The 105,088-nt window shown below is 38.8% G+C and overlaps 1 protein-coding gene across 2 annotated transcripts; it reads right to left on the bottom strand.

Moving 5' to 3' along the window:
* Positions 1–18,423: 18,423 nt before the first annotated feature.
* LOC135082118 (fatty acid synthase-like) lies at positions 18,424–104,177 on the bottom strand. Of its 2 annotated transcripts, XM_063976867.1 has the most exons (41): positions 104,119–104,177; positions 97,723–97,875; positions 96,974–97,166; positions 76,290–76,410; positions 72,986–73,189; positions 72,225–72,341; positions 68,940–69,103; positions 57,726–57,868; positions 56,847–57,050; positions 55,358–55,547; positions 54,937–55,096; positions 54,065–54,234; positions 53,535–53,686; positions 52,623–52,806; positions 51,426–51,574; positions 50,608–50,792; positions 49,951–50,070; positions 42,094–42,203; positions 41,501–41,691; positions 39,098–39,267; positions 38,042–38,305; positions 37,658–37,778; positions 37,205–37,498; positions 36,440–36,883; positions 35,346–35,516; positions 34,727–34,857; positions 34,234–34,384; positions 33,636–33,807; positions 32,669–32,781; positions 32,007–32,168; positions 30,268–30,396; positions 29,654–29,733; positions 28,425–28,580; positions 25,022–25,273; positions 24,367–24,520; positions 23,704–23,908; positions 22,743–22,893; positions 21,509–21,680; positions 20,426–20,602; positions 19,527–19,629; positions 18,424–19,430 (listed from the first exon to the last, which is right to left on the bottom strand). In XM_063976867.1, exons 2-41 carry the CDS (start codon positions 97,873–97,875, stop codon positions 18,841–18,843), a joined length of 7,272 nt encoding a protein of 2,423 aa, XP_063832937.1. In that variant the 5' UTR covers positions 104,119–104,177; the 3' UTR covers positions 18,424–18,840. The 2 variants fall into 2 exon arrangements, with proteins under 2 accessions (XP_063832937.1, XP_063832938.1); XM_063976868.1 differs by lacking the exons at positions 72,986–73,189; positions 76,290–76,410; positions 96,974–97,166; positions 97,723–97,875; positions 104,119–104,177 and adding an exon at positions 72,823–72,934.
* Between the last annotated feature and the right edge of the window lie 911 nt (positions 104,178–105,088).

Raw genomic sequence — 105,088 nt, 5'->3', positions numbered from 1 at the left:
ATAAAACTTTTGTTCACCTTTTCGTAATATTGGATAAAGAGTGAAAAAAGGCCGTCTCGTTCTCTATTCAATAACATTTCTTCAACCCACAATGACCGGTTCTATCTCGTTCGTCGACGACGACGGAGTAAAAGCAACAACAGTGTTTCTTCAATGAAATGAAATCTATTTTCAACTGGCTCCTGTACAAAGATCTACGCCGACACGGTCGTCGCAGCAAGCTGTCGACACGTCAACGGCAGACGTCGACCTGTCGACAGCTTGCTGCGGGCACGTCGACAGCTAGCTGCCGACAAGTGACGGCAACTGCGGTCGCTTTTGCTGTCGTCAATATGCTGCTCGTGTGTAAGAGCTCTAAGAAAAGTAGTAGTAAGTACTTATTTGAGTAGGTAATAGAATAAACTACTGAATACTGCGCGACCCAAAGGAGTGGTTATTCGATCAATTCAGTAATAAAAACACTCAGTATGTAGGTATGCAACCCTATTTCAACAAATAAATGGGTAAATAGATAAATTGCGTTTTATTTATGATTAAACTTAAAAACACGAACAGGAAGCTTCAGAGAAGATTATTAATTAACCTTAATTAAGGGAAATTGTTAATTAATAAGAAATATTTGCGGTCTTAATATTATTAAAGGATTTTTTATCATGTTGATGATTATTCGGTCTTAATATTATTAAAGGATTTTTTTATCATGTTGATGATTATTCTGCTTATTGGTATAGAATACTTCAAATATTTGTCAAGAGGATATACCTACCTAAATTACAAAATAAAATTAATGCTTAATATTATTTGAAAAATAGTTTAATATCAACAGACTGAAAGTTCTTCACAGAAAGGCAGGAGGTATAACAACATAAATTAAATATTTCTAAATAATATAAATGTGCGTGACTCAAGAATTACTGGACAGATTAAAAAAATCTTTTATCATTAGAATCACCATGGTTGTTTTTTTAAAAGCACACCTTCGTTCGTTTCAGCCAAATGACGTTCACTGCTGGATAAAGACAAGGATTTCCATAAAGACTGGTCCTGCGTTGCCCGCATCCAGGTTCTTCCCGTCACCTTCACGAGATCATCGGTCCACCTAATGCGAGGCCTGCCCACGCTACGATTTCTGGCAAAGCACACCTATTACTTTGAGTAGTCAGTGTTTACCTTTATGTCTGTGTTTACCTACTGTCTACCTCGAAATAAAACGAATACCTACTTTTAAGCAAATACAAAAATAGCTCAAAATATGATTTGTTCCACGTGCCCTCCCCGAGGATTAAACCTGCTACCACAACTCGCTCTCGATTAAGCCGCTGAGTTATGCGAGCAATGAAGGTGGAACGGCCCCAAGCTGAAATGTATTTCTGTAAGCAACTGTTTCCACGAAACATCAATCGTTTGTTGGCAAATAATCACTGCTAGTGATGTTATGATGATAAAATACCTGTTACCAGAATACAGTGATATTTATAAAGATTTAATTATTAAGATAACAGTGATATTTACGAATATACAATTTTATTATTATAAATAAGACTCTCTAGCTTTAGTACCTATAACTGGTCATAAAACTTTTTAACAAAATTAAACATGATATCGAAACTTAATAGGTGTCATTACTAAAATAAACAATTACTATCGTAATGATAGCAATAAAAAAATCCCAACATATTTTTTCTCTAATATCAAAACCTAACATTACAGCTAATGATTTGATTTTAATCAGAAAATGTAGTCAAAGGTTAAAAAAAGACAATGCCGGAAATTGGCGTCTTTTTTTTTTTCGCGCGGCCATCGACCAAACCATGTTTTTGGATACAAAATAGTGTAATAAACCAAACTTACTATGACATGTATACCTCTAAACTCAGTCTGAACTGAGTTACGAGAGCGCTAGAAGTTTGATGATTTACATACTAGATTTGCTTTTTGCGCGCAAGTTTTGTAAGAAATTGCAACAAAATATTGACATTGTATGTGTAAACAAACAATACCACAGAATAAGTAATAGTACAGGTACAGAAGGATTACTCCGCAAGACGATTTAAATAAATGCGAGTCTTGCTACGACGCGATACAGTGGAATTCAGCTCGCACAGCACTAAGTACCTACAATTTTATTCACCTACAAGTTTTGTCTCTTTCTATCGCGTGCCTCTGAACTCTTCTTACGCTGTTAGGGTTGCTGTCTAGTAGTGTCTAGTAAAAAAATAATTAATCTACGTATTTGTAATGAGGTACGTATGTAGGTAAGTACGCATTGATTATGGAAAACCTTGGGAGAGGCCTTTGTCCAGCAGTGGACGTCATTTTTGGCTGAAACGAACGAACGCATTCTGAGCAGTAGTCATGGTAGGTTAGGTTCCTATACTATCCTAAGAATTATTGATTACCTACATGGCCAACATACCTTTCAGCATCTTTGGGAAGCGAAAAAAAAGATAAATCCGGTAGATTTCTTTTCGAATTTAAACACCCGAACGCCGCACAATAATATTTCTTTCTCTTTATGTCCATTTTTAAATAATACTTCGATCATAGAATTAGGTACTACAACGCACGCCAGCGTCCTAACGGGCGCGCGCGTGACACTCGACTGATATAATACCCGCCGGCGGGGCGCTTCGCTGTAGGTAATTATCGGATGTACCGCGCGGAGTGAGCCAGGCCTGACAATACCATCCATTAAAGGCTCCAGACATCAGTGTGGAGCAGAATCAGCGCAATAAAAAAATAGCGCAATAGTTAAGTATTTTGTTGTAATTTCTTACAAAACTTGCGCGCAAAAAGCAAATCTAGTATGTAAATCATCAAACTTCTAGCGCTCGTAACTCAGTTCAGTCAGACTGAGTTTAGAGGTATACATGTCATAGTAAGTTTGGTTTATTTCACTATTTTGTAATCAAAAAACAAAGTTTGGTCGACGACCGCGCGAAAAAAAAAAGACGCCACCTTCCATACAAAATCTGGCATTGCCATTTCTCAGAATTAATGACAATTACTTATTTTAAGCCCACAAACCAATTTTTATCAACTTATCCAATAAAAAATATCAACTTTCAACAAACTTATAATAAACCGGCCACGGCGAGCGACGCTGGCCGCAAAAATATCAAGTGACCAATTTATATCTGAGCAAATATCGGGTGACAGACAGCATCGTTCCCCTCCCTATTTCGCCAGACCAGAGCAATATTGATATTGTTTTTGTGTAGTCGCTAATTACGTTATTTTCGGGAACGCTGATTGCTTGATTCCCTTCATTAATTTTACCCCGAAATTGGGGAAATTACTCAGTCTTATGGAATATTATAGCAATCAAGAACAGTGGAGGCGGCAACTAAATTTTCACTGAGCTGTTAAGTATACGAGCTAATAAATCCGTTATTTCGTCGTAATAATTCTATAAAATGTATTATGTATACCTCAGTACTAGCTTTATAAAGTACTATAGTACGTGGCTCCGTTTGCGGGGGTTTCGTCTGTCCGGAATTTAAAGGATAGTGCCAGGGTCTGGACCAAGTGCTGCCCAGAATCAACCCATAGTGCATTTTGTTCCTCAGACCAATACTAATGTGTAAACCGAAGCGCACTGCAATATATCCCTGGAGTTAAGAAAAAAAAAGAGTTTTGTTTTGAAATATTTACATACAAAATATCATCGATATATACGTACTATGCATAAGATTTCGTGATTTTGGCATTAAATAACACTCGCTATGTTGAACTTAACCATACTGCATCCGTACACCTGACTTTAGTGCGACTTAGACATTCTTTTTAAGCGATCTAGCGCTGTTGCGATGGTTTGGTTAGTTGACAGAAATCATTATTTCCAAAATGAAGCAAGAAGTTTTAGTTCTCTATCCTTGCGAAAAATCAATTTATTGGTGTATTACAATCGATTATTGAAGTTATTGTAAGCTAAAACTTCTTGCTCTATTTTGGAAATAATTAATTTCGGTCAACTAACCAAACTACTGCAACAGCGCTTGATCGCTTATAAATAATGTCGAAGTCGTACTAAAGTAAGGTGTACGGATGCAGTATGGTTAAGTTCAACATAGCGAGTGTTATTTAATGCCAAAATCGCGAAATCTTATGCGTAGTAGGTATACATCGATGATATTTTGTATGTAAATAATTCCAAACAAAACTCTTTTTTTCTCTTAACTCCAGGGATAGATTTCAGTGCGCTCCGGTTTACAAATTAGTATTGGCCTGAGGAACAAAATGCACTATAGTTTCATTCTGGGCAGCACTTGGTCCAACTTCCATACATGGATTGGCACTGTCCTTTGAACTACTTTAAAGTTCACTTTTTCATAGGTTTCAGTTTTCTTACGGAACCCTAAATTATTTACTCTTCTTAACATCAGCGGTCTCGTCAAAATCTATACTTATAATAAATCTGTAGAGAGGTCAATTCTGTACATGAAATATATTTTCAAAATAACTGTCAGGGGGTGATTAGTGATCGATACTGATACCAAAAATGCAATCAGTAAAATTTTTGTCTGTCTGTCTGTCTATCTGTCTGTCTGTCTGTCTGTCTGTTTGTTCCTTATAGAAACAAAAACTACTCGACGGATTTTAACGAAACTTGGTACAATTATTCTTCATACTCCTGTGCAGGTTATAGTATACTTAGGAATTCCCACGGAAACAGGAATTAGCGGGAAAATCTTTTTGTATGAAAAATCTAAACCGCTTAAGTTAGACGCTTGAAATTTGGCATGCAGGTACCTTAGTAAACTTAAAGCTTAGTTACAACAGGATATTGCAAAATTCCCACGGGAACGGGAGTTAGCGGGAAAAAACATTTGTATGAAAAAATCTAAACCGCGTAAGATAGATGAAGGGGGTAAAACGGGATCCACGCGTACGAAGTCGCGGGCGGCCGCTAGTTGATAATAAATTGATCAATAATTCACACTTACCTATATTAGGTACTTAGTTAGGTAGACATGCAGACACGTTGAAGTTCTCAAAAACCTTTCCCAAGGAAGGGACTTGAACGAATTTTTTTATTTAAAAGGTATATTACAATAATAAAAAAACCATAGGTCTCCCTGGTTCAAAAAGCCCAGGCAAGCAAACCCGAGTTGAAAAAGGCTACTTAAAATATCGCTTATAGTCTTTAAAAATTCAATTAGCTAAATTCTTTCTTGTTTCTTATGGGCAATATTGTCAAATATATAACCCAGTAAAATAACTTTAGTGTTACGAGTACACTTTTCTTAACGGTCATTTTATCTCTCCATTGGACTCAAGATGTCTTTTAAAACCTACTTTATGTACCTAGGCCCAGCCAGCTGGTAAATAAATAATCTAGCCAATTTTCCAGCCTGCCTTCTGGTTGGGATTGTTGTTTATAGGGATGTTAGATGTCGATGGTTAGATTTGTCGATAAACGTCCTCTTCCATCACTGTTTAATATTTGTCACCAGCTACATATACAATTGTTAAAAAAGAGAGGTGTGCGCAGTGCATACTGTGCAGTGCCTGCCAGAAAAACGGAAATTACGATAAATCACTCACAAGTAACTACACTCACTAGAAACACTATTTAGCGTTAAACGAGTTGATTCTTCAACTCTAAGATTGGAATGAAATGAAGTTCAAACTGATACTTAGGTCAAAGAATAACTTACGCCCGTATTCACAAACAATGCTTGCTTAAGTGAAGCAGCAAATCGAACGCACAGCGTTGAATAGAGCTCTGTGACTGATTCGTGTGTCACCCTGTGCGTCCACGCGTACTGTGAGACCTAATAGTAATGTTTGTCAATACGGGTGTTAGGCTCAAGCCTATTAAACGATCTTAGGACAGTCGAAAATGTGTAGGTATGTATCTTAAGGCGTCGCGATTGAAAAAAATACTTAGATATTACTAAAAGTATCGATAAACTTAGTAACAACACTAGTTGGCAAGCTGAAACCATTAATATTTACTAAGATGGCACTGCATGCCATGCACCGTGTTTGAATTATTACGCTTGCAACATTCATTTTTATTAGGACAATAAAATAATAATGGTGAGTAAGTTTCTTGCGGTTCTTCTCAGCACTGGCCCATGTTGTCCAGCTGTGGTAGGGTTAATTGCAAAAGTTTTCTTAGAGCTTAAATTAAACTAAAGTTTAAGTTTTTTGAAGCCTACTTACAACTTAACTTACCTACTTCACAAAATAGGATTCCTATTTTGTGCCTAGTTATCTTAGATTAATAAAACCTAGATGGATAGTCTTCATACAAACGCTTCGTCAAGAGTGAGGCAAAAATCTTATGTCATTAGTGTCAATTTTGTTGGGGAGTGTAGACAGTGAAGGCGATTTTCCCGAAAGTAGGGAAATTTTTAATACGTTTTTAATAATTTTATAATTAACAAAAACAAAACGCATCATGTACTTACTTATTTATTGAATTCAAAGTACCTACCTAATAACAATAAGATAAATCGACTTAAAAGTCTCGATTTCATAAAAAAGGAAGTGTATTTGTACGGCGAACAATTGGGAAATAAATTTTCTTGTTACTGGTATCATTCCCGTATTTAATTTTTGAAAGCCAAATTCAAGCAAAATACGCGTCGAATCGTAGTACTTACTTATGAAATGTAACACTGGTCACTTTCTTTTGTTTTTCTGATGTATTTTAGACACCCTTTCACAGCATAAACCGTTTTATTAATTAAAATTCGTCGGACGTGTTTACCAATTTTTCACTTTGACAGTTCATGTGACGTTTACGGGTAAGCCGTGCCGGCTCCCTAAAAACTGCCTCACCTTTCGTGCACTGACTATCTATCTAGGTTTTATTAATCTAAGCTAGTTATCTATACTTATAATAAATCTGTAGAGAGGTCAATTCTGTACATGAAATATATTTTCAAAATAACTATCAGGGGGTGATTAGTGATCGATACTGATGCCAAAAATGCAATCAGTAAAATTTTTGTCTGTCTGTCTGTCTGTCTGTCTGTATGTTCCTTATAGAAACAAAAACCACTTGACGGATTTTAACGAAACTTGGTACAATTATTCTTCATACTCCTGGGCAGGTTATAGGATACTTAGGAATTCCCACAGGAACGGGAATTAGCGGGAAAATCCTTTTGTACGAAAAATCTAAACCGCTTAAGTTAGACGCTTGAAATTTGGCATGCAGGTACCTTAGTAAACTTAAAGCTTAGTTACAACAGGATATTGCAAAATTCCCATGGGAACGGGAGTTAGTGGGAAAAAACATTTGTATGAAAAAATCTAAACCGCGTAAGATAGACTCTTGAAATTTGGCATGCAGGTACCTTAGTAAACTTAAAGCTTAGTTGCAACAGGATATTGCAAAATTCCCACGGGAACGGGAGTTAGCGGGAAAAAACATTTGTATGAAAAAATCTAAACCGCGTAAGATAGACTCTTGAAATTTGGCATGCAGGTACCTTAGTAAACTTAAAGCTTAGTTACAACAGGATATTGCAAAATTCTCACGGGAACGGGAGTTAGCGGGAAAAAACATTTGTATGAAAAAATCTGAACCGCGTAAGATAGATGAAGGGGGGGTAAAACGAGATCCACGCGCACGAAGTCGCGGGCGGCCGCTAGTTGAGAATAAATGAACTCTATGCTTCTTTAAAACAAGTTTTATGAATAAATTATGAATAAAAGCTTGTTAAAATGCTGGTCCTGTGGCAGAAATGATGATGATGATGAAAGGCCAAAAAAGACCGAGAATTTAAACTACTTTAAAAACAACCGCCTCTGTGGTCTAGTGGTAAGACCACCTGCTTCAGACCCGTCCATTCCCAGTGGGGGCAGATTTTTCTGTTCGCTTTGGTTTGTGGTAGGGCTTGTTCTAAGTCCGCCTGGCTAGCTACCACCATCTTACCTAAGTCTGTCGCCATAACAAAATCAAAATCAAATCAAAATCAAAATTATCTTTATTTGTTTAGACTAATTAAATTAGTTCTTGCAAATCGTCAAATGCTCTTAAGGAGCCTATACATGTCTCATTCTTTTTTTGCCCTACCAGCGCTTCGAGACAAACATTTGGCAAGTGCTGAGAAGAAGCGCCGCAACAAACTCAGTCACCACTGTCTGCCGGTTTAAAAATATAAAAAAATATAAAAAAGTAGTAACAACAATGTTAACAGCATTGTTGTGTTCCGGCAGTTAGAGGTAAGATAGCCGGTTCCTCCGTGGTTGAGGATTCCGGGTGAAGCTCACTTCCACCTTCGGCCTGATCATCACTTACCATCAGGTGAGATACAGGCCAAGAGCTTCCTCGTTGTGGATAAAAAAAAAGATTTATAAAAATGCCTGAATTTTGTTTATCTGTGAAAGTGTGTAACTACTTACCTTTTCGAAAAGGCATTATAATAATATGTTTTAATAATTAATTACCTACTACTTGTAACTTTGTGTTTTATAAGTAGGTACGACTTTATATCTACGTCTATTTAGGTACTATTGTGATTTTATACTTCATTCTAAAGTAAGGTAAGTATTTACTTAATGAGCCTAAATCCCGAAGTTCTATTTAATTAACATTAATTACAAAGGATCGCTGTTTCAAAAGATAAATTGAACTTTCAATAGGTAGCGAAGTTTACTAAAATGCTTAAACTGAAATTTATAGTCCATTAAATCTTTCTTGAACTTTATCTGGCATTAAATATGGTCTAAAAATGGTAGAGGAGACCGAGGAGAGTTGTAACAAACCTCTACCTAGGTCATAGCACACTTATCAACTCCGAAAGGGATCAACACCGTACCTAGAGGCGTTTACGTTACGGTGCGGAATGCGGAAAGTGTGCATTGCAGTACGGAGTTTCATACAAAGAATACTGACCGCCTTAAGTTGATACGGCTACGATCCGTTTATGAGTTGATAAGTGTGTTTCGTCCTTATAAGACAGGCCCAAACAGACGGTGAAACGCAACTGCAACGAAACTGCAACTTTCTGATGATTCTGATGAATGAAACTGAAACTGAAAGTTTCAAACTGGTCGCGTCATGTGTGGTCTCTCAACGGACGCTATGGCAGAAACTTAGATGCAACTCAAAAGTAACTAGCAGTTGCAGTTTCGTTGCAGTTGCGTTTCACCGTCTGTTCCGGGGCTTAGCGATGTGACGATTTCATGCAAACTATGGAGTGTCGAAGTAGCAACGAATTCGCGGTGTTGCTAGGTTCCGGGAAATAGTCTTTGTAAACTCACCTCTGTTACAACTCTCCTTGTTCTCCCCTACATCTATACTAATATTAGAAGCTGAAGAGTTTGTTTGTTTGCTTGAACGCACTAATCACAGCAACTACTGGTCCGATTAAAAAAAATCTTTTTGTATTAGATAGCCCATTTATCGAGGAAGACTAAGGCTACATAACATCGCCCTACAGTCAATAAGGGAGGCGCAGTAAAGAAAAATGTTGCAAAAACGAGAAATTATTCAAACTATTTTCACACGTACGAAGTCGCGGACACAGCTAGTCTAAAATAAATCGCTGAGTAAACTCAAAAAAGTTTCAAAGAGATTGTATGGAAATTCCAGCTAACTGTGTGAGAAATAGAGCGAAGCCTTAGCACGGGCACGATTAAGACTCATGGAAATGAAACGCAAAATTGTCTAAATAGTTCTTTGTTTAAGGCACTTAATATTTTGAAGTTCTAACAGTATTTGATGGTCTTACTCGTAAATCAAAATTTGTATTTTGCAGGATTCGATCACGCGACCGTTGTTGGCTTTATAGGCCGTTAAGTAACCACCAGGTACATGCTTTTATGAAAAAAACAGTATCACAGCAATATTGTAAGGGAGCAAAATGACAAACAAAACATACATTCTCAAAAGTTACTTGAAAACAATGAAAAAATTATTTTCACAATAAAACACACGTGTTAATTGTCACGGCAAAAACCATATGGCCAATATTCAATTAATTTAGTTGTGAATAGCTGAGTGTTGCAATTACAGGCATTCAATAAATACTTTACGAAATATGAGGGTGGTACAATTTACCCGGCGGTACAATATACCGAACTCTCCCCTAATATTAAATAAAAAAAATATTGTTATATTGCAATAATATTAAAATACCTAATTTACCTACTGAAGATTACTCCTAATTTTATTGATCAAAGGTATACATAGGTATACATCCACCTACAAGGTGGACCGACGACATCGTAAAGGTAGCAGGGAAGCGCTGGACGCAGACCGCTACCAATCGATCAACATGGAAAGCATTGGGGGAGGCCTATGTTCAGCAGTGGACGTCCTATGGCTGAAATGATGATGATGATGATGATGATACATTTAATAGGTAACTCCTTGCGCTGCTTCTTCTCAGCACTGGCCTATTTATTGTCCTGAAGCAATGGTAGCGTTAATACTGGGACGTGTAAAAGTTTTTTTAAAATAAAAGCCTACTTGCATAAATAAATGAGTTTTATGAGATTTTTACTAAAAGGACATTGGGAACTTTAATATGAGAAAATGCCCCACGGCGGACAAAGATGAATCGTATTTTATTTCAAAGCTTTATACTTGTAGGTATATTCACTTAAAGCGCTATGTTGTGATATATGGGAATTCTGAGATATGACGAGTCTAAGTTGAAAATATATTTGTCCAAAATGATTTGATATTTTTATATGTTATGTTGTTCGGCATTGCAGAGTAACAAAATAATATAAATAAATAAAAAATATAAATAAAATAATATAAATAAATAAAATATTATAAATACTTAAATTAATATTAGACAACATCTCATATATTACTCCAACCCAAAATAAGTAGCTAAGGCATTTGTGTTATGGAAATCGGGAACGACGAACCACAACACACCCAAACCAGAGACAATGTGAAAAGATCGTTTTCTATATTGTCCCGGCCGGGAATCGAACCCGGGACCTCAGGATTGGCCCGGCACACCTTGAAAACCGGTGTGTGCGCCTCTCCGCCACCGAGGTCGTCAAAAATGTTACCTAAATGTAAAATAAAATAAAATATTACCTAAAACTTCATTTTCTCAATATTCCCATATAAGAGAGAAAAAAAAATGCACGGAAATTCATTGGATATTAGTATGTATCATCTGTGATAGGTTTCGTTTGTGTCCGCTACTTTTCGAAAAGTGGGGCAAAAAGTTCCCAATGTCATTTTTCCTATTTCACGTAACTATCTCGTTATGGTGGTTAGTACATTACGTGCACTACAATAGAACTAACCAAAGTTACTCCAACGTTATCCAATCAATCCATCTAGCTCTGAATCCGATCGAACGTAATCCTCCGCTGATAGAACCGGCTGAAACGTTCCTGAAACGGCCCTGAAACGCAGGCTAATTCCCAGGCAAGCCAGCGCAAAATATTGCCCCACATCGGAACGTAATCTGATTTGGATCGTTTGATTTGTTACGTTTTAATCGCAGATTTTGGGTGACCATGCTTTTGAATATCTGAGAGAAAGTTTTATATCTGATGTTTTTATAGCACAAGGCTTAAGAACATAAACAGTATTGTTTGTTACATTAAATAGTGTAGTACTAAAGTTGATTCATTGGAAAAGTTAAGAGAAGTTTTTTTACCACCTTTTGTGAACCATGTTGCTGATAAATTATCCTAATGTAGGCCTTTTCATACTACCGATCGGCTTATAATTTCTAAAGTAGGTAGCAAGCTGCATAAGTAGAAAAACCGGAATATTCCCACCTCTCGTTCCCACCACTGCAACTCCTGTGTAGCCAGGATCTACAGCTTGACCGCCAATAAAAACCCAACCAGTGAAGGTCAAGTTTGTCCCGGGAGAAAGTTAAACTGTCATTGGACCTGCAACGTTTATCAGAAGAACATAGAAGGAGTTCGAAGTTAAGGTTCGACTTCCCTGCGTTGCAAAGCGGATGACAGGCGACCTATCTTTTGAGCTAAGTATTAGCTAACTGCCTATAATAATTTACTCTAATAATAACTCTCAATAACACAACTTTTCACCTTGACATATTTTATTTAAGTTTGTGGAATACCGAACTTCACATAAGCGACGCCACGGACTAAAATTAGTATCAATCTGGTCAGGTGGGGATTCTTGGGTGGCTTAAACATGGAGTGCAGGTGCGGTTTTGTTCCCCAGTCGATGAAGCACCTGCCCTGAGTGCCCAAGCAACTGCACTCAGGAGGATTTGATGAGTGCTACTGACAACGCCACTCTTGTGGCGGTGTTTTGGGCTGACACTGTGTAGGTTTGTTGTCGACACGAAAAGAAGAAGAAGAGTCCAACAATGAAGAGTTTGTACCAGCGCTTTTATTAAGGTTTCTCCGAAAGCGCTTTGAATTAATTTTCAAATAGTACAAAGTAATTATACAATTTAATTTGAACGGGAACGAGATCCGAACTAAGTAATTAATTATAGCTTAATTAATAGGTACGATCATTCGTTAGTGCGTTAAAGCTATTAGTAATTAACCTTTATTATCTAACTAGTAACTGTTAACGAGTAGATTAGTAAAGACGTGATCTATTAAAGGTTTTATAATATTTTCTTATTAGTCTTGGTGTTTTTAAATCTTTACCAATCTTGCTCTTGCATTGAGTTTAAGGCTGAGTCGCATCACCTTAACTTTAACCGTAACTATAACTTTAACCGGTTTTTTGTATGGAGTTTGACAGATTTTTATAGTAAGATGGTGCAGGATAAAGCTTTTGCTCATTGCTTCGCCCGATTTCGGTCTGTCTCAGGACAAAGGAAGATATAGGTTACCTACGTCATTCAGGAATAATGTACCTAGTGTTTCAAAGATGAAATAATTTTCTAAATCCATTTAGTAGTTTCTATAAACCAGTGGTTCTTAACCGGTGGTCCGTGGACCACTGGTGGTCCCTGGAGGCATTCCAAGTGGTCCGCGAAGACATCGTAATAAACAAGGTGACGTGACGTGATGAGTCGAGTCAACACAACGCTAACGGCGCACAGTGGGCGAGAAGTCGACCTCCCCTTTCATTGGATTTTGAAAAAAAAAAATGTGGTCCCTGACAAGACAGAAATTTGGTAAAATGATCCCTCGTGGCTTAAAGGTTAAGAACCACTGCTATAAACAAACTCGCAAACTTTAAGTACAACTTAACATTTTTAACTGAAATACGAAAAATATGAATTAATATCCATCATTAATTTGCCTTTATTTTAACTACACAAAATATTGAAATAAAAAAAATACACAGGGTCTCTTCATATTTAGATTGTGTGGTTACCCTACTGAAGCCATGCTGCTATGACCCAGTCATTTATCATTTCAATCAATCGTACGCGTGCGGCGCCCCGCCATTCTTTCGGGGGCTTTGCCATCAAAATAATGCAATAGCCCTGAAATAATTATCAATTCCGACCAATCTGTATTTATTCAAAATCTGCTACTTTTAATTGATTAGAACAGAAAATACATCTTTTGTTTATTGAATTACAGTAGGAATTAGAATTTGAGAAAACGAATTGTGCCAAATACTTAGGTCCCAAACTCAGAAAAAATGGTCGTGGCAGTGTATGCCTCGAAGCTGATTTTCAGCAGGTGATCGTTGGGCATTGTGGCTGCAATACAATGCTTAATTAGTACTTATAGCATTATAATGATAATGATAAAATAACATACATCAAGTAAGTAATCGTTTTTTCGTCATTATTATAATTTCAGTCACAGGACGTCCTCTGCTAAACATAGGCCTCCCCCAATGATTTCCACATGGCCAGGTTGGAATAGGCCTGTATCCAGCGCCTTCCGGCTACCTTTATGAGGTCGTCGGATTGGTCGTTTGTTCACCTTGTAGGTGGACATCCTACGCTTTTTTCGTTATTTACATATGTAATAAAAAGGTCTCGGTTCCGTACAGCATTGAAACAAAAAGTGTTCCCATTTAACCCATTCACAGCAAGTGAAAAGAGAATAGCTGGAACTAATGTAGGTGTTCGATTTAATCGAACTCCTGGTGCTTGGTGGCTTTCACCGAAATGGAGCGGTTTTTGTGTACGCGGGACACACTGGGACACAGCCTGGTGAGCACTTGTGAGTTCTCATAAGTGCTCACCAGCCTAAGTATGTTTTACCAGCTTAAGTAAAAGTGCTTTTTAGAGTACCTACTATTTGCAAAAATAAACTGGTTTTATGAGTTTTTTCACAATATAATTTGAGGACTATTTATAGAATTAATAAAAATATTAAGTATCATCATCATCATTTCAGGATAGGACGTTCACTGCTGAACATAGGTCTCCCCTAATGATTTCCAGATTGGCCGGTTGGTAGCGGCCTGAATCTAACGCCTTTTGTGACCTTTAGTAGGTACCTACAAGTCGATTTTCAAGCATACGAGTATAGGGACATTTTAACCCGGTTTTTGGAACTCCCGATGAAGTTTTATAATATTTTTGACGTTCGGTTTTGTAATATTTGATCTTTTTTGGGTCACGCAGACAAAACTACTACCTAAGGAATATACTTACTTTAAACAAAATTCAATTAAAATATAATAATAACTATCTGTTTCTAAAAGCTTTACTGAGCAAACTATGGTCCAATTCATTTTCATATCTAAGCGGTTGTCTGAACTTTCCCACATACCACACAACTTTCCATTCAATATAAATCTCTGAGTTAGTCGGTTTCCTAACAATATGCGGTCACAATACATTTGCGAAGGACGTGAATTGCTGAATTTCTTTTTTTAGATTTTTAATTTGAAATCTTACCTACCTACATCTAATTGAGTTCGTCGTTAACAAATAGATACTATAGTACTTCAAACCAAACCTTTTTTATTTACAAAAAAGGTCAAGTGGCAGAAAATGTCCGAAGGCATTAAGTTCGTCTTTTAGATTATAAATCCTGGCTTACCTGGAAGTCTTTAAATAGACTTCGGACGCAGATCGGCTGTAGAAAGAACGCAATCTGTTCAAGGGGGGGCTCTTGGATGGCTCAAACTTGGAGTGCAAGTGTGATTTTGTTCCCCAGTCCCCAATCACATGATGTCGTGCCCTGCGTGCCACTGTTGTAGCGGAGTTTTGGGCTGGCACTGGCACTGGGTGTGGGTTTGTTGTCGACACGACAAGAAGAAGGGTATAAAAATATGAATGTTTACAAAATGTAAGTACCTAACTAAAGCTAGCGGCCGCCCGCGACTTCGTACGCGTGGATCCCGTTTTACCCCCTTCATCTATCTTACGCGGTTTAGATTTTTACATACAAATGTTTTTTCCCGCTTACTCCCGTTCCCGTGGGAATTTTGCAATATCCTGTTGTAACTAAGCTTTAAGTTTACTAAGGTACCTGCATGCCAAATTTCAAGTGTCTAATTTAAGCGGTTTAGATTTTTCATACAAAAGGATTTTCCCGCTAATTCCCGTTCCCGTGGGAATTTCGGGAATTCCTTTCTTAGTGCACCTCTACGGTATCTAAGCTACGTCCCTACCAAATTTCAAGTGCCTACGTTTAGCCGTTTAGGCTGTGCGTTGATATGTCACTAAGTCAGTCAGTTTCTCCTTTTATATTTAGAGAAAAAGAAGATTTGCCCCTAGAGGAATTCGAACTTGATACCCTGACTGACTAACTAACTATAAACATCCTCTATAATACTAATTTTAGTAACAAAAGGTCTAGGTAGGTATTCTCCAAAGTCTCATCTATTTCCTTCATTCATCAAAATTAAGTATAAACGAGAGACAAACTGATTAGTAAATACCTGAGTACCTACCTACTTATGGGCTTACCTACATATTAAATACATTAACTATGTGCTAAGTAGTTAAGTTAAAGTTAAATTAAACCTCACACAGTTTGGTGTAACAATAACTGAGTTTAAACCAGTCAGTCGGAAGTGCAGAGCTGGCTGAGTGGCGAAGCGCTCGGATTAAGCACAAAACGTAGTACGAAAGCTCATAAAGCTTTACGCTGGAGTGTTTTATCTCGTTGTGACAAGGGTGATTTTGCAGCAAAAAGATTTAGTTTGATGTGCTGTAGGCATATTTGGTGCTCGCAAATTTTACATTGGGAAATGTTTGGCGAAAGTTCAGAGTAGGTAGGTACTCGTTTAGTTTCCGAGTGGAAACAGCCAATTCCTGTAGAATATAGCAATAACCATGAATAAAATGGACTTTAAGAGTAGGCGCACACCGTTGATTTTTCGTCGGCCGATAGTTTAGTCGGGCAGTTGATCAGTATGGGCAATATGGGCATGTATGGGAGTGCGCACACTACGCCGATTCGATTTGGCCGATTCTTCATACAATTTAAAATCGGGCACAACTATCGGCCAACTAAAAATCAAAGGTGTGCGCCTACTCTTAAAGAATGTACCTTCTACAGTCAGCGTCAAATATTAGTGACACACAAAGTGGCTAAAAGGCTGACAACACAACCTTATTCCTACGTGTTACGAACTTTTTGGCTACTTTGAGTGTAGATAGTGAACTAGGTATTTGACGCTGACTGTACCTGCCTAATTTTTGTGATATCGCAGATGGTTTCAGGCAATAATTAAATGTACGGGAGCATTGAATTTCATTGTAGGTTTCTAGTTCTGAATAACATAATTCATAAGTTAGTTTAATTCTGTATTTAATATTTGTCTACAATTTGGTGGCTTGTTAAAATAAAATTATGTTAATTAAAACTGAACATAGGCCTCCCCCAATGACTTCCACATCGCACGGTTGGTAGTGGCCTGCATCCAGCGCCTTGGGGAGGCCTATATGTTCAGCAGTGGACGTCCTGTGGCTGAATTGATGATGATGATAAATTTAAGTCCTCATAGTTTGTATAGTAGAGATGGCTCTTCAGCGATAAGACCGCCTACGATTCTTTGTTGTATAAGTATTTCTTTCTTTTCTATACTTGTCTTGTGTGTACAAAGCGAGTTCAATTATCTATTCAACTTTTTTATGATATCTCAGTGCCATTTTAAGAGGTTTGGAGGTTTGGGTATTCGCAAAATTTCCAGTGTTGCTCTACCGGCTTTTTTGTCTTCGGCTCATAGCACCAGTGGATTGGTTTCAAAAATACTGAGTAAGTGTTCTGACTCAACTACCATCCACCTAGCCGAAGGCATTAGCGCTTGGAGGCAGTTAAGCTCTGAAAATTTGCCGTTGTCTCTCATCTCACAAAGGCAGTGGGACGAGCCGCTCTGCAGACTTGTACGGAATAACTTATTAAACACGTCTTCCAGTTCTGCAGATCGAGCTCGTCTTCTGGCTGTAGCCGAGTGGGAATCAGGTCTTTGGCTTCACTCCCTACCTTCTCCTCATATTGGCACACTTTTGGATAATACCACTTTTAATTTAGCAGTCTCGCTCCGTTTGGGGGCACCATGCATTGTCCCCCATCGCTGTCCCTGCGGTGACATGGTTGACTCCCTTGGTCATCACGGACTGTCATGCAGCAGAAGTGCCGGGAGATTTTCCCGTCACGCCAGCCTCAATGACATCATACGCAGGTCTCTTTCTAGCGCTTCCGTACCGGCCATTCTTGAACCAAATGGCCTGGTTCGAAGTGATGGTAAGAGACCTGATGGTATGACTTTGGTTCCATGGAAGGTGGGACTGCCACTAGTGTGGGATGCAACCTGCGTAGACACACTGGCACCGTCTCATCTTCCGCAAACCTCGTCTGGGGCTGGTACTGCCGCTGCCTCAGCGGAATCCCTCAAGCGACGCAAATATGTAGGTCTTAGTAGTACCTACATGTTTGAGCCATTTGGGGTCGAGACGCTAGGTCCGTGGGGACCAAGTGCTCATCGCCTGTACAGGGAATTAGCCAAGCGGCTGATTGACTGTACAGGTGATAGAAGAGCTGGCGCATTTCTTGGCCAACGAATCAGTTTGGCCATTCAGCGCGGAAATGCAGCCAGCATTCTGGGCACCATGTCGCGTTGTTTGGACAGCGATTTGGGACATATTTTTTATTTGTAAATATTTAATTTTAGTCTATGTAGGTTAATTATTTGTATTATTCTTAATCTCTTAATTCTATACTTTTAATAAACTTATTTAAAATTCCACTAAAAAAAAAAAAAAAAAAAGAAATGACAATAAAATTGAGCTAGGTCATTCGACAAAGAGCCTTCGTGGAATCGAGTTGCTATAATATTGGAGGCAGTAGATATGTCAGGTGAAAATGAATGTCTTTTACCTATCATACATAATAATATTGCGAAAGGAATCAACTGTCAAAACGTCATAAGAAATTAAAGCCCACGCAGTTTGGGGTTCTTTCAATGGAATATAAAATTGAATTTCGTTTGATTAATGAACAGGCGGATGGCTAAATAAAGAACTAAACAAACATAATTGATGATCTCTCCAGAACGCTATTGTTGCCCAAATAAGCCTTTACAAGGGGGATAATTGAGCCAGATAAAAGAAAAAACAACCCTTCAAATTGCACACAAAAATATATTTCAGTCCCACAAATTTGGCACGAAAAATCAAATCCATTTTATTATAAATATTTAACCAACGGTTTCCACAATCAAAAACATAAAATCCAAACAAATTATTATAAAAAATAAACTATTACAAATCTAAAGGAATCCCCTAGAAACCTCAATTATTTTATTGAATTGAATATTTTGTTTGGTACTGGCGTCTTGAGACGGCGCTTACATCTAACGAACTAAACTAAGTTTAAAATTAAAGTCACTTAGCAAAACGGCCACTAATTTTATTTAAAAAACTAACAAAAAAACTTCCCTTAAATAAATAAATAAATTAACACATTCCAAATTCGAAATCAAGTTTGTCGTTGAAACGGGTTCAAAAAGCATAAAATTCTGTTCCAAAAAGGTTCAAATCAGACTTCGACCTGCCTCTGGTTTTCGACCATACTCGTGACCACATTCTGGGCGGTTTTCCCTTTCTCACCTTCAGTTTCGACCAGAAACCGATTGATGATGTTGGCACAATCCTTATTCTCGATAATACTAATGTGGTTTCCTTCAAGGAAGTGAACTGTGACCGGAAGGTCTGAGAACTTGTCTAAGCCGTAGTTTTCTTCGACCACCACAAATGGGGGGTTTTCTTTAGGTCTCAAGAGAATGATGGGGGACTTGAGTTTCCTGAATTTCTTGTGATCAAAGTTGAGAACGGCTTTAAGACGGTCAAAGCAGTTCACAGCGGTGGCTCCAACGAATTTGGGGGTGTATTTAGCCTGAACAGGGGACACATCAAGGGCATATTGAACTCTTTCGTCATAAGACTCGATTTCGCTGAGTTTCTCCATCAGGTTTTTGGTGACTTCGTTGCCGGGAGCGACGACGTCGAGGGTGTGACAGAGAAGGTTGTTTTGCAGCTGGAAGTCGTTTTTGAAGCTGATCGTCATGGTCAACATGGCGTAGAGGAAGTCTGGGGCACCGTCGACGCAGAATACTGTACCTTTGTTGCCTGGGGAGGTAATTATTCGATTAGTTAAAAACCAAAACAGATATACTGGTTAAGTTTTGTTGTAGTAGGAATTTATAAGAGGCATATGTGGTTTACCTTCACTCTCCAGTTTGGCAGCCAGCTCCAATGCAAGCAAAGAACCGAAACTGTATCCAAGGACCCAGAAGTTGGCTCCAGGCGCCAATCTTGAACGAACCGTCTGAAACAAATAAGGAATATAGAGTTTACTGCAACATTTGACTTGCAAATTAAGAAGTTTTGATGATGGTGATAGCGAGTAGATAATATAGAGTGAATGACTGATGGCCGCTAACAGAATTGAAGTCATCTGGAAAAGGGCAAAGTTTTAGCATTTTACCCCACTGGTGTTGACCTGAAATAAGTGACAGAACCTTACTAGAGACAATCAAATCACTAACTAATCGCGCTGCTAATCTGAAAGAGAGGCATATGGTAACAATGGACGTCATGGGTGGTCTTAGCTGATGCAAACGAGAGACCATAATTTTCACACTCCTTGTTATAGCTGGGCGTTCAGGTCATATAAAAGGAATTAGTGTAAGTCTTTAGTTCTTACTAGCTTTCCGCCCGCGGCTTCGCCCGCGTGGAATTTCGTTTGTTAAATTTTCCTGAATTTTCTTTGCTATAAACCTCACGGAGCCCGAGACTTTTCCAACGAATGCAAAACCGTGGAAATCGGTTCGTGCGTTCTGGAGTTATAGCGTCAGGGAGGAAAACCCGACTTATTTTTATATAGTAGATGATGTCGTCGGTCCACCTTGTGGATGGACGTCTCACGCTGCGTTTTCCGGTACGCGGCCTCCACTCCAGAATCTTGCTGCCCCATCGGCCGTCAGTTTTGCGTACTATGTGGACCGACGACATCATAAAGGTAGCAGGAAGGCGCTGGACGCAGGCCGCTACCAACCGGGCAACATAGTTCAGCAGTGGACGTCCTATGGCTGTAATGATGATGATGATGATTTAGCTCTTACCTCGTGCAGACGAGAGACCATCATATCCAGGGTCTCATGCTTGTGTTCAACCCCTAATTGCAGCGCGCAGACCTTGATCTTCAGCCGCCGGCACAACGGCTCCAGCGCCGCTGCACAACCCTCCAGTCCTGGTATAACGAACATCACGTTCTCCATCACGTGTATTGCTTCTTCACCCTAAAAAGAAGAAGAATATAGTAGACCACTAACGCCCGTATTCACAAACGATGCTTGCTTAGGTGAAAGCAAATCGAACGCACAGCATTGAATGCGCGTTCATGTTCGCGATCGCGAGATATAAAACCCATTTGGATATTGTGACAGTGAAAAATCATATGGCATTCTTTTGTTTTACTCTCTGTCGGTTGGATTCGATCAGTGCACACGTCTGTTGAAATTATTTCGCATTTTTACTTTAAAATATACCTGATCCCTTAATGTCAACTTGAGAAAGACGGAATACGTTGCTGAAACTGCATTTTATTGATACGACAGAATTAGAATAGTTAGTTCGATTAACATCCTCTGTGATTGCCTCGTGTGTCACCCTGTGCGTCCACGCGCACTGTGAGCCCTCACAGTAATGTTTGTGAATACGGGCGTAAGTACGGTTTTCAAGTGACATGAACTAGCTGCCTCCAGATATCTATCCCCACAGTCTAACCCGAACACAATTCAAATTCTTTAATGGAATGTAGCCCCTTTCAGGGAAGTTACATGTTTTAAATGACGGCCCACCATCATTTAGGGACAATATCGGATGGTGTTTAGAAGAAGTGGTGGAAGAAACTCAGTCACTTACGACTGGGGCTTCTTTAAGGTAAGAGTGAATAGGCATTTCCTGGGCAGGTGGTGTACCACCCTAGATTGCATCTACACTTGATTGTAGTCAAGACACTGGCCCATTTTTGTCCCGAAGCAGTGGTAGGGTTAATACTGGGACGTGTAAAAGTGCTCTAAAAGCCCATTTGCAAAAATAAACGAGTTTTATGAGTTTTAAATATGTGTCTGCATAATTGAACATTTCATTAGTATTAGTGTACCTACATCCTGTGGTTGAAATGATGGTAATGATTAGCTTACCTCAACTCCATCGCTGACCATCGTAGGCATGTAAATGAGCGGTTCGGAGACCAGGTTCTCCTCGCCGAAGTTCCTCATGAGGACTCGGAGACCAGCGGCGCCTTCGGCCGCGGCTGGGCGGGCGGCGGAGGTGGACGCGGCGGCTTCCCGCTGGGCGGTCAGCTCTACGAGTCTTTAGGGCAATATGGGCGTTAGTAGTAGGGAAATAAGGGTGAGATTTGAGTTCATTGATGATAGTATGACCACAGAATAATAATAAGTACTACCACAGAATAATAATAAGTACTTCGTACAGAAGATTTTCTTCGCGAAGGTATTTAAAAAATGTATGCTCAATGTCGTTAACAATATGGTGTAATTTAGCTTGTCTCAAGAGTCGAGCACCATTTTGTTGACAAACGTCAGTGATCGGTACTGCGCCGAAGACATAGGGCTGACTTCGGTAAAATGATGTGTGACGTGAGGTACCAAACTGCGGAAAATGGCGGAGGAAATACATGATTTAGCATGAATTATCATGAATAATATTAACTACTTATTTACCTCTCAGTGTCTTGAGGCAACTTAAAAAAGTACATTCTGTGTTTTTATTATTATTTAGGCAATTAAATACTGCACAGTATTTAGTACACCATTTTCTTTATTTTCTTCCATCATACACAAGAATACGCGTGCGTGAGTCAATGTTCGCTCGTATGTGAGGCCTTGTCGAATAGTATCCTGTAGGTGGGCCATCGTGCGTGTTTTGTTTTCGATGTAAACTCGCGGAGATGAACAGGCCTGGTATGACGTGCTACATTGAAGAAATGATAGTGTGCATATAGCAGTCTCTGAAAACGCGCCCATATCAAAATCAAGAATCTAGGTTATTTATTTATTCATTTATTTTAGCACATACATACATACAATGCACTGTGGCGGACTTAATGCTGGATGGCATTCTCTGCCAGTCAACCACGGGTCATGCAGAGAGAGTAAGGCGGTGCAAAAATTTTATGGTGCATAAATCATCGATGTAGATAAGGTGATTTTGTTTTAATACAAAAAGCATCAATCTTAATCGCAATAACAAGGAAGAAAGTGTTTTAAGGTCCTGGTGATGAAAATGATCAAGTATTTCTTACGATTCAGTATTTTGATGTACTAAATTGTAAAGGATTCCTAGCATTTTATCAAAATCCCGAAAAGGGTAGAGGGATAAGGAACGAAAAGGAATGTCTTATCTTCAACCAACCTGGCAAAGGTGAGGGTTCTGATGTCCTGAGCCGTGAGGAAGATCTCGAACTCTCTCTCCAGGGTCTGCTTGATCTCCACCGCCATCATACTGTCCATACCAAGCTCGGCCAGGGACACTTGCTGCGAGACCGTCTTCAGGTCCTTGATACCTGTACATAGTAGGTTCATGTAAATACCCGCCAAAGCGGCGCTCCAGGAACTTGACCATAGCCGTAAGGTAGCATCCCTATCGGTTTTCTACAGGCTACACTTCGGAGAATGTGCGAAAGAATTACACGAATTAATTCCACCAGCCCCCTTCCATCATCGGGGAACCAGACGCAGGTTAGCGTACCATCCCTATATTGTTGACTTTCCACCAGCTCGCACTAAGCGTTTCGATGACTCTGTTATAATGCGAACAGCTAGGGACTGGAATTCGTTGCCTGCTGCTGTCTTTCCCGAAAACTATAATCCGGGCCTCTTCAAGGCGAGAGTGAATAAGCACTTACAGGGCAGATATGTACCATCCTAGACTGCATCCCACTTAACATCAGGTGCGATTGTGGTCAAATACCTGCCTTGTTATGCATAAAAAAAAAATTAAAAAAATACCAAACCAAATGTGGCCCTGGTATATTGCTTGGGTATGGAGTCAAGTTTTTAAGTTTCGAGATATCTAATATCAGATATGCTGGTGACAAATCCAGTGTAGCTTCAATCCTAGATAAAAGTTAATATCTAATTAGATCTGTTATTTCTAATTTGCTGTATCATAAGTTTAAATAGGAACCAAATTCTAGTACCTACTTAGTACTATTAGTACTATTGGTTAGTTCAAAATAAGAGCCGAATAGAACAGCAGTGTCACAGATTTTTTCATCTCAGCTAGGTATTAGAAGTGGAAAGTACCCGTACAAAAACGAGTTTAATGCAATGCTATCATAAACATTTATGGTTACAGTTTTGTCTCTTCTTACCCATTATCTGAGCAACAGCATCCACGATGTTGCCACAACCAGAGCCTCCAGCCTTCTTCTCGGCTACCACGATGGAGGATACTACTGGGCTGTCCTGCTTCAAGAACTTGTCCAAAGCTAGCAAGCAGGAGGAGATTCTTTGCTGGAGGGTACCACCGATCTCGAGCTGGACGTCGTCATCTTGCATGTCGGCTACTAGACCGACCTAAGGAAGGTATAACATTTTATGTTATTTGTATCTTCTTCTTGACTTTTTGAATTTTACTCGTCAATGCTACAGTGCTGAGCAAGATACCTATTGGATCAATGCGTCCAATTGGTGACTTATCTTTGGATATAAGATACCTGAATCACAATAACTACCGACTATACATCACTCAGTGAGCTGCGAAAGAAAAGAGCTATGCTTGGGATCTTAGAAAACCCAGGATGAGGGCTTTCGGCATAAGAACAAAATGATACACAAACAAAACGGTGCTAGTAGAAAGGTCAGGGATCTTCTAAGGGCACAGTCATATTCCTAAAAAATTCTGGCATGAAAGAATAAACAATTATGGCTATTCCTTTGACCTTCAAATAGGAAAATTCAAGCTTTAAAGGGTCAGTGGTTCGGCTCTCATTGGGGTATATTGTTCAAATGAAATTGTTCATAACAGTACTCACATCTCCAACAGCTCCCCATTGCACGGCCAAAGCTGGTAGACCAAGCTTCTTCCTCCATTCACAGATCTTCTCCATCACACCGTTGGAGAGACCGTAGTTGGTCTGACCAGCGTTACCACGTCCACATGACACCGATGAGAAGACCACGAAGTTTCTGTAAATTGGAGTTGCTTGAGCTAGCTATAATGTATTTTGGACTGGTATATTTTGTCTTCCGGGTCATACTCTTGGAGTAGAGACTAAATGAGCTGATGATGATGATATTTATCAATCAATGTGGTTCCAGCTGAGTACAATAGAACCATCGTTACTATTCCCGTGGATGTCTTAAGGGAAAAATATGCGAACATCAGGCCTCCCAAACAGGCCGGACGGGCCAGGGGAGAGTAGACCAAAATCTCCATTTGCCTCTGGTAAATTAGAGAAGGTCCTGCTGTGGGGACTAAATGACTTGATGATTATGATTCGAATCAAAAGACCAATATGCTTATATTCAAAATACTGGGAACTATATGCAGAGGGAATATAGTTCCCAGTATTTTGAACTTTATTCCCTTGTCCTTATAACAAACCTTCCCAATTCCAAAAACAATAAATTGGACTTGTTATATTCGTGAAAGGCTTAAAATAATTATGAATTAACTGTTGCTCTTACCTCAATCCAGGGCAGTGTTTCTTCGACAGCTTGTCCAGATGCATAGTAGCAAGAGCCTTCGGACCGAACGAGGTCTTGAAGGTCTCAGGAGTTTGGTTCTGGAAGATGGAGTCTTTGAGCACCACCGCCAAGTTGAATATGGCGTCCACGTGTCCCATCGACTTGGCCATGAGGAGCATTTCCTCGCAGCCGCTTTCAGTGGTGACGTCATGGGTTGATATCTGGACGTCGGCGCCATAGCTGGCCCATGCTCTGAAGAACAGAAGGTAATTTGGTTTTGATGAAATTAATGATGAATGTTGTAGTTTTTCACATAGAGGTTTAATAGCGTGGATAGTTCTCTGTTTCGATGTAATGTTAGTATCGATATACATTATTATATGTCTAACGCTCACCTCAGTAAGTGCCTGAGGTATGGGAGCCCCCCTAGACAAAACGCACTTTTTGATCGAATCGAAAATCGAATCCGTCAAAACTTCATACAAAAAAGGGGCTTTTCGACCACTTTTCGACTGGTTTGCGATTATAATTTGCACTTTGTCTAGACCAGGGTTTCCCAATTTTTTTTGCCAAGGAACCCTAATTGATTATACTTTTCCTAGCGGAACCCCCGTACTACTCCGCCCGCACGCCCTGCCCCTCCCTTGTGCGTAAACAAGTCGGTGCGAGCGAACAACGTCGGTCACGAAACGTGGGATAATATTTTTTACGGAACCCTTGCGGCCTTTCCACGGAACCCCAGGGTTCCGCGGACCACCTTTCGGGAACCGCTGGTCTAGACCCACTGGAATGTTTTTGTAACGTCAAATGTCAGCGAGACTTCAGATCTCCTTCAGATTTATATGTGACGTCATAATAATGTCAATGTCACCCCTCCCGTGCCGCTCCCACACCTCAAACACTGACTGAGTTAAAGCGCTAGAGCCATAGTTATTTAAGTTGCCGATGTATTTCTGAAGACTACTGGTTGTTAATTTTAAAAGCCTTTGAATTTTTATATACCTAAAGCAAAATAAGTGAGGAGAGATTATTTATTTCAGCGTAAAATTGTCCCTAAATACTTTGGACTTAGCCCTAAGTTTTGGGAATGTAGGTAGGTTAGGTATTAAGGCTGTCTTTATTAATATAAACTTTAAATTAATTCCTTCAGTATCAAATTAATATGTTTATGCACCAACGTCGCAGACTGAACAATCCCTACTAATATTATAAATGCGAAAGTAACTCTGTCTGTCACACTTTGTTGTACGTTTCAACCAATGAACTGATTTTGATGAAAGGCATAGAGATTGAGGACATAGAATAGAAAGGAGGTTTTTGAAACAGGGACGTGCGCGATAAAGTTTTTCTGTGACAGACAAAATTTCACACGAGCGAAGCCGCGTGCAGAAGCTAGTTTTCTATAATTCTCAAAGTAAGTTAAAGTAACGATTTGAGTTGGACAAACCCTTGATAACATTAGTAATTCACCCGGAGCTTGGAATTTCTAGTACTTTACCCTTTTCGGCAACTATTCGTCTCATTTGAAACTTTCGGCTATTCTGTAGACGGAAATTCTATCTTTTGAATTAGGTTAGAATATTTGTATTTTGTTTGTCTGGAATTTGATGTAGAGAATATTATCTACTAGCTTTTGCCCGCGGCTTCACCCGCGTGAAATTTAGTTTGTCACAGATCGTCATAAATTATAGCCTATATGTTATTCTGGGTTATAAACAATAATACTGTAAAGTTTCATCAAAATCCATTCAGTAGTTTTTGCGTGAAAGAGCAATAAACATCCAGACATCCAGACATCCAAACTTTCGCATTTATAATATTATATTATTATCTATTAAGGCATAATCAGTGCCTAATTTATGGGAGCGGCATGGGAGGGTGGGTGATTTTGTAACGTCAAATGTCAGCGAGACTTCAGATCTCCTTCAGTGGGTCTAGACAAAGTGCAAATTATAATCGCAAACCAGTCGAAAAGTGGTCGCAAAGCCCCTTTTTTGTATGGAGTTTTGACGGATTCGATTTTCGATTCGATCAAAAAGTGCGTTTTGTCTAGGGGGGGCTGATGTGTATAGATGACCTACGCTGAACTGTCCCACCAAACTCAATGACAGGGGGGCGCTACCATCGTTCAACTATATGATTTCCAACATGGCAAAAATCGGAACCAGCGATCCGGTATTGACGGTGGCGCCCCACTGTCAATGTCATCGATAGGACGGTCCAGTATTTTGGAACTATACATCATGCTCTGTCACGTCATAATATGTCAATCTCACCCCTCCCATGCCGCTCCCTTGAAGACTGACTGCGTTTAGCGCTAGATCAATAGTCTTAATTCTATCTTTAAGTTAAGTATTTTATTGTACTGTTTGAGTTGGAGACAGTTTTTACCCTGCGATCTATGAGAACATGCTTTAGAACTTTTCTGCCCCAACGGACATTAGATTCACGAACTATGTGTCCCTCCCATTGCCAGTTAAGTTTGGCAATAATGCGGGTTATACCGGTCACTTTGATATTCTGTGAACTGACGATCTGGTGAAGGTCGCGGGTAGCACCTTGATTTTGGGCAGTGCAGGAACGGTTGTTGTGGAAATCCTTGGCATTTATCCAGAATTGGACGTCATTTGATTAAAAATAATGAATGAACTGCGACCCGATCAAGTTAACTGCGTACCTGGAATGCGACTCTCCCTCCCACCTATACCACCTCGCGTATGTCCCTATATAGGGACATACGCGAGGAGCTGCTGCAGGGAGTCGTGCTGGAGACGCACGGCCCCGCTTGGTACCCCGATCTAGTTGCGTCAGAGGCGAACTTCAAACGACTCAAGGCGTTCGCGTACAAGTGGCATGTGAGGAGGACAGCACCGGACAGTTCGGCGCCATAGGGTGCCACCTGTTTTTGTGATAGTCGCAGCCCCAGAACGGGGAGAGTAGCGCATAGGGACAAGGAAGTAGATCAAAGAATTTGTAGGGAGTCAAGCGTTGCGCGCGGCAGAGTGCAACCTGCTACGGCAGACGCAGTTCCGCGCGCATCTCCCGCGATTCGGCCAGTTATAACCGCAAGGTTGGCATGGCCATGGGTGGTGGTGGGTTGTCTCCCTCCCACCTACCTGTACACCGACGTCACGGCCGCCAGGTGCGCAGTTAACTCGAACGGGTTGTACTTTGCTTGTGATAAAAGCGGTTATAGTTCATTTCATCCACGAAGATGCGCCTCACCAATTTTTGGTCGAGGGGAGCGCGGGGTGCGGGGAGTTTGATCTGAGCAATCCCAGCGTCATTGTCGTAGTGTGCGTGTGCACTCATGGATGATTTAGCGTGTACCGATAAAACTCAAACATTAGCGGAAGAATGGTGGGGCGCGTCTTCGTGAATGAAACCATCTAAGCATCCTTACCTGAGCCTCGACGACTGGTAGCCATTGCTGACGCCCTTGCGAGAGGTGAGGAGCAGCTTCCTCCCGCCCCTCATGATGAGCCAGTCGGCCAGTTCAAGTCCGAATCCTCCCAGACCTCCGACTATGACGTATACGTTGTCCTCGTGGCACATGTATCTGTGGGAAGATTGACAGTTTAAGTTGCAGTAACAGTTTTTTTCACTGGTGCCTTTGGAATACGGTTGATGACACTGCGCACTTTTATGAGCCTCCCTTAGTAATGGGGTACGATGCTTCTTCTCAGCATTGGCCCATTTATTGTCCCATTTATTTATTGTCGCATTGCAGTGGTAGGGTTATTACTGGGACGTGTAAAAGTGCTTTTCAAAAGCCTACTTGCAAAACTAAAAGTTCTAATAAGTTATGCCACTTTTCGTTGCATATTCGTTCGTTTTTGATTTCGAAGTACTAAAGTCCAATGGTGGTTCCCGAAATCAATGTAATGAAAGTCACTTTAGCTTATCTGCTATGGAACTTACGCAACATTTTATCTGGGATCTGTGACAGAGTGAAAACCACGCGCGTGAAATTATAGGGAGAAGTAGGTATTTTATCCCAAGTTAATCTTTTTATTCTGTATCTTTTACCGACCTTATGTACCTACTAAAAAGTTAACAAACGTTCAATCTAATCTTTAACACGAAGTACGATTAAACTCCAAAATTCACATTAGCGGTGCAGCCATCCCAAAATAGTTCCCTTCAAGATCCCGCCTTCGCCGCAGGAATTCTTCACGGTGATTACAGGACCGGGCGAGATTATGCAAATGATAAATGGAGACGGAACTGTGAAGAAGTAAATAAATAAAACGTCCTTTATCTTCGTTGTGGAGCTGTATTTAAACTGGAAGTCTGAGATTTTATTGTGTACCGACTTAAAAATTAATAAAAGGGACATTCAGTACCCATTTCTCTTTTTCTTGAGATACTAGGAAGTTCAGATTCTGTAAATTGTTAAGATGTTGTCATATTTTCTTTGCATTGGTTTGGAATGTTTTTGAAATGAAATTGGAATTCAGATGAGATGACTTGACGGATGCCTGGTTTAGTGTACCAGCCTATTAGGGGTCGCGGATTTGATCCCCATCTCCATCTATAACTCAACTAACTACTTGATTGATCTGGGTGGTTTTGTGCTACTGGACGTATTTTTTCTGTCAACTGAACTATCTTAAATCGAAGAGAAGTTACCTTGGTACAGCGTCTATAGGCATGTGTGTGGGTTTGACAGGCCTGTGGCTGCGCTCTTCGTCGCGGATCTTGACAATTACCTGTTTAGGGAAAAAAGAAGTAGTATGTAATGTATTTATTAATTGGTTGATCAGTGTCTGTTAGTTGTTAGAGGGCAGTATCTCATGGTCCGTAATACTCGTAGTAGTTAAGTGTTTTCAAAAGAATTACTTGTCCCTTGTCTGGTACCCATAGTGCAAGAATTGTTGCATTTAGGAGTGGATGGTGCAGTGTACTTATAATTTACTAGTGGCCGCCCGCGACTTCGTACGCGTGGATCCCGTTTTTCACCCTTAGGTGTGGAGTTTCGTAAAATCCTTTCTTAGCGGATGCCTGCTTACGTCATAACATCTACCTGCATGCCAAATTTCAGCCCGATCCGTCCAGTGGTTTGGGCTGTGCGTTGGTAGATCACTATGTCAGTCAGTCACCTTTGACATAAATTAAATTTAAATTCAAAAGTATTTACTTGTTCCTGGTCTGTTGTAGTAGTACCCATAGAGCAAGCTTCGCTGTGTAAGACTGGATGGTGGTCGTCCTAAGGATTATTATTATTATGATTATGTCTCGCTCACCTTCCCGATATGCTTGCCGGCAGCCATGTACCGGAAGGCGGTCTCCACCTCATGCTTCTCAAAGGTGCAGTACGTGAGTGGACGCACAGCGCCACTTTCGATTCCTGACAGCAGCAGGTCTTGGAGACGCTATAGGAAGATGTGGTGGTTAGAAGACTGGTAGATAACTTAATTCATGCTTGACTTTAACCCTTAAGTAACACCGTGGGGTATTTTTTTACCCCAGGCGCATAAAAATTCACATATCTTTTTTTCTACCGAAGCTAGTGCAATGTCGTTTTGTGTATTCTCAATGCAAAGTGTGCGCTTTAAGCTCGTAGACGCGGTATGTGAAAAAAATCATCTGTTTGGCTTGTACAGGTAGGTGGGGTGGAAAATTACCCCAGGGTGTTAGTTACGCATGCTTTCATTTATCATCACCTAACATTTTATTAATAGGTTTCTACAATATGGAAACAAAATGAGTAAAAATTTATATGTCAATTAAGTAGCACGTTGTCTCGAGAATGCAGAGAAATAAATAGAGCTTGATTTACATGATACTTTTCAAACTTTGAAGACATCCCCTCAGAACACAGCGTTCATAAATTCGACACAGAAATAGAGCCCAAAAGTGATAATTACTTAATAATTCAGCGTGTCTGATGTGTTTTGAAAAAAAAAATAATTAGGAATAAAATAAATAAAAAATATATTTTCATAATTTTATTAAAAAAAAGTTTTTTTATTTTGCTTTATTATAAAGACAGAAATTTTCGTTTTATTTCATTTTGTGTTTAAAATATGTATAAAACATCTATTCAATGTCCGATTAGTGTAAGTTTTTGGTTCCCACAATAACTTTCCAAGATTTTTCTAAAAGACCATTGTGGAGACTATTAGTTGCCAATGAAAAAATCTTTGCTTTTTGTTATGATTGATTTAAGATGTTTCTTTACGCTAGATAGACGTTTTTTTAAAACAATAGTATAATTTTGTGAGTCCATTAATTCACTGTAAATCACAAATTAAATTGATTTTAAATATTTACTTAAAATTTTTCTATTTCCGTTTGGGGAATTTTTTTACCCCAGGGTGTTCAAAGTGTAACCAAAAATAAGGATGTTACTTAAGGGTTAAAGCAGACGAAGAAAGTAACCTTTGATGCAATTAAGTTGCAAACAATCATGTTCACTGATAGATAGATTACATAAAACGCAAAAAAAGAGTGAGAAGATTTTTAAACCTTAATAAAATCTATAGCCTCAGATGGCCTTTCTTCTACTAAAGCCTGGTCCGTGAGCACGTAGAATCCCGTCCAATGACCCCAAGCTACCCATCCTTATCGCTTGCGCGTAATTATATTGCTGTCGCGACTGTACGACGCGCGCCCGCAGTGAGTGTGCAAGCGCGACAGCAACATAATTACGTGCGAGCGACAAGGATGGGCAGCTTGGGATCATTGGACGGGATTCTACGTGCTCACGGACCAGGCTTTAGACGACTGCTTAATGAGAAATTGGCTGCGCTACTGAGACATTGGACATGGTGGTTCAATTTCCACTTTTCATATTGCAGCTTGTTTTCATGTTTCATAAAAATTTTGAAATCTTAAAGTTAGTCTACTTGAACTATGAAACTAGCAAGTAGGTAGGATTAAGCAAGAGGCGTAAAATTACCTTAGGTGCCTAAGTAAAAAAGGCAAGTAAAAAACAAAAGAAAGGAAGAAGAAAAGAAAAAAAAAACAACATGATTCTTACCTTCCTGAAGTCTTCGCTCTGGTCGAAGATGTAATCCAACATGATCCCGTGGAAGGACGTCTCCTTGAGGAAGAAGTACATCCCGATGGGAGTGTTGTTGCTGATGTCGAACTTGCCGATCTCGAGGAAGCGGCCTCGGTAGCAGAGACACCTAACGGACGCCTGGTGGAGAAATATCCTCATTAATGTCGTTAAGTTAGAGGTAGGATAGCCATTTCCTCCGTGGTTGAGGATTCTGGGTGAAGCTCGCTTCCACCTTCGGCCTGATCGTCACTTACCATCAGGTGAGATACAGGCTAAGAGCTTTCTCGTTGTAGATAAAAAAGGTACCATCATAATCGTCATCAAGGTCGGACAAAATATGAATTTGAATGTTTTCATCATCAGGCTAATAATAGTCTCCATTGCAGGGAAAATACTTTCCAATTGATCATTACGCAAATGGGAGATTTCGTTCACAACAAAGTAGCTAGCTTAGTAGAGGAGCTACGCGATGCCACATCATCAACGTCATAAGCTAATTCGTCTTCTTGAACATTGTCTTCTCATACCAGTAGTAATATCAGCAGTTCATCTATTTTTTTTTCTTTTGCATTTTAAAGCACTGCTAAACTAAGTAATTTGCTTGACTTTTTGCCCTACTTTTTGGAATAACATCTTACATGTAGCTTCTCGTCAGATAGCGAGTTGAGGACTATGTCGACTCCCTTGCCCTTGGTCTCCCGACGGATCATGTCTTCGAAGGAGGTGTCACGGGAGTTGCCGATGTGGCTGTCTGTAACAAACACACGCAAAATACTATCAAGCTCAAGTTTAAACTATTATTGGACAGAAAAAAATGAAAACTTCTGGTCATGGTCATGAGAATTCCTTCAGGAATTTAGGTAAGCATTTCCGTGAACTGTCAAAGCGTACTATTGTAGCTACAGAGATAGTTGTAAAGAAACGTTTGAAAAACTAATACCAGGCCTGTTCATCTCCGCGAGTTTACATCGAAAACAAAACACGCACGATGGCCCACCTACAGGATACTATTCGACAAGACCTCACATACGAGCGAACATTGACTCACGCACGCGTATTCTTGTATATGATGGAAGAAAATGGTGTAATAAATACTGTGCAGTATTTAGCTGCCTAAATAATAATAAAAACACAGAATGTACTTTTTTAAGTTGCCTCAAGACACTGAGAGGTAAATAAGTAGTTAATATTATTCATGATAATTCATGCTAAATCATGTATTTCCTCCGCCATTTTCCGCAGTTTGGCACCTCACGTTACATCATTTTACCGAAGTCAGCCCTATAGCTTCGGCGCAGTGCCGATCACTGACGTTTGTCAACAAAATGGTGCTTGACTCTTGAGACAGGCTAAATTACACCATATTGTTAATGACATTGAGCATACATTTTTTTAAATACCTTCGCGAAGTAAAATTTCTGTACGTAGTAGGTACTTATTATTATTCTGTGCTAATACGAAAAAGGCAAAGGATTTAAGCACAGGTATGGATTGCTTATGGCATGAAGTAGTCTTAATCATGGGTTAAAGGCCTCGGGCGCCTCTGTAACAGGCGTGGATTAGGATTGACACAGTTCAGATACTATAGCTACACAAAAATCTTACCTTTAAGCTGCGGGAATAGCTTCTTGATGAAGGCTCTCTTCTCAGCAGTTCCGACTGTGGTGAAGACCTCACAGCCGTAATGTAGCGCCACATTGATGGCGGCCTGCCCCACTCCTCCAGAACCGGCGTGGATCAGGATCGATTCACCACGTTGGAGCTGGCCTACCATTACCTACATACAAATATTAATAGTAATCTAAGAACATTTTGACGCGAACGCAAACAAAGGTAGGGTAAAGCCCATGTTGAGAAAACAGAATCGATACTCGTATGTGAGAATAGTTTATTAATAGTTTGGTACTTTTCGCTACTTCACAGGGTTTTGATGAAGCTTTACAATGATAACCTACCTAGCTTAAATTTAGTATAATAGGTTCTTACGTTAGTTTGATTCTACAGTGGGCAAACGAATACCTTTAATTTCTGTGTTGTTAACTGCGGTATGTTTTCCAATATAGAAGTGATTTTGCAATTTAGGTGTCCCATTTATATGACAACACTAATAGCGCTAGGCGCTGAGAAAAAGTGGAGGAAGAAAATCACCTTTGTAGCATCCTAATTCCTATTACCTATTACCTACTTGCGCCTAGAATCTTACCATTGCATAATACACGGTGCCATAAGCCACAGGCACGGTGGCCGCCTCCTCGAAGCTCCACTCATCGGGAACGCTCCAGATCAGACACTTGTCACCTTCCACCATGTTCGCCATGCCAGCACTGCGGATCATGGCCATCACTCGGGAACCACTGGAAAAGATGGCTGGAGTCAGTGATTGGGAAGATGAGAAGACGATATTGCTAGATAGACGGATGGTTTCAAGCTAAGAGGTTCCTCTCAACTCCCAGTGTGTTTACACCATGCTTACACTTAGAAAAAGCGTTGATCAAAGAGTTGGATTGTATTTAAGATCTTTATTGCCTGATAGACTAATGATCTGAAGCTGTGTTACTGTTTAGGCTAAATCTCGGTGGATTAAAAGAGATCTTAGCAAGCCGGTTAAGAATGGTCACTGCATTCAAGGTGACGCCGCCTCAAAGGATTTTGGACGCTACTCAAAGGTCTATTAGGTGTAAAATCTGTTGACTTACTTGGGAGTCCTGCCAACGATTTCGAATCCCTGGACGCACTCCTGGGCCAGTCTGCCGCGAGCCACAGCGTCTACTGTGACGCGGCCTGTCGCCGTCATGACGTCACGGAAGTTCAGGGCCGAGCAGTATACCTGGGGGAATCAGCTTAGTATGATGAAGAAAGTGCAAGAGAACCGCTAATAAAAGGACCTATTTCACCACTTATTTATAAAATCCTCGATAGCCAATTAGGAACTTCGTTTGTTCGTTTCAGTCAAATATCGTCCACAGCTGGACAAAGGCCTCCTCCAAGAATTCCCTTAACGACCGGTCCTATTAATTAAGAACATTATCTGTCAGATAAACTAAAATTTTTGGTAGCATAGGTCTTTGAAGAGATAGTCAAGACGTCATCTGCATAGTAAGTTGGGGAGATACCCAAATAAATACTTGTTTTTTCAAGATTTCACTCTATTAGTCAGAATAATAAATATTTTATCCATACCAAATACCAGCTTTCTATTGTTAAGAATCTCCGATATAGATCACGGACAAATAGAATTTCTTGAAACTACGGAACTCTATTAATTTTCTGCATGAACTACCCAATCATCCAGCAAAGACAAACCCAGTTACTTACATGGATAAGCACACTCGAAGGGGTCTTGAAGGTCTGGTTGGGCCTGATAGGTCCTTCCAGCCACCTCATGGAAGACAAGTCTCCGATGGTGACGGTGTTGACGTAGCCGTGATCAGCGCGGACAGTGTCTAAGTCCCCGAGGAGAAGATGGCGGTATGTTCCCCATTGACCCTGGAGAATCGGCAGGAATTAGTGTATTGTTTCAATTATTAAGACCTAATGTGAATGCTAATGTGTTTATGCAATAAACGATTGAGTATTGAGTATTATCAGCCTATGTAAGGTCCATTCAACTCTAAGCGACAATTTGGTGTCCTTTAATCACCCATGGATAAGATGACCTAGGTGATCAAAGTGGACTGCAGTTTAATTACAATTTATTATTATTATTATGTACACACACACAGTTTTGTTTTTTAAATATTATCTTTTTATTTATAAATATCTTATCACATCTTTTCTACTTCGTCTATATCGTATATTATTATTTTCTACTACGTCTGTATATACATTTAAAATTTATACGCGCACTATTATTATTATTTATGTATGTATATTTTATGCAGTATAGGTTAGTGTCCGTGACTCTCACTCGGCATGGGGCACACTGAAAACCAGCGTCGTGGCTTCCCTCACCGGGGGCCACGGCATATGCTGAGTGGGGTCCCATTGCGTCCATGGCAATAAATGTTTCTTTCTTTCTTTCTTTCTAATTATTATTTTAGTTTCCATGATCACCTATGTGAAATAGACCCATTGATCAAAGTGGAATAGACCCATTTTCCAAGCACCTAATCCTTCTCAAGGAATCGTTCAATGAATATTTTTTATGCCTAATAATGTTAGTCCATTTGCAAGATCGCACACGAAAAGTTGTGAGACAATTACGTATGACAATTTACAAACAGCAAAGTGGAACCAACTTATAGATTATATAAGAATATACGGACAGTATAACTCCTAGCAGAAATTATGATGCACACCACAGTAGGGGCATTTCGGAGACCTTATTAGGGGCACAAAAACAGGTGGAGTTCTATTCATTACAACGACATAAAGTACATGATTACTTGAACACTTTAACTTTAACTTACATCTTGGAAAACATTCATGGCCAAGTCCTTATCCAGTTGCTCCTCATACATTTCCAAGTCAGGATTGAACGGTGGCGCTGACGGGTCGGCGATAAGCAGTCCATACACGACCTCACCACCAGGTTCTCTTCTCAAACAGTTGACTAGACCTAGCAGACCGTTGATGTGCTCATCTTGGTTGTAAAGCACGACCTTCTGACCTTCTTTAAGTTCTTCTTTAACTTTATCCACCCACGAGAATGTCTGATCAGTGGTGACGATTTTGACGAACTTAGCAGGGCGAGCTCCTACCCTCTTTCTCAAGAGGACTATGTATTCAAGGCCTGTGTCCTGAATGGTGATGATATCGTACTTGTCCGAGAAACGCTTGGGGTCGGGACGGTCTTTTTCTCTGCTCATGATGAAGGCTTTGTCGCGGAGGGTTCCTAAAGCTTGTTGGAGAACCTATTTGGGATAAATTGAAATAATTAATATTATGTTGAAGCATTTACTGGTAACAGTGGTACTTGACTGGCCACTTTTACCAGTTTATTATTTTTTTGGGAAAACCTTTTAAGAGCCTAATAAAATTGCAAGTAAATTACTCAATATGACTATTGTGACTGAAGACAACATCAATTTAACATTTCGATTCAGTGAAGTTAAAAAAATAGAAATTACCTATGCCAAAAAGCTTTAATTACTAAGTATAAATTGTCTGGGGACCCTATTCCTTTCGATGTTCGTTGACCGCATTTTAATGTTAGTATTTATTTTAGTACTTACATCGTCTCTCTTCAGAAGGTTAGCACCAACAAACATCAGCGTATTCGATTCTCCAGACAGCTTCTTATTCTCCACTGTGACGGTGTGAGGCATATCCTCAATAGGCTCTTCAGATATCAGCAGAAGCTCTGCTTGTACCAGAGGCAGGTCACCCAGGATGTCCCCAATAGCCGGGATTATTGGCTCGAGGTTGTTCTTCTTGTATTCCTCGTCGACCAACTCAATGCTTTTGACTTTGTAAGTTTGTATGTTCTCGTGAATAAGCTGGATATTCGCACGGAGGATGTCTTCGATCTGGATTATGAACATTTTTGTTACTGAGATTTGCAAGAACTTTCAAATAAAGAAGCTGATGTTATTGTAGTAAGTGCAACATAAACTTCTTTCAATATGGTTGGTGTACAAACTGTTTTTTTTACTAATCAGTGAATGCAGCTCTGAAGAAACTCTTACCTTCATCTTGCCAGTCCCAAAGTTGGGAATGAAGACATTCTTCTCCAATACCGGCACACCAAGTGGGATCCTCTTCGAAATGGGAGTTGCGTGGAGACCTCGGATCTCAACTCCACCGGCCCTAAAAGATGCCAGTATTGTTTTCACTGTCTTAAAATGGACCATCCTAGCCATATATTTGGAGCTATCTGTCGGTGTCCCTCAGATTAGTAACTTTTGCTTTGAATGAAGGAGACGCTTGCTAAAACAGTGTTGGGTAGCCCACAGCTCTTGACAAAGGCTTTTAGAATTTAGATGGCCAAAAAATTGTTCAAGGCAAGTTAAAGAAGAACCTTACAGCACACATAATCAAAAGAACTTAGAGTGTATTAAATTGTACATTACCTGATGACATCAACATCAGGGTAAACCCGAACTTCAAACGAGTGCTTAGCCGAGTCTGGGTTCATCTTGGAAATGGCATTATAATGCATATTGGCGTCGATCGACATCTTCTCGATCCTGGTGGGGACGAAGAGTCCTCGCGTGTCCTGGCCGATGATCTTCATCTGGAGCATGCAGTCCATGAAGGTGACCCAGTTGTTGACCCAGGCCAGCCTACCACGGCTGCCTTCGACGTTGCAGCCGATTACGCCGCGGAAGAGGCCACTGTTGAAGATTTTAATGATAAATTAATTGAGTAGAAGCAAGTCTTGTATCCGACTTTGTGGTGAAGTGGTTAAACAAAAAAGTGGGGGTACCTGCAATCAGCGTCAAATACTCGTAGTTCGTGACGCCAAATGTAGCCAAAAAGTTTGCAACACGTCTTAGTTACAATGGGGGCTATCGTTTTTATACTTAACAGTTTGCACCCCTGGCGATTGACAGGACCTTACTCTATAGTGGCGCCATCTTAATGAGTGCAAATGCGATAGTCCTCCTACCACTTTCGCGCTCACCAGTTGGTGCCACTGTCTTCGCTACTAGCAAGTGACAGGACCTTACTCTACAGTGGCGCTAACTGGTGAGCGCTAAAACGATAGCCCTCATTGGAATAAGGTTGTGTTATCAACTTTTTGGCCATTTTGGGTGTCACTAACTATTTAACGCTGACTGTACCTACTGATGATATTGTTGATGATACTGAAAATTTGAAGTGTTTTATTCCCACTAGTGTGAAAAGTGGTGCGGTTCATACCATATCAATAAAATCATGTAGAGGCATTTCGAATAACTGCTTCAATCAACTTAAGCTTCATAATTACCTTCTTAACACTAAATTGTGACCTGGTGTTAGATTCTAAGAGATCAATCAATCAATCAATAAATCCTGATTATTGTTTACTAACAGAAACACCAGGTTAACTTTTTTCATTTTTTTTGACGTAGTAGTTTAACTGTATATAGTTACATTTCCAGGTTTTAAAAAAACTAACAACTTCTGACCAGCTTCGTTTATACCTGTACTGGTATCCTCTCAGTCTCAGTTCCTTGTAGAAGTCTTTGGTGAGGAGATGCTTGATGTTGGGCCCTGTGGACTCGGGCACTGGCGGAATGACTCTATAGTCCTGGCCCACGTTCTTCTTGGCGTAGATACGTCCAGTTACAATGGATGCGCCGCTCTCTACGATCTGTGGAGAAAGATAATATTATCTATTAATTATTTTTGAGAGATAAGTATTCTTCTTCTTCTTCCTCGGTCCTTCACTGATGAGGAACACATTATAGTGTTCCTCCACAGACTGCGGTCATAAGTTGAATTGAGCGCACGATAGGATAGGAATTTTGGGAGATATAGGTACTTTAATGTCTAGATTTTTTAAATCAACTTAAAACTAGAATCTTTCTAGTATTTTTATGGTAGACGTTTTGGTCCGCAAACCTATCAAACATTTTTGCGACTCTAAATTCTTGCCTAGATTTCTTAGCTCCATAGAGACTTTGTTTTCCAATAGAAATTGAAAAGGATTCAAAAGTTGAATCATTTCATTTTGAATTGCAGACGACGACAGATCGCAAGCTTGCAAGCACTGGAGTACCTACCTACCTAACTTAAAAGAAGAGTCATTTTGTAGCAATAATAATACAAATTTGTATTCGAGTGAATTTTATCTATCAATATTTGAATTGAAACCGTGTGACTAAGGCAAATGTAAATAGAGATAACGATTGTAGTTAATTAATGATTAGGTGCCAGGTGCTAATTTATGTAATTAGTTATTCCTAAAGTGATTTTATCAGCTAATGTTGTAATTGCCTAATTAGAATATGACTAGATAACAGATGAACATAATATCTAAATTCGATACCTACATACTTTATTATTATCATCTATTTTAATATCTGATAAAAAAGCCAATCTTATTGGGGAAGGCCTATGTTCAGTAGTGGAAATCCCGTGGCTGAAAATGACTTTGAATGCTCGAACTAATCTAAAAGCACCCACCGGGATCCAAACCATTGACGTTGTAGTCAGTTAGGTAAACGAACCAATATTCCGCGCGTTCGTTTATTTTATTAGCAAGTTATTATTATAAGTACCTACCAGCCCGAGTGAGGCTAAATAGCCATCATGAAATTTCATAACAGTCACGCACGCACGGACCAAGCAAAATACAGCATCTTATACAGTCGCAATAAGAACGATTTTGCCACCAATTTTAGGCTAATACGCCGGCGACTGTACTTATTGGATAATAAATATTACACAAACCACAGGTGTGCGTGAATTTTGGCGAAAAACCGATACTTTCCCCATTAATCATGCCGTAATATTGTATTTTTCCTAAATAAATTTTCTCCGATGTTAAGAGATACTAAGTACCAAACATTGATGGGTCGGTAACGTAATAAAGTACCTGCTTTTATAAAATTGGCTTCTAGGAAACTGTTCATTGAACAACAAATTGTTCATTGAAGTTAGAATAATATTTTCTCTGAATGTTGATTTTATTGGAAATGAAGAGGTAGAGTATCTCATTTATACCGTTCTTTTGAGTTTCCTCGAATTTTATAAATCTAATTGATTAACCAAAAGTCTCGCTGACGTTTGGCATTATAAAACACCCTCCCGTGCCCCTTCCATACAGGCACTGACTCAGTTGAGCACTAGACGGTTTAGAAGCTGTCTTCGTCTAATCTTTATAAAAACAATGTGACCAGCTGGGCAAGGATGTGCGGTACGATAAAAGCTTATCGTGGTATTATATCAATTTGAAGATGACTAATGTGTAGGATTATAATTTCCAGGTAATCGATAAATGCCTTGATAAGATATAATTTATCCTGCAGGTGGGCGAAAGGGTAAAGTCTACAATAACACATCAGTGACTCAGACTTTATTAACTTTTAATTATCTACATCTAGCTAGGTAGTAGCTACCACCATCTTGCCTAACACCCGTATTCACAAACGATGCTCGCTTAAGTAAAGCAGCAAATCGAACGCACAGCGTTGAATAGAGCTTTGTGATTGGTTCGTGTGTCACCCTGTGCGTCCACGAGACCTCATAGTAATGTTTGTGAATACCACCCACCATACACCATAACAACAATGTTGTGTTCCAACAGTTGGTGGTAAGATAGTCAATCCTATTGTGGTTAAGGATTATGGGGTGAAGCTCCCTTCCAGCTTCGGCCTGATCACCACTTTCCATTAGGTGAGATGTAGGTTATGATTCCTTGTTCTTCTTTGCCCTAGATCTTTCCCATATTGTTATTTGTGGTCGGCTCTCCTCTCTTACTCAAAATTAAAATCAAAATCAGAAATATTTTATTCAGTTTAGACCACAAGTGGCACTTATGAAGACAAGTCAACTCAAGACAAGATCTTACTCGTTGTGGATTAAAAAATCTCCATACAAACCTCGAAGTTCCCGCTGCCCTTCTGAATCATGATGATGAACTCCAGGTTGCCGTCTTTAGGGATGTTGGTGGCTCTCTGGAAGCGGACGTTCTCGAAGACGACCGACACCTCGGTGTAGAGTTCTCCCATCATCATGCCGAGGGTTTCCCAAACCAGGACTAGGTAGCCGGTAGCTGGGTACAGGTTGCGGCCTGAGGAGTTGAATGATAATTTAAGTCCAGGTATTTGGGTGATGCTTTGGCCTGATTATTACTCTGATTCGTTTGAGATGCAGACAAGAGCTCATCCGTTGGTGTTATAAAGAAATTATGCATGTCATGGTGTTTTCATTGATTTGGTTCACTGATTTCTATTGTGGATTGTAGGTTCTAAAAATGTCATTATTTTCTGTAAATAGGCTTTCAAAGAGCACTCGTCTCTCCTACTAGGTACCGCTTTCGTTTGTATGGTTCTGGGTGTTTTCTATTTATCTATGTAAGTATTTATGTATACCTTTGTCTGGTACAAACTTGGTTTCATTAGGAATTAGATAGTGTCGTGTCCAAGGAATTTGTTTATTTACCTATAGATATTTAAAACATAATATAACTTACCATCAACCACGTGACCGGCCATATATTCGCTGTCTTCGTCCACTATGGACATCCTCACCGTTCGCTCACCAGACTTCATCTTCTCCTGGGCTCTGTATGACGTCACATACCTGAAGAAAAAGAAGATACGTAGAACTTATTGAGTTGACAAGTGTGGTTTCGTGCTGGTTAAATGCTGTTTTTTTTTTCTGAAAAGGAGCATTTTCTGTCTTGGAACCTTTCTTTAAATTTTCATGTGTATAACAGTCCCATTCAAAACGAAATCTTAGACGCTAAGAGTAAACCAATGAATTGTGAATAACATAGACACCCAACTGTCTGTGAACACGATAATGAGGTAGTTAGTTAAATCTGTAAATTGCCAAATTATTAACTATGATACCGAGGCAGTTAACTTAATACTTTATTAAGAAATTATCGGCGCGGAGCATAATTGCTTATGATGCAATGGTTTGCATCCTAAGCAATTATAGCATGTGCGATTTTGTATCGAGAATAGTCTAATGTTGTCGTCTCTACAAATGCCTTGCCTTAACATGCATTTCCATCGGCAATCAGGCCGATATTTGCCTAACGAACCCGCCCTAACGAAATTGAGAATCGCCAATAGATTTCCTTACTTTATACAACATGGGAATTAATTTGCGGACAAAAATAGTTCATAGAGACTGAGGTCCGTAACAGAACGAAGCTGAAAACTAAATTCAATTTAAAGCTTAAATTGAAGCTTTGATTGATTGTATTTCATTAAAAAACCAATTACAGGGTGGAATCTGTTTTCTTTATAGGTTTTCTGGAAGAGATATCTTCATACCTACTGATAAAATCGCCTAAATTGTGTCGTCTCTTTTTTGTACTATAGTTATTTATTTTTGTGTGGTGAGCAAACTATCTGAGAACTCGTATTAATGAAATCGATAAAACGTTATTTTGTTTATGTATTTATTATAGGTTTTAATATACTCGTACCTAAAAAGACAGGTGGATACCTGAATAAATGTATACCTACATTTGTATTCAGGTAAGGTTCAAATTTAGATTCCTGTAATCCTGAAACTTAACCTAATGAGTTAAGTTAGATGATAAAAAGAGCTTTATAAAAGCTAACTTACTGAGAATAACATTAAAAATCGCTTAAAACATTCAACTGTATGCTATTATAAAAGCAATATATTTTTAATACTTTTCCTCAGAATGAGAAAAACGCATTACTTATGCCTACTTAATAATTTCCAATGACAGGAAAATTTAAGAGGGGAGAAAATTTTCTTCGTCCAATATTTATTCTGAATAACGATTTCAAATTGTTACATATTGGAAGGAAAAATGGCTGCATATTGAATTATTAAATTATATTACTGGCTTTCATTTATTGATAGAAGATAAAAAGAAACAAGTCATTTACAAAGAGCTAGCCATTAATTTTAGCTTGCTGCCATTTTTTTACTTCATTTGAAATTCTCCAACTTTCTGTCTGTTACCGTTTGTATAAATTTTGGTATTAGAGATGATTAGAATTTAAGAAATTACTTAATAAAACACTAATTTACAACAGGCTACTTTTAAAACTCTGCTAGTAAAATATACCTAATTATTGAATTTCGCCTTAATTTTATTTTCGTTTTGTAGATGTTAGGTACAAATATTGAAATCAAAACCAACGTTTGGCGATTCTATTTGTATTATTTTATCCATACAAATATAAAATTTTTACTAAAACAGTTACAAATACAAATAAACTCAGCAAAGAAGGCATATAAAATGAATGAAACGTTACAAATTGTTCAGATTGTTCTGTGAAATTCAACAAAATCAAGATTTCAGTTGACAAAAGAATTTGTTCGCTTGTGTAAAGTCTAAGAAATAATACTAGAATGAAAGTTAAGCGAATTGAATAATTTTGAAAGTTAAAAAGTTCACAGAGAGGTTGATTTCGGAGTAGCGTTGTCGTTTTTTTAATTTCATGTTTTAACGTTGCAGTCTAGAAGCGGTCTAAGTGTACGTGTCTTCCGAAGCTAATCTAAATAACAACTCAAAGGTGATTGACTGACTGACATAGTGATCTATCAACGCACAGCCCAAATCACTGGACGGATCGGGCTGAAAGGCATGCAGGTAGATGTTATGACGTAGGCATCCGCTAAGAAAGGAATTTACGAAACTCCACCCCTAAGGGGGTAAAACGGGATCCACTCGTACAAAGTCGCGGGCGGCAGCTAGTTATACAAATGTAATACCTACGAGTAAAGTCGCTTTTATCTTGATAATTGATTCATAACTGCACCTAGTGTTATTATCATGTCATCAATATAGATTATTATTTTGACATGGTGTGCCACTAAATTTACTATAAAGGCCTATTTTAATTAAATGTCCTATCCCGTAACCACAATTTGGCTAGGCATTGTTTATCATAAACAATGAACTTCAAAATAATCTATGCTATACATTTTAGAGTGCGGCCGGTTTGTAATTATATTGGACAGGATGCAGTAATTGAGTCATTGTTTTGTAAAATTATTGCAGGAAATGCAGCGGGCTATTTAGTATGTGCATATACTTTATTTTATAACATGTCGTCAGTGGAAAGGAAAAAATGCTAAAGCGCCATTTTGGCGAAAATGAGTTATATACATTGTTGGATAGGATTTTTTTTTTCTGCGTCGATCTATCTAGGTTTCAACTCAATCCGATGACTTTTTTGGCGCTTTAGCACTTTGAAAATTTTAAGTATTTCTAAAATTACCGCTCTCGTCGCTGCTAAAACGACGTGTTTTCAGTGTTTTTGCAACAAGTGTCGCGTAAGGGTTTTTTTGCTGACAAAATATTTTTGCTTTCACAACATTAAGTATTTTTTTGTTATTTAAGAACTCGAATGACTTGTTACTTTAGCAATTCGAGCTTTTTGAGTTTTATAGTTCATTGGTATATTAGTAGTTATTCATGGTTGTAGTTCAAAATGATTTGGCGTGTAAGCAAAAGTAAGTGAACAAGATTCGATTAATTTTGGCGCTTTAGCAAAAAGTAGCCTTTTTTTAATAAGCTTTAAAGTATTTTAGCGAAAATGAGAGCATTAATCAAAGCAAAAACAATAGTAGTTAAGTATTATTAACAAAGACATCTCAAACACACTTGTGACTATAAGCACACACTACGCACTCGGGTCACTCACAAGTGGCTGCAAAGATGCAAGAATGTTGCAACTATCCAAATAAATAATTTGCTCCCTGGGCACACATTTATGCCGGTGGATTCAATGCACTCAGTCATTGAAAAAAAGTGTTCGTTCGTTTCAGCCCGAACGATATCCACTGCTGGATCCCCCAAGGCCAGGCTTCCCCCAAGGATTTTCACAAAGACCGGGCCCGCGCCGCTCGCATCCAGGCACCTCCTGCAACCACCACCTCCAGATCGTCGGTCCACCTAGTGGGAGGCCTGCCCACACCACGTCTTCCGGCTCGTGGTTGCTACTCTTTTTCCAGAAATTTTCTACCCCTGCAGCCATCAGCTCTGCAAGCTACCTATGTGCCCCGCCCACTGCCACTAGATTTTAGCGATTCTTCGGGCTATGTCAGTCACTTTAGTTCCCCTGCGGATCTCCTCATTTCTGATTCGATCACGCAGGGAAACTCCGAGCATAGCACGCTCCATCGCTCTTTGGGCGACCTTGAGCCTTCTTATGAGGCCTATATAAGCGACCACGTCTCAGATCCACAAGCCAAGAAAAAAGGGTAACAAACACTATTGTATGGGCGCCGCGCCGTCTAATTGGCCTGCCTGCAGTATATGCTGCTCTATCAAGAAAAGTTCCCAAACTAATGGCAAGATAAGTCTTTCCCTGGTTTCTTGAGGATGAAGTGAGCCGTCTTCCATTGTTTGGGGAAATACGCTATAGATAGGCATTTGTTTGCAATTTCCATGAATATCTCCCTTTCGCTACGAATAGCTCTGGTACATAAATATCGGCGGGAAACCATCCGGTCCCGGGGCTTTCTTTGGATTTTGCACGTTAAGCACGGCCTCCACTCCTGCCTCGGTAAAAGGGGGATCGTTTGCTGTTTGCTCTTCTAAAGTTTCGCTCTCTATCAGTTGTCGGAGACGCGTGTGGTGTGGATTATCTATTGTCACGGAATCATCTGGATCAGCCGATTGTTCTGGGCACTCTGCCCAGTCTTGCCGTTAAAACCATTCAGGAGCATGTCCTCTTGTCTCTGGAGCTTTCCCGATGACTCCATAGATTCCATCAGACATGTTTTCTCTCTCGTGTGTCGAGCAGAACTCATTCCAACTCTTTGTTTGCGCCTCGCTGGTCTTCTGTGCGTATTTTTGTTGCCGCACTTTCACCCAGACAGAGAGAATAGGTTATGGCGTTGTGGTCTGAAGTGACTAGCGTTCTGTCCACTTTCTCTTTAATCCTACCCAGTAGTGGCTTACTGCACGCTGACACATCCACTTTGCTTGTGCGCAATCTGCCCTGTCGATATTTTTTGAAAGAAGAAACTGTAAGCTTCACCTAAGCTTTCGGAAACGCTGCCCCACCATTGGTTCTAGGCGTTCACGTCTCCCCCTATAATGATGTTTTAGGTGTTTAACTTTTTCATACCGCTTTGTGCGTTATATCTAATGCTCAATTGGATTGTCTCCCTCATAATACACGGACACAATTCCTAGTTTTAGCCTGCCTGCCTCCAGTGTTACCGCGGCCTCCGTCTCCGTGACCAGTTAGGGGTCGTGAATGACTCAATCGGTCACCGAAGACTGAGTGACTGGTTTCTGCCGATTGAGGGTGCACTGAATGACTTGAACCAGGAAATTGCTTAACCCTTCCACTGTATCCTATGTAGGGTTCTTGAACGAGTGCTAAGGTTATGTCCTTGTCCTCGGCTGCTTGCAGCAGTTCGGCAGTGGCTTGCTTGGAGCGTCTCAGGTTAGCTCAGATGATGTTCAGCTTTCACAAATCAAATCTCCCAAAAGACCACGGACACGGTCTTTTAGGAGATTTGAACTCTGCATGTTTAGGGTGTTCTTAGCAGTATGCTGTTCTGGAAAGCGCTAAGTAAGTAGTCCTACTTTTGTTTTTCTGGGCATTCATCACTTTATCACTGAATGCCATGTAGTGGTGGATGTTGGATGTGTCAGTTCTCGCCCTTGCATTTTTTCCGCGATAGTGGTGTGCCTTATTTTCAGGCTGGACAGTTTAGCCATGAGTAAGTTCCTCTGCAGTTCCTCTTCCTCTTTGCATAGGGCTTTTGTATGTCCAAAACAGAGGCATTTGGCGCATTTCACTAGTGGGGTCTTCTACCGGTCTTATCTTCAGACCTATGTGGACTGCCCCCGCCTCGAACAAGCGTTTGTAGAGAATGGGCGACACTTCCATCCATAGCATTGTAGAGTTTCTTATTTTGGGCCTTTAGATTGTCATCCTTTTCCACCTTTAGACCTTTGATTTTGAAGTCAAAAGTGGTTCTGACGGTCTTATGACATTGTCGCCGGTTATGCTCGAGCCCGTCGATGAGACTATCAGTGTGTGGTTTGGCTTTTTTGGTGGGATGGACATGGTGGTGGCCGCGTAAGTCACCATCCACCATGTCCATCCCACCAAAGATTCCCACCAGTGGTTAGTGGTGGTCATTAAAATTGTTAAGTGTCCCTACGTTTGTTCACTATAGTAATTACCTACCACTCCCGTACCCGGTTAGAAGTAATGACAATCAATTACGCATGATGTTAGGATAAATTAAGCATTTTTTGTCATAAAACATAACACCTATTCAATCTTTTAGCATTACTTTTGCTTAAAACGTTTAATGTAGTAAGAGTTTAGTAACATTTGCTTATATTCGTTCTATAGGGTCTGCGTAAGTAAGCAAATATTCATGTAAGCTCCATGGATAATATCGCTTTTACGCATTTTTTCGCTGGCGCATGCGACTATCTTATTTTGTAGTTTAGTAATTTATCTTCGACTTAGGTACTTATTAAGCTGTATCTCACTAAGTATTTTTTCTCTTTTATCAAAAAGGTTGTTCAAGCTATTTAGCACTTATTGGTTGCTGGATATTTGATTATAAATGGAGGTTAGCAGTTTTACCCTGACTAACATTTAATGAATTTTCATAACTCTTTTTCTAAAGCGACACCTATTTTACGATCTAAAAGAGCTACAAACCTGGTGTTTTCATTAAAATATAGGCAAAAAATCAAGAACACGATTGCATTTTAAAAGAACTGTTTAACATTAATATCAAAAGAGATACGAATTTTTTTCGTAAAAAAAAAACTTTGATCCTCATTTCCCACAAGTACGGTTTTGGCGCTTTAGTCTTTTTTCCTTTCCACTGACGATGTAATAAGGTACTTGTTTGCCAAATTATGGTATTTAAAACATATTTTACGAAAATAAACAGGCTAATGTCAGAGTATTTTTATGATCTTTTCTTTTATATCCTAGGCATTTTAGGCGACATCAGTGTAAAAAATCAATTCCCAAATTGTAAAATCAGCGGCGAGAGACATAGTACTACAGATTATCGGGCTATTTGACTAGGTACATGCATGGAATGTTGGGAAAACAAACAAAATTTCGAAACTTCCCTAGTTGCGTTTGGAAGAAAGTAAACAAACCAAAGCCAGAGTATTTCTGAACTAACAAGTACCAAATTGTAATTCAGCGGCAGCAGGGGTGTTAAGGATATGAAGTTTCGGTTATGGATACGGTTACGAATATTAGAATAATACTATACCGGTTTAGGTTACGGTTACGGATATGAAATCATTTCGGATTATCCGAATGTTTCGGATAATTTCGGTTACGAATAAGTATTAAAATTTGAAAAATGTAAAATTCAAATAGCAAGTTGCTGCGCGAGCCATCATATAGCCACTTTATGTACTATGAAGACACCTATGATAAAAATAAAACAGGCGGGGATATTAGATGGTGCAAGGTAACGCCAGACAAATAACAAGTATTTAAAAAATATTAAGATTTAAACCCCGCCTTTATCCGAAACTTTTGAATCGGTTACGGTTACGGATATCCATAACATCCCTAGCAGAGACATTTCGCTGCAGATCAGCAGCTATTTGTCTGTGGCCGCTGACGGATGCCCGTGATTAGTACACGACGCTGGTATTGCCAGTATTGCGTTCGCTGCGTGCGAACTGCGGAATGTTGGCAACTTTGTTGGCCCAAACTTGGGCCAAGATCTTTAATCAAGCGTTTGGAGAATGGGTCTAAACGGGTGTTAATTTAAAACGGTTTGTTGTACAAGTAAAATGATTAGCGGTGAAGCTAATTACGGCATGCCAAGAACATAAAGTACATTAGAAGAATTGACTATGATTTCGTTGAAAAACGTGAACGTGTACTTGACAACACATCATGACGTGTTACAGTTGCCCTGTATTTCGCCTCACATATATTTTTTAAACAAAAGAGCAATGCCACTATATTATATCTATTACCACAGTATTTTGCTGATGTCTAAGAGCAATGGCACCAATTGCAGACTACACATTTTTGCTGTCACAAAATAGTAACTATCTATTTCTACTAAAATAAGATGACACAGTATTTTGCTGATGTTTGCCTATGTATTCAACGATTTTTCTTGAAATTAAAAGAGTAAATGAGGTTTTAGTAATCAAAATCTTAAAAAAAAAAATACGCTGATATCCCTAAGGTAATTTTTTGTATATATTTTAATATAACCCAACTCAACATTATGAAACAGCTTACATTAATGATGCCCCAAACCTTATTAAAGTCCAAAATTCCAGGACAGCATATTAATTTTTTCTTTGTAAAATCGCTCCTATTGCATCTATATTAGATGTCACAATGAATATACTTACCAATCCTCGCTGTGTTCCCATTCCACCAGGTGAGCGATCATCGGAGTCCCCTGGGACACAGGGTAGGGGACGTGTGGGTAGATATTCGCGAGGTGCGGGTTCAATCCAGCCTCGTACAATCTGAGGACAAAGATTTGAATAATATTCTTGATGATGAGGAATTTTGCTTGATAATCGTGTGACTTGTATGTGGTGTTAAAGCCTTTATTTTAATAAGACTTGATTTTTTTTGAGTAACAATAAAGGCTCTACTCAGTGCGTTTTAAAACGCCCTAAACAAAGTTTTCCCCACTTCTATTTCTAAGAAACTGTTGAGGCTGTTGCTAAGAAAGTAGAATAGATATTTGTAATTTTAGTAACATCAATTAACAATTTACAGCAATAATGCAGCGTATAATTAGTTAGATTAGGCGCGTCATGTGACGTCACACTTAGCTAACTACCCGCAATATTTTGACACATTTTATTTTTGAATTTGCCGGGTAAGAAGTGTGACATACAAGGTCATTTTCTTTATTCCTTTATGCGACAAAACATCGTTGATGAACTTAATAACTATGCTTTTGTCACATAAAGAAAAATAAACTTCACCGCGATGTAGAGTAAATGCAGCGCCATCTCTTGATATATCAAAGAACTTCGTGGTTGAATACTTACTTGCCCAAAGCGTTGAGCAGCACTTGTACGTTGTCTTTGTTGTTCTTCTGGGTTAGAGGGATGTTGATGACGTCCTTCTTGAGGGAACGCCTGAGGATCGCTTGGAGGAGGCCGTGGGGAGCGATCTCGATTGTGATCGCGTTGTGGTGGATTAGTCTGGAGGTCTCTTCGAAGAGGACTGGGCTCTGTTTTGATGAAATAGTGTTGAATTTTCATTGTTATGTTAGTACTTTTTGCTATTCAATACTGAAATGTGAATTTATTTGAAAATAATGTAGTAAAATGGAAACATTTTTTTTGTATTGTTACTAGCCTGTGACGTCATCGTAGGTTCTTGGAATCTGAACCATTCTGACTCCGAATTTGTTCGTGTTTTTCTGGTTTTGTAAAAACATCGAAATATTTTTTTGTGTTCAATGAGGGTTTTCGCGAATGAAAGATCCGCTAGATGGTGGGACGTGGATGTGGGGTTAGACTGCTGCGTGATTGGTGGAGTTTGACATATCTGTCAATGTCATGTCAAAAATAACCAATCATGCAGCATTTGGACCTCGCGTCTACGTATTGCCATCTGTCGGATTTTTCATTCACGATAACCCTCAATGCATAAATTTAAATGGATTTTCAAGGCTGAAAAGTGCGTTATAAACAACCGCTAAGTATTAGGTATACCGAGTAAAAGTACAAAAATATTTGTGAAATAGTTCAGTCAATTAAGATTAGCCATAATAATGTCAGTAACAGACTGAACAAAAATAAAAACACTATCAAACAAAAACCATAACCCTCTTCTCCACAGTCTGCTAAAAAACACTCACCAAAAGGTTGTTGGTGTGGTACTCAGCCGAGGACATCTCGGCCTTTGGGTCCTTCCACTGTGCTTGGGGCAGGGACGTGCACATCCACTTCTCTGAACGCCTCTTCGGAGTTGGGATGACTTCAGTGAGGTATTTGAGTAGCCTGGGACCTGTGGTGAAAGAATCGTCTTGAATAGGGATGTTTCCTGAGTCAAAAAGCAAGAGTTTTAATTAGTCCGTCAGTTAACTTATCAAAAAATACTCTACACGTATTTTTCACTTTTTCAAAGTAATGAAAATTTAAAGAGATAAAGCGCGCCAAAGTTCATAAGAAGAGGCCCGTGACGTCAATGCTTGCATAAAAGTGCCGCACGTTGTGACGTCGTGCGGAACTTCAACGCACCATAACTATGTAATTATTTGTTAGATTGACAAATAAAAATATATGTGTCCAATATTTTTTGATATTAAACATGACGGACTAAAAAATTTTTTTTTAGGAAACTAGCCTATTCATTTGATACGAGGCGATCAGCTTCTATTTCATGTGAGCTGTTGTAAAATGGAAAATATCTCTCCCATAGTAAATGGCCATTACAGCAGATGATTGATTACGACTTTCCAGGAGGTCGTTCGATGCTGTTTTGGTACCACTGGTTGTATTGAAAATGGCGGAAAAAATTGCTCAGAGATTTTTCCATCTCTAGTTATAGTTCTTTCAACTCACGAAGGCGAGTGAGCTTTACTTGTGTCTGTACATGTAGTACATGCACATAATGATAGTGTAATGTCTATCAACACTTTTGAAAAACGAAAATTAGCGAGCCATCACACAACACACATGTAAAGCTCACTCGCCTTCGTGAATTGCAACAACTATACCACCGCTGCTCTAATGTATAGCCAGGTGTAAGTAGACCGCCAATAAAAAAAACAATCAGTGAGGGCCAAGCTATGTCCCAAACGAAAGCTCAACTGTTGTTGATCCCGTAACGATTATAAAATTGCGCGAGCTTTTACCTTTTCAGTCATATTTCTATGCTAGAACCGCCCAGAACCATGGTCGTGGTACATTTTTGAATGAATTTGTGGTAAATTTCCTACTACCGCTCAAACAGAGTACGGGACATTTACTACCACCCCTGCAACTTCTATATTGTCAAGATCTACAGTTTGTTCAGCAGTATATCAAAGAGTCTTATCGTCTACCATATTCACCTGCTTCTGCGATGTATCTGGAGTGGTACGCAATGTTGGAGCAAGGCACTTCTTTGGCGAAGATGCCCTGAGCAGTCAGTTTCGCCACGAAGCTCTTCATGATGTCAGCTGGTCCTGAGATGGTGCTGGAGTCAGGCCCGTTGTGACAGGCCACCTCGATTTCAGGCGGGCACATGGTCTTCATCTAAATTGAGAAGATTATGGTCAACTGTGATGTATATACTCCCAAGCCGCTTTCGGCTACGGTAACTGCGACAAAATTCCTTTAGTCCGCAATAAGAGGGCCACGCTGGGCTGCCCTATCATGTGCCCTCACATGGCTACAGTAGCCAATCTTGTTGGTAAACGTGCGCGAACAATGTCGACACGTTAGGACACCGCTGATGTAGTTGATGATGTAGATGTAGACAACTGTGATGTACAGTGTAAGTGAATGTGACCTAAATTTTATACTAATTTGTAGGTGACATTTATTTTGTAATACTTAAACGGGACCAATTTCACCTTTAGTTTCCACAACTATCAACTCCTGTGTAGGCAGTGTCTACAGTTTGAGGGTCATGAAATACATTTTGGGACGAAGGCCCTGAATAAAGGGCATGCATACTAATAAAGAATCGAAATTTAATCAGTGTCAGTGAAGTAAATGGGACTATGTGCACTTGTTCCAAATACTGGAACTACTGTATAGCAAGGGTCTATAGCTTGTCACTAAACTAATACAAGCTGAGCTGTTAGTTCTGGGAAAAAGTTTTATTGTGATTGTTGGACCCATAAAAAAATTAACAGGCAACAAAGATTCTTAAGTAACTATCTGAAATCAAGGCAAACGTAAAGAAGAGGGCGAAGAAAGTGATGCTATGTTAATATCTCAAACATCAGAGCAGTTAGTGCTAACTCTAAAAAACCTACCTGGCTGTAACCCAGTCCAACAGCAGCCATGGATCCCTTGATGAACGGCGTCTCAATAGACGCCAGTCCACGGCTGTACGCTGAGAGGATCATTTGCTCAGCGGTGAAGCAACCGTCGGCGTACGCGCAACCCAACTCGCCTACGCTGTGACCTGGTGGAAGTTTTGGAATTGAAATGGGCTGTTTTATTTCGTCTATGGTATAAGATTCTGCTAAGGTCGACAGCACATCAGATTAGGTACATTATTTTGTTGAAAAATCACAAGATTACGGACATAAGAAGCCGTCACCGTATTTAGCTTGACGTCTTTAGGCATGCCACCCCGGCCCCCCACTATTCGCAAAATATACAGATAGATTTATTTATTTAATTAACATGCAAGTGAGCTTACAGATTTATATCCAAAGCGCTCACATTGCCAATTTGAAATTACTTAAATTGTTAGTAAGTACTTATATCTATTTATGGCTAGTAGACAAAAAGATAGCAACTACTCTTTAAAATGAAGTAAAGTGTTTTATGATCTTACCAATAATGTAGTCAGGCTCAATCCCAATAGCCTTCAGGATGTCAGTCAGACCGATCTGGACAGCGGCGATCCCGATGAAGGAGTTGAGGATGTTGTCGTAGATCTTTGGGTCGGGCTCCGTGATGATCCTCGTCAGGTTGATGCCTTTGGGCTCGAGGGCCTTGTGGCATCTATAGAGGAAGATATAGTTTTTGAACATCATCAGGTGCAGGGTATTTAGTTTTTACTGCAGGAACTTGACCTTCCAATTTGGCAGAGAGAATTTTATCATTATCATCAGGTCATTCAGACTCTACTGCGGGAATATGACCTTCCAATTTGGCAGAGGGAAATGGGGGTTTTGGTCTACATTTCCTGAGTGGAAAGAACGCCTTTTATATGTTAAAGTTTTCTGCATCAACAATAGTAGGTAAGTATATCAAGTTACTGTAGCATCTTCTGCAGTTGAAATAAGTGGTATATTACTACAACAATGTGTAGTTTGATGTGCGATAGCTGTACACAAGATGGTCTAAAAATTGTCTTAAAGTCGCCTAGCAGACACGTCCCATACTTATCTAGTAGACGCAATTTTCTGCACAGGTATACGATACGATAGAATAGAATGAAGAACCTCACTCTTAAGCAAACGTTCTCCACTCAAGGGTAGGCATACCTATCTACCTCTTGAGTATTCAAAGATTCAAAGATTATTTATTCACCGAGATAATGTCACCGAGATAATAAGGATCTTGGAATGTTATTGAATATTTGTGGTAATGTTTAAATATTGATTTTAACAAACAGAGGTAAGTATGAAGACAGCCTAATATAATGTGTGTGGAAATAAATAAATAAATAATGGAAGAAGGTTATGAAGTCAAATTACTCACTTCTCAATAGCAGCAGCGAAGATCGGGATCCTCATGAGCTCAGTAGCCATTCCAGCCCATTGGGAACCCATACCAGAATACACGAACCAGACCGGTCGCTTCACACCGGAGAAGTATTGCATGTCGCGGGCGACAGACACCGCCTTGGGGGGATGGGATTCTAAGACAAAATTGATTAGAATATTAATGAATCTGTTGATGGAATAGATAGAAATGAAAATAAGGAAGGTGTTTTGATGATAGATATAAAAATAAGAAACGTAACGTAAGAAGAAATTTGAAACACTACAATAAAATTATCGTTATTAATCACAGCATGATTTTAAAATATAAAATATAAATACACAAAATTGCAATAAAAAAAGTGTTCAGATATTATAAACATCAGTGTTATGCGCGCTTCAATCAGTAAAATACATACCCAACAAACTGTAACCCCTCACAACATGTCCTATAATATCTTCATCATGGATAGCATGGTACAGCCTGATGAGCTCAGTGTCTACTGGCCTGGACTCCAGGTCATCTAGGATCTTGGCCACAGCAGACTCAGTTCGGCCTGAGATGCAGACTAGGCGGGGCAAGTCGTCAGTTGGGACGCCGTGGTTCACCTAAAACGTATTTCATCTATACTTATAATAAATCTGTAGAGAGGTCAATTCTGTACATGAAATATATTTTCAAAATAACAATCAGGGGGTGATTAATGATCGATACTGATGCCAAAAATGCAATCAGTAAAATTTTTGTCTGTCTGTCTGTCTGTCTGTCTGTCTGTCTGTCTGTCCGTCTGTATGTTCCTTATAGAAACAAAAACTACTCGACGGATTTTAACGAAACTTTGTACAATTATTCTTCATACTCATGGGCAGGTTATAGTATACTTAGGAATTCCCACGGGAACAGGAATTAGCGGGAAAATCCTTTTGTATGAAAAATCTAAACCGCTTAAGTTAGATGCTTGAAATTTGGCATGCAGGTACCTTTTTAAACTTAAAGCTTAGTTACAACAGGATATTGCAAAATTTCCACGGGAACGGGAGTTAGCGGGAATAAACATTTGTATGAAAAAATCTAAACCGCGTAAGATAGATGAAGGGGGTAAAACGGGATCCACGCGTACGAAGTCGCGGGCGGCCGCTAGTGTTTAGTAAAATGCTTATGATTTGTCTAAATAAGATACATTTTAGCTACTTCAAAGTTGTTATTGGTTTGGAGATCGCAGTTTAAAAGATTGATGTTTTTCAGAAAACCCTGCTGATCGTTCTCTGTTTGATGTGTGGTCGTGGGGATTATGGTAAAAATGTCCACTATAGTGGAGGAGGCTCATAGTCCAGCAATGGACTGTAAAGGGCTGTTGATGATTATGAAGGTTGTTATGGTATTAGGCATCATGTCTACCTACGCATGCATCTGATCAATAGTAAAAAGCCAAATACAAAAAGACTGTTATCAGTAGCTTTTGCTCGGGGATTCCCTTGCACCCCAAGTTTGGAAAATCCCTTCTTAGCGGATGCATACGTCACAATAACCACCTATGCCAAACAGTGCAATCTGTTCAATGGACTGCGTATTGCTAGATCAGTCAGTAAGAACGGTTGCCGTTGTTTATTAAAGATCAAAGAGAATTAATTGTATCCGCCACTACAACTGACGTGAATGCCTTGAGATGGCTCTGCCAAAAGCGAAACGATTAAGAAGAAGAATACAAAGGGCTCAGTGTGAGTTTACATCAAACGTCGTCACTAGCGAGCGCGTTAAAAACTTATATGAAGATTTTAGTTCCTGATAGTTTCCGCTAGGAGCGCTGTACAATCCGTCATACTTTTAACGTATTTTTTTTGCGCAATCGACATCGAATGCTTTTGACGTAAACTCACACTAAGCCTCCTGATCATAGAATAACATACCTTATCTCTAGCAACGTTCTTCAACAACACGTGGGCGTTGGCCCCTCCAAAGCCGAAGCTGTTGATGCCACACATGCCCTTGTTCCACGGAGTCTTCTCCGTGACGACTGTCAGCCTACCCTCATCAAGGGCCGCGACACCCTCGCGAGGGGTGTGGTAGTTCAGGTTGGGAGGGATGAGGCCGGTGGTGTAGGCTATACACATCTGGTAAAGGAAGAACGTGAGATTAATGCCGGTTTTCACCATAATTATATTCCTAATTTTTAGTGACACAACAGGTATTTTGTTTCCATCGGGGTCACTTAAATATTAAGGATTGTTAGTGAAAACGGGCATTTCGTTAAAGAATCTTCTTTTGCTGTGCCTTTTTCCAATTCTTTTGGGTCGGTCCTCCATGCTCTAAGTTGCAGCATTCATGCTAACTAGTATTCAGTCTAGTATGAATATTGAATGTCAATATATTTTGATCACTTCAAGGTATGTAACATTATGCTGCTAGACTGGGTAGGTAACTCTAGAGTAGGTATTCTTCTTTGCATATTTTAATACACTTTTTGTAAGGAAAAATCTACTTACTTTATGAAGTCGAGGACTTACTTAATTTAATCTAAGCGAAGATTAATTTCGATTCACCAATAGTTTCATCAGAAATTATTTCTGTCTTTAGGTAGTGAATTAATGTAGAATATGAAAATGTATGGTATACTTTTCTAAGATTTTAAATTTTCGCGTTCCAGTTCATCTTGTTCATGTCTGCTGCTTGTGATGAAAATGAAAATTCGCGTTTTGACCCGTGTCTTTCTATTATACCTACATAGTATTCTGCCAAAATATGACTTATATTATTATCGTCTTATTAATTTCTAAATTCGTTTTTACCTTAGCAACGGAGCACAGTCCTGATGCAGGTTCAGTGTGGCCCAGATTGGACTTGACGGAGCCAATGAGCAGCGGTTCCGAACGCCCTGTGCAGAAGATTTCGTCGATGGCCAACAGCTCCTCAGGATCACCCACGCGAGTACCTGATGAAGGGAAGAGATATTAATGAATACTTTGCTTAGTGCAGTCTACACAGTCTACATAATTCTTATACTCTAATATAAAGAGGAAAGATTTGATTGTTTGCATTGAAAGGGACTGAAACTACTGGACCGATGACCGATTTGAAAACTTTTTTTTCATTAGCATCGAAGTTCGCCGAACACCTAGTTTGGAATAAAGCCGCCGATACCAAGTTGGGTTGTTGTGGGACATGGAGTGTGTCCTTTAGGTTAAATTCAAGAACTTTTGCTGTTCAGGTGATGACTTGTTATTTTATTAGGGTTCCTTATTCAAAGGGTGCCAATGGGACCTCAAAACTTTCGCTTTATGTCTACACTCTTGCTAACGATTCCTACTGGATTTTAAATCTAAAATTTTATGCCCTACCGCTAACTTTACTACGGCCGAAATTTCATTTCTTTGAAGGTTCGGTTAATTTCACCAAAGTAGAGAGGAGAGGATATGTGTTTGAATAACCAATCAGATTTCCGAACTGAAGCGAGCGGAGAGATGATGTGGAAATAACAAAATTTGATTGGTTATTCAAAGACAGTCTTCCTCTCCGCTTTGGTGAGAACAGGGCCTCGCCCAAGCCTTGAGGGGCTTTCCTATACAGTACTATCGGCAACAGTGTTAACTACCCATTGCCTGTCATGTCATCTCGTTCTATCGCAAAGAATCATCATTTGATGAGAGCGAGGGCAAAAACGGAAATGGATAGTTAACAGTGTGGCCGTGTGTACATGTGTTTTTGAACCAAATAACTATTCAATGCATCATACCTAAGCTAGAAACTTATTTGAAACTAATTATGATGGAGAGGCTAAGTTCTGCCACCTGTCAAGCAACAAGTAAGCTTGAATTATTACTTGCATGACACGACAGGTCGCGGCTTGTTGGGGAATCTTACGGGTTTAGTTTTGAGTCGGTTAGCAGAGCCATGTTTAAGGAGAATGCTAAATTTTCAGAAACTAATCAGTTATGATGAAGTGAAGACGCCAAGTGCCGGCATTGTTAATAACTTAAGTAAGTAGACAACGCTGAGGAGCAAAATTATATTATATTTTTCTTGTTTTAATTATAAAAAGCAAAAAACTTATTAGGTCTTCTGTAATAAGTTTTCTCGAAACTTTATGAATTCGAATTGTATTATCTCATAAGTAATTTTATGCAAATCTTCGAGAATAATGATAATCTTTAACCGCGATTTCAGTAACAGTAAGTTTTTTTTTTACTTGTTTAAGCTAGTTGAAAGTTACCTTCATTAAATGTGTGATACAAAGAAAAAATAATAATTTAGTAGGTAACTGACTAACAAAATAAACAGGTCTAAACAAATAATATTTTAAGCTAGTACAAAGCAATGAATGTTTAGAACACAGCATAAAAATAGATTTTCACCATAAGTGGGCTCAAAAACCACCATGCAATCAAAAGCTGAAAAAAAAAGCAAAGTTTTTAAAACCGTTATTATATTTCAACGGTCACCACGGCACAATAAACCTCTACAGTAAAAAACTAAGCACAATTCTAACGGGGAACTAGTGACGGGAAAAATAGCGCCGGGAAAACTAGCAACGGGAAAAATTTGCAAGCTCCATTAGTACAGAGTGTGGCCATTGTCCCGGTGTAATCTGAGCGCTCATTAAATTTTACAGCGGCTAAATGGACGTAAGGTGTGCAAGAGTGAACGCAAAGGGCCGGAGTTAGGGAAAAGCCAGGAAAACTCCCAGTTTTTTACGTTAAAAAAAGATCGGTAATTTTTCGTCAGATACGGGCACGAGATACATACATACTTAAGTATGATTTTCGAAGCTAACAGCCATAATAACTTAATAAATGTGCAAGTAACTCTGGCGCTGTTACTTTTCAGGTTCAGTTCAGCATTTTTGGCATAACATTATTTGATGCAAAAATAATTTGACATAATTATGTTGCAACGATTTTTTTGCAGATTTCTTATAAGTAATTCAAATAATTAATACACATGGACAGAATGAGCTAAGTGATGCATCCACACGCAAACATTAGCAGTAAAAATGCATTGTATGAAAGTTATTTAAATCAACATTTTCCTAAAAGGATTTTTCCCCAATCCGTCGCTGTATTCTAGGGGGTAAGTGGGCAGGGTGAGCAAACAAAAACTAATTGTCAGCGGTTGCAATAGGCGGCGCTGCAGTCGCGGTCGCAAGCTGCATGGCCCTGTTCACACGGCTTTGTACTGCGCGTTTTAGTCAACTCGTATAGGGAAAACCATGAGAAAACTCCTCCACACTTCGTTAAATGTATTGGTAAGCGCATAACTCAACAACGCCTGGACCAATTTACCAATTCTTTTTTTTTAATGTTCCTGTCCAAGGATAGTTTTTACGGCGAGAAAAATTCGAATAATTTTCGAGCGAAATTCAATCCCAAGGAGGGTAAAACGAGGTCCACGCGAACGTAGTCGCGGGCGGCCGCTAGTACAGGATAAAATGACCACTACGACAGACTATTGCTTCAGTAGAATCAGTCCTTTCTTTGATCAGCCACTAATGGGTCACCCTGTATAAGATAACGTGCACTTATTCTAGTATACCATGAATTTACTGTCAATTTATGAAGCTTACAAAAGTGTGACGACGTGACGAGTCGAATCTGTGATAAATTGACAACAAAACCCGTTCAAAAAACACCAAAGTGGTACAACCAATGTGGTGGTGGTGGCAAATGGAAACAGTTCAAATAGTTCAAACAGTCAAAGTTGTGTTGTGAACTTTTTGTTCACTTTGGGTGTCGCGAACTACTGTTGCTGAACTGTTAGGTATAGATATTCCATTACCTAAGGAAATACCATTTTCTTTGATATCTTTTAACCGACTTAGTTGTAGGAGTGCAGAGTAGCGTGGAAGAACAACGGGCTCAATTTCTTCGATCACCATCGTCGCTACAGGAGGCCTGTTGCAGCCTAGACGGGCTGCTCGCCTTCTGGGGGGATCTGGGGTGGTTGGAGTAGGAAGATAAACCACAAATCGCGCACAATGGCCCAATCATGAGGCTAAGTGCGGTATTCGATTGCCCTGCAAAACTAACCGACTTAGTTATAGAAAATTAACACACCATGTAAACTGGACCTTATGCCCTCTACGTGGGGTTATGGCGACAGGGTAGAAATACGCACGCTCGTTGCATAGAAAACTACGCTAAAAGGGTCGTGTGGCGCATTCAAATTTTGCAGTCAAAACAAATACTTTAACGTAGGATTTTTAGGAGAGACAAGCGCCTGTCCTTGTGGTTTTGCTCGCATATATTACTCGTACAATCTCTTGGTACATATTATCGTGTAGCATAAAATAATAATATGACTTTTTTGTAATCTTTCAAAGTTGTTTCTCATTCTCTAAGAACATCTTACTCACTCATCAAGATACGACCCCGATAAGGAGCAGCTCCAATAGCAGTAATGTCAACAAAGCCAGCTATAATGACAACATTACGTTTCGTAGAGGAGGATCCACATCCACTTCGTGCTCGCCTGTGAAGCAGGACATGCCCGAATCGGGTCTCGTAGCGCGCGATTGCGTCATAAGTTCAGATGAGATCAGATCAATAATAGCTACTGAAATGGGAAAATTGGCAGCTGAGCTTCGTGCAACTATAGCAAGTGAACTACGGACAATTAAGGATGATATTTCCAGTATTAAGGACTCAATGAACTTCATCAATAGCAAATTCGAAGAGTTAAGTTCAAGGGTTGATAGCGTTGAAAGTGATATCAAGTCATTGAAGTCAGCCGGCTCTGATGTGGGCCAGTTGAAGTCATCGTTATCTGTTATGGAAAATGAAATTAACAGTAGGGAACAGTGGGCTAGAAGATCTAATGTCGAGATTTATGGGATTCCAGAACGGAAAACTGAAAACCTAGTTGAACTTTTGGATAGTATCTCAGTAGCTTCTGGCTTCGACCTGAATTGTGCCAGGGACATTGATTTTGTGACACGTGTGGCTCCCAAAAAGACAATGAGTAGCAGTTCCAAGCCCAGGCCTATTGTTGTACGTTTTTTGGCTAGATGGAAAAAGGACGATTTCTTGTCCCAGGTTAGAAAACGTAAACTTAAGTGTAGTGACATCGGTTTTCAGTCGAACAATAATTTTATATATTTTAATGACCATTTGACTAGCTCGAATAAGTCTCTTTTGCAATCAGTGAAAAAAGTAGCAAAAGATAAGAATTATCAATATGTCTGGGTTAAAAATTGTGCCATTATGGCTCGTCGCTCAGACACTAGTCCTGTTATTCATATAACTAACTCTAGCGATTTAAAAAAGATCTTGTAAGTGTTAATGCCGTGGTCAATGTCCTTTTCTCATCAGCTTACTCGAGCGTTTTATTTAATTTTATTTGTAATGAACTGTCATTTTTACAATTTTATTATTATGTCTATTTTATCCTTTTTGGGGCGGTCCTTGATGGTGCATATTATTTTATTACTGTTACAATAATTATTACAGGGGAATCAGCGTGTTATGTACGCTTTAATTTTAACAATTTTTTTATTTATTTATGTGTTGAATTAACTAACTTTTTACTACTGGTTTACTGTGTGTTTTCATTATTTTGTAAAGTTTTTTGGGGTGGAATTAATTTATTTATTAAAAATATTGTTACAAGGGAGTCAGAGTGCTTTTTATGCTTTAATTTTGTAATAATGTATTATAAATTATTTGTTATCTGGAATATTTGGTCGGTTGTTAAGCGCTATTTAATCTCCATATTATTTGTTTGCCTAATTAGTTAGATGGATACACTGATGGTTTATTACCAAAATGTAAGAGGATTACGAACTAAGACAGATATCTTCTACCGTAACCTGATTCAATCGGATTATGATTTTGTATGTTTGAGTGAGACGTGGCTTTTGGAAGGTATACACGATGCTGAATTTTTTGATAGTAGGTATGGTGTTTACAGATGCGATCGTGACTACAAGTTGCGTGGAAACAAACTTGGTGGCGGAGTCTTGATAGCTGTGAATCGCAGATATTCAGTTAGCTCTTCGTCGCTGTTGCCCGTTAAAGCAGCTGCAGCTGAAGTTGTCAGGGTCTCTGTGCATTTGAACGCCGCTCACTTACTGCATGTTTACTGTTGTTACTTCCCGCATTGCCCACTACACTATGAAGTTCTCTGTGATATTTTCGAAAGTATATCAAACGACATTTGTTCTAGTCCTGACGACAAGTTTATGATTTTGGGTGACTTTAATGTGTCCAATGGTAATTGGACTGCGACAGATCTCGGTATGGATTTGATTGGTTTGAGTAATGGTGATGACCTCGTGGACTCGTTACATTCCTTTATGTTTTTTAATGACCTCTTACAATTTAACGCTATTCCTAACTTTAATGGAAGATATTTGGACCTTGTCATGTGCAATTTTGAATGTCTTGTCAATCGTTGTCCGACACCTCTTGTTGCGGAGGACCGGCACCACCCTGCTCTGTCGATTCGCACGTCTCATATTAAACCGCGAATTCTTCGACCAGCGCTGCGAGTTGTTCCGAATTTTCGTGCAGCTAATTATGATATTATTAATGGCGAAATTAGGTCGGTCAATTGGCATGAACTGCTGGCCGATAGAAGTATCCAAGAAGCCGTTGATATTTTTTATGATACTATAAATGGAATTGTTTCTAGTCATGTTCCCCATAAGACAGTTAATAATAATTCTCGTTATCCTTCTTGGTTTTCTAAATCGTTGGTGAAAATTATCTCTGAAAAGTCGAAATATCATAAAAACTCAGAATACAGAACAAACCAGAAGGAGTGTTCGTTAACATTTCTACGCGGCAACTTGTGTCCAAAATACTTCCCCTCCCGCGCCCCTCTACCCCCTTTAGTGTTACTAGCGCCGTGTGACACCCCCATTTTTGGGGTAAAATTATGTAATTTTTTAATGAGATGTTAAACAAGTAAAAAATAAGTAAGTGAAATAAGTACACACGGCCACAGTGTTATCTATCCATTTCCGTTTTTGCTCTCGCACTCATCAAATGGTGATTCTTTCTGATAGAACGAGACGACATGACTGGCCATAGGCATAGATAGTACCTACCTACCTATGAATTTAATTTTTACTCCGAAGTAACTAAGTGTAGATGATTATTTATTTCTATTAAATAGTGTAATATACTACATGTAGGTATAATATGTTATTTAAAAGTCAATTACAAAAGTTGAATATACATTTTAGAATGCCAAGTAAAACAAAAAGAAACTTAAGGTTTTTTATTATGTAAACATATCGACAACAAAACATTTGTTTACGGCGCAGTAGTGCTTTTAGTTTAACTTTTCTTGGAGTCAAAAACAGAATCCAAATCAAAAACATCACCAATAGGTACTTGAATTTGATTGCGAGGGAACTCTGGCTGTGTATCCTGAAAGAAAATCAGAGTAAGTATGTAAGCAATAATTAATTACTTAAAATTATTATTAAATATACAAATATTGCTGCTGCTGATCTGTTGATACCAATGCCTTACTTTTGAATAAATGGGAAAGTATGAAATTCACGATAGTAATTTATTATCTCCTCATTATTTAGGGAGTAATATTATAAATTAATTCAAATATTAAACTCTAATCAAAATCAAAAATATTTATTCAGTTTAGACCACAAGTGGCACTTATAATTTAATTAATCAGGTTGTCATGTCATGTTGGATGAAATTACACTAAAAACTAATTAAAACAAAAAGGATGGGGAAAATATTCCATTATTCTGTGGTAACGCTAACAAAATTAACGCGTGAATTTTTTATGGACAAATGTAATTCAATATAAAAAAGTAGGGTAAAATATTCCGTTGACCTGTGGCAACACTTACAAAATACAACCGTGATTTTTTTTGAAAATTATTATTTAATTAAAATGAATTGGAAATGTGCTACTTACGGATAAAACATGATCCCGTGCACTTTCTTCGTAATTCCAGTAGCATTCTTACATGTTGGAACGGCACAAGACGGCATAATTTAATTATAAAGTGTCAATCTGACGGATATGTAAACAATGCGCGCGCCGGCCATTGACTAATTGCTCTAAAGTCAAATTAGTGCGTTTTGGAGTAATTTATATGAATACACATTTACGCCCGTTGACGGTTTCTGGTTTGTTCCGTATTCTGAGCATAAAAAATGGAAGAAGTATGGCAGGTTAAGCGATTATCACACCTTTGGCTTATTACGTGAGAGGCAAAAGCGTGTACAACTTGAATGTTACAATACATACATTCGCTACTGTGAAGGTAGGATAAGACTCAACAGTAAATTCTTTTGGAGTTTTGTGAAATCCAAGAAATCGTCAAATGATATTCCTGATACAATGTTCTCTGCTGGCGTATCATCTTCTAATGGTGAAACCATTTGCGCCATGTTTAATAACTACTTTCAATCGGCATTTGAACCCAGAACATGTGGCTTGACTTCATCCACTCTTTTGGTGAGTCAGGGTGCAGTATCCGTTGGCTCCATTGAGCTCTCTCCCGAGCTTGTCGAGAAGTACTTGAAGGGACTAGATATAAATAAGGGTAGTGGCCCGGATAATTTGCCTCCTTTCTTCCTTAGAATGTGTCATCGCTACCTTGCTCTTCCGATTTATTTACTTTTTGACTTATCGTTAAAAACGGGTGAAATGCCTAGTAGATGGAAGCAGTCCTTTGTCGTTCCTATCTTTAAATCCGGCAATAAACATAATATTCAGGATTATAGGCCAATCTCAAAATTATGTACAATTGCCAAATTGTTTGAGAAAATTATTTATGACGCCATATTTCCGAGTCTGAGGCCCATCCTCGCCGACCAGCAGCATGGGTTTATTAACAAGAGGTCTACTGAGTCGAACCTTTGCGAGTTGGTTCATTTCGTTGCAAAGTCAATGGATCAGGGATTTCAGGTGGATGTCGTGTATACCGACTATTCTAAGGCATTTGATAAAATCTCACACCCTATTTTAATCCGTAAGCTTGGTTTAGTCGGTATACACGGTGACCTTCTTCGTTGGATCACCTCATATTTACGTGATCGATCTCAGGCTGTTACTGTCAAGGGTCATGTGTCATCATTTGTGCCGGTCTCCTCGGGAGTGCCACAGGGTTCTCACCTCGGTCCATTACTGTTCAACGTATTTATAAATGACATCGTTCATATTTTTAGCAATAGTAACGTATTAATATATGCTGATGATATGAAAATCTTTAGGAGAGTTAAATCTATAACTGATTGCTTGCTTTTACAAAATGATCTTGAAGCTTTTTCTCGGTATTGTTTAAGCAATTGTCTTAACCTGAATATTAAGAAATGCAATGTGATTACTTTCACGCGGAAGAAAAGTCCCATCGTTTTTGATTACTCAGTGAACGACAATATAATCAAGCGCGTGAATGAAGTGAGGGATTTGGGTGTTTACCTCGATGCTAAGATGTCCTTTTGTTGCCATTTGGATGCTATATCGGCCAAGGCTTATCGTATGCTGGGATTTGTTTTGAGAACTGGAAAGGAATTTAAGAATTGTTCTACGCTTGTTCTGCTGTTTAATTCTTATGTGCGTTCTATTTTGGAATATGGATCTGCAGTTTGGAATCCTCACTATCAGAAATATATCAATATGTTGGATCGTATCCGAAATAAATTTATTAAACACCTTCATTTTAGATGTTCTAACAGAGGTACTTGTTCTCACATGGAATCTGTACCCTCACTCACTGACCGTCGCATTGAAAGAGACCAGATATTCCTATTCAAATTGCTGCACAATTTAATTGACTCTCCTTATCTTTTAAGTGAAATATATCTCCGTTGCCCCCGGCTTAGTGCCCGTAATAGGTGTCTTTTTGATGTGCCCCTTTGTAGGACTAATTATGCTTTCAACACTTTTCTGCCTCGAGCTTGCCGTTGCTACAACAAACAATTCCAAGAATTAGACATACTTGGGTCTAATTTAAGTAAGTTTAAAAAACAAATCCGGGATTTGTCTTGTGGCAACTAAATTGCGAGCGTCGGGTTCATGTTTGCAGTTTGCAGTGCGAGCATGTTTGCAGTTCGCTCCTTTATTAATTAGGTAGTTGATAATTTTTCTTTTGTCACTTTGTTTACTTTTTTTTATATAAGTCTATATTTTTCACAACTAAATTTTATTCATAATGGTTTGCCCAACTTTATGTGTATATTTAACTGTGGAAACTTAATTGGTTTATGTGTTTTCTTACTGCACCTAAGTTAAATTATATTGTAACTGTATGTTTCCCAAAAATAAATAAATAAATAAATAAATAAATCACGAAATCTCAGAAACTACAAGTGCTAGGAGTCTCAAATTTTGCAAGGGGGTACCTTTTAGAACGTAGGTACTCACTAAGACGGGATTTTACAAAACTCCACCTCTAAGGGGGTAAATCAGGATCGACGCCTACGAAGTCGTGTATAATGATAATAATGCATGGAAAGTTTGTACCTTTTAATACGTATCCTAAAGAAAGACTGACAGAGGTAAAGCCAAATCAAAAGTCCTAAAAGTGAAACTTATGAAAATGTGTAGATAATTTGGCATGATCACTGCAAATATAATACTTTTAGACTGACTAAAGAACGTATTATTCCTATGCTTTGTATTTTCTCTCTGACTAAAGAGAAATAACAATGTAGAGCCATTGTGTCAAAAAATTTACAATTTCCGCTCTCAGAGATACCCGTCAGAAGTCGCTTGGCGAAAAAAATATCACTTTGTTCACGTTCCTTGGCTCTAGAGTTGCTTATTAAAAATTTCTTGTATATTTTACTTCAGCACGCTTTCAATTCTTCCTTGTTTCCTTATAAAGAGGGTTTATCACAATTCTTTTGCATTAAACAATGGATTCAAGATAAAACTTGACCATTTTAAATTTATGTCCAGTAAAGAAAGGTCTGTTGTTAAGATTTAACGATTCTTTTTTGGTTTTATGGGTTAATAAAGTCTTTGCTAAATGTTTAATGGAGATAATGTGGTGTTCCTATTGGAAAATAATATTTTCAACCTGCTTTTGTTACAGCAAAAAGCAAAATTAATACAAATTTTTACAGCTTCTTTATGCATAACAAGGCAGGTATTTGACCGCAATTACACCTTAAGTGAGATGCAGTCTAGGATGGTACATATTCTGCCCTGTATGTAAGTACCTATTCACTCTCGCCTTGAAAAGGCCCGAATTATAGTGTTCTGGAAAAACAGCCGCGAATTCCAGCCCCTAGCTGTTCGCATTATAAAAGAGTTATCGAAACGCTTACAATTCCAGTCTTTTTAGGTTAGTGTCATGCCTCTACATCAAACGTCAACATCGGGGATTCCCCGATTTTAATGGACACATAAATATTTGCTGAAAACACATGAAACGTGCTCAAATTTTAGTACTACCGTCCCTTTTAAAAACCGTTTAATTTTTCCATTAGTACCGCTAATCCCTCGTATCCTCTCTAAAGCATTTTCTTTATTATTTGCGTTTTTAAAACCCCAGCATTTGTTCGGTCCTATTGTTTCTCGTAATAGAGATTGTTGAGGGGTTTGTAAGAAGCGGAGTTATTTGAAAAATAAAGTTTATGAAAATATTCAAAGTGGAATGGTTTGGATTCGATGAATACCTTTGGTACTTGCATGTAAAAATAAGAACTCTAATATAAACCAACTTTATGTAGCTTTTTGGATAAAAATTGTATAGATTTTCTTCTCTTAAAATTATGTACTATAGATAAACACCTATGCACTGTTTTTGATTTGTTTTTTCCGTTAGCGATTGGGTATATTATGTAGGTCTTGTTTGTGACAGCCCCTAGCATTCGACGCTCCTAGTGTGAACATACAGCGACTCTAGCATGCACTTCTGATTCTATTAGCACAGACATTCCTCCATCGCGTTCGGTCTTGAGCTTCGCGTTTGATCTCGCTCCAGGTCTTGCCGATTTTCTTCGCCTCGTCTGCTCCAGTGAGCCGCCAAGTTTGCTTGGGGCGACCACGTTTAAAAAGTAACTAGGAATAAAACTTACCAGTGCCGTGGGCTTCAACGAACTCCAGCGTAGAGGGAGGGATGGAGCACTCTTCGTAGAACTCCCTGAGGAGGAGCTTCTGGATGTGACCAGCGGGGTACGTGATGCCCTGTTCTTTGTATCCGTCGCAGTTTGTCTTCGCGTGCAGGAGCTGGGCGTATACCCTGAGAAAGGCATCGTGGTGTTAAATATTTCGGAACTGTGTACGTTGTTTTTTCATGGAACCTTTTTTTTCTTTTTTGTTTCTAAATATCGAGATCTATTTCTATGAAAGTCGAGTGGAAAATTCATATTATTTGTAAAAAAATGTTCTGTCTTTTAGTTCTATTGTTTTTTCATGGATTCTGTGGAGACATAGTAAAGCAGGTATCAGGAATTTGGTCTGTGTGATGAAATAGCTCACGGTACACCATTATCGAAGAATACAGTAAGTACACTAAATAAAATAACGGTGGTGGCAGGACAAAACCAGTGATCAAGTTTTGTGGAATTTCTGATAAAAAATTTGTACATACTCGTGCCTAAGCAGATTTATTGTGTTTTTATTTAATTTTAATTTAGAAGTTCTAGAAATTTTTATAGGGCTAATATTTATTATTTATGATTATAACTTGGAGAAACATAGTCTTATTTATCCTTCCCTTAAATTAAGGAGGTACTAATGATGAAGAAAGATAGGAAACAGAATAATAGATGACTTGCGAAGAGTTATGTTCGCATTTAATTAAAGTGCGTTAAATAAATTAAAGTGAATTTCCATTAACAGCAAAGTTAGATAAAACTTGTTGTATTCAACAAAGCATTTTCCAAACTTATTAGACACGCAATATGAACTTTATGCTGAAGTTATAAAATCTAAAATTTTGCAAACTAATTCAGAAAATCTATTTTAGAAAGTTTCAATAAACTCACCATTGTCTAATGCATTAATTAATTAATATTTCAAGGATAGTTTTTAGTCACTTTAGCCTATAACGACTATTTTAATTGACTTCCACGCTGCATAAAGGTTAGTACAACGGAGAGGTCGAGCTGTATCCCTAGTTCTATCCACCCAAATGAAATGAAACATAGCTTAGATTTTAAGTTGAAAGCTACCAAGCTGTGAAAACCAAATCAAAATCTTTCCAGCGGTTTTTGCATCAGAAATTTGAGATCAGAGAGCGCTCTCGTTTAAGCGGCTATCGGTTTACACGTTGCTCTCGCGTCCATAAATTTTAATTTCTTTTTATTTGTTAAAAGATTGTACATGTAAAGACACGGTTTTTTACATTATGGTAGTAGGTAAAGCCTGGTCCGTGAGCACGTAGAATCCCGTCCAATGACCCCAAGCTACCCATCCTTTTTTTTTTTTTTTTTTTTTGAAGGGACGCGCGCTGGTAGCTTGAGGAGCTTTTCCAGCTTCACCGGGCAGAGTGGCGAGTACAGAAGGTACTCTAGCCGTTTGGCGATCGTCGGTGCGCGTGCCGACGAGGCCGAGTGTGGGCTTCGCGAAGCGAAGCCCAGGCTCGTCCGCGTCGGTCGCAGACCGACGTTCGCGATCGGGCCGTATCGAGCGCATAAGGCGCCCGATCAGTGGCGAACCCAACTAGAGGGTTGCCCACCGCGGTGTTGGACCAAAGTCCAGCCTACGGCGGGCTCACTCTAGTGGGCCCGATCGAGGGGACTACGGACGCGGCCTGAGGGCGCCACGGTAGGCTCGGACCTCGGCTCAGGCCGTGTCCGGGGGACGGATAGGGGAGAACCGGCCCGGTACATGTCTGTACCGTCCGAAATGGAAAGCAGGGCCTCGTACTCGCCGGCGAGTACGGTGTAACGAGCTACTGTGTTGTGGAGTAGTTGGCGTGCTTAAGGCAGTGATGTCTGTGTTCAGAAATTCGGTAATAGGATCGTCCGGGTCGTCTAGGACATGCCTAGGTCGTCGGTATTGGGCAGCGACATCTTTCTGGGGTGTATACGTGGCGGCGCTAACGATAAGAGGGTTCTTGTGGTTGATCGCTTTATCAAAGTAGCGGCGAGAGGCTTCTTTCATAAAGTGATCAATCGATGGGATCTCGAAATCTCTATGGAGATTCGTATTACGCACGAACCACGGGGCATCCGCGGCTCGGCGTAAGAATTTGTTTTGGAGGGTCTGGAATTTCTTAAGGTCTGTGCAGGAAGTGTGAGCAAACACCGGACTGGCGTAAGTCAACACTGGACGGATGCAGGTTTTGTAAATTGTCAACTTATTTCTAAACGACAATTTACTTTTCCTTCCAACTAGGTGGTAGAGTCGGTGGATGTAGTGGTTCGCACGGCTCAAGACGCGTCTGAGGTGCGGAGCGAACGATAATCTCTGGTCGAGAGTGACACCTAAGTACTTGGCCTCACTTTTCCAAGGAATAGTTTGGTCAAATAAGGTGAGATGGGTGGGGACATTAGGACGAGTGCGAACCGGAGGACGTTTCGCAGACAAAGCCCTAGAAAAGTACACTGCTGCACTTTTTTCGGGATTTACCTCGATACGCCACTTCCTGAACCATTCGCCTAATTGTGTGACTGCGCGTTGGAGCGCCAAGATGACGTAATTCCGATTACGTCCGGACTTGTAGAGTGCGGTGTCGTCCGCAAAGAGGGCTAAATCCGTATTCGGATATTTGGGGACATCATTGACGTACAATGAAAAGAGGATGGGCGAGAGCACGGAGCCCTGGGGGACTCCGGCTCTTATGGGGCGGGGGGAGGAGAGGGAGCCATCTACTCGGTAACGAAAGGTGCGATTCGATAAAAAGTCACGTAAGATGTGCACGAGACTGTCCGGCACACCGAGTTCGTAAAGCTTGTAAATCAAGCCATTGTGCCAGACTTTATCGAATGCCTTCGCTACGTCGAAGAATAGCACTCCTGTCCCTACGGGTGGCTTAGCAGTGAGGCCGCTAAGTATGTGCTCCGTTAAGCGGTGCACCTGTTGTACGCAGGAATGTGAGGCGCGGAAGCCAAACTGTTCGTTTATTAAGAGATTATTAGAAAAAACATAATCTCTTAATCGAGAGACAATTATACGTTCGTATAACTTACCCATGGTCTTTAAGAGACTGATGGGTCTGTAGCTTGTGGGGGCTACCCATCCTTATCGCTCGCACGTAATTATATTGCTGTCGCGACTGTGCGACGCGCGCCCGCAGTGAGTGTGCGAGCGCGACAGCAACATAATTACGTGCGAGCGACAAGGATGGGCAGCTTGGGGTCATTGGACGGGATTCTACGTGCTCACGGACCAGGCTTTAGGTGTGTTTTTCTTACCTCCTAGAGTCTTTAGCCTTCTGTAAGAAGCAGACGGCGACCGCCTCTGAACGTGCATATCCGTTGGCCTTGTTGTCGAAACTCTTGCATCTACCGTCAGGGGACAGCACTCCCAATCTGAAATTAACACTCTGGGTTAGATAATAAAGTCTACAGTCGTTCACATTGATAGAGTTAAAGAAGATCTACTCAATCCCTGAGAAAATGGCTATCAAACCTGACAAATACAACAATGCCTTCAACATTGTTGTCATGGCAACAGACTTAGGTAAGATGGTGGTAGAAAGCCAGGTAGACTTATAACAAGTCTTACACCCAACTAAACAAAGCAAAAAAGCTTACCTGCACTGGGATCGAATCCGGGACCTTTGTGTCTGAAGACCACCTTTCTTACAACTAGACCATTGAAGTGGATATTACCCAAATCGCTCTCACCGTGAGAACTGAAGGGATACATAAGGATGCAAGCAGAGTTTGGACCCTCCGACTATAGCAGCGTCACAGTGGCCATCCTTGATGGCTCTGAAGGCGTGTTCTATGGCTTAGAGGGAGCCAGTCACCCCTAGCCAGTAGAAAATATTATCTAAAGCACTCTCACCTCGAAAACTGAAGGGATACATAAGGATGCAAGCAGAGGTTGGATCCTCCGACTATAGCAGCGTCACAGTGGCCATCTCTGATGGCTCTGAAGGCGTGTTCTATGGCGTAGAGGGAGCCAGTCACCCCTAGCCAGAAGGAAATATTCCTTAAAGCACTCTCACCTTGAGAACTGAAGGGACACATAAGGATGCAAGCAGAGGTTGGATCCTCCGACTATAGCAGCGTCACAGTGGCCATCCCTGATGGCTCTGAAGGCGTGTTCTATGGCGTAGAGGGAGCTGGAACAGGCAGAGTCCACGGTGTAGGAGGGACCAGTCACTCCTAACCAGTAGGAGATACGGTTGGCCAGCATAGCACGGGAGCATCTGAAAGAAAAATTTAGTTTACATTTGAAGGAACTTCTTGGTTAAGGAACTTCTTGGTTTAGGAACCAACACATGGCTACATTTTGTCCCGGGGAACGTTTTTCATGGCGCCCGCAACAAAATTAGGAGCACACAGGAGGAGTTCGAAATTGAGGATCAGACTTCTCTCCGACTCTAGACTCCTATGCAAAGCGGATTATCATCATCATTTCAGCCATAGGTCGTCCGCTACTGAACATAGGCCTCACCCAATGACTTCCACATCGCACGGTTGGTAGCGACTGCATCCAGCGCCTTTCTGCTACCTTTATAAGCAAAGGTAAAATTTAAGAAAAGACAGTATGGTTGACCCTATTGTATGTGGAATAGCATCACATAATTCTCTCACTTGTCTGTTAGTTAATAAGTATTAAAAAGTGCAAATAGACTCCTCAGAGTAAGGGAAATTTCTGGCTTTATTAATCTAAGCAATACTTCATTGCCCATAACAATATCTGCAGTCCCGTAGCGCCATAGAAATCAGAACTGAATGAGAATTTTGAATAAACTTTTGTTATTAACTTTGCTCCCGTCAACAGCGCATAATAACAATAGTTAAAACACTTTCTTAACTTGATGGAAACTGACAGCTGACGTAATAAAATAAGGTACAATGAGCTCCGAAATATGAACATTACCTTACTTTTTAAAAGCAATCTGCGGTTCTCGACTCTCACAGTATTAGTAGCTCGATGGGCTTAAAAATCTTCATGATTTCGTAGTCAACGACTTTAATAAATATTCGCTATGTGTGGTAAAAACATAGTACGTGAAAAATTGAGAGTTGAGAGAGAGAACAAAAAACAAAAGAACACCGAAATTGGTCGTCGAGAAAAGTTTTCTTGATGGCCAGTGTCGCGCGGCCAAGGAGGTGATCGTGTGTGGCCGCAACACAATACACCAACGAAAAAAAAGTATAATTGCAAAATTACCAAGTTATTCTAAAGCAGTTTTTTTATATCTCCGGAAACGACCTCATCCAATGTACAAGAGGTAAAAGTTTGTATATTTTCTCCCATCTCGCCTCTATGACATCCACGGGAAGATTTGGGGCGGTCTTATTCTAATCTATCTGAAACATAGAACTATCTATCTAAATGATCGTTATTGCTATTCAAAGGAGATAAACGATCCCACTGTACAAACTTCTATTGTACCAGAACCACTGCGAAGTTGAAATGAAAACCAAACTTCGGAAATAAAGTTCAGTGCTCATTACAACTCAGTGCACCTTAGTTTGTAAGGTTTCATTTGATTTGATGAACAAAGACGGAGAAAACTAATTGTGTTGATGGAGCGGCCTGGTGGAGAATCATTATTCTTTTTACCCATCTTCTTGTCGTGTCGACAACAAACCTACACAGCGTTGAATTAGAGCTCTGTGATTGGTTCGTGCGTGACCCTGAGCGTCCACGTGCACTGTGAGACCTCATAGTAGTGCTTGTGAATACGGGCGTAAGTCATTACAGTCATTATAACGACTTGAGAGGGATGTTTGATCTCCATTAACGGCTGCGCTAATGGAGATCAAACATCCGGAATTGTGGTGAATCCATTTACAATACAGGCTTTTTATGAACATGACTAGAGGGGTTAATGGGAATTTTAGCAATTAAAAATTCTTATGCCGAAAGAGCACTGGTTAGAGGGGAATATTGAGAATTATGTAGTTGGTTGTTTGGTTCTCAGTTACTTACATAGTCTGTGATTAGGATCAGTATGTGTTCAGGATTTAGGTACATACTAGTACATACTACTTCCTCAAATTGTTCAACCGCCATCAAATAATTCTTTTGATTTGCAATTCAATAAAAATCCTACCGTAATTCTTTTGATTTGAAAATATTTGCATAAAAATATACCGTATTTTCCAACCTTTGTATGTTGGGACCTTTGTAGATCCATCTGTAACAAGTTCGCGGAATCCAAGGCAGGTGCGGTTTATTTCGTGATCTATTTACACTTTTAATTGGATTGGGAATAAACAAGAATTTGTTGAAGTCGTTTATTGACACTAAACTATTCAGAGATTTACTGCATGAAAATACACGATTTTTGGTGCAGAAGGTTATTATTTTTATATTTATTAATACTCATCAAATTGTCACCCATTTTTCTTTGAATGGAAGACCCACTAACAACTATTTACTTACTGATATATTATAATATTAGTGAATTTATACGAAGCGTGCGTGTATCGTGGTGATTTCTTAATAATGAGGTCTACTATACTCCACTACACTACCACTCAAGGCACTATTGATGAGTTACCACTAGCGCTAAAGAGCTTCTTATAGGTTTTAAACCTTTGTTTGTCACTTGTCATCCGCTTTGCAATGAGAGAAAGAAAGAAAGAAACATTTTTTGCCATGGACATCACAAAAGACAAAAGAGGTAAATAAAAAAAAAGCAAATAAGACAAAGGTGACTTAAAACATACAATGGAAGAGAAAGTAAACTGAGCAGTGCCACCCTGTCGCACAGCGATGCCCATCGCAACGGGACCCCACTCAGCATATGCCGTGGCCCCCGGTGAGGGAGGCCACGACGCTGGTTTTCAGTGGAGGGAAGTCGAACCTTAATTTCGAACTCCTCCTATGTTCTTCTGATTAATTTCGTTGCGGGTCCAATGACAGTTTAACTTTGTATGGTTTGACAGATTTTTGACGTTTGTCAAAGTTAAAGTAAGATGGTGCAACTCAGCCTATAAAAAATCTATAAATAATCTAAAAAGCTTAAAAATGTTTAAAAAAAAACCAACCGGGACTTTCGGTAGGCTGATGCCTGTTTTCACCATCAATTTCTAATTTTAAAGTGACCCCTATGGTAATAAATAAGGGCCTTGCCACACTAGCGGATTGAAAAGCGGAGCGCGCGGTCGACAAAATGCTTGCAAAAATCCGCGGCGGCGTCTCCGCTCCGCGTTGAAACCGCATGTGATCAGCCAGTGTGACAAGGCTCTAACAGGAAATTTGTTTTCATAGGGGTCACTTAAAAATTAGGGATTGATGGTGAAAACGGGCATGAGTCTGCCAGACTATAACTTAAGTTCTCAACTCACCCAGTGATACCAAATCCGTTGACTTGCATCTTCTCGTAGAACCAGGTCTTCTCAGACTCTGAGAAGCAGGCGCCCACGAAAACACCCGTCTTCGTGTCCCGAAGCTCTTTGGGGTTCATACCTGATAACAAAGGTTATACGTTATTTATGTAGGAGTAGGTACTTACAACAGGAGAACCAGAGTGACTGACATAGCCCGCAGAATCGCTAAAATCAAGTAGCAGTGGGCAGGGCACATAGCTCGTAGAGCTGACGGCCGCTGGGGCAGGAAAGTTCTTGAGTGGCGACCACGAGCCGGAAGACGTAGCGTGGGTAGGCCTCCCACTAGGTGGACCGACGATCTGGTGAAGGTCGCTGGAGGCGCCTAGATGCGAGCGACGCAGGACCGGTCTTTGTGGAAATCCTTGGGGGAGGCCTTTGTCCAGCAGTGGACGTCTTTCGGCTGAAACGAACGAACGAACTTACAACAGACTACACGTCATTTTCAATTATTTTGCAGAATTGAACCCCTAAGTGGATAAAACGGGATCCACGAGTACCTACGGAGTCGCGGGCGGCCTTTCGTTGGTTATAAATTAGAATAACATAATAATATAGGTAGGCTTTAATATTTGACGATCTAAGACAACTGAAATTCACGCGGGTGAAACCGCGGGCAAAAGCTAGTTACCTACTATTATTGGGCACTTCTTCGAAATTGCATTCTTCGGCTGATTCATATGGACAAATTTCAAATTCAATTTTAGGTCTGTAACATAGACTCATATGAAAATAGGTACACCCAATAACATATATTTGGATAAGGGACTCGTTTTTGTAAAGTAGTTTTCAAGACATCGACGTTTAAATATTTTGTGCCCATATGAATCAGAATTTGTTACATATTTATCAAAAATAGAAATAAAATTTAAAATCTTTATGTACAATTGGCTCTATATTAAGAAAATAATCAAATCATAACAAAAAAAAAGATCTGTTGTTATGAAAACAATATCAGTTATCAAAATATTACGAGAAAAAAAAAATGCAACGAATTCCACAATAAATCGTGAAAAACATTTTTCTGAAACTTTAGTACCTATACATCCATAATATTTTGTCATCATCATAATCATTTTAACCATAAGATCCACTACTGAACATAAGCCTACCCCAATGATTTCAATAATGACCAGTTGGTAGCGGACTGCATTCAGCGCCTTCCTGTGAGTGAACGTTCTACACTGAGCTTTCCGGCACGTGGCTTCCACTCCAGAAACTTGCTATCCATTGGATGGTCATCTAGGCCATCAGTTCTGCATACTATGTGTCCTGCCCATTATCACTTCAGCTTGCTAAAACATCGGACTATGCCACCATGCGACTTTAGACCGTTTATGGATATCCTCATTTCAGATTCGATTGCATAAAAAAACCAAGCATAGTCCACTCCGTAGTATGGTATGCAATTTTGTGGTTCGTAAGCCTATAGTGAGAGGCCGCTTTTCAGAACAATATGTCATCACTGATAACACACACTGGATGTAGACTTTCATCTTATGGCACTAAGGTATTTTAGATGACTACCCAGCTGTATCACTTATCCAAGCTATCGTTGTTAAGACGTCCACCCACAAGATGAAGAAGGTGAGATGAGCTTATAGAGGTTGTGGCAATGGCAATCAGTTAATCTCGAAATCATTGGAGGCCTATACTCAGCAGTATTATTATGTGCTATGAACGCCATAAGTGTAGCTGAAATAATAATAAAAATGAATAATCGTTGGGCAATTTCATACAGATGGAAAGCATTGGGGGAGGCCTATGTTCAGCAATGGACGTCCTTTGGCTGAAATGATGATGATGATGATGAATTTCATACAGCCATTTAGCCATAAAATAAGCAACAAATATGCTTGTGTTATGGTTCCTAGCTTAACGGATATACTACTTATTTACTGTTTAAACATACATTATTCATAGTATAAAAATGATGATGATTTTTTTTTATTCACAACAAAACCGCAATCACATCTGGTCTTAAGTGAGATGCAGTCTGGGATATCATTCTCAGCTAATAAACACCTTTTTGGTGCTTGATAGATCAAAAACTAATTTGTTTTATGATTCATATAGGGCCCTGACCATATGAATCACGCACAGATGAATCAGTTTTTTGCCTGAAATCGAGCAAAACTCGTCATACATACAAACTACAGTGTTGTCATTTTTCTACATGAATCTATAACCCAAAAGCATCACATGGAAGACAGATTAGATTTTTAATGCAATAATATAATTTTATAAATTAGGCATTGTAATCAGCATGCCACCTGAACCAAGCACAGATGAATCAAGTATTTGCCTTCGTCACACCGGGTTCTAAGCCAACCAGCTCCACGTCTGCCTCCTAGCTCATCCGTTGCAAGATGGGCTTGCCTCCACGCCAGAAACCAGACTCTCGTGATTAAAACCTGACCAGTTATGATCAAGAACAGCTCACGCCATATGAATCAGTATTTTATGCCGGACACTGCTTATTTATTTTTTTGCAAACAAACTAACTTAATTAAAATTATGACACATTTTTTTTGTAGAAGGACAACTCATTAGCTTTCGAAATAATTTTAATTTATATTGATATATCAAAAGGAAAATGCTACATCAACCATTTTGTTCCGGAAAATGGCTAACGGACACACCATATGAATCAGAGAATCACACTTCAAATATTTTTAATTTGTATAAAGACAGCAATTATGTCAAAAATGTAATTTGCGCCAGATAGGGTTATAGCTAAGCTATACGAAGAAAAATATTGCATGCCATTTTGTTAGTTGGTTACTGAACTATACCCAAAGACATCGAAAATTTTGCCTCCGAAGAAATACCCTATTCCTGTCAACAACTGCAAGTAAGCTAAATTGAGTTCAATAGTCCAACGGTCGACGTATTTACCAATGCATATTCACAAAAAGGAATAAGTAATTACGAGTGTAACTAACTTGTATTCTAACTAATGTGAAATGCAAATCAATTACTAATTTACAATGCTCTCTAGTACATAAAACGTAAACTAGTGGAACATAACTCGAGTAACTTCCAAACTTCTACTTGATAAAACTTAGACAACTTCGTAAGCTGTTGCATTAAAGTAACATTGTAACAAGATATGCTTATAATATGCCAAAGAACACCTGAAGTATGTAAAACTACTTCTTAAGAATGTTCAAGAAACTAAGAAATTGAATTTAATACGTAACTAAAATGCTGGGTGAAAATTATAAGAAAATTAGAAGAAAAACAGAGTATAGATTACAACTCTTAAATTACGCTGTGAATTTTTGCGCCAATTTTGAATGACTTTTGAAAAAAAGAAAAACAATGGAAAAAAAGTGGCCAGTGACTTATTATTAGGTCAATTTAAATGAAAATAAAATATTTTTGCATTTTATCTTCATAGCATATCTAATACTCTATTAGAAAAACCTTATTTAAACCAGAGTAAATACAAATGAGTATATAGCGGTGATTAGCGGTGAGGTGCGCCGAATTTTGTCAGTGTGTGCGTGCGCGCCGCATACGTATATTGGCGCGCTCACATACAAACCGCGCTCGGTGCGTTTCTATGAAGATGACCTACTCATTTGTATTTACTCTGTTTAAACTCGTATTCGCATTAATATGCCTTTTCATTAACTTCAGTAATAAACAGGAATAGGTAATGAAAACCACAAAATTACATGTAAGTCCACGTTTTTAAAGGCTTTCTTTTTTCATCAAGCTTATTACGCCAACCTATTATTTTCCTTTCACGAAGTCACAAAAATGTAATGAAAATTACCAGTGGCGTGTGTAAATAGGTTCGTATTACTCCCGAGTTCATCGTGGAACGTGTTAAGGGCGCTTTACACTTTTTGGGGATTGGAACTGGTTATTTTTCGTTTGTTTTATTTTGAAGTGTGTTATTTTTTGTTTTTTTTTTCCTCGGAAAAGAGTTTGGTATTAGTTTTGGAAACTTTGTATAGACAACTAAATGAGTTTTTATTAAATTAAAGACAAAGTTAAAAGTAATTTGGAGAAGATTGTGATAATGCAAAAATAAGCAGTATTATTTTTTTATTACGAACTAAAATCACTTGCCTAAGTAAAATATATTTTCTATTGCACTCGACTTCGTACTGAGCATAATAAATTACTTTTTACTTCCAAGTATAAGCGACAGGACAAAAAAGTTCTTAGAAACTCTTAAACAGTTGCAATAGATATAGGTTATTTTCCAACAAAAATGTGTACCTGTCGTGCCGACAAGCATAAACTTTGAATAGTCCATTCAAAGTTATTCGAAGTCGTTGGCGACTTTTGTATTTGATGCAACGTCTTCGTTCTATCTTAGATTATTGTTTGTAATGTATTTATAATTACAAACAACGCTTAGTTCTTGCAAAGAAATTAGAGTGTAGTCTGGTGTTAGACTTTATGAGCCATAGTGTTGACGAAATGAGGAATTTTGCGATAAATTGGTATTTTTCAAATTCAAAATTTTTATTGCATATTAAGTGTTTATGTTACTGTAAAAGCTCGAACTACGGTTAATCTTAAGATTTAAGTGTAAGTCTTAGGATTTACCGACATGAGTTGGTAAATGTAAGTATTTCTGAAAATACGACGATTTTTTCGAGATTTTACCATTCGAATTCAGTATACTAGGTTTTACCTCTGTCAGCTGGTAGATGTTGGTTTTAGGAATAAAACAATGAGTAATTCTTAATGGGGAATTATAAAACGATCGACTAAAAAATAACTTAGCGACTGACGATGGCATACTGTTTTAATAACTTGAGCGGTATGAATTTGAGTAAGCGAAAAATCAACTTAACTAACGACGAATATTGATTAATAATCAAATGCAGAACGAGCTTACAAAGAGTGGGTTATGTTTAATACATTTTAGATATTAAAATTCTGTCCGTGCGATTACATTACTAAGTGAGCGACTAGAAATACAAAGAGGGCAACTTCAATATTAAGGCGATTAGAGTCCTCAATGACCTTGGGCGTTTGACCTTCACGCCGCGCGAAACACCCGCGCACCCCGCACGAAAACTCCGATTTGACACCGATCAAAATTACACGGGCATAGGTAGATACAGAATAGAAGCTCTTTTTTCATGACATTACTGCCTATTATTTTAAACTTGAATTGATGAACCTTGATGTCGGTGTCATTTAACTCAGGCGTAAAGGTATTTAATAAAAATAACACAATCCATGAACATTTTGTACGGGATATTTTTTATTTTATTTTTTCGTAAATTTTCTAATGTTTTTGTCGGTTCAGCCGTTCTCGTTGAACATGTAATATGTACGTAACTTCGGGTGGAATCTTGCAAGCTGAATTTGTTAGACCAACTTCCTGACGACAACTGTAGATATTGGAACACATAGTAACTAGTATTGTCTATGGTTTAAAAAAAGCAAATGTTTCTTCTTTGGTCTATTGTCATTCTCTTTGTGTCACTTATGAAGAATAACTGAAAATGTGTTTAATCTCGTCTTTTTATCTGGGGGCACGGCAGTGCCCCCACCAAGTCGAGCAAAAAAGCGGCACGGCCGTACCATCCTTTTCTCGAAGCAATTCAGGTCATTTTCGACCGCCTGTAACTTCGTTGTGGATAAAACTAGAAGGCTGAATTTTCATTAGCTATGCAGGCATTGTAAAGACACGGTATATTTCAAATTTCATTCAATTTGAACCAGTAGTTTAAGAATTATAACGGGTCAAAGTTTCTTAATTTTGTCACTCACTGACTCACCGATCATCAAAATTCTAAGGCACTTCTAGCAGACCTAGAAGCTTCAAATTTGGAATATAAGTAGTGTTTGTGATGACATGGAGTCGATCTGATGATAGAGCTGGAATGCCAGTGGCCCCATAGCAACTCCGGGATTAAACGATTCCATCGAGTTTAGGCTCGTTTGATTTGTATTTATTTATTTATATAAATATAAGTAAGTAATATTATGTAAGTAAGCTACTTTAAAAATCACGAGTACCTACCTACTTCAATTCTCAAAGGCAAAAAGGGTCTGATGATGGAACTGGAATGTGGCCGTAGGAATAGGCTAGTTTCTTAAAAAACACTTTTAGTCCGTCAATTACACTATCAAAAAATATTGGACACGGGATATTTTTATTTGTCAACAAACAAGTAATTACGAAGTTATGATGCGATGAAATTCCGCATGACATCACAAATCGCAACAATTTTAAGCACGCCTTAACGTCATGGGCCTCTTCTGAACTTTGGCGCGCTTTATCCCAACTAATATTATAAATGCGAAAGTAACTCTGTCTGTCTGTCTGTCTGTCTGTCTGTCTGTCTGTTACGCTTTCCCGCTTAAACCTCGCAACCGATTTTGATGAAATTTGGCATAGAGATAGTTTGAGTCCCGGGAAAGAACATAGGATAGTTTTTATCCCGGTTTTTGAAACAGGGACGCGCGCGATAAAGTTTTTCTGTGACAGACAAAATTCCACGCGGGCGAAGCCGCGGGCGGAAAGCTAGTCTCTTTTCATAAGTTTAAAAAAGTGAAAAATACATATTTTTTTGGTAAGTTGACCGACGGACTAATTCAAACTCTTGCTTTACCCAGGAAACATCCCTATTCTTCGAAATTATTACGAGCTACATAACGAAAAATCTTTGCTACTACGCCGCAGCAAATTCCGCATCATAAATAAAAAAATAAATTAAAAGAAAAAAAAAACCTTTTTTTTTAAAACAAGTTTTTGTATGCTAATTTCAGTTTCATGACATGCTCCCAAAATTCATCATCTTATAAGAGGATTTCAGTTTTTATCGACGAAACTTTTTAATTATTATAGCCTATAGGTACGTTTCATGGTTAGGTAATTTAGGGAAGTTTATTTGCCCTTAACATGAAAAATATGGTATCAATGTACTGTGTACCTATGCACCTTCAGTGGCAACAACAAGATCTATTGAGTACCTATAGTCTACTAAAGGCATGAAATAAATTAATTTTCACCAAAAATTAAAACCAACTCCAAAACGAATTACCAAAAGGTAGGCTGTCACCGACTCCGAAAATATCAATCATGATCATGATATACGGGCATTTGTAATCAGTATCCACATTTTTAATAAGCTCTATAGAACAATTTATCAATACCACTTTACCTTATTTTTTTTAACTGTGGTATTTTTGCGAAGAAACATATTGAAAATCTAATTCTAAATGGCCCATTTGCGCAGAGCCTAAGTATGAAAAATATAAATTGTTTTTGATTTGATTAAGTTACTGATTCTGACTCGCTCCTAATTTGAATACTGATTGCAAAGGCCTAGTAAATAAATCATCATCATCATCATCAACAGCCCTTTACAGTCCACTGCTGGACTATGAGCCTCCTCCACTATAGTGGAGGGTTTTGCCATAATCTCCACGCTAGGCAGGCGGGTTGGAGATCGCAGTTTAAAAGATTGATGTTTTTCAGAGAGCGCTGCTGCCCATTCTCTGTTTGATGTGTAGTCCCTAAGTCGCCTCTTACGACACCCGCGGGAAGAGTAGGGGTTGGTGACAAATGTATTCTACTCTGCCGTCACCACACGGCTTAAAATAAATAACGGAATATATTTTCAACTTTTACTTATCTAGTGCCGTTTTTTTTTGGAGTCGATTTTTTTACACTAATAGATTCTATTTAGGTAGATAATAGCGTCCGAACATGCCTTAATTCAATCGTATCGTCTGACTAAACGTGCTCTATGAACAACTCTGACATAAAAACTATTGTCAAACAAAGACTAGGTTGCACCATCTTATTTTAAATTTGACAAAAGTCAAAAATCTGTCAAACTCCATACAAAAAAACACCGGTTATCGCCAAAGCTACGGTCAAAGTTAGGTCACGTCAGGTGGTGCAACTCAGCCAAAGAAAAAATTCATTTTGATCGCTAATGTCAGTTTGCAGCGAGTGACACAACCTCCCCGTCTGAAGGCCAGCGGCCGACTGCCGCCCGCACCCCGCGAAGGCCCCCTCAACAGCAAAACGTTCGGAATTTATCAAAAGTAAAATTTATGAATGAAAGTAATGTTCGATTGAAAAACGCAACGTGTCATTTAAAGATTAAAGAATTCCTAATCTATTCGTGCAAAAATCTTTTAAATTAACATAGCCGTTTTGGAGGAGTAGGGAATTATAGTAAAAAATCGATGTCCCGTATTTATTTTTTTAATCCAAAACAAAGAGACGTAGCGAAAATTCAAACGTCACAAATGTAGTCCTTGAACTGTTGTACAACATATATTTTTTTCAACTATTTCTGTCCAGCAGTAATAGAGGAGTAGGCTTTACAAAATGCCCATTTGACGCGGATTGAGGACACTAATCGCCTTAAGATAGATTCGATTTTTTCCAATTGAAGTAATTTCTGATGATGATGATAATGAGATGCCTTGAGAACGTTATGACATGTTTTGTTTTTCAACATTTACCGTGCCATTAATGTAAATCCTAAGATTTACCAACGAAATGGTGGTAAGAGTTCGAATCGCAAACCTTTTGGGACATTTACCATTAGGAATTGGTAGATCTTAGGTTTTACTGGAATATCTTAGGATTTACTGCAATTCGAGCTTTTACAGTAACATTTACATTGCATTTTCGAATTGAAAGCAATATTTTTGCTTGAAAAGTTCGAGAGTATCAAACTGTAATCATTGGTCAGACATCTAGCCACCATACGATTGTTTTCTAATTACATATTTTTATTTATTACTCCATTGAATGGACGCAACACTTTGACTTGAAAAAAAAATTTAAAGAAAATCTCTAGAGCCAAAAATCTAGAAGTACCCATCAGACCGCACAATTAAAATAAAAACACGTTATATGGGCAGTACAATAATAAAATTATTATAATTATTCCAACAAATTATTTTATCCTAATGTGGATTGGAGCCAGTTAAAATTAATGCTCGATTGGTGGGGGCACTGCCGTGCCCCCAGATTAATTTTATTAATCTAAAAACAATTGAACATGCATGTAAGGACAGTGTGAAGGGCCCTTAACTCCGGGCAAGGTTCCGATGCGGCTTACGTTTTCAATATCATGTCATTAACATACGCGCGTCAGGAACATACGTTTGAATAATTCAGAGAGCCGAACATACGTCATAGTGTAAGTGGGAGTAGTAAGCTTTAAGCTTTGCTACTAATAGGTACGGACTAAGGCTGGTTTTAGTGTCACGCGGACTGTCAGTGCGGATTGCTCCGCACAGCCGATTTGTATGAACTGCTAGGGAGCGGAACGGTTCCTCCGGACCGCATTACTCTAAAACGCTCCCTAGAAGTTCATACAGATTGGCCGTGCGGAGCGGGTCCGCACCGGACGGTCCGCGTGACACTAAAACCAGCCTAAAACATTTATTTGTAAGTTACAGAAGCGGACGTTAAGTCATAGTATATGTAGAAGTAGTAAGGCTTTTTCTAAGAGTTCTTTTTGTCACTAACATACACGGGTTAAAAGCATTTAGGACCTATGCACAATGCATATAGCACTTTTCCTGCAAACCTACAAACTACAAACGTCTATAGATAATGTCGGAATTTTGTGTGTATTACTACAAAATCGCGCATTGACGACGCGCTCAAAAACGACATAAGTTGGTAGGTAGGTAGCTAGGTTCATAGAGAAGCGAAAATGCCCCACAGTATAGGTGAATGTAGTAAGTCTTCTCGTAAGAACACATCGCGTCACTAAGGCCTCAGCCTCGAATTTAGCGGGCAGCGGCGCGGAAGCGGCGGCGGCGCGGGAGCGGGGCGGGCAACGCAGACCCGTTCTCGAAACAAGCGGGCAGCTCGCGCGGCGCTTTAGCGGCGAAGTGTTGTGTTCGGGGTTGTGTTGTCGAGATATTTTTTTTTATTCGCAAACGAAATGTCTGAACAAAGGCGACAATTTTATTTCGATTCCTATTTATTCCTAACCCTAGATTTATTGTGGGCAAAAGAAGGAAGTGCGCTGCCCGCTCGTTGCCCGCTCCCGCGCCGCTGTTTTCGAGAACCGGTCTATTTGATTTTACGCATAAGATCCTGCCGCTCCCGCGCCGCTACCGCCGCCGCCCCGCTGCCCGCTAAATTCGAGGCTGAGGCCTAATACAACGCTTATCATCATCATCAATCTAGTAAAGCAGTTCAGTTTTGAAGATGACTGAGTTTCACCCTCCACTTCTTAACACCAGCCCCAGTCCCGAAGTGGTGGTAGGGCAAGCTATATTTGGGACGTGTAAGCGCCCTGGAAAGTGCCTAAGTACTGAATAAATGATATTTTCATTTGATTTGAGATGTGTGTCAGCTATCTATCCTACTGTATATACTTTTACTGTGTACATTTGTTAATACACCTTTTCTGAAGATTACATGTTTATGTATTATCTACCTACCTGATATCGAAACTATTGAGAAAATACTATTTTCCAGCTTTTCTTTACTACCTTTATTCTGTCTAATATTGAGTAAAAACTAAAATGTCGTCGGGCGATGTCAGCGATTTTAGTTCATTTACGGATCTCCTCATTTCTGATTCGGTCTCGTAAAGAAACACCGAGCATAGCCCTCTCCATTGCACGCTGTGCAACTTTGAGCTTCTGTATAAGGCCTATAGTGAGAGGCCACGTTTTATATTGAGTAAAAACTAAAATGTAAAGTAACAATATTATTTTCCCTCCCCGCTCCACACTCCACATCACCTCCTCCTAGTTCAGTTAAAATTTATTTTCTAGCTATTATGTTACCATTAAAATTTCGCAATTTGTTATAAAAGTAAACATAGTTAACAAAGAATACCTCAGTAATGCACAATATAACGAATATCAGTTGTTTATCTTTGGAAATTCTGAGAAGTTCTTTGCTCGTGAAGCCAACTCGATGTTTCAATAAAAAGCCCCAGTTTACCAAAGAAAACTTGGCAATACATCAATATAACCGATAATAGTGATGTCACGACGTTTATATCGATAGTCGTTATACTAATTTCATATAATTATATCTTGTATCAAATGAAAATAAAGAAGGCTAGGCTATAGAAGTTTTTTTTTATCAAAGAATCACATTTTTTGAATTCTTTAATTTAAACAACTCCTCTAGGTTGCCTGGAAAAGATCGCTGTCATAATGCGCGTGAAATAAACCACCTAAATTGTTCCGTTTCTTTTGTATACTTCACTATTTCTTTTCTTGCCTTGTGTAGTGTACAATAAATAGTGTGTTTGTTTTATCTATTTTCTTTCCATAACAAAACAATGTAGATATAAATTCTGTCAAGAAAACTTGAATTTCAAATCTACAGTAGCGAGCACATAGACCTTTACATTTTCGTTGCAAAATCACACCTAACACAACGACATAAGATGCCAAAATATTAAGCCTGATGTGCCAAAATATTAAGTCTATACAAGATTTATTCTGCTTCTATATTCAAGTTGGAATGGGCCTTCTGGAAAATCGCCTGTCGCATCCAAAGATGAACACTCTGGTAATGTCTGTTGAAGGGGTGGGCAGGGGGTTACGTTGTTTTTAAAAATATCGATAGAAATTAACCTTAAAATTAAATATCGATGATTCGGGTAAATGTATTATTAGAATAATAAAAATATAAAGATTTTTCGTACGCAAGAAAATGATAGGTTATTGGCGGATATGAGTTTCAAATGATTTATTTATGTATACTTATTTGTTATTTATTTGGCTTAGCCATAATATTATGCTTGAAAAAAGTTGATATTATAAAAAAGTTGTATAATAAACTTACGTTTCTAAAAACTCCCCAAAGCTGTGTTTGTTTTGTATAAAAAGAAATCGAAAGACAGAAACGGTATATCGATATTTTCCATCGACTCCTCGCAACCCTATCATGAATATTAAATGAACAAATTTAAATTTGGGCCGGGACTGGCCGAGAGACAATATTGAGTTATAATTACTCATAGCAGAAGTTTTAATGGATCCTGATAAAGTCTCCATCCTGAGATTGCGCTTGAGCAGGTAGGTATTTAGGGTCTAATGCTGGGAATTTAGATAAATTCAAGATTTGTGAGTTGTAAGGTTTTGCTACGCGGCCGTCTTGCAGATAACTCTTTACCGGATGAAACCGGTTTTGACTGGATTTTGGACATTACTTAGGGATGTTTTTAGACTTTCACAGTTGTTACCATAAAATTTTATTCAAACTTACGAGTATGGATTTATCATTTAAATTGCTTTTTCTGATGGCTGTATTATTTTCGAAACTCAAATAACATAAAATACCTACATTCAAAGTAGTTCAAAATTTATTTTTCTTAATCTTTTAAACTAACAATTGAAATCATCCAGTTAGATATTTCTATGAAGAAAGAGAAGATTATTATAATTAGCGAGACTAATTTTAGGAAGTCTTATAAGAAATGTTTACCATCTTTTGAATAAGGAGGATATTGTTTTTTCATCCTCATTATTTTGTTATCAAGTTTATCAACAATTTTCAAGATATTCTTGATCTATTTGTATTTTTTATGAAACATCTTTGTTTTGTTTTGTTGAAAGGGTTATTGTCGAAACCCTTTGCTGGGTTAGTAGTGGTTTTGCACGATTTTCCTTCGCACGAATGTGCGAAACGTCCCCTTTCAATAGTATTTTTTTTTAGTAGGCGTTTCACCCGGATTTTTCTAAAGTATTAAAAACGGGTGCGAATCGACCCCTTTGAGAACTAGTAATCGCATACTACTAGTTCAAAACTACTACTAACCCGATTTGCCACGTCGATTCGTCACGAAAAAAATCATGTGTAATTCGTCACACATATTAATTTGTACCAAATTGTCCAAATTATTTTGTAATTTGGCATTTGCTTATGAAAAACTTACTTTCATTGTATAGAACTTACCAAAGTGTGACGAAGCAACTTTGTGGCAAATCGACAATAATTCTGTCGGGGGTTTGGTATAGGTTCTCTTTTACCGAAAATATATAGACTTCCACGACATCATAAAGGTAGCAGGAAGGCGCTAGACGCAGGCCGCTACCAACCGGGCAACATGGAAAGCATTGGGGGAGGCCTATGTTCAGCAGTGGCTAAGATGATGATGATGATGATGATTTAGTATTCTATGTCATTCATTTCTTTCTACCTATCCCTGAATAAACAATACAGGACGTATTTTATTTAATTAAATTAGAGCGAGCTCAAAAGATGGTCGGAATTGATCCACAGTTACGTGGGTTTCAATAGGTTGAAAGAAAATGTCGTGGAATTGTAAATCGGGTCTGCCCTTCCAGACCACTAAGGTTACAGATACCATTTTAGCTCGTGTGGACGTTTTTTTAAATCGCGAAATACCGAAATCTCTGAAATTGTAACACCTACAAACTTGTTTGGCCGGTAAATTCAAATTCATATTTTTATTGCATAAGTCGTAGGCTCCATAGTGTGTAAACATCCCCCTAATACCCCTAAGGGGGTAAAACGGGGTCCATGGGTACGAAGTCACGGGCGGCCGGTAGTTAATTTATATTCTAAAAAACAGGGGGTTACGTTCATCATCATCATCATCATTTCAGCCATAGGAAGTCCACTGCCCGATTAGCCCGACGGATTAGGCAAGCTGAAGTTGCAATGGGCAGGGCACATAGTACGCAGAACTGACGGCCGATGGGGCAGAAAGGTTCTGGAATGGAGGCCGCGTACCGGAAAACGCAGCGTGGGACGTCCACCTACAAGGTGGACCGACGACATCGTAAAGGTAGCAGGGAAGCGCTGGACGCAGGCCGCTACCAATCGATCAACATTGAAAGCATTGGGGGAGGCCTATGTTCAGCAGTGGACGTCCTATGGCTGAAATGATGATGATGATGATGAAGTCCACTGCTGAACATAGGCCTCCCCCAATGACCACGTACCGAAAAACGCAGCGTGGGACGTCCACCCACAAGGTGGACCGACGACCAGATAAAGGTAGCAGGAAGGTTCTGGATGCAGGCCGCTACCAACCGTGCGGAATGTGGAAGTCATTGGGGGAGGGTTACGTTAATTCGCCACAAAGTCGATTCGTCCCACTTTACAAAATTCCTTTTTATCAAAATAAACAATACGATATTATGCTGTATCAAAAATGTGTAGTCGGTTAGCCGTCATCTGGAATACAGAAGCTAACTTAAATTACAAGGTAAAAGTCAAGGTTATTTAAGGCGGCTCTCGGCAGAGCTCTCTCTTAAGGCTTGGTATTTCTGCTAAAGTAGGTATTTCGCGCTGTCAAAATCTGCGCGCGCAATTCTTCGCCGAAGACAGCGCGCCAAAGAGCTCCCGCCACAATTTCCAGCTACATAGTATAGAAATACGCAGTTGGTTAGGTTAGGTCGACTTCCTTCCCTTCAAGCGTCACACTCACAACACTTTCTAATACAAATTTATATCCAAGTGATACAAATTAAAACACCTTACAGACTTTTTGGGAATATATTCTAGAATCGAATAAATATGAAATATAACTGCAGAAGTAAACACGGTTCAAAGTGGCCGAGGCGTCGCCTGACCTTCTGGAAGTTCTGCGCCGGCTTAAAGAATTTCAAGATTACGTCACCCGACCTATCGGTAGGCCCTTGGAAGCTTGAGCGACTGGAAAAACATTTTATGATAAGTTACTCTTAGTAGCGATTATTTAGAGCTTGGATAATAAATTATAGTTGTTGCAATTCACGAAGCTTTGCATGTGGTTAATAACATTAATCAGTACACGCATTAATTTTGTTCAGTCTCTTTGTTTATTAATAAATAAAAATATCATACTAAAATTGCAGAAACATATTTGTTTGTATTGGTCTGGGTGTTTTCTTTCTATAATATGTATGACGTATGTACGGGGTTCTGTATCGAAAATTACTATGAGCATCACACGCGGTTACCTGCTTACCTCTGTGCACTCATGGGAGTTTAAGCAGAGGTCCCTAGAGTTTGACTTTGAGCTTCGTTTATAGTCATTACGAAGCAGACTGATGGGAAACTGCACTGTCTTGAATTCGAAAGGGCAATTTGACGGTGTTAGGGGAATTCTAGGAATAAATACAGAGTCTCCTCATTGAGATTGAGACATTTCAATTTGAGATTTCACTTGTCTTGACATTGAACACAATCTGACATGGAGTTTTCAAACACTTGTAAAAATAAAAAGTAATTAAATCAAAGGCACTAAGTAGTATTGATATCAACTTCGAAGAAAATGACTGCCAAAATTACTTTCTACCCGTTCCACACGTCTTTCATGAATTATATTAAGGAATTGTTAAGCTAAATTTCAAGTAGATTGAACCAAGGAATCACTTTGTCCCATACAAACTTTGCCCCCGTTTTTCACCCCCTTCATTTCATGACCCCATTTCGGAAAATCTTTTCTTATGAGATGCCTACGTCATACAAAGAACACACCTTCCAAATTTCAGGTCTCTACGATATCCGTCAGTCATTTAGGACAAAGCATTTTCATTAGTTGTCCAATACTCTATCGTTCCAGGTATGTCATTGACAGGAGGGCACTACTATCTTAATGGGTTATTCATTAGTCCCAACTTTATGCCACTTGACATTTCAGAATCGTTTGACTTTAGATACCTAAGTAATTTGATATTCGGAGTCTTTTAATGAAATCAAGTTCTGAAATAACTTGAGGTGTTGTACCCGATCAAGCTTTTCATTGCGGGACAGTTAAATGGTTTTATTATTAGTTTCTTCTCTAAGTCTTAATTTGTCAGAGTAGGTAAAGGCTCCATGAGAGCAAAATTTAGCATTATAATAATATAGTTTTTAATAGTATTTAATATTTGACGCCTTGTAATCTCTCGTTAATATAGGTTCACACAAATAAATAATGTTTGACTTCGACTTTAATAATTATGCTCTTACATAATTATAAATAAACTAGGTTTCCGCCCGCTGCTTCGCCCGCGTGGAATTTTTCGGTTTTTATATATTCTATTACACTCAGATATAATGTGGCTTTCTATTGGTGAAAGATTTTTTTAAAATCAGTTCAGTAGATCCCGAGATTACCCCTTACAATTTAACAAATATACAAACACACAAACTTTACCTCTTTATAATATTAGATATAGATAGGTAATTTGAAACCCTATTTTGTTTTATTCTTTTTTTTATTTTCAATATTTCACTATCCAAACTAATATTTACTGTAAGTAAATGCTAAATAGTAAATATTAGTTTGGATTGTGAAATATCCTACTAATATTATAAAGGCGAAAGTTTGGGTGTCTAGATGTCATGATGTCTGGATGTTTGTTACTCTTTCACGCAAAAACTACTGAACGGATTTTGTTGAAACTTCACAGTATTATTGTTTATAACCCAGATTAACATTATGACGATATGTGGCAAATAAATTTCAATAAATAAATAAGACGTGTCTAAAAAGCGCCATCTATCGTCATTGGTTAAAATCTACAGCACTGGACAAACTACGGTATGACGTTCGTAAATATTCATTCGGGGGAAGCCGTGAAACGCCATCTATCAACAACGAAGTAAAACATCATATCTAACGGGGGTAAAACGAAGTCGCGGGCTGCCGCTAGTTTATAATAGGTAGCTTTCCCTCCGCAACCTTATTGGTATTCCATGTATGTGTCTTTTAACTGATTTCTGTTAAACATTTCATGTAAAATTTGTCCAGTAATAACTCTATTTACATCTGCATCTGTAAGCAAGGATTCATGTTCTCCAGCCCAGATGCCGAGTACAGAATCGTCTTTCAGTGACGTGCAGCTGCCCCTATATTTGACCTAATTTTTATTATTTATTTGTGTCATTGTGCTCTTCTAAAGAGTGTAAGACGATTATATGTAGGTACTATAAAAATGTAATTTTAACTCATTGGTTTTGTCTCATATTTGAGGAATGTACTATGCATCATGAGTAGGGTCTTAGTTTAAAAGGATGCCAACGATTTAAATTTCAATAGGTAGACAAAATTCATAATTCTTAATTATCAAAAATTTTAACTTTCTCCAGTAACACTGATGTTATTATACTGTGACTCATCAAAGTCATCATTGTCAAAAATATTGACAAATCGCGAACTGTCACGACCAAAAAACTGACACGCGTCCGTCCTCCGTAAGCGCCACCGCGCGACTGATTGAGATTGTCCAAGCCGTCATGGGCGATTTTTTCCACATTTTTTAACATAGTAACTAAATAAGAGCCAATATAAAAATTTCATCCGTTAAAAGCCCTCAAGTTATTTCTGAACTTTAGTTTAGTAAAAGATTCAGAATCTCAAATCGCTTATTTAAAAAATAAAACCATAAATAGAAAACGAATAGAGGTAACTTTGGGAATATATTCTATCGAGTCAACTTCATCAAATCGTGTTTCCATCCGTTAATAGCCCTAGAAAATATCCTCAACTATGCCCAAATAAAATCTTAGCCTTTAATTTTACTGTTTAGTACCTCAAAAATGAAAAATGAAAACCTCATTTTCGCCATTTTCACTGCTACCCGGCCTTAATTTGCCTCAAGCATAATTACATGTTACAGCTTGAGCTAAAATCGTCGCGACGCTTACTTAGTCCCGTATTAGGGTCTGACACTCATAATTATATTGAAACTCAAGCACAGGGTTAAAGTCTGTGATTTCGAATTTGAAGTTCAAGAAATGAACAGTGAACTTCACCTTCTATCATCATTTCAGACATAGGACGTCCACTGCAGAATATAGGCCTCCCCTAACCATTGATCGGTTGGTAGCGGCTTGCATCCAGCGCTTTTCTGCCACCTTTATGAGGTCGTCGGTACCTTGTGGGTAGATGTCCTACGCTGCTCTTTCCAGTAAGTGGGTATTTCACCTTATCAAGATTGCAAAACGGCCGTGCCACATATTTTGACTAAAGTGTGGATTCGGTTTGGTTAGGGCTTTTAGAGTTAGAGTTAGAAACTTGTCTCTACATGAGATCTGATTTTTTTCACACTAGCCACTAGGTAGACCGATTATTTCGTGAAGTTCGCGGGAGGTGCCTGGATGCGATTGACGCAGGACCGGTCATTGTGGAAATCCTTAGGGGAGGCGTTTGTCCAGTATTGGACGTCATTTGGCTGACACGAACGAACGCCACTATTATCAATCTATCTCCCTTGGCTTGGCAACATATGAAAATATTTTTAGCTTACTTGTAGGGGGGTCTATCCCAGCAAGTGGTCTCTCAGGCCTGCCCAATGACCGAGTGAGTCTAATTCAGCCGAGAGCCTCCGACTTTCGGATCAGATAAATTGGCCTCATTACTAACAAAGGGAGTCAGTGGTATCGGCGGAGATACTATAAAATTGGGGCTGACTTTACACCGTAGCGTGGCATTGTATTTTAAAACGGTTCAGTTTAAAAGGTTTATGAAAAAGTGTACTGGTGAACGCGAAAGTGTATTCTAATGTGGAGATCCTTTGTTATGGTATGAAAAAAAAATGTATTTTATGAATTTATAAACATTTTTTTCCTTAGTGGCTGAGTTTGATTGTTGAAAGCTGTGACTCTTTTCAGCACTTACCTAATTGATTTAAGGTTCGGCCAAACCAACGCGACCACACGCGATCACACGCGATCAGCCGGCGTGCAGCGATGGCGATCAATGCATTTAAGTCTGGTCGCCATCGCTGCACGCCAGTTGATCGCGTGTGATCGCATTGGTTTGGCCGAACCTTAAGGTTGTTTTCTTGAAATGTTATAATTTTTTGTCAATTTAAATGCAATTTTTTATAGTTCATATAAAAAGTAATCATTTTCACTTATTTTATAATCTGGGGGCACGGCAGTGCCCCCACCAAGTCGAGCAAAAAAGCGGCACGGCCGTACCATCCTTTTCTCGAAGCAATTCAGGCCATTTTCGACCGCCTGTAACTTCGTTGTGGATAAAACTAGAAGGCTGAATTTTCATTAGCTATGCAGGCATTGTAAAGACACGGTATATTTAAAATTTCATTCAATTTGAACCAGTAGTTTAAGAATTATAACGGGTCAAAGTTACTTAATTTTGTCACTCACTGACTCACTGACTGACTCACCGATCATCAAAATTCTAAGGCACTTCTAGCAGACCTAGAAGCTTCAAATTTGGAATATAAGTAGTGTTTGGTGTATGAATCAAGGAAAAACTAAAATATTTGGGGGCACGGTAGTGCAACCGCCAAGTCGAGTAAAATTTTTCAATTTCGGTCCAGTTTTCTAGATACATAACTGCTGTCTACAAAATACAAAAAGAAATGAGATTTGGGGGCACGGTAGTGCAACCGCCAAGTCGAGTAAAATTTTTCAATTTCGGTCCAGTTTTCTAGATACATAACTGCTGTCTACAAAATACAAAAAGAAATGAGATCCCATCAAAAACAATACTTGTCAAAAAAACCAAGTCTCGCAACTCAGTTGTTCTACGGTAAAAAGTTGTGAGATCCATGTAATACCAAGTCCAGGCCAGGAAATCTTTAACGTTTTACATAAATATATTGACTTGGCCATCGCATGAAAACACGTGTAAATTAAATTATTTAGTGCGATGGCCAAGTCAATAATTTATGTAAAACGTTAAAGATTTCCTGGCCTGGACTTGGTATTACATGGATCTCACAACTTTTTACCGTAGAACAACTGAGTTGCGAGACTTGGTTTTTTTGACAAGTATTGTTTTTGATGGGATGTTACTTTTTCAAAAATAAATCCTGGGGTCCGTCAGGCCTAATAGTGTAAGTATTTAAAAGGCGCGACTAGCTAAAGATTATTCTATTTTGCAATAAAATATATTATGGTGTGTTGTTTACTAAATTAGTTACGCCACGGTGTGACAGAAGGAACGCAAGGAGTAAGCAATATGGATGGTACTTATTAAACAGAAGGCGGTACCTGATCGGCCCATTTTTTGGCTCTTCACAGCCTGTGGGGCTGTATCGGTTACCTATAGTTTTTATAGTATTGGAAGGAATTAAGAATGAGTTTATTTAACTAGATTTAATAAATTAGGACTGGTTCGCTGAGCTGGAGAAAAGTTGTCAAATATTGGTTTTATTCCAAGAATTAATATCTACCTAATAGCCAAAGATATTGTAGCATGGCTACCTATCGTGTAAACTTATTGAAATAAGGCCGACATTAGTAATAAGTACCTACTAAAGCCTGGTCCGTGAGCACGTAGAATCCCGTCCAATGACCCCAAGCTACCCATCCCTGTCGCTCGCGCGTAATTATGTTGCTGTCGCGCTCGCACACTCACTGCGGGCGCCCGTCGCACAGTCGCGATAGCAACATAATTACGCGCGAGCGATAGGGATAGGTACCTTGGGGTCATTGGACGGGATTCTACGTGCTCACGGACCAGGCTTTACCTCTCACTTCCACTGTTTGCAATCCTGTAGCCAGGATGTACAGCAGAAGGAACAAGAGGTGGAAATAGTTACGTAAAACAAAGGCACTCACGAACGGTGGGTGTTTTGACTAGGTACACGGACCTGTCGTTCCCTCCTGCAACTCCTGTGTAGCCAGGATCTACAGCTTGACCGCCAATGAAAACCCAACCAGTGAAGGTCAAGTTGTTTTGACTGTCAAAAAACAATCTTACGAAATTTCGAGTAAAACCTTCAACAAATTGACTTACCAGCATCAATGACTGCTTCGTACGCCTTCTCCAGAAGGATCCTGCACATGGGGTCCATAGTGTGCGCTTGCTTATAGTGGACCCCGAAGAAAGATGCGTCGAATTTGTTGACATTGTTGATCTTGCCGGTTCTCTGAGGAATCTCAGGGTGGGCTAGCTTCCAGCGGCGGTCGTCACCTGATATCAAGTCCACCTGTGGGTAGATGAGGATTTAGGTGATGTGAGGCTTTGACTTTGACTTCGACTTTTGAGCCCAGGCACGTAATGGTTGCGGTTATTAAGGTCTTGGTTGGTTTGCAGGTGGCACTGGTAGCAACATCTCCTCCATCTCAACATGGTATTGCATTTTATTTTTATTTTTATTTATTGGTTTACCAACAATTGTACAATAATACATACAATATAACAAAAAAAATCCATTGATACTATGTTCTAAGAGTACAATATATAATAGTAGGTAAACACTGCATGCGTTTATATAAACCAAACCATTCAAAGAAAGTAAGTAATTATTAATTATGTTTATTCTTTGTATTAAGTTTTACTATCAAATCTTAAAGATAAAATTAGCTTTCTGACAAGTGTATAACCTTTAATCAGCTACCTATAATATACCTAGTAAATAACCTAAAATTTATGCAACAAAAGTAAGTTCAATTTTATTACCCTGTGTAGGTACTAATAGCTACAGACACCAGAAACCAGATAGGTACAGATAAAAAAAATTAAAAATAACTTATTTTTAATACCTTGTTGAAAAGATTTTCCTGCAGATGTATAACGGAGTCTGAATCCGGGAAGTATCCAGATACACCGGTGATGTAGATTTCGTCACCAGGGGGCGGGTGGGAGAGCCGGTGCCCTGACGTCAACCTGTCCTCGGCTACTGTAGTTGGTGCCATCTGTGATTTAAAAAATGCATTACATATTTAGCACATGGCATGACGCGAAAGATTAGTTCAATTTTTTATTCATAGATGGCGCTATTTCGAGTTGACTCGCGGTATCGTAATTTAGCATGACGCGCAAGATTAGTTCAAATTCTCATTCATAGATGGCGCTATCCCAAGTTGACTCGCGGTATCATAAATTTTTTGGGTTGAGAATAGTTTCAAGTTTTATAATTTAAACTTTTAAAAGTATTTTAGCCTTCAAAACCTGTTTGGCTAGCTTATATCAAGTCCCTTATTTGCCTCTGGTAAATTATTAACGTGCTCCTGTGGTGGAGACCAAATGACCTGATGATGATAATGACGTCATGTTAGTCTTTAGGGAATTATACATATTTGTGGGGAAATAAATAAATAATAATAAATATTTAGACCAATCATAGCATAGGCAGGTGCAGGCCGCCACCAACCGACCATTATGGAAATCATTGGGGGAGGCCTATGTTCAGCAGTGGACGTCCTGTGGCTGAAATGATGATATCACACGCTGCTTGTAAGTGTAGAGCCATAAATAAATGAACAGTGTATTAAAGTAGGTAATAGCTAATAATTATAATCAATGTTTTTTAACTTTACATTTCTCTATATGTGTTAGTTATAAATCGATGGCTCCTACGTATAAGGGCGAAACTGCCGCTTACGCCTTTTTCCAATTATTTAAGCAATGATTTCACTTTGCTCTAATCTATAACATCAGTAAGAAAAAAAATTTTTTATTCCATTAGATACAAAATAAAATTTTAGGCAAATAGGCGTATGTGCAAAACTACGCCACGTATAAAGCCCAATCATACGATTCGTCAATCTATACGAGTAGTTGCTTACATAAACATATATTTTTTATAATCCAAATCTTAAATAAAGCCATGAAAATATTTAGCAAATTGTTTTATTTATAAATTATGACACATTATATAGTTATTTAATTTTTAGCGTTAAGAGTCGCATCTCAAACTAATTTGAAAATTATAAATAACTTGAAAAAATCGAACTGCCTAAAGCATCGTGGGTTCAATTCCCGCCTTAGGCACTTCGATTTTTTCAAGTTATTTATATTTTTTAAAAATATGACACATTATGTTAAAAGACCTAACTAAATCTCGAGCACAGTATATGGGCGTATTTGCGTTAAAACGTAAAACGGTACATTAAACGACTTTTTCTAACTGATTTATTATTGATATAGCACATGATAACAATTAAAATAATTACATGCATAAATAAAGAGAGTAATCGCTTAAAATATTATATTTACGTTGTCATTTAAGTCTCTTTACGGTGAACAATATACATGAAATTATAGAAATATGCCGACGTAAAAGGGCAATGCGTAAAATCTCAAAATATATAAGAAAAATATAAAAATTGATAACAGCAGTAGCAAAAGCATTACATGTTAAGGCTAAATGTGAAATTTCATTAAATTCGTTTTAGTAGGTCAGAAGATATGACCCAAAAATATGGTTCTGGCCACTAAAATGGCTCTCCTGTAAAATTTACTTTTTTCACTTACGCCAGTATACGTAGGAGCCATCGAAATACCGACTCAAAATAAACCGTAGTGAGTTTAAATTGAAGTCTATTTTACAATATTAGGCATGTTCCCTATTCATGGACTGGGATCGCGACCTCTTCATACAATGGCAGGAAACTTGAGGATATTCTTTAGAATAAATTTAACGATTTCCATTATTTTGAACCTTTATTACCGTATTATAAGCGATTGAATTGTAAATTTGTTTCAACAAAATAAACAAATAGCTTGGACTTTTAATTTTGGACGGTATTTTGTTGGAATATGTAAATTGGAACTGTAAAAATCTAGATTAATACAAAGCGAAGAGTTTACCTATTTGTTGAGCGCGCTACTCTCAGGAACTACTGGTCCGATTTGAAAATTTATTTTTGTGTTAGATAGCCCATTAATCGAGGAAGGCTTTAGGCTATTAACATTACTTCACCCTACAGCCAATTAATAGGGGCGGAGCAGTAAAGAAAAATATTGCAAAAACGGGAAATATTATTCAAAATACCTACATTCACGCGTAAGAAAGACATATTCCACTTTGACCACCCGCTCAAATAGCACCTGCACGAATAGCACCTGGCCTATTCCACTTAGATCGCCTATCGATATTTTGGTCAGGTGTTTTAAGTGGAATTATATTTATTTTTACAGCCAAGTGCTGGCTGCTAATTTTTTTAGACAGGATGTTATTAATTTCAGCCTTTTTTTTTAGCCTAATTTAACCTTACAGAGCTATTTCGAAGTTTTTTTTTTTCGACACTACCGAGAAAACTTTCAAAGACAGAAGTTTTTATGGCTTTAATAGTTTAGGTAAAATCAATGGTAGACAATAAATCACTTAACTATTATAAAGTGAAAAATTCCCAAATAATTTTACGCAAAAAAGCCGTTTTTGGGGATTTAAACTCTACCGCTAACTCTACTTTGACTGAAAATGCGGTAAATTGATAACAGGATTTCAATTAGATTGAAATCTCTGTGTTTTCTGGAAGAAGACATTTCCTAGCGATTAGAACGCCTTAATTGTGCCGTTATATAATTTTTTTCATTGTTGTGTGTCATGTAATAAAGAGGGAGTTGACGTAAAGAATAATATCGTACAATTTACGGATTTGAACAGATTTCAAAATTTCAAAGAAGAAAATTTCAAGAAAAGAGAATAAAAACGTATACAGATAATACGTTTTTATTCTCTTTTCTTGAAATTTTCTTCTTTGAAATTTTGAAATCTTCTTCCATGAAATTTTGCTGTAGGTACCTACTTTTTTTCTTTTCCATTTTTTCTCCCTTTAATGTGTAATTTTATTATTATCGGGCCATTTAGGCTCCTGCAACCCTCTCTAATTTACCAGAGGAAAATGGAGGATAGGGCATACATTCCCCATGCTGGCTAGTCTATTTGGGGAGGGTTTGGGCACTCGCTTACGAAGTACAAATTGAACCAAAAATTACCAATGACTGATATAAAAGTCAAATAAATAAATAGGCCCTCTAATTTTTCAATTTACTTCCTGAATTGACATACAGTCATTCAACAAATACCTAACCGTTATCTTCGACAGACTTTTTACAGAAAATATTAGGCAATTAAAATTCCAAATTATATCAAAATTGTCTTCCTTTTATATTGTCACTATAGTTATGGAAACATATAAAAAAGGAATCAATTAAGGTCATATAGTTAATGAATAACGTAGTGGCACCAATGACCGACAAGAACCAATGACCGACACTTTATTTTTTGATTCAATAAAATAAGAGTATAAAATCGATTTCTTAATATGTCAACACTGTACCATAGAAAGCACACTTTTGACTGCCTCCCATTGACATTTAAGCAAAATCCGCCAATTAATTTGAAAATGGCAGTATAACAACTGATTGCGGCTGGTGTACCGGTGAAAATAACAACATTTCTTAGTAAAGTCCTTAAGGAAGTGAGTACATTTTTTGTTAATTACACTACTGTATTGTAACTTATTTGAATTTTATCTTTTTCACGGGTTACTTTAAGAACTATAGAATCCATTTTTGTTATAACGAATTTAAAATGTTATTTTGATATTAGTAAAATGTTGGTGTCGATCACTGGTTTTCACAAACTGACTTTTCCAATAATCGACACGTGTCGATAGTAATTTTTTGGAACATTTTTCATTTGACAACCGAATATAGTTCTTATTACTTTGCGCATTTAGTAGATATTTGAAGTAAACTATTCATAGTCGAGCTACCAGTAATCGACAAGTGTCGATTATTGGGGAATAATATATGTCGATGATTGGTTCGAGAAAAAATTATTCTCCCGAGCAGTTAGAAAAAGCTGTAGAAGCTGTTAAAATTGCGAAAAGATTGCAGTTGCTGCTAAACGTTTCGGAGTACCTAGGTAGCATTACGCTCCATGATAAAATTTCGGGAAAAACAACAATTATTACACAGGGTGGAAACGATAAGTGATCTCACTCCATTATTTCTTAACTATACAAGATATCCAAAAACTGATTACTGATCCTGATAGTGCTTTACGAGCTCTATCCAACGGTACCAATAATAGGTTACCAAATAAACTGGATCTATCCGAAAATTCAATGTTTCCGGCTTCCATACATTTAGTAAAACCACATAATATTAAAAACTATTCAAGATATCCAAAAACTGGTTACTGATACTGAAAGTGCTTCACGAGCTCTATCCAACGGTACCAATAATAGGTTACAAAATAAACTTGATCTATCCGAAAATTCAATGTTACCAGCTTCCATACATTTAGTACTGCCACAGTCATGGCACTCATGTCTTGATAATATTATAGTAAGTAAAGCCTAAAACTAATGTTTTCTAAATAAGAATGCAATTTGGAGTTCAACTTAAGTGTTTATTATTGAATAAAAAAAATTAACACTTCTAATATTGTGTGGCTTGCATACATTTAGTATAAAGCCTGAAAACATTGAATTTTCGGATAGATCCAGTTAATTCTGTAACCTATTACTGATACCGTTTGAAAGAGCTCGTGAAGCACTTTCAGGATCAATAACCAGTTTTTCGATATCTTGTATAGATAGTTTAGAAATAATCGAGTGAGATCACTTTTCGTTTCCACCATGTATAATGGGGCCGAGCACAGTTTTAACTAAAATCGGGACTATTCCCACCTCTCGTTCCCACCACTACAACTCCTGTGTAGCCAGGATCTACGGCTTGACCGCCACAAAAACCCAACCAATGAAGGTCAAGTTTGTCCCGGGGGAAAGTTAAACTGTCATTGGACCCGCAACGAAATTATTCAGAAGAACATAGGAGGAGTTCGAAATTAAGGTTCGACTTCCCTCCATTGCAAAGCGGATGACAGGTGACAAACAAAGGTTTAAAACCTTTAAGAAAAGATTATGCACCACGGCCAATAAATATCAATTAAGGGGGCTTATCTTATGAGCAATTAGCAACTACCTGCCAATAATATTTTTCACAAAATCGCTTAAAAGCACGGAAATTTTTCCTTGTCGCGACAAGATCGGTGTAATAAATTGCGGAAACAGATGTAGGTATGTTGTATTGAATTAAGCATTAAATTACGTTCATGTTTCCAAAGATCACACTCCCACAAGATAATATGATGGGCAGACTGCTCATGACTGACATCATTAGTGGAACACTCGCAAAAAGGAGACGGAACTAGTTTGAATTAGTGAAGTTTATGTTTAAAGTTGCCATGCCCCGTGAGGAACTGCGACGAGCAATGGTCGATTTCTAACCATCGCCTAGTTAGACGTTGGCGTACATTCGGGAAGAAATTATATAAGTGACGCCCTTTGACTGACGTATTCCATCTTTTTTGCCATTCATTAAGTAATTCCTCTTCAACGACTTCTCGGGAATCAAATAATCGGCTTATTTTAGAACGATCGCGGCTATTTAAGAAATCGGAGGTTAGGTATATTTTCCCTTGATGCGAAGTACATAGCCGCACGCTTCTGTACCTCTAAGTCGACCGGCAGTACACCAGCCAGGACTGGCAGAGCTTCCGTCCTAAACCTGGTCGAGTACTTGCCAAAAAAGGAGATCGTCGATAACTGGGTGTCGGTAAGTGGCAGCTGTCGATGACTGGGTGTTGACTACTGGAGATTCGGTGTCGATGATTGGAGATTTATATGCTTTTTCATTTTTTGGGATTTTTTTCTAGTCCGTGTATAGTTAATAAAAATAATACATCCTATTCTTATCTCAAGAATATACCTTATCATGCTCAATCGTTACTTTTGGTTTAAAGATGACTAAATGACCTTTAATCTTAATAAGAAGCCCAATATCTCCTTAAAGTGTCGATCATTGGTGCCACTACGCTAGTTACTTTTTATAAAGATGAAAACAAATTAAAAAAGTGGGTAAGTATCTGTAAAATTCTTTCAATTACTGATTTGATCCACCGTAGTCTTATGTCTTTAGCGTTTTCAGTAATTTACCGCGTCACTTCCCCATTACCTTCAGTTAAATTAAATTTTTCTTTTTAAAAAAAACTGTCGGCACTCTTTATAAATAACACCTTACCCTTCCGCTACTTAATTCAGTTAACGTCATTTTTCACCATAAAATTTTCACCTCTACATTGTAAATTCAATCAATCTTACGTCAAAGTTTGAAAAATTTCAAAAACCTGAAGAGCTTACCTTTAAAATTTCACAAAATTTCACAACGTGGACACCGGCTGACACCCACTGTGCGTCTGTGCGATGCCCTCAACGAACATTCTTTATAAAATGGACGATTTAAAAATTTCCAATACAGGCTGTCCCATTTTCAAACATTTGAAAATTATAAATCTCTTTAGATTTTTTATTGCATGGTTTTTAGGCGTAAAAAGTATGGAAAATCGAAGGATCTTCGGGACTTTTGAAGCATTTATTTTTCTCTTCTGGATTAAGCATTGTCCTTACGAAACTGGGAACAATTTGATCTAAAAAGTTTATTTTGACAAATTTTCAATTGTGTGAATTGACTTTAGGATATCTGCATCGATTTTATGATTATTTATCTACCTGCTAAGATAATAAGAATAAGCAGGTACAGTCAGCGTCAAATAGTTCATGACGCCCGCCCAAAGTGGCCAATACGTTGACACCAACCTTATTCCGATTGTAATAAAAGTGTGTTACGAACTTTTTGGCTACTTTGAGTGTTACACCAGGCCTGTTCATCTCCGCGAGTTTACATCGAAAACAAAACACGCACGATGGCCCACCTACAGGATACTATTCGACAAGGCCTCACATACGAGCGAACATTGACTCACGCACGCGTATTCTTGTGTATGATGGAAGAAAATAAAGAAAATGGTGTACTAAATACTGTGCAGTATTTAACTGCCTAAATAATAATAAAAACACAGAATGTACTTTTTTAAGTTGCCTCAAGACACTGAGAGGTAAATAAATAGTTAATATTATTTATGATAATTCATGCTAAATCATGTATTTCCTCCGCCATTTTCCGCAGTTTGGCACCTCACGTCACATCATTTTACCGAAGTCAGCCCTATAGCTTCGGCGCAGTGCCGATCACTGACGTTTGTCAACAAAATGGTGCTTGACTCTTGAGACAGGCTAAATTACACCATATTGTTAATGACATTGAGCATAT

The sequence above is a fragment of the Ostrinia nubilalis genome, chromosome 21, assembly GCF_963855985.1.
Source record: "Ostrinia nubilalis chromosome 21, ilOstNubi1.1, whole genome shotgun sequence".
Classification (NCBI taxonomy): Eukaryota; Metazoa; Arthropoda; class Insecta; order Lepidoptera; family Crambidae; genus Ostrinia; species Ostrinia nubilalis.
This window is presented reverse-complemented; position numbering and strand designations above follow the sequence as displayed.

Bases quoted from the DNA above. Each gene is read 5' to 3' on its own strand.
- LOC135082118 (XM_063976867.1), bottom strand. From the start codon at position 97,875: ATGGCACCAACTACAGTAGCCGAGGACAGGTTGACGTCAGGGCACCGG. The intron at 38,306-39,097 runs GTATAAACGAAG...AATCTTCAACAG, and splicing joins CTGAGAGGATACCAGTACAG to TGGCCTCTTCCGCGGCGTAA. The intron at 24,521-25,021 runs GTAAGAGCAACA...TCCAATTTACAG, and splicing joins AAACACTGCCCTGGATTGAG to AAACTTCGTGGTCTTCTCAT.